The following is a 142,956-nucleotide window of genomic DNA, read 5'->3' as shown; positions in this document are numbered from 1 at the left end:
CTTGGAGGGACGGGGGGCAGGGAGGAGAAGGTGAGATTAGTCGATCAGTCACCAGCACTGTCATCAGCGTTGCCAGAGAGGTCGAGGACAGACATCATGGAATCAGACAACTTGCTGGCGAGTTTATCTGCAGATGGAGAAATACAGGCAGTCACTTAGCAGCTGGCTCACCAAGAGGATGCCTGCAGGAGCTGGCCTAGATCTACCTTGGTCTACATCAAACTCCCAAACCGGCTCACTTACCCCCAACACTAAACAAAACAACTGGGTGGGGGGTGTTGGCAGCCAGTGTGCAATCTCACAGGTAGAACCATTTGTCTACCTGTGAAATGATCACCCCAATATAGCTTCTATCTCAGAGTGTCAGACTCACTGGGCTCCAAGTATTTTTATCCCTTCCTAGTATCCAAACAGCAATTTTCTTTTACTGTGTTGAGCTTAGCACTCTGCCAGTACCCTCAAAGCTCTCACAGCAAAAGGGCAGCATGGATGTAGGGGCCTTAAGCCTGAATGCTCACCTCCCATCCTCCAGCCATACCCTGCTGTTCTTCAGGATTCCCCTCAGACATCATCTCCTCCAGGAAGCTTTCTCTGATCACCTCTACCCCACCACCATCCGGGTTAGGTTCACCAGGCTGAGTTAGGTTTCCTTACTCTGCTTTCTGTGTCTGTGAATACTCTGTGTTGCCAATGTCTGTTTTATTTCCTCCTCACTCCCTTATAATAGGACCAGCAGTTTAAGGGTTATTCATGTCTGGATTCCCAGCACTCAGAGTGAAACCAGGCCAAGAGCAAAGAATTGGGCTTATGGGGTCAATCAATCCTAGGTTTACATTTTGGATCGATTAAATACTAGTTGTTTTACCTTGAGCGTGTCATTTAATGTCTCTGGGCCTCAGTTTCCCCACTTACCAAATGGGGATAAGACTTGCAATGAGTTAGTAAAGATTAGCATAGCATGAAGACCTAAATCAGCCAACCACATAACAAACCACCATTAAAATGAAGGAGGAAATTCTTTTGTGAACGGCCATTAAATGGAAACACGATGTGGCAAAATTATGTTCAGGTGACTAGTGTTCGCATATTTGCATATGTACCTATCTATGTACCATATTTGCCTGTGTACCTATCTCAGGAATGAGATAGAAAAAATTAACTGGTCACTCCGTGAGGAGGCCTAGATGACTAGGAGACTGGAAGGAGAAAAACATTTCACTGTATATCCCTTTGTACCTTTTGAATTTTGAGTATATTGCCTATGGATAAAGTAAACATTACATATAACCTATAAGCTTCCAAACACATAGAAAGCAGCTAAGAAATAAATCGTGGCTATTTGACACATACACTAGGCCAATGGTTCTCCAAGTGTGGTTCCCAGAAGAGCAACATCAGCATCAACCAGGAACCAGTTAGCAACACAAATTCTTGGGCCCTATGGCCAACATACTCAATCAGAAACTCTGGGGGTGAATCCCAGAAATCTGTGTTTTAACAAGCCTGCCAGGCAATTCTAACAAGCTTAAGTTCGAGAACCACTGTGCTAGTAGGTGAGCCTCCTAACCCATCCCTGCCCCTTAACCAGGGTTAGCCTGGTGCTGGACACATGTAAATGCTCATTCAGAAGCTCCTAATCAGGGCCCAAGTGGGTGCTTTTTGGAGCATGGGGAAGAGGGGTATGGTCAGGTGCCCCCACCAGTACGCTTCTGCATCTTCTTCTTATTCTTCAGGGCAGATGCAAGAGCCTGGCCCTGCTGCAGGGGGTCGGTCTCCATGATCCTCTGCAGCACTGGGCGGCGGTCCACAGGGCAGACGTCCACCGTGCTGCTGTTCCTGGGGCGGTGGTCCACGTTGCGTTTAGCCCACCCCATCTGATGTCGGTTCGGATTGGTGCAATACCCAGTGAGATCTCCAATCTGGAGAGAGAAAGGACAACAGTGAGGTCTGGGCCCCCAGAGTACCGCCAAAGACTTCTGCAGAAGAGACAGGGACAGGTTTGGTTAAGAACAGGAAGCCTAGAGCCTCGCAGAACTAAGCTCCGAGTCTGGCTCCATCACAAACTAGAAGGTCCTTAGTTAATTTCTCAGCTGTAGTTGGCTCATCTGTCAAATGGGGTAGACAATGGGTAGCTTGCATGCCTTTTACAAGAATAAAATAAAAAAGCAGAGTTACTTGATCAATGACAATTGGTATTATGATTCTTTTTTCAAGTGACCCTACAAAATCTTACTCAATTTAACAAGTATTTTCAGACGTCTCTTCTATGCCCAGCTCTATGTGGGGAAATGTTGGAAAAATGAATCAGATGCAGTCCCATCTTTGAGAAGCAACTGGTCTAAAGAGGATAAAACCAACCCATACCACAGGCCAAGTCAGAGTGTGTTAAGTGCCCACCAGAAGGACACAGCGTAAGTAGCAGCGATTGTGGGGAAGGTGGTGGTCAGTACGTTTCTACTGATGGGAAGGTCATTCCTGACCATGAACAATGGAAAAGCACAGAACATAGATGGGCACCCAAAAGGGTGTCTGTTTGGCTGGAGTACACGTGGGTACATGTGGGTAGTAAAAGCTAACATTGACAGAAAGCTCACTGTGTGCCAGGTACCATTCTAAGCACACACAAATACATGTGTGTATACATATATATGTACACACGTGCGCACGTGCACATATTAACTCATTTAATCCTTGCCAACAATGCTACGACAAACAAAGCACCTCAGGTCACACAGCTAGTAAAGAATGGAATAAATAAGAACCCTAGCAGCAAGGCTTGTATGTATATATGACTACCCGTTACACTATGGTGGGGAAAAGGCAAGGCTACCAAACTATACATCTGGGGTTGCAGCAGGGGGCACCATTCACAATACGGCACACAAAACTGGTATCTCCCAGAGTTGTACAATGAAGTGGCCCTGCTCAGGTTCCCTGAACCTGAGTCTGGAACCTGCAGCATAGAGCGGGGAACTACTGTAGGTCCCTAAGTAAAAATGGTATGTTCTGGGGCTTATGGGCTCATTGGGGCATATGGGCCTTAAGCACACAACTCTACACTGGTTTTCCTGTAAGCAGAAGGGAAATCTTTAAAACTATGTGGGAATGAGAATGGCATAATTCCTGTCACTACCACACTGTAGGCCTCATCATCTCTTATAGAATATAAGTGACAGTTTCCTTCCTAGGCCCCCTGCCTCCACCCTGGTCCCTTTCTTTCTAACCTGATTTTTACTCTGGCTGCCAGAGTGACAGTTCTTTTTTTTTTAAAGGTTTTATTTATTTATTTATTTGAGAGACAGAGAGAGAGCAAGTACGAGTCCGTGGGGAGGGGGAGAAGGACAGAGGGAGAGGGAGAAGCAGGCTCCCTGCTGAGCAGGGAGCCCGATATGGGACTTGATCCCAGGACCCCAGGATCATGACCTGAGCAAAAGGCAGATGCTTAATTGACTGAGCCACCCAGGTGCTCCCAGAGTGACAGTTCTAATACACAAACCTAACCATGTCATTTCCTTAAGAAACCCTTCCAGATATTACAGAGCCATCAAAAATAAAGGACGGCTCTTTAAGTAATGATGTGGAACAATCACAAGATGAATTTTTAAATGAAATAAGCAAAACACAGAATACAAATAGCATGCTATTATTTGAATTAAAATGGATCTATCTCTGTATATGTACGTATGCATGTGCATTAAGATGGAATAGCTATGAAAAGGGCATTCAAGTGTGCTACTAGTGACTGCCTCCAAAGAGGGGACAAGGTGGCTGGGAGACAGCTGCAGGAGAGAAACTTACTTTTCACTATATACCCTTTAGTACCTTTTAAATTTTATACCACGTACACATACTACCTAGTCAAAAAATAAATAAAAGGTATCTTTTTTATAAAAAATATAAAATATAAAAAATATTTTAAATAAACAAAATGGGGAAAAATAGAAAATGCTTTGACAGAAAAAAATAACCAATTTTCAATGTTTTCCTAATATCCATGGTATAAGGTCTAACTCAAGGGCTGCTGTGATCTAATTCCAGATGATTCATCCTTCCTTGCCTCATCTCTCATTCCAACCACCCCACATCACTAACATTTCCCCATAAAACACCACTCTCTCTCCTCTTGGGCCTCAGCATAAGCACTGTCTGAGCTCCTAGCCACGGGCTGCTGCCCGCCTCGTACAGAGAATTCCTCAGCCTCCAAGAAGGGGCGCAAGGATCAAGGCCTTCAGGAAGACTTCCCTGACCCACAAGTAGTATAGGTTAGGGCCCTCAGATCCATGCTTTCCCAACCTCTGCCCCCACCCCTAGTCTGTGTGTCTCCCATAACAGTGCAGAGGTCTATATGTGAAACCCACTAAACTGTGACCTCCTGAAGGGCAGAGATAGGGACACTGGCAGTAGAAGCTGAAAAAGCCTCCAGGAATCATAAGCATGGCATATTGACTTGATCACGCAGGTACTGGGGAGCCATGACAGGGGAGGTGACATGGTCAGATTGTGCCATTAGAAACCACGGGACATATGTCCAGGTGAGAAAGGGTGAGAAGCTTAAACTAGAGTTAGAGAAATGATAGGAATCGAAAGAAGCTGAAAGCTTCTCAAGAGACTTGGGAGGGAGAAGCCACAGGACTTGCTGACTGACTGTCTGGGATACTGGATGCTAGTTGGAGGGAAGAGTCAGGGGTACCCAGGTTTGCAACTTGAACAACTGAGTGGCTGAAAGGGGGATGGATACCTGCTTTCTAGGCTGGACCCAGGCTGGAAAAGCTGCTTGAGACAGAATGCTTCCTCCCTGGACCTGCCATTGCCTGGTAAAGGATGCACACCACCTGATGCCCAGGGCGCCCACAAGGAGTGAATGAATGACCTACATCTACCCACCATTATAGGCAGACCTTGTGGGAGCCAGATAGAAGGGACCAACCACTCCCCAGAGCCCTGGGTAGAAGAGAGGGTTACCATGAAGAAAGGGGATGGGTACCTTGTACACAGTGGTTTTATTTTCCATGGCATCTGCTATTTTCATCATCGGAGAATGGAGCCACTTGATCTCCATTTCGAGCGGGTCCATGTCACCCAACAGTTCATCTGCTTCTCCGGTAGCCAAGCCTTTAACACAACCAACACCACTGTCAGGGCCCTAGTTCCTCCCTGCTGCCAGCCCCCCCACCCATTCAGGCCTCAGTGGAAAGGATATGTGGACGCTGCCCAAGGGAGTTGGGGAGGGAAGGCTCTTTCATTCCTGATGGGAGGCCACATGACAAAGGATTAAAGGCATGGGTTTTGCAGTAGGGCATTCGCCTGCTGGGAGCTGGTCTTGGAGCCTTAGCTTCTTCATCTAGAAAATGAGAATACCACAAGCCTATGACATGGGGCTGCTGTCACAGCAGAGGACACCTGAAATGCACTGGCCTGAAATACTGCTCAGTAAATGGCAGCCACTGGGTTTCCTTCCCCAGGACCAGGCCTCTCTCCCCTTCCTTCTGTCCCCTTGCCTGGAGTTGGCCTCCACTGCAAACCATTAATGCACCCATTGCCCTGGGCCCATGCTATCCTCCCGCCTGCTTCTAAACTTTGTTACCATCCCCTTCCTCTAATTCCTACTCACTCTTCAAGATACAACACTAGAGCCAACTCCCCTAGGAAATTCTCACCATTAACCTCTCCCTCTCCTCAATTTCCCAGACCTCAATCTTTTGCCAAAGCCCATTCTCAGTGATGGAGCCCCTCTTGCCCTCACATGCAGCCAGGGTCAAGCATCATCATAGGAACGTGACCTCAAATTCCTCCCAACTACCCACTTGGTAGAAGAGGGAGGTAAAGTTCAGAAAGCGAACTGACTTGCCAGAAGCCACCTGGGGAATAAACTCTGAAGCAGGCAAGTCCTCTTGTCCTCATCTATAATCTAAGGACACTAAAAGGCCCAGAGAAGGAAAGCTAGTGGCCCTCAAGAGAAACAGAGAAACCAGAAGCCAGGCCAGCCAGGGCTTTTTCCACTGCCCGAGTGTCCACAGACAGGCCCAGAGAGCACCAGGCACCTCTCCGAGGTGGGGTAAAGAAGGAAGGAGCCGTAAGCCAAGGTTGCAGATGGTAGTACCTAAAAAGAACAAATTTCCCACAGGAATTTCTCAAAGCCACACCTCTGTACTGCAGCAAATGATCATCTTAGTAACAACTAATATTCACCAAGCATGTACTCTAAGCCAGCACTGCTGTGAGTGTTTTTACATATTAAATAAGTCTTCATGACCATCTTATTGGGTGAGTGCTACTGTCCCCATTTTACAGAGGATGCCACTGAGACATGGAGAAATGAAGTAACTTAATCACAGAGCTAACAAGAAACAAAACTTGAATTTGACTCCAGGCAGTCCATTCTTTTAACCACTTAGCTACTCCAAGCTGGGATGGTCTCAGACTAGAGGGCAGAAGAGTTGCTTTAAATGCCACCTCTGCCTGCCACTGACCATGCATCGTTCAGGAAATACCAGCTTTCTGTGACTCAGATGCCTCCCCGCCAGTGGGGGTGAGAACAAAAATCTAGGAACAGACATGCAGTAGCTGAGGCAAAGCCTAGGGCAACACGAGGGAAGGGGTTTTGGTGAGGAGTGTCTTAGTCCACTCCAGGTCCCAAGAGATGGGGAAAGGACCCTCATTATTTCCTGAGCAACTCACTGTGTACACAGTACTTTGCTGACTTTTTTTCCTATCTACCAAGAGCCCACAACCACCCCCAAGGCCCAGATTAGAATTCTCTGCCTTGTGGGAGAAACATTAAGCTTAGAGCTGGTTAAATAATGTTCCCAAAGCCAGAGTAGGGCCAGGGCAGGGGAAGATCAACCATGGGATTTTTTTTTTTAAGATTTTATTTATTTATTTGACAGAGAGAGAGAGACAGCGTGAAAGGGAACACAAGCAGGGGGAGTGGGAGAGGGAGAAGCAGGCTTCCCGCAGAGCAGGGAGCCCGACGTGGGGCTCGATCCCAGGACCCCGGGATCATGACCCAAGCTGAAGGCAGACGCTTAATAACTGAGCCACCCAGGTGCCCCAAACATGGGATTTGTTGTTGGGTCTGTGTGGCTCCCACCCAGGGCAAGACAAGTACCAGGCAGGCCAGTCCACTCGCCCCTACTTACATTCCATGGTGTCTTCATTGGCCTGCTCGGTATCCTCAATATCAAAGACTTCGGTCATCTCCTTAATGATCTCAGCACTGAGATGGGCAGGCAGAGTGTGGGTGGCAGGTGGGAGTGTATAGAAGCTGATCTTCCCACTGCATCGGGAAATGGGAGGAAACTGGTGATGTCATTAAGAGAGCGAATGACCAATCGAAGAGAGGATGAGTTCCCAAGTCAGAAAAAATGAGGAACAACAAGAAAACCCACAGTAGCTTCCGAACAACAAGAAGTTGAGTTGCTGGATAGTCACTGGCCATAAATTCCTGATGGGGACATGACCTGGTGCCTTGGCCTTCCCCTACCCTAGGAAACAGGCTGCCAGGCTGCCCCACCGCTGCAATAAACACAGATGCACCCCCCTTTGTGGAGTCTGACTCTCGGCAGGTGCACCCTCACCCCTAGCCCTCTCCTCACCTCACCCAGTCAGCCAGAACAGCTTTGGCTGCCTGCTCCTGACTGTATATGCCTCCTTTCTTCTTCTTCCCCAAGCGGTGAGCCACCGCAGTCAGAAAGTGCTCAGTGGTCTGGAACCCAGAGATGCCATAATAGTTGGAAATCTGGCGAAGAGAGAAAGAAAAGAAATCATGAGGAAAAATGAAGGGCGCTTGGAGTGGGGCAGGGCATGAGCAAGAACCTTCTGTACCTCCTCCAGGTTACAGCGTTGCAGGATGGTCTCTACCGGGGTCACGGGGTCTGCCAACTTCTGCACGTGGATGCAGTTGCGCAGGATGGTGCCCACCTCTGAGTTCGGTCCTGGGACAATGCCTGGGGCATCCAGCAGCCTGATGAACTTGTCCAGATAGACCTCCTGCATGAACCTAGGACAGGAAAGGAGGTAAGAGAATGCAGGACACTGATAAGCTGGGATGTATCTAGTATCCCCCAGGCCCCAGGCACACAGCTGGGAGAGGGGTGAGGGACAGACAGCATACAGATGAAGATGGGAGAGATGTGGGGCTGGGGGCTCTGGGGCCTACAGACCTGGGACTAATTCTAGTCTACTAATACTAGTCTAATTCTGCCACTGGGGACTGAGCTGCAGGGCTGTGGGCAAGCTTCTGATTCTCTGAGCCTCTACTGCTTCATCTACAAAGTGGAGTTGCTTATCTGTAGCCCAATCTTGCATGGCTGCTAAGAGACTTGAAGAAGCTAAGGGGGAAACCACCCAGCTCAGTGCCTGGCCCGCACCTATGGCGTACCAGGTAAATGAGAGCTGTTAGTGAGAGTGCCCAGGGAAGAATCAGAGGCTGGGCCAAGATAAGGAAAAGGGCAGGGGCTGAAGTCATGAGAGATGGGGGAATGGGAAGGTCAAGGAGCTGTGGAGTGGGGAAGCAGGCAGGTGCTTACTTGGTGACACCAGGAACGGCTCCCACACTGCATGCACGGCTGCGCTTCAGGCTATTGATCAGGCTGCTCTTCCCAACATTAGGAAGACCTATAAAGGGGCGGCAGATGGCTCAGGGCAGGAAGGGCCCTCAGGAACATTTGGGCTGGCCTGTATGTGGGTGGCCCAGGAGGGGACAATGACCGAGCTATGAAGAAGCCAAAAACAGAGCCTGGCCTCCTGCCTTCCCATCCCAGGCCCTGACCAAGCCTCAACATGGCCTACCTACCCCTTTCCTCCATTTGTGAGCATACTGGGTAGACATGTCCCTCTCTCTAGATAGGACACTCACCTTCCACCTACAACCAGCCTGGGAAAGGTGCTCAATGCAAGGCCTCTGTAACATGATCCAACAGAGGGCAGACATCAGGAAATGTCTGTGAAACAGAGAACCATCTGTCCTGGTGTGAAATTCACCTAGTGGGGGGTGGGAGAGCCCTCTCCAGATGTCAGTCTCTCTGAGCAGCTGTCTGCCTGTGGTGCATGTTTTCTGTTCAAGCATCTGTGAGCACCTCTAGGCCTGTGGATGTCTTTGTGTGCTACCCCCTCACCAGGTCTCTTGTTCTCATCATTCTCCTTCTCTGTGTGCCAGAATTTATGCACAGACCGCTCTCTCATTCTCTTAAGATTTTATTTATTTGAGAGAGAAAACAAGAGAGAGCATTAGTAGGAGGGGGAGGGGCAGAGGGAGAGGCAGACTCCCCACTGAGCAGGGAGCCCGATATGGGGCTCGATCCCACTGGGATCATGACCTGAGCCTAATGTAGAAGTTTAATCCACTGAGCCACCCAGGCGCCCCCAGACACCTCCCTTATGGATGTACCTATGTGTGTGTACCCCTCATGTGTGGAAGTCTCTGTACATCAGTGTGTGTGTACACACATGCACATCCATATCTCTTGGTTGTTTTCATTCTAAATATTACTCTTTTTTTCCATGTTTACTTTCTCCAGCTCAGTCTTTTTCTCTAACATATTTTTCTTTCTCTGTGTAGCTCTACCTAAGCACCTTACTCTGCTGGTCTGTCTCTTTGTCTCTCATTCTGGCCACTGTCATTTCTGATTCTCCCCACCCCACCAATTCTGCCCCTCTTTTTGGTTTTTGCTTTTTTAAGTTTAAATTCAATTAATTAACATATAATGTATTATTAGTTTCAGAGGTGGAGCTCAGTGATTCATCAGTGTTATGTAATACCCAGTGCTCATTACATCCTGTGCCCTCCTTAATGTCCATCACCAGTTATCGCATCCCCCCACACCCCTCCCCTCCAGCAGCCCTCAGTTTGTTTCCTATGATTAAGAGTCTCTTATGGTTTTTCTCCCTGATTTCTTCGGTTTTTTTTCCTTTCTTCCCCTATGATCCTCTGTCTTGTTTCTCAAATTCCTCATATCCGTGAGATCATATGGATACTTGTCTTTCTCTGATGGACTTATTTTACTCAGTGCCCCTCCCCCTCCCGCTAATGCTCTCTCTTGTTCTCTCTCTCAAATAAATAAAATCTTAAAAAAGAATGAGAGCAGTCTGTGCATAAATTCTGGCACACAGAGAAGGCGAATGATGAGAACAAGAGACCTGGTGAGGGGGTAGCACACAAAGACATCCACAGGCCTAGAGGTGTTCACAGATGCTGGAACAGAAAACACGTACCACAGGCAGACAGCTGCTCAGAGACTGACATCTGGAGAGGGCTCTCCCACCCCCCACCAGGTGAATTTTACACCAGGACCTCTAGTTCTATCCACGTTGTTGCAAATGGCAAGATTTCATTTTTTTTTATCCTGCCCCTCTTTTCAATTCCCTCGATGACAACTTCTCTGTCTCTTTCGATGTTTCTTCTCTCCATGGGCCCGTCTCTGTATGCTTCTCTGTACTCTTTCATTGTGCTTCCTTCTGTCTATGTCTGTATATCCCTAGCCTTCCCTCTGTCTCTATTTCTCTACGAACATGTATCTATCTCATCATAGACATGTTTGTGTATTTGTCTCCCTCTGTGACTCTGGGGAAGTGACTGGGTCCAAGGGTCCAGTGTATCTGGGCACATCTGTCTCTCTGTGCCTCTATTTGCTTGTGAGCAGAGTTGGGGCAAGTATGTGGGAAGGACCTGGGTCTACATGTGTGTTGCCTCTGGGTCTGGACGTGTCTGCACAAGTGTGGATCTGTACATGTATTTGTGGATCTGCATGTGTTCCAGGACTGTGTGTGTGTGTGTTCCTCTATGTCTAACTCTTTGTCCCGGTTCCTTCCATATGTACCTCTCTCTGAATCTGTCTGTGTCTGCCTGTCCCTCTCACTGTTTTGTTTTTTAAAGATTTTATTTGTCAGAGAGAGAGCGAAAGAGCACAAGCACAAGCAGGGGGAGGGGCAGGCAGAGGAAGAAGCAGGCTCCCTGCTGAGCAAGGAGCCCAATGCGGGCGGGGGGGGGGGGGGGGGTGTCCTAGGATCACGACCTGAGCCAGAGGCAGACGCTTAACTGACTGAGCCCCCAGGTGTCCCTTTCTCATTGTTTCTTTGGTATGCATGTCTGCCTCTCTACAGGCATAAAGTATCTAGCTCTCTTATGTCTCTCTGCAGGTCTTCTATAGTCCTTCTGGTATCTTTTTCTGATCGTTATCTCCCTCTCTCGGCATGCCTCTGTCATTTAAATCCACCCTTCCTTTCCACTCCCCACCAATCCCATCATTTCCCAGTTCTTTTTCTATGTCTATTCAGGTCTGTATATCTCTCCCTTTTTCTCAGTGTCCAGCTCTCTCCCAATGTCTTTCTCTTTTGGCTTCACTTCATCTCCCTGACAGTCTATCTCTGCTTCTCTCAATTTCCCTCTTCTTTCCCCTATCATCCTTCCCTCAGTGCCCTGGGTTCCAGACAGGCCCAGGTTTGAGTACCAGCTCTACCTTGTCTCACACAGGGCTGATCCCCACAAGTCCCTTTCACTTCTCTGGGCCTCAGTGTCCTTATCTGTCAGAGATATGTTCACTCCTCCCCCCCACCACCCACAGCTCTGGTAGGATGAGATGGCACCAAATCCAAGCACAACCCTGTGTATTTGATCCACGGTTCTAATACTCAATGCATGGTGGTGATTCCCAGTATGCCTTCCTATATCCACCAATATGTATCACAAGTCACAAAACCGTTTCTGAACTGCTCCTCTCTTCCTCAGAGGGGTAACACAAAGCTCCCAGAATCCTTTGCCCAGTGAAACCCCTGCCCAAGAAATGAGCCTGGGCCCCATGGCCTCCCCACAGGTCTTACCCACAACACCCACACGGATATGAGTGCGCACTTCGCCAAGGCGGCAATAGTTCCCCAAAACCCTCATGAGGTTTTCAGCTCCAAAGCAGGCTTTGCTTTTCAGCAGTGACTCGGAGGCCTGATCCACTGGTACAGTGCAACGATTCTGGAAACCGAGGGGTATTACAGAAGAGGCATCAGGTGGGAAATACAGTCTGAGTCCAGATTTCCAACTTTCAATGAAACTTTCAGGGCCACCTCCCTGTGATCACCGAGCTCCCCAAGGCTGAAGCAGAGGGCTTCTCATGCAGGCCCTGAATACCCGCCATTTCCCTGCTTGCACAAGGCTTGTTTTTCCACTGTCATTGTGTCTTCAGTCTTCTCTGTCCCTGCCTCTCTCTAGACACACGTATCTCTTGCCTCCCTCAGCAGGGAAAGGATGGCACCCCGGCTTCTAGTCAGGCCAGGTTTGAGTTCCAGCTCTGCCTCTCACAGGTGTGTGGGCATCAAATCCTGCTTCCCTTCTCTGGGTTTCAGTGCCCTCATCCACAAAATGGGGACACTGCTCTCCCTACCTGTGGTGGGAAGACCGTGCCTGGCCCATAGCCTACCTTCCCTTAATTCCTCACACAAGACAAGGCCACTCCAGCTTCCATCTCCTTACTCCTGATGCCACCTCCTCAGCCCAGAATGCCCTTCCACCTCTTCCTCTCTCCTTACTTAGCCACCACAGCACTGCAAATTAGGAATTAAGCTAAATCTCCATCAGTAAGAAATAGGTTAAGGAAATACATCCTTAAAGTGGAATACAAATGAAAGAGAGATGTTAGAAAAGGATGCTCACCACATTTTTGCCATCGAGAAGGCCAAAAATTATATAAATGAGGTATCAGGTTTCCCCAAATGAGTAAAGATTAAAATGTTTAACGATAGCAAGTGTTGGAAAGGGTGTAGGGAAATAAGCCCTCTCACACATTCATCTACCCCAGGGGTAGGAAGATAAATTGGTACAGCCACTGGAAGGGAGGCAATTTGTCAGTGTCTAGGAAAATGTAAAATACATACCCACTCCACCCCTCAGTATCCAACCTATATAAGCGCTCGCCCACCAGCCAAGATAACATATGCAAGGGTATGTGCTAAAGTACTGCTTATAATGATTAAAAATTGGAAACTAATTTTATTTAGCATCAAAAAAGTACATCTCTATAAAAAAAATTGCCACGGGAAAAAAAAGCAAGCCCCAGGATGACACATAGGACACTCCCAAACACTTCCTTCTCTCTATATATACATCTACATATATATAAAGCACAGAAAAATATCTGAAAGGACACACACCAAGCTAACAATGTTGGTTACATCTGGGTATGGATAAAGGAGCCTAGAATTAAGGGTACTGGTAAAGGGTATTTAAGCTGTCTATAATTGCTTTTTTTTTTCTACTTTATTTTTCATAAATAATAAGTTCTACACCTAGTGCAAAATTGAAAAAATATCCCCTAGAACCCAGTTTCTCTCCTCAGAAGCAACCAATGTTTCTGTAACACTTTAATGTTTTACAACTAAAATGTATTTGTGTTAATGATACAATTAGAAAATAGTGTGATTTGTGTTAAGGAGAAAAATGAAGACATATGTTTTTAAAAGCTAACAAATAGTTAACTATATTTTCCAAATTTTCTATGGACAGTATGTATTACCCTTACATCTGAGAAAGAAAAAAAAAAAAAAAAAAACTTTCCCCAAAAGCTAAAATATAGGAAGAAGTGAAACAAATATTAAAAGGTCATCTAGTAAGGCAAAAAGCTCAAAGTTGAAAGCCCAGTTCAATTACCAAAGGGCTGGAGGCCCCAGTCCAAGTCATGATCCTCTAACCCTGGCCCCAGCTTACCAGGTTTTTGACCTGATGCTGTGTGCTGGCCTTGAAAGCCACGGTCGGCAGCTCATTCCGAAGGTAATCCAGCCACTTCTCCACAACCTCTTTGGGGACCAGGTCTGGGGAAAATAGAAATAGGTAGGACTTATAAGGAGAACATCACTTCAGTGGCTCACTCTAAAGATATATCCACCCACACCCAAGGCTAGGCCCACCTCCTGCCAACAGATGTCTCCCTGGCCCTATCAGTACCTGTCCAGCTCCCAGGTTAAAATTAGAAAGGAAAGTCTAGTCTAGGAGACTAGTTGGCCCTCTCTGAGGGGACCTCTGTCCCTTGGGGAAAATGGGCAAATTAGCTGTTTGGTCCCAGATGCCTTCCTTCCAAGCCAGGCTTCCTAAAGATTGTTTCACACTCTCTTTGTAGATCCTTCTAGGTTGGGCCAAATGTCAAAAATAACTCTTGACAAGAATATCGCTACCATTTGTGGGGTACTAACCATGCATACACCAAGCACTTTATCATTAATTCTCACAACAACCCTGTGAGATTGGGACAATCACAGCCCATTTTACAGCTAGAGAAACAGAAGCTCTCAGGTGACACGACTTGTCCAAGATCCTAGAGAAAACTGACAGTACAACTGGGATAAGACCCAGACCTCAGTGACTCCTGAGTCCATGTACTCTTCTGCCCTAGTCTTTGGTTCCAGTTTGGGGCAGAGAGGAATTCTCCAGGGTTGGCCAATATGGCTCAAAATGGCAAGAACAAGGGACTGAAAGGCAGACAGGCTTTGACCCCATCCCCAATTTCTGTTATACTGTGTGTGTGTGTGTGTGTGTGTGTGTGTGTCTTTAAACAAGTGATTTCACCTCTCAGATTCCTGGTTTTAAAAAACTGAACACAAATTCCTACCTCACACAACTGTTATAACTACCACTGAGTTGCTGAGGCTCAGGGTCTGGTCTGAGCTAGTCTTTCAAGGAGGTCTGGCCCCCGTCCTGCCTTACCCAATTCTGCCCCAACACCCACCAATCTTGTTCAAGACCAGGACCAACTTCTTGTTGCCTTCTGCCTGCAGGACAGCCTCCTCCATTTGGAAGCAGCGGCAGCCCAATGGGTCCCTGGCATCCAGGACTTCCAAAATCACATCAGAGTATTCCACCACCTACAGGGGAAAGGACAGGGGATGAAGGCAGGGAAAGGACTGGGTGTGAATCACACAGGCCCATAAAAGAAAAGTCTTCATCTCAGTCAGGAAAAGCAGAAATGGAGGGACGATTGGATGGGATTGGTGCCCTCCCTAAAGAGCCTTAAGAAATGGGTCCCCATACCTTACGGAACTCCTTGTAATAAGCCTTCCTTGTCGCCTCATCATCCAACTGAGGAAACATATTTAATTCCTGCAGAACTTCCTCCTAAAGGAAAAAAAAAAAAAAGAATGGTCCAGAGAGGAAAGAGGGAGTGAAAGTCAGGGCTTTGGAAACCATGACAGGCTGGGGGAGCAATGGGAGTCCCAGCCCAACGAAGAGTAACTTTGACCAGCCAATAAAGCTGGGAACTGGAAGAATGGATGGAATCACATAATGCATGTGTGTGCCTATGTTTAAGTATGTGTTCAAGCACTAGCTAGGGACCTGAGTGTGCACCTGTGCATGTAAGGAAAGAATGTGAGAGGGAGGTATAAGTGAGAAAAACAACGCATGTGGGAACATGGGATGCGGGAGGCAAAATATGCACTTTACGTTAGGAAAGGAACTTTGAGCTGGAAAGTGCATATTATGTGAAGTGAGAACATATGCCAGAAGGGCAGTGAGTCCCAGAAGGAAGCTGGCATCCCCCTCACATACCATCCTCTGTCAACCCTTCCCTCCCACTTATTCCCTCTCCCCTGTCCCCTGGTCCTAGGTCTCCCTTCCTCTACTCCCAACCCTGTCTTTGGGGCCTATCCAGGGTTGTCCAGTCACAGATAAGGCTCAAAATGGCTCTCTGCTTCCTTCTCATACCTCCCTCCCTCCATCCCCACTGTTTCTCATCTTCTCTGCACCTATTTCCTCCGTCCCCCCCCCCAAAAATCTCCCATCTTTCCTCTTTCCCTTTCACAGAGCAACGGCAATAGATGCTTTTCAGCAAACCAGAACGAGTCTGAACCAGAAGCAAAGGTTGTCCTCTTACCTTATGCTCAAATTCCTCCTGGCATTGCAGCACATCCTGACAGTAGCTCTCGATAGTCCTGCGCCTGTGTCTCTCTTGCTCCCGGGCAGCCTGCTGCTTCTCCCTCATCTCCTCAACCTAACAAGGGAACACATAGCAGGACTACAGCTGGCTAGGTCTGTAACCTAAGGGAGGTGTGGGAGACCTACAGTAACAGAGAGCGGGTGACAGAGGGAAGAAACAGAGTTGATGTGGCAGAGGTAGGAGGGGCAGGGATGCAGGGAGAGAGCAGCTATGATAGTAGGAGATACAGGGTTTGAGAGAAAGGAAACAAAAGACGAAGGAAGGGAAAGTGTGGCAGAGAACAATAAAAAGAGGGCGTGTGAAACAGAGAGAGAATGTGCTCTAGGCAAAGGGAGTCAAATAAGACCAGAGGGAGAGAGGGGACAAGGTCCTGGGATGGTCCATCCTCTAAAGAGCAGGAAAAGGAAGGAACAGCCAAAGAGACTGGGAACGAGGAAGGAGGACATCCAGGATAGTGAGATGACAAGAAAGTCAAAGTGACAGTGCTTCAAAGAAAGCATGGTCTCAAATTCTGACAATTCGGATGAGACAATGGAAGGAGACTATCCCTGAGTGTGATGGCACAGAACAAACTGGTGAGGCTGACCGGAGAGTTTTCAGTGGGGCAGTGGGAACACAGCAGGGCAGCAACGGACGGGGAGGTGAGAGGGAGATAAGCAAACAGAGACACTAAATCAAGTATCAAAGTGACCCCCTTCTCTTCCTTCTTCCACAAACAGCCTCAACAACCCTAACAACTCTGGTCTTTTCCCTTTCAGTCACCACTTCTGTGGACCTGGCAGTCAGGCCAGGCCCTCTCCTTCCTCCAAGGTCAAGGGCTTACCCTCTTCTTCTTTAATTCAGCCTCCCGACTGGCATGATCATTGGAGTGAACAAACTGGGGAGCAGAAGCCACTTTGGAAGCTGCTTTCTTTCCATTCTGCTTTGCAGGCTGGTCACCACACAAAAGGAAACAATCAAACTGAGCGAATGAACCCATGGAAATCACGCTTCCTGGAGGGTTAAAGCTGCTCAAAAGTGTACTTGTAGGGAAAAGAGAGGAATAAGCAAAAAGAAGGGCTCTGTCCTCAGAGGTCTGCCCATCTGGCTAGAGAAGAGACCCTTCCTCTCCTAGGCAGGGACTGACTGAAGAACCCCAGGAAAGGTGGGGGCAAGTGGAAAAGTTTCCCAAGTAAAGGCCAAGGGAAATGCTAAAGTAGCTCTCAAAGTGTGGTTCGTGGACCAGAGCAGCACCATCACCTGGAAACTGGTTAGAAATATAAATTATGGCATCAAAAACTAATGATGTAATATATGGTGATTAACATAACAATAAAATTTAAAAAAAGAAATATAAATTATGGGATGCCACAACAGACCTACTGAATCAGAAACTCAAGGGTGAGGCCCAGCAATCTGTGTCTTAACCAGCCCCAATTACCTGGAGGGTTGGTTAAGGTTTGAGAACTTTAACCACGTTAAAATTTGAGAACCACTGCTCTGGCCCATCTTACCTGTCTCCACCTTTCCTAGCAGGACCAAGAGCTGGAGCCAAAGATTATGTTTTGGCCTCCCTCCTCAACAAGAGCAATAGGGACTTGGGAATCAGAGAGACTCAAGTCCCAGCCATGCTACCCTGAACGCAGGAACTTTCTCACTAAGGCTCAGTTTCTTCATTTTAAAAATGGAGCAATCCCTACACCAAGGTAACTCAGGCACAAAGCAGCACATGGCTCATGGAGGAAAATTAATAAATGCTGCTGATTCTCTACCTCAGTCAACCAGAGAGGGAGGGAAAGCCAGATCCTCTGATTCCAATTTGCTGCTCTGTCTGGAATGACCCAACATCTACTGGGGTTTGTAGACCTCTTCTGGGGCAGGGAACCTGTTCCTGACCTTACCAACAATGGGTATACCTTACCTGGGGGTCAAGCCAACTTACCTTCTTGCAGCCTTTGGAACCTTTACCTGGTTTTTTATTTTCTACAAAAAAAAAAAAAAAAGCCATTATCCACCTACCCAACATCTGTTTATACCTTAATCAAAGCCAGGCCATACCGAGAACCTAAGGAGGACTGAGCTACTATGTCTGTCCAGGCCCAGAACAACAAAGACATGGAGATGACAGCAACAGGGTCAGAGGAAGTACTGGAGAAAATGTCTGAGACATTATTTCAATGCGGACTGAAACAGTGCTTATGGGAACCCTGTGAAGAGGGCTACCTGAATGCGTGCTTTTAACTCCTCTCTCTCCCCAAACTTCTGGCTGGGAGCAACTCAACAATTGCCACACCGAGCTCAAGTTGGGGGCTGCCGGCATGGGAAGGTGATCTGAGGAGTCCCAGGTGGCTAAGCCAGGGCAGATGCCCTCAGCACATGGGGAGAGAACTGCTCCTTCCTGCTGATCCTGCTCAGGCCATTAACTCCAAAGGGACTTGCTCTATCTAGCCAAACTGTGGTCTCCATTGGATACAAGGAAGAGAGAGCTCATCTTCTTCAATCACATCTAAACAGAGCCCAAGAACTTAAGAGGCCTCACCCTCTTCATGAGAAGTCCCATCTGTCATCCCCTTCACAGATGGCCTCCTGGGGAAGAATGGTTGCCTTAATGCTTACTACCTGTAAGGGAGCTAAAGAAATTCCTAGAGCGGTAGGTTCTGGAAGGTCAGGATATATACAAACAAATATAGGAGCAGCTTGGAATTACCAGAGAACAGGCTCTCCAAGGTGGTTCACACCAAAGCAGAATTAATATAGGAAACAGAATTTAAATACTATTGCAAATACTTAAGGAGATTCAAGAAGATACCTCAAAGGAACTGTGTGAGAAAAAAAAAATTCCCAAAACTTGATGTTGGATAAAAATTCAATAGATGTAGTGAAAAACAACACAGACACCATTAACAACCAAACTAATAAGCTGGAAAATCAAGAGAAGAGCTTGCTTAAAACAAAAATCTAAAGAAATGGAAATTATGAGTAAAAATAAAAAATGGAGAATGGGCCCAGGAGAGCTGATATCTAAATAACAGGAGTTCCTGAAAGAGAAAAAGGTACAAATGGAGAAGCAATTATTTTGTTAAAATAATATATGAAAGTTCCTTAAATTGAAAACAGGCTTGAGGGTTCAGATTAGAAAGGCTCATAGGACACCAAGATTAACAAAAAAAGCCATACCATAGGCATACCCTGATGAAAATTCTGAACTCCAAGGATAAAAAGAAAATCTTATAAACTTCCAAACAGGAGTTTCCAACAAAGGCAAGAGAAGCAGACAGCCTTCTCAAATCTACAACTCTTAACATTTAAGACAGAATAACCATTACAAAGTTCTTTTTTAAAAAGATTTATTTGAGAGAGAGAGCAAGCACAAGCAGGAGGGGCAGAGGAAGAAGGAGAGAGAATTCGAAGCAGACTCTGCACCAAGCATGGAGCTGGACGCAGGGTTCAATCTTACAATCCTGAGATCACGACCTGAGCCGAAACCAAGAGCCAGACTCTTAACCGACTTCACCACCCAGGCGCCCCGTACAAAGTTCTGAAACAAGGAACTGTGTACCAAGCTAAATTCCTATACTTAACCAACAGATTACTCTTACACAAAGTTAAAAGGCATTTTCAGATGTGCAAAGATGAGCACCTGTGTTCTGCTAAAACTACAGTTGACCCTTGAACAACTTGAGTTTGAACTCCATATTCACTTATACACAGATTTTTTTGATAAATACGCATAGTACTGTAAATGTGTTTTCTCTTCCTTACGATTTTCTTAATAACATTGTCTTTCCTCTAGCTTCCTTTATTGGAAGAATACGGTACAGAGCACATCTAACAAAATATGTGTTAATAGACTGTTTATGTTACTGGTAAGGCTTCCCATCAGTAGTAGGCTATTAGTAGTGAAGTTTTGGGGGAGTCAAAAGTTCTATGTGGATTCTTGAGTGCACAGGGGCTTGAGGCTCCTAAGCCCCATGTTGTTCAAGGGTCAATTGTACTAAGGAAGTATACCAGCAAAAATAAAAATTAATTCAGAATAAAGATCTCAAGCTAAAGGAAACAAATAATGATGGGCGGGACATCGATTAAAACTTACCACTAAATTAAAAAAACAACTTACATTAAATCTTCAAAATGCTACTAATGTAGCTAAGAACTATAATACATATTTAGAAAAGATTTTTAAAAACCAGGAAGCATATCATAGGAAATAGCTCAGTACCAAAATACCAAATTATTTCAACAAAATCCTGGAATCAGGCAATAGGGGTTGGAAAAGTAAAATCATGAAAGCATGATCTTACTTTGGAAGGATAGGATAAAAATAGTTAATACTTAACTTCGGTAAAGTGACAAGAGAAATTCAAGTTTAATTATGTTTGATATAAACATGAATGCAACTACTAACATAACTTTATAATCACTGGGGGACACCTGGGTGGCTCAGTCAGTTAAGCGTCTGCTTTCAGTTCAGGTCATGATCCCAGGGTCCTGGGATGGAGTCCTGCAGCGGGCTCCTTGCTCAGCAGGGAGCCTGCTTCTCCCTCTGCCTGCTGCTCACTCGCACTCTCTCTCTGACAAATGAATAAATAAAATCTTTAGAGAAAACTTTATAATCACTGGTGGATTTTTTTTGAACTTGAAAAGTAAATAAATGAGACTAAAAAGAAACAAACAAAAAATATAAAATAAAATGGCAGAAATTAGACCAAATATATGAATACGAATGGATCAAATTTTCCTGTAACAACAACAACAACAAAAACAGACCTCAAGTCTCCTTTTGTTCCAAAGTACTCATGTTGCAATGAAAAGAATGTGAGGTTGGGAATGAACCAGGACTGGCCATTTTACTCAACAATTTCTATCTGCCTAACTTCCCTGGAAACCGAGGGCCTGTGCCGGATACAGGCACACAATAAAAACAAAATAAATCACTTAGTAAGGAGAAAACACTCCTTGCAGGGCTCCTCAATAACCTCCCCAGATTTAACCATTATCATTACCATTTGGGTCCAAGGTATTGCTGAGAGTTCAAGTAGCTGCACCATGAGGCACCTTCCATTGCAGTCATTCCACTTAGTCTGATCATTACTTAGTTGCAATTTACCAATCACAGTCTGTGTTTTATGAGCACATGTTAAGTTTTTGTTTAATAATCACCATTTTTCCCACTCATGTAGATGTATATGATTGTTCTTTAACAGGTAATGGTCATATGGTTCCAAAATAAGAAGGTGTATTTTGAGAGGTCTTCCACACTTGTCCCTAGCCACTGCACTCTCCTCACTGCAACAAAAAACCACTTATTAGTGCAAACGCAAATATATGTAATCTTATTTCCCCCATTTTCTCCATTAAAGATAACATAGTATGTCCTCCTGTTGACAACTTGCTTTTTTCACTTAAATCCTAGAGATCTTTCCATCTAATACTTCTTCCATGTAATAGTCTTTCTATATAATCTTTCCATACAATACTTCCTCATTTATTTTAACTGCCAGGGTTCTTGGGCGCCTGGGTGGCTCAGTCGGTTAAGCATCTACCTTTGGCTCGGGTCATGATCCCAGGGTCCTGGGATTGAGCCCCACATCCGGCTCTCTGCTCAGCGGGGAGCCTGCTCCTCCCTCTTCCTCGGCCTGCCGCTCCCCCTGCTTGTGCTCACTCTCTCTCTCTCTCTCTGTCAAATAAATAAATAAAATCTTTATAAACTGCCAATGTTCTTTTGTATGCATATACTCTACTTCATCCAACCAGCTCATTATTGTCTTTTTCATCACTATCAATAATTTTATTATCCTCTGGTATTTGATGTTCTTAAATAGAAAATAATTAATTTTGTTCATTTTTCTTGTGTTACTTGAAAAAAAATGATTATTTGCTTCTGGTAGTCACATAACCAAAGTCTGATTCTTGTTGATTTTTTTATAATTATATAAAGTAAGTGTATTGAACTTTTTTTCACCAAGCCCACATAGGCAGGGCCACCATTCACACAGAGTATGGGGTCACTGGGTTGCACAAGTCTTGTCTAGTCTATGATGTCGTTTTCTATGTGGGCTATAGCAAGATAAAGGCAGGAAGCACAGAACCAGACTGGCCCTAATGCCCTTGCCTTCCCTCTTATACAGGAGAATCATGTATCACATTTGTCTTTTCTCTCTAGGCTGTAAGCATAGTGGGAGGAGGAGGAGGAACTGAGTTAGGACAACTGAGACATTCTAGTGCCCGGCACACAGTAAGTACCAAATAGCTATGCCCAGTTATGCTGGGCCCTTGGGACAAAAAGATAAACTAGATATGGGTGAGAAGTTAACAGTGCAGTGGAGGAGACAGACCCAGTCATACAGTGCCAACAGCCCCAGTTCTTAGGGGTACAGACCATAGAAACCAAGGGAGAAGCTTAATGGGAGAGATTCCTAGAGGAAGTAATGTGTAAGTTGAAATCTGAAAAATGAGCAAGAGTTATCCAGTTGAAGAATGAGGGAGAAGGGAAGAAAAGCATCTCGAAGGCAAAAAGAAGAGCAACTTGTCCACACTGTCTGGTATTTACTGCTATTCACCTCAGATCAAGTCACTTAACTTTGCTGAGTCTCAGTTTCCTCAACTGTAAAATGGGAATGGGGGATAAGGGGAACACCACCATCAAGGAAGTTGGGAAGACAACAATGATACCATACGTAGAAGACAGACTAAATGATCTGGTACCTACTGAGCAATTTTTTGAGGGTTTTTTTTTTTTATTATTTTAGTATAGTTGACACACAATGTTACACTAGTTTCAGGTGTACAACGTAGTGATTCCACAAGACAAGTCTAAGTCTATGCATGATGCTCTGCTCACCATAAGCATAGCTACCATCTGTCACCATACAATGCTACAATACCATTGACTCTATTCCCTATACTGTATATTTTAATCCCAAGACTTATTCATTCCATAACTGAAAGCCTGTGTCTCTCACCCCCCTTCACCCATTCTGCCCCATCCCCTCATGCCATACTGAGCAATTTTTTAAAATAGAACTACCCTATGATCCTGTGATCACACTACTGGGTATTTACCCAAAAAATACAAAAACACAAATTCAAAGGGATACATGCACCCCAATATATTTATAGCAGCATTATCTACAATAACCAAATTATGGAAACAGCCCAAGCTCAGGTAGCTAGCTGCACCATGAGGCACCTCCCCCACCTCCCCCATCGACTGATGGATGGATAAAGATGTGGTGTATATATCCAACAGAATATTACTCAACCATAAAAAAGAATGAAATCTTGCCATTTGCAATGACACGGATGGAGCTAGAGAGTTTAACATGAAGGAAAGTAAGTCAGAGAAAGACAAATACCATATGACTTCACTCATATGTGGAATTTTAAGAAACAAAACAAATGAGCAAAGTTAAAAAAAGAGAGAGAGAGAGAGAGACAAACCAAGAAACAGACTCTTAACTATAGAGAACAAACTGATGGTTACCAGAGGGGAGGTGGGTGTGGGGATGCGGGAAATAGGTGATGGGGATTAAGGAGTGCACTTGTAATGAGCAATGGGTGATGTCTGGAAGTGCTGAATCACTATACTGTACACCTAAAACTAATATAACATTGTATGTTAACTACATTGGAATTAAAATTTTTAAAAAAAAGAAAGAATAATTTTTAAAAAGTTGCCATGAACTACTACAAATATTCATTAAAGCTTAGCATTGGGAGGGGTGGTAAAAGAAACTCACTGTGTCTGTGTTTCATCATGATGACTAGCTTGAAAGCAGGTAGGTTCAAATCTGCAGTCTTTCTTCCTGTCAGAATGGAAGAACCAATGTGAAGACAGAGGGGGGAACCACAATGCCACAAGCCCCCTTCCAAGCCCCCTACAGGCAAAATGAAATGTGCAAAGAACTTGATAAGGAAGCCCTAACAATTGGAGGAACTAGGAGAAGAGGCTATAATGGAGTTGGGGCCTGGTGTAGCTATCTACACAGGGAAAGCAGCATCACACTACCCAAAAGGAAACTCTCTTGATGGGTGGAGTCAGTGCCTCAATGCATCAGATGAAGTCCTTGGTCCTCAATCCTCCACCCTGTAGTGTTATACACCCTAGTACTAAACCTCTCTAGGCTGAGGGGACGGGGTATACAAGGATGGCCTGTTTCTACATATTAATAGTACCTCTTTTCCCAAGTAGGGGGTTCTATATCTGATCTACCCTGGAAGTAGGGGAAAAGACAGGTACCAGGAGTCTACCCTAGGGAAAAGGGACCTTAGAACAACGCTTTTAACTGTGTTTACTAAACCGAGGCTAGGAGCCAGTGCAAAATCTTGCTGGGGCAGGGGTTGGGGGGGGAATGCAGGGGTTGGGGGGGGAATGTATGCCTGCATGTGTGGGTGGGGTCTGTTCCTTGGTGAACGCGGGTAAGGAGATGCCTTCTGTTGCTCTACTCTGGGGTGTAGAGGAACTGGGAAAACCAGCACAGTGGCTGTGTGCATCTCTGCGACATGGGAGAGAAGCGCAGGTGTGTACATCTCTAAGTTGGCGGGGAGGAATCCTGGGTCTCTGTACCCTGGGGAGGGTTGGGGTGAGGGGAAGATGATATGCCTGTCTCCACTACAAGGTGATATTAGTTGACACACTAACAAACGGGGCAGGGGGGTATATGCAGTTTTGCATGAATGGGGTCTGCACCTTGCCTGTTGTGGGCTATTCTGGACCCTTCCATGTGGGTGGGATGGGAAACAATCTGTTTATCTTTTATATGGGTTGAAGTCAGCAGTGTGCTAACACTGAAGGGAATAGGACCTCTGGTTCTCCACATGGTAGTGGGGGGTAGGTACACAACTATAAATTCAGTGGATCAGCCCTTACACTTTGCAGGGAGGGGGGCGGTTATCCTGAATGGAGAGAAAGATGTTTGAGCTCCTCTACCTTGGGTAAGGGGGGGGAGCCCACATACACAAAATGTAGGGTAATCAGTGATGTCACTGTCTCTCAACACTGCAGGGAGGGGGAGCTGCACCTCTCTGCTCCCTTGATGGGGGGGTGTGTCTCTGTTCTGCTACATTTGGTGATTCCAAATCTTTGGGGAAGGAGGAGGGGAGGGATGATCTGTTTACCTCAAAAGGAGAACAAACCTGAGCCCCTCTACCGCAGCTGCCCAATAAGGGGCAGATCTGACAATATTCCCTGGTTAAGGTCTGTTTCTCTTTGCTGCAGGGCATTTTTGGGGCCGGGCCTTTACAAATTCGGTAAACCAGTGCCTTCTTATGGGGTGGGGTGAGGAGTCAGGTCTGATTTTCCACAACGGGGACTCACTCTAGGCAGGGAGAGGAAAATCTGCGTGGTTCTCTATGGGCTGAAGCGGGTGCCAACCACTTGGAAGAGGGGTGATCTAACATATCTGCAGTAGCAGGGGCGGGGCTTCCACAATTAGTTACACGGGGGCGAGGCAAGGAAGTCTCCAGCTCTTCCGTCTCTGTATATTAAACGTTTCTAAGCTCCTCTGTACTGGCGGTCCTGCCGGGGTAGGCGGTAGTGTATGTCTGTGGAGGAGGTAATATATCAAAGCCTCTGTCCACAGAGAAGAGATGCGCCAAGGCGGCTGTGTGTGCCTCCGCGCCAGTAAAGGTCCGCGCCGCTCAGCCAGGGGAGTGGGGGACGGGGAGGGCGGTATGTCTCTATAACCATGGGCTCGATGTCGCCACACGGAGACGCCTGTCTATACTGGAGGAGTGCAAAATGGAGCCTTGCTATCCTGAAGGCAAGAGGGCACTCGATGCTTCTCCACACAAGTGGGGTCTGTGGCTTTCTACATATTGTGACCAGAGGTCTACACCTGCCGAGATGGGGTGGGGCCGTGCTCCTTTACCCAGCGAGAGTGCATTTTCGCACATGCCCATTTGCGGAGCGATCCCTGTTCCTCATCTGGGCCCTTCTACCGTGGATGACAGCCGGTTCTCTATCTCTCCATTCCAGGGTGGAGGACACCTCTAGTTTCCAACTCAAATACACGATCCTTACTGCGCGGCTGGCTGGGTGAGCGCTCACAACGAGAAAAGAGGAGAGTCGTCTCTTACCTCCACTTCCGGCGGGGATCAGACAGGAGAGAATGGCAGTACGATAGGGTTGGTCTGCAAACTGCGCTCGCGGCGCTAGGCTCCGACTTCCGGACCCCAGCCTTGCGGCGCTGGTTGGCCCGCCTTACGTCCCCCCCGAGGGGCGGGGCCTCGGATTGACGGCTCGCGCCCGCCATCCCTACTCCACAAGGGCACTGGTCCCGCCTCCCCCGCAACCCTGTGAGGTGAGGAAGAAGCCGAGAGGTGGTAGGTTGGGAGCGGCGGGTCACTATATACCTACTTGTAAGCCAAGATCTTGTCTGCCGGCCTCTACCTGCGCCCGAATATGCGTGTTCCCGAATCATAGTGACCAAGCAATCACCGTGATCGCAGGTGGGGGTCAGTCCCTTTGTCTACAAAGGAAGATGGCGACGGGCAGGGTGTGGGAAAATGGCCGCCTGGGTCACATGTCTTGCCGAGTGCCCCCCCCCCCCAAAAGTGACTTGGTTAGCTGTTCCCAACAACCTTCCTGGCTGGTAAGGCCCCAGACAAACCCTGAAGCAGGTACTCCCAGCTCTTTATGCAGAAGTTCAAATCCATGGTCAGGCCCAGGAACTGAACAACTGGAAGTCTCTCCCACCCGTTTTTCCTCTTCCCCTCCTCCTCCCTCCTTGTCTTTGGCCGCAGAGCGGCAAATGAAGAAGGGAATGAATATATACCTCTGAAGTGGGAACAAATAAGGATTTCTTTAGAAACCATCTTGAGGAGCTCCTGACATGGCTGGAGAATGAGGTCTCCCCTTAAAAACAGTAAATATTAGTCTGAAAATGTCTTTATGATAATTTAATTCCAGCCCCTTCTCTTCTTCAAACCTAAACTTTGGGGTAGGGCCCAGCCCCACTACCCCTAGGGTATGTTCCTCCACTTCCAGAATATCCAAGCGGAAATCTCTGCCTACTCCTACCCCTTACGTACGCACTACTCACTGCCCCTACCTTGATGAAAGGCGCCCTGGAGATTAAACAGAACTCCTGGGGACTCCAAACCAACCCTAACCACCTTACCCCTTACCACTGCATTAGCAAATTCTTTTTTAAGACCTAACTCTTGTCACTTGTATGAACTTTCCCAGCTGAGTTAGAAACTCAGAACACCTTTCTGCACTTATCCCTTAATGCTGTAATCATTTATGTGGATGCATCTCCACATAAATGGAGATGGAGTCTCGCCTCCTGAGACTAGCGACCATATATCTTCAAGACCTCAACAAGACCCAGCACAAGACTGGTACAAATCAGGCTTCAGCCAATATATGTGAAATGTGTGAGTTTATAGGCCTGCACCACAAATCAATGGGAAATGGACAATCTAGTAGATAGCACTGGGAAATTTGGCTCACTATAAGGAGAGAAATAAAACTGGATCCCTACTTATTTACATGTAAGATGGTGGAGAGTATCTTTGTCACCTACAACTGGGGAAAGACTTTTTCAACAAAGGCCCAAATGTGCAAACTATAAGGGGAAAATGCAATGAAATCTTTGATAAGAAAGAAAATTGGTGTTTCTACTTTGGAAAACAATTAGGAAGTTATCCAGAATAGTTGAAGGTGGGCCCTGGGACCCAGCAATTCTACTGGTAGAGATGTATATAACCTCCAGACTTTTAAGTCCTAGAGAAATTCTTATACATACGCATAAGGAGGCATGTGCAAGAATATTACATTGCATAACTGTTTATAATAGAGAAAAAATCTGAACAATCTAAAAGTTCACCAACAGGAGAATGAATAAATAGCAGTACAATCATACAACAGCATACTATACAGCAGTGGAAAAAATGAAATTGAGTTACATATATCAACCCAGATAAATTTAAAAAACACAGTGCTGAGATAAAATATAAGTTATAGAAGGATATATGAAATATGAGACATTTATGTAGATTTTTTAAAAAAATTTTAAGTAATCTCTACACCCAATGTAGGGCTTGAACTCATGACCCCAAGATCAAGAGTCAGGTGCTCTACTGACTTCGCCAGCTAGGAGCCCCTATATAGACTTTTTAAATCTAGAAAATAATGCACTAAATTACTTATAGGTTATATAAATAAATAAACAATATTTTTAAAACAGGGCATTAAATAGAAAATGCAGAATGGTAATTAGTTCTGGGGAAGAAAACAAAGGAACAGAAAGAGAGATGCACAGGGGACTTCAACTGTTTGTCTAATACTTTATCTGGGTAGTAGGTATATGGATGTGTGTTACATTATTCTCTATACTTATTTGTATGCCTGAAATATTTCATACTTTTTTAAAGAAAGACTACAAGGATCTATAAAAAAAACTAATGATGGTTAAATATAGATCAGTGGTTCTCAAACTTTGGCCAGCATCAGAGTCAGTGGGAGGGCTTGTCAGAACACTGATTGCTGGGCCCTATGCCCAGAGTTGTGTTTCAGTAAGTCTGGTAGGGCCCAAGAATTTGAATTTCTAACAAGTTTCCAAGCGATGATGATGATGATGATGGAGAAGAAGGGGGAGGGGGAGAAGAATCATCTGGGGCTGCTGCTAGTCCAGGTACCATATATTGAGACCTACTGGCAAAGAATATGAGATTCTCAGTGAATTTTGTTGTCTTCATTGTGCTTTTCCGTGTTTTCCACATAATGAATATGAATTACTTTACAGAGAGGTTTTTGTTGTTTGTTTTAAATTCACCTTAATCTCTATTTCAAACTCTTATTTCCCTCATAGGCATCCATTCTATGGTATTTTATGCAGATCTTTTTGCTTATATGTGTTCTTGCAAAATATGTATTATTGTTTTAGGTGCATGTATTTCCTCAAAATTTTTATTTTTCACTTTTTCAACATTCAGAAAACTTGAAAGAATAGTACAATGAAAGCCGATATACCCTTAATATTGCATTTCTCTGATTATTAATGAATTTTTCAGCATCACTTCATATGTGTGTTAAATGCCTCTTTTGTAAATTGCCTGCTTATATAGTTGGCCCATTTTTCCGATGAGTTTCCTATCTTTCCTATTGATTTGCTAGAGTTCCTTATGTAGTCTAGCTACTAGCCCCCTGTCAATTTCAGGCATTGCAAATATTCTGTCCCTATTTTAACTTTGTCCATGTTAGCCTTTTTTGAATAGAAATTGTTGTTTTTAATGCAATCAAATCCATCAAATTTTTGCTCTATGGTTTCTGGTTTGGGGGTTTTATTTAAAAACTAGTTACCTCCTCCCAGGTCACAAAGATATTCTCTTATTTTTTTCTATTAACTTTATAGTTTTATCTTTCACCTTTAGGTTTTAATCCATCTAGAATCCCTCTCATATGTAGTGATAGGTAGGGATGCAATTTTATTTTTTCTATACACAGTGAGCCACATTTCCCACCATCAAACACCGAACGATCCTTACTTTTTCACTGATTTGTTGTGCCACCTTTGTCACATATTATGAAACACGCACAAGTCTGTTTCAGTTCTTGCACTAATACTGCCTTGCTTTTGATGTTTTGTAATATAAGATTTGATAGGGCAAGTACCTCTGCTTTAGTCTTGTTTTAGTATTGTCTTAGCTATATCTCCACATAAATTTTAAAAAGAGTTTATCAAGCTCTTCAGAAATCCGACTGGAATTCTTATTAGGATCACACTAAATTTACAGATTAATTTGAGAGAGTTGACATCATCAAAATAATAACTCATCCAAGGACATGGACTATCTCCTCATTTGTTGAATTCACCTTCTATCTATGTCCTTTATTAAGAGTCGAGTTTTCTCTTTGGAATTGTGTGTTTTTACTAATTTAATTCCTAGTTGCTTTGTAGTTTTTGTTACTATTGTGAATATTTTATAGTTATTTCTTTTTGAATAGATAATACACATACATTTTGAATATCAAAACAAAATAAAAATTATACTTTGAAAAGTGTCACTCTTGTCCATTTCACCCAGTTGCCACTATACACACCCCCAGCAGTTACCACTTTTTTTAAATTTCTTATTTATAATTAATATGCAGTGTTATATTAGTTTCAGGTCTAATGATTCAACAATTCTATTCATTACTAAGTGTTCATTAAGATAAGTATACTCCTAATCCCCTCTATTTCACCCATCCCCCCAGCCACCTCCCCTCTGGCAACCTCCAATTCATTCTCTGTATTTAAGAATCTGGTATGTTGTTGTTGGTTGTTGTTTTTTTTTGTCTCTTTTTCTCCTTTGCTCATTTGTTTTGTTTCTTAAATTCCACATGTGAATGAAATCATATGGTATTGTCTTTCTCTGACTTATTTCACTTAACATTATACCATCTAGGTCCATCCATGTTGTTGCAAATGGCAAGATCTCATTCTTTTTTATGGCTGCATAGGATTCCATTATATACAGAATATTTTATATTTAATATTTTTCTTGTATTTAAGTTTACTTTCAACAATCAAGACAGACTCTCTGAATGACAAGAGGTTCAAAAAACCCTACATTTTAACATGCTTTTTAAAAAACAAAACATTCTGGGGCGCCTGGGTGGCTCAGTCATTAAGCGTCTGCCTTCGGCTCAGGTTGTGATCCTGGGGTCCTGGGATCGAGCCCTGCATCGGGCTCCTTGCTCAACCAGGAACCTGCTTCTCCCTCTCCCACTGCCCCTGCTTGTGTTCCCTCTCTAGCTGTCTCTCTCTTTCTGTCAAATAAATAAAATCTTAAAAAAATAAAAAAAAATAAAAAACAAAACATACACACTGATCTCTATCTGGTATCTTTGTACAGTCATTTTGGCACACAGATACTGACTTCAAGCTTCTTTCCACCTTAAGAATGCTTTCTTTTAGGTTCAACAAAGAACATTATGAAATAAGAATTGTACCAAAAAAAGGGACAACAAAGACTGTAAGGAAGGAAGGAAGTAGAGGGAACGAAGGAAGGAAGTAGAGAATGCCTCCTTAATTTTGATTTTTGTATATTGTTTCTTTAATGTATTAAATAGACAACCCAGTAACTGAACAGGCCAACTCCCCTAGAATAAGGAAAGACAAAATTAACAAAGACATGATGGAGATATGTAGGTACATTACAGTCAATCTCCCTCTTCAGAATGTTCTGTTAACCAGATTATACTGAAAAGTATCACATCACTGAAACATCCCTATGTTCAAAGGCCAGTGATCTATTTGATAAGAAGTTTGATATATATATAAGTACTATTTCATATAGATATAGATCTAGACCACATCTTCTTTATCCATTCGTCTATTGATGGATGCTTGGGTTGCTTCCATATTTGGCTATTATAAATAATGCTGCAATAAACATAGGGGTACAGGTATCTTTTCAAATTAGTGTTTTCATTTTCCTTGGGTAAATACCCAGTAGTGGAATTACTGGATCATATAATTCTATTTTTAATTTTTGGAGGAATCTCTATACTGTTTTCCACAGTGACTGCACCAATTTGCATTCCCACCAATAGTTTTAGAGGATTCCTTTTTCTCTACATCCTCTCCAACACTTGTTATTTCCTGTCTTTTTGATAATAGCCATTCAAACATCTGTGAGGTGATATCTCATTGTGGGTTGTTTTTTTTTAAGATTTTATTTATTTGTCAGAGAGAGAGAGAGAGGGACTGAGCAAGCAGGGGGAGCAGCAGGCAGAGGGAGAAGCAGGCTCCCTGCTGAGCAAGGAGCCTGATGCGGGACTCAATCCCAGGACCTTGGGATCATGACCTGAGCCAAAGGCAGACGCTTAACTGACCGAGCCACCCAGGCATCCCATCACTGTGGTTTTGATTTGGATTTCCTGATGATTAGTGATGTTGAGCATCTTTTCATAGGTCTGTTGACCACCTGTATGTCTTCTTTGGAAAAATGTCTATTCAGGCCCTTTGCCCATTTTTTAATTGTATTGGTTTTTTTCCTTGGTGTTGAGTTGTATAAGTTCTTTATATATTTTGGATATCGACCCTTATCAGATATATCATTTGCAAATATCATCTACCATTCAGTAGGTTGCCTTTTCACTTTATTGATGGTTTCCTTTGCCATGCAAAAGCTTTTTATTTTGGCATAGTCCCAATAGTTTACTTTTACTTTTGTTTTCCTTATCTAGAAAAATGTTTCTACAGCTGGCGTCCAAGAAATTACTGCCTATGTTTTCTTCTAGGAGTTTTATGGTTTCAGGTCTCACATTTTAGGTCTTTAATTCATTTTGAATTTATTTTTGTGTATGGTGTAAGAAAGTGGTCCAATTTTATTCTTTTGCATATAGCCGTCCAATTTTCCCAGCACCATTTGTTGAAGAGACTGTGTTTACCCATTATATATTCTTGCCTTCTTTGTCACAGATTAATTGACCATATAATCATGGGTTTATTTCTGGACTCTCTATTCTGTTCCACTGATCTATGTGCCTGTTTTTTTATGACAGTACCATACTGTTTTGATTCACAGTTACCAGTTTTATTAGTTTATTTTTTATTCTTCCAGTGTTTCTTTATGCAGATACAAACAAACATAAATGTATCTTAATCCCTCTCCCCCTTTCTTACCCATGTGTATTCTGTTATACATGTTGCTTATTTCTCTTAATAATACATCCTGGAGGTCTTTCCATATCAGAGCATTAGAGTTTCCTGTACATAGAAAGTCACTGTATGGAAGCTTATAGAGTACTTATTCAAAGTGTTACATTATGTGGATATATAATAGGGTTTTTTTTAATGACTGCAGTCCCCTTTTGTGGATGCTTGGGATGTTTTTAGTCCTTTGGTATTACAAATGGTGCCATAATGAATAGACATTTCATACATATGCAGATAATTATGTAGGATAAATTCCAATAATTATATTTGTAATTATGTAAGATACATTCCAATAATTATATTTGTAGATATTGCCAAAGTTTCCCTCCATAGGTATACCATTTTGCACTTACCACCCATGTATGAGTTTATCTGTTTTATCACAGCCTCACCAACAAAGTGTATTGTTAAAGACTTAGATTTTTTACAATGTGATAGGTAAGAAATAGTATCTCATGGTAGTTTTAATTTACATTTCTCTTATTATGAGTGAGGCTGAGCATCTTTTCATATGTTTAAGGGTCAATTTTATGTCTTTTTCTGTGAATTGTCTATATATATCCTGTATTTTTCTGTTGGATTATTGGCCTTTCCTTGATTTCTAGAATGTTGTTATATATTAGAGAGATTAGACCTTTGTGAATCATATGATTTGTCAGTGTTTTTCCTCAGTTTGTTATCCTTTTGACTTTGCTAATGGATTTTTTCCAGGCAAGTTTTATTTTATTTTATGTAAACAAATTTATCTTTGTTTTCTTTTATGGATTCTAGATTTTGAGTTGTTGTTGGTGATATAGATTGCAATTAATGACCCCAATTTCTCATGTGTCTATGTATCCACACCCTTTCATAGTGCCCTGCTTTATTGACTCTGAGTGTGGCCATATAACTTGCTTTAACCAACAGGATAGTTGCAAACTTGATATTAAGAAGAGACTTGAAAAAGCTCTTGCGTATTCTGTTTCCTCTCTTGGACCCCTGCCACTGCTACAAGAACATACCCAAGCTAACCTTGGAAGGATGTGAGAGACATGTAGAAATGAGCCCAGTCCTCCCAGTTAAGACATCCTATAGTGGCCAATCTCTAGTGAAGCCATCAACTTAGTGCAGACACATGAGCTAGCCCAGTTGAGATCAACAGAGCTTGATCCAGATTGTAGACCCTCCCAAATGACCCACAGACTCTAGGTTTTGGTACATAAATATTCATTTTGTCTTTTTACAGAGCATTATTATGGCAATAGTCCCATATCATTGCTCTTCCTTTTTGGAGATATCCTGGCTAAGCTTGCTTGTTATTTTTCCATTTGAACTTTTTTTAAAAGATTTTATTTATTTATTTATTTGAGAGAGCGAGAACGTGCATGTGCATGAGCCACGGGAGGGGCGGGGCCGGGGGGGGGCGGAGGCGGAGAGAATCTCAAGCAGACTCCTGCTGAGCACTGAGCTTGAAGCAGGGCTGGATCTAACAACCCTGAGATCGTGATCTGAGCTGAAACCAAGAGTCTGATGCTAAGCCAGCTGAGCCATCCAGGCGTCCCTCCATTTGAACTTTAATTCAGCTTGTCTAGTTTCAGAAAAAGAGAAAAAATGGCATTTTAAATGAGTTTATACTAAATTTATAAATTAATTTGACATCTGTATAATTTTTTTTGCTCTTTCAGCCGTTTATTTTTATTTACAGTTTGTGTTCAATGCAAATCAATTCCATAACATGAGAAGTTACTGTGAATCAAAGCATAAATACACAAACACAGTATACAATCCAAAATAGACGTACATTCAGCTATGGAACAAAATGGAATGTTCATTCACACACACAGTAGCTTGAGATCTTTTGGGTATGGTTGTTCTGGTGTAGGTTCCTAAAGGTGGGAAAAAGTGACTTTGGTTATCAAGACTACTGTGGCCATATTAGATACTGGAACATCTAAGCATCAGTGTGTGACCATGCGAACAAAAGACCTTAGAGTGTCTACTTTTAAAAAGCTTTCTGTGCGTCGAGGCAGTTGTAAAAAGATTTAATTTCCAGAATCAAGCCCACTTTAGGCTTAGGACCAGGTTCTAACTAAAAATATTGACTAACAGAAAGTGTTCCAAATGTGGCTATTCTGGTTCAGAGTTAAAAAAACAAAGTATTTACAGAAAGAGTATAAAAGTTTTTCCAAATTTAATGTAAACTTCCAGTCTTCACTTCTCAAATACTTGATTTACAGTTTTGGCTCCTGCACATATTTTGCCTTTTTAATTTCAAGATTTGTCAATTTTACCTTCAAAACAGATCTTTTAAATTATAAAAAGTATTCAACATATGCAGAAATAAAAAGCATTTTGAAATTAGCAGAGGTCAATGATCTTCTACTCTTTGGAATCAGTGTAGCTAAATGAATCTGGCACTCTTGTTGAATAGGAATAAGTAATCAGTATATAAGCAAAATTTATTCCTTATGCTTCATTTGGGGGTAGATTCCAATCCATCATTGCCCTGGCACATGTCAATTACTATATAAAAAAAATCAAATGCGGGCGCCTGAGTGGCTCAGTCGTTAAGCGTCTGCCTTCGGCTCAGGTCATGATCCCAGGGTCCTGGGATCGAGTCCCACATCGGGCACCCTGCTCTGCAGGAAGCCTATTTCTCCCTTTCCCACTCCCCCTGCTTGTGTTCCCTCTCTCGCTGTGTCTCTCTCTGTCAAATAAATTAATAAAATCTTAAAAAAAAAATCAAATGCAATGTCAAATCCAAAGCCTCAGAGGAAAGAGTTCAGTTCCCAAGAAACAGTGATAACTTAACAAACTTAACAAGGTAAAACTTTTATCTAGAGTACACAGGCATTAAGTTAGTACTGCTGAAATAATGCATTGAGGATTTACAGTAACACCTGGAAGTTCCTTCTAATGTACATATAAATAGAATCATGGAAGCTTTTTGTATTAACTGTTTTATGGCCTTAAAGATTTAATGAACCAAATGAAAACTGAATCTGTTCACATCCCATCTTTCACATCTAGGTAAGATAAAATCTATTCTCATTTTCAAGGTAGGATTTTACATGTCCATACTTCCTAGGCCACATTTAAAGAAATTATCTCTTAAAACTAATCTTGGATGCTGTCTCTTCATCTTGTACATGAAACTCCAGTAGATTTAATAGACATTCATCATCTAGTCAAATCCTTCACATGTTCTTCAATCAAATTTGGGATCCTCAACACTTTCTGTGTCAATAAAATAAGGTGTGGAATTAGCAGATTCAATGAAGACCTGTGTTTTCCTTGTCACACTGGATATCTGACGCCGTTTGGATTGGGTTTAGAAGATGGGGAAGTATAGATGTTTCTTGGCCTGAGTCTTTTAACAGTAGAGATATAGAAGGGAGAACGAGATCACGAAGAGACTGGCTGATGACTGCAGAGCTCCGCCAGATGGTGTGGTGGTGGTATTAGCTGGATTTGGGGCAGTTGAGGTACTCTGGGAGGAGGAGTTACTTGAAAGTGTTACAACAGCTGTTTGATTTGAATAAATCTGCGTGGGTAGGAGCTGCGCCAGAAGCAGCAGCCTCAGTCCGAACCTGGCCACCATCGCTCTGCCCATGTCCGCTCCATCGGCGTCGGTGCGCCGCGCCTCTCACTGATGTGGGGTGAGTGGAGAACCGGTGGCTCCGGGCGGGCGCAGGCAAGGTCGACATCTGTATAATTCTGAATCTTCTTATTTCATAACATGGGATGCCTTTCCGTTTGTTCCTTCAGAGTGTTATAAATGTTTTGTCATAAAGGTTTTGGACATTTCTTATTAAGTTTGTTTCGAGGTATTTGCTATAGACTAAAGGTTTGTGTGCCTCCAAAATTCAGATGTTGAAACCTAATCCCCACTGTGATGGTATTTGGAGGTAGGGCTTTTGGAAAGTGATTAAGTCATGAGGTTGGAGCCCTCTGGGTGAAATTAGTGCCCCGGTGGACACAGCTAGAAGATGGCTATCTATGAGCCAGGAAGCAGCTTTCAACAGAGATCAAATCTGTCTGCCTTGATCTTGGGCTTTTCAGCCTCTAGAACTGTGAGAAATAAATTTCTGTTGTTTGTAGGCCACCCACTCTGTGGTATTGTTATAGCAGCCACAATGGACTAAGACAGTATTTTGCCTTTTCTGTTGCTATAATAGATGGGGCCTTCTCTTCCATATATCTTCTTTTTTAAAAAAGATTTTATTTATTTCTACATCCAATATGGGGCCCAAACTCACAACCCTGAGATCAAGAGTTGCATGCTCTACCAGCTGAGCCAGCCAGATGCCCCTCTTCTATATATCCTCCAACTAAATGATTTCTATATATTAATTTTCTATCCTGCTACCTTATCTTGTTTATAGTAGTTTTTATATTGATTTGCTTGGGTTTTCTGGCTATATAATCTTATCTATAAATAATGATAGCTTTACCTCCTCAATTCCAATTTTATACTTCTAATTTCTTTTTCTTTTTTAATTACAATGCTTGCTACTTCCAATACAATGTTAAATTATAGTGGAGAGAGTAGACATCCTTGCCTGGTTTCTGATTTTAGCATATAAATGCTGCTAGTGTTTCCTTGTTAAGTGAAATACTGGACTGCTGTATTTGGGGAGATACACACACACAAACACACATAATTAAATCATATCAAGGAAGAAACCTTATATTCCTCTTGTTGAATTTTTTTTTTAATAAAGAATGGGTATTGAATTTTGCCAAATGACTCTTTGGCATCTCTGAAAACGATGATATGATTTTTCTCCTTAGATTTAATAATATGTTAGATTATATTAATGGATTTTGTAATACTGAATGATTCTTGCTTGCTTGGGATAAACTCCACACAGCCATGGATTCTGTTTGCTAATATTTTATTTAGAATTTTGCATTGCTAAAAAAAAGAATTTTGCATTGCTACTTATAAGTGAATATTGATCTATATCATTTTCTTTTTTTTTTGTAGAATCGTTGTCAGATCTTGGTATCAATATTATACTCACTTTATAAAAAGAATTTGAATGTGTTCCTCCTTCATCTAGACTCAGGAAAATAAAAATAGCATTCAAATTACTGCTTTTTAGTGTTAGTAGACTTCCCCTGTGAAAGCATCATAGTCTGGTACCTTTGAGGAAAAATACCTCTTTATACCTTTCTCTATTTCTTCCATAGAAAATGGCATATATGGGTTTTTCTCTTTTAGAGTCAAATTAAAGTAAATTATATTTTCCTAGGATGTTTTCCATGTCTTCCAGGTACTTAAACAATTTGCATAGAGTTGGACAAGAAAGTCTTTTATGTTTAAAATGTCCTCTTACTATGGTTATGTCCAACTTTTCATTTCCTAACTTGTATATTTGTGCTTTCTCCTTTTATTCTTTTTCTTTCTTTTATTTTTAGAGGAGAGGGGTCAGGGTAGAGGGAGAGAGAGAATCTTAAGCAGGATCCATGCCCAGCACAGAGCCCAATGCAGGGCTCAATCTCATGAACTGGAGATCATGACCTGAGCCGAAACCAAGAGTCAGATACTTAACCGACTGAGCCACCCAGGGGCCCCAAGCTTTCTCCTTTTCTTGATTATGCTGTTTAATGGCTTACATATTTCTATTTAACAGAATTAGCTCATCTATTTATTAGTTCTATTGTTATCTGTTTTCTAACTTCTTTATTTGAACTTTACTGTTATTTTTTCCTTCTGTTCTTAATTTTATTATTTTTTCTTCCTCTAACTTTTTGAGTTGGATGCTTATTCATTTAATTTTTCCCTTGTTTTTAGAACAAGTATTTTAAGGCTATGAACTTTGCTTTATCTGTATCCATGGATTCTGACTTTAGTATTTTCATTATCATTGTCTAGAAATTCAGCAGTTTTGATTTGAGTTTCCCTTCTGATCCAAGAGTTGTTTGACAGAGAGATATTACATATTCAGATGGAAGATCCATTTTACATTGATTTCCAGTTTTATTCAGTGTGATCAGTGAACATTGTATTAGTTCTAATTTTTGGAATTTGTTGAGATTTTCTTCTTGGCCTAATATTGATTTGTTATTTAGTTTTTTATATTCTCACTGGGTTTTTTGTTTGTTGTTGTTGTTGTTTTGTTGATTTGATCTGTCCTGGAATGAGAAAGGTGAGTTAAATTTCTCCTACTTTTAGTGTGTTTCAATCTGTTATCTATTTTTCCTTGTATTCCTTAATATCTTAGCTTTATGAAAGCTGCTATGTTATTTGGTACAAAAATAGTCAAAACTTTTATGTTCATTGTAAATTGTGGCCTTTTTGCCTCAATTAATGCTTTTTTATAACAAACTTTCTATTTTGGAATAATTTTAGATTTACAGAACAGTTGAAAAGTTAGTGCAAAGTTTCCATATGCCCTTCACCTAGTTGCCCCTCGTGTTAATATCTTGTATGACATTTGTCAAAACTAAGTATTGGTACATTGCTATTAACTAAACTCCAGACTTTATTCAGATTTCACCGATTTTTCCACTAATATCCCTTTTATGTTCCAGACCCCAATCCAGAATCCCATATTGCATTTAGTCATCATATCTCCTCCAGTCTGTGACACTTCATCAGTCTATCCTTGTTTTTCATGACCTTGACAGTCAGTTAATGCCTTTGGTTCTGAGTTCCTGACTTGTCTGATAATTAAGATTGCAACCCATGTTTTCTTTAATTGCATTTGCCTGGTATACCTTTGTCCTTTCTGGTATTTTTAACCTTTCTGAATCAATTTCTTTTAATTGATTTTTTCTTTTTCTTTTTTTTTTTTTTTTTTTTTTTTTTTTTTTTTCTTCCTTCCTTCCTTTCTTTGAGAGAGAAAGCACGTGCACACATGAGACAGGGGAGGAGCAGAGGGAGGGGACAAGCAGACTCTACCCTGAGTGCAGAGCCCATCGCAGGGCTTGATTCCAAGACCCCACCCAAGACCATAACCCTAGCCAAAATCAGGAATCTGATGCCCAACTGACTGAGCCACCCAGGCACCCCTTAATTGATTTTCCTGGATACACCATTTGGGTTTTACTCAGTGATCCAATAGAAAAAATGTTTTTCTTTAAACAAATAAGTTAAGACCATTTACATTTATTGATACAAAAGATGTTTGGTGTTAATATTGTCTTATTATTTTAAGTTTTATTTTCTTTTTTAGCTATATGTTCATATATTAAAAGTATTTTACTACGCAGTCTGTTTTGTTTGGTATGTTTGTAGTTACCCTGATATTTAGGAAAGTTTACATTTTGGCTTAGTGACTAATTTTAGGTATTTTATTTTTAATTACATTTTTTTCTACTCGTTTACTGCTAATGTAAAAAAAATACTGTTCCTAGAAGAGAATACAGGCAGTAATTTCTTTGACATCAGCCTTAGCAGCATTTTTCTAGATATATCTCCTAAGACAAGCAAAGCCAAGGCAAAATTAAACTGTTGGGACTATACCAAAATAAAATGGTTTTGCACAGGAAAGGAAACCATCAACAAAACAAAAAGATGACCTACTGAATGGGAGAAGATATTTACAAATGATATATCAAATGATAAGGGGTTAATATTAAAATATATAAAGAACTTATACCAGACCTATGAAAAGATGCTAACATCACTCATTGTTAGGGAAATGCAAATCAAAACCACTGTGAGATACCACCTCACACCTGTCAGAATGGCTATTATCAAAAAGACAAGAAATAACAAGTGTGGAGAGGATGTGGAGAAAAAGGAATCCTCGTGCATTATTGGTGGGAATGCAAATTGGTACAGCCACTGTGGAAAACAGTATAGAGGAATCCATCAAAATACTAGAGGAGAACACAGGTAGCAACCTCTTTGACCTTAGACACAGCAACTTCTTGCTAGACACATCTCCAAAAGCAAGAGAAACAAAAGCAAAAATGACTGTTGGGACTTGATCAAGATAAAAAGCTTTTGCACAGGGGCGCCTGGGTGGCTCAGTCAGTTAAGCAGCTGCCTTCAGCTCAGGTCATGATCCCAGGGTCCTGGGATCAAGCCCCACGTTAGTCCCCCTGCTCAGCAGAGAGCCTGCTTCTCCCTCTCCCTCTACCTGCCACTCTGCCTACTTGTGCTCGCTCTCTATCTCTCTGTCAAATAAATAAAATCTTAAAAAAAAAAAAAAGCTTTTGCACAGCAAAGGAAAGAGTCAACAAAACTAAAAGGCAGCCTATGGAATGGGAGAAGATATTTGCAAATGTCTTATCAGGTAGACGGCTAGTGTCCAAAATCTATAAAGAACTTAAAAAACTCAACACCCAAAAAACCAAAAAATCCAGTCAAGAAATGAGCAAAAGACATGAACAGACATTTCTCCAAAGAAGACATACGAATGGCCAACTGACATGAAAAAATGCTCCACATTATTCGGCATCAGGGAAATACAAATCAAAACCACAATGAGATACCACCTCACACCAGTCAGAATGGCTAAAATTAACAACGCAGGAAACAATAGGTGTTGGTGAGAATGCAGAGAAAGGGGAACCCTCTTACACTGTTGGTGCGAATGCAAACTAGTACAGCCACTCTGGAAAACAGTATGGAGATTCTTCAGAAAGTTAAAAATAGAGCTACCCTGGGGTGCCTGGGTGGCTCAGTCGTTAAGCGTCTGCCTTTTGCCCAGGTCATGATCCCGGGGTCCTGGGATCAAGCCCCGCCTCGGGCTTCCTGCTCAGAGGGAAGCCTGCTTCTCCCTCTCCCACTCCTCCTGCTTGTGTTCCTTCTCTCGCTGTGTCTCTCTCTGTCAAATAAATAAATAAAATCTTAAAAAAAAAAATAGAGCTACCCTATGACCCAGCAATTGCACTTCTAGGTATTTATCCAAAGGATACAAACAGTGATTTGAAGGGGCACCTGCACCCCAATGTTGGGAGCAATGTCCATAATAGCCAAACTATGGAAGGAGCCCAGTTGTCCATCGATAGATGAATGGATAAAGAAGATGTAGTACACACACACACACACACACACACACACACACACACACACACAATGAGATATTACTCAGCCATCAGGAAGAATGAAATCTTGCTATTTGCAACGACATGGATGGAACTAGAGGGTATTATGCTAAGCGAAATAAGTCAGAGAAAGATAAATATCACATGATTTCACTCATGTGGAATTTAAGAAACAAAACAGATGAACATAGGAGAAGGGGAGAAATAAGAAAATAAGATGAAAACAGATGGAGGCAAACCATAAGAGATTCTTAACTATAGGAAACAAACTGAGGGTTGCTGGAGGAGAGGTGGGTGGGGGGATAGGGTACCTGAATGTAGGGCATTAAGGAGGGCACTTGATGTAATGAGCACTGTGTATTATATGCAACTGATGTATCACTAAACTCTACCCCTGAAACTAATACACTATATGTTAAATTGATTTTAAATTAAAAAATTAAAAATACAACTGCCATATGATCTAGTAATTCCACTACTGGGTATTTACCCAAAGAAAGTGAGAACAGTAATCCAAAAACATATATGCACCCCTGTGTTTACTGCAGCATTATTTTACTATAGCCAAGATACAGAAGCAACCTAAGTATCTATCAATAGGTGAATGCATAAGGAAGATGTGGTATATATACACAATGGAATATCACACAGCCATAAAAAGGGTGAGAGTGTGCCATTTGAGACAACATGGATGGACCTAGAGAGTATTATGCTAAGTGAAATAAGTCAGACAAAGACAAATACCATATAATTCCACTCATAAGTGGAATCTAAAAAATGAATAAACAAAAAGCAGAATCAGACCTATAAATACGGAGAACAAACTGATGGTTGCCAGAGGGGAAAGGGTTGGAGTGGGGCAAAATGGGTGAAGGGGAGTGGGGTATACAGGCTTCTAGTTATAGAATAAACAAGTCAGGGGAATAAAAGGCACAGCAGAAGGAATACAGTTAGGGTGCTCAGTCTGTTGAGCATCTGATGCTTGATCTCGGCTCAGCCCTTGATCTTGGCTCAGCTCTTGATCTCATGGTCCTGAGTTCAAGTCCCATGCTGGGCTCTGCACTGGGCATGGAGCCTACTTAAAAAAAGAAAAAGGGATACAGTCAATGATACTGTTATAGCAATGTAATGGGACAGAGGGTAGCCAACTATACTTGTGGTGAACATAAGCATAATCTATAAACTTGTCAAATTACTAAATTGTACACCTGAAACTAATGTAACATTGTGTGTTACTATACTCAAAAAATGGGGGAAAAAAGAAATACTATTGATTTTTATAAGTTGGTTTTGTATCTGGCCTCCTCATGAACTTTTTTTTAAATTCTAATAGTATGTCTGTTGAATCTGTTGGTTTTATTTCTTCTCTTCCAATCCTTATACAACTTACTTCTTTTCTCTCATTATAGTATTGACCAAGACTTCCAGTTCTATGTTAAACAGTAGTTGGTGAGAGTAAGTATCTAGTCTTATCCTCAATTTTCAAGGAAATGCATCTTAAGTTTCTCCATTTAGTATAAAATATGTTGTAAAGTTTTGGTATGTAACCTTCACCAAGTTAAATTTGCCTTCTGGGGTACCTGGCTGGCTCAGTTGGTAGAGCATGTGACTCTTGATCTCAGGTTCATGAGTTCAAGCCCCAAGTTGGGCATAGAGCTTACTTAAAGAAGAAAAAAAAAGAAATTTACCTCCTATAGCTAGTTTTCATCATAAATGAGAAGGTAACAACTTATTCTACATTAATTGGGTAATCATATGAGTATTCTCCTTTAGTCTGTTAATGTGGCAAATTACATCAATAGATTTTCTGAGGTTGAACGAATTCTCTTTGCATTCTTGGAATAAACTCGATCTGATTGTGATGTATTTAACATACTCTTGGATGCAATTAGCTAATATTTTATTTAGGATCTGTGCATCTATATTCATAATTGAAATGAGCCTATAATTTTCTTTTCTTTTATTATCCTTGCCTAGCTTTAGACTCAAGGTTTGAAGATTGTACTAAACTAGTAAAATGAGCTGGGCAGCTTTCTCTCCTTTTCTATTTTCTGGAATAACTTGTATAAGAAGAAAAGTAACTATTCCTTGTGCGTCTGGCACAATACACCTGTAAATTTATCTGGGCCTGGATTTGGAGGAAAGGGATGATGTCCTTGTGTACCATTTCAGTTTCATTAATACTTAGTGGTCTATTCAAGTTCTTTACTTCTTACTATTCCATTTTTGCCATTTTATATTTTTCTAGGAATAAAATTTTATCGATTTTCTCATTATTTCTGCCTAGTTCCTAATAGTCAGGTTTCTGGCTTGACTGCCTAGTGCCTTCATAGACAGGGGCCCTGAAGGAGCAGCATATCTGTCATTTGGGGCCAGAGGGAGTTTGGATACCTTTGTACTTCCAGCAAAGCAATGGCTCTGGGTGCTTTGGAAATTCGTGATTGTATATGAATGTGTGCACTTTTATAAATGTGTGAGTTTACACATGATGCTCTAGTGTGTTTCTAGACCAAAAGAAAATCTTTCAAAGGGAAATTAGCTGGATGATTCTCTGTGTAGCTATTTTTCTGTGTCTATTCTTATGTGTCCCTGAGCTGTGAGGGGGTAATTCCATTGGGTCTCTCAGTGTCTCTGTGTATGTCTGCATCTCTGCCAGTGTTGATTCATTCTTTGTGTTTTTCAATGTCTCAGAATATCTGCAGCTATGAGGGTTCATGATTCTATGTACATCTTTATGTCTCTGCAAAAGTCTGTGTCTCTAAGTGTGTGTGGGGGGGCAGATTCTGTATGCATCTCTGTGTTTCACTGTAGAAATATATGTATGGAGTGCACATGCTACGTGGCAAGTTCAGACTCTCCAAGTCTGGAAGAAACATTACAACAGGAAATGCTCTGGATTCCAGCTTCCGGATGGAATTTCACTCAGAAAAATACCCCTTCCTGGTCCTCCCAATAACTGCAGCATTCTTTGTCTTTTTTCAAGAGGCTGGGTTGAGGGGGTTTATACTAACCTTGACCTCAGAGGCCTTGTCTTTCAGGAGGATTTGGCAGAGCCATGAAATTCCACACCCTGCCACTTGCTTCTTGCCAGGCCTACTTCTTCCTCCTAAAGCCTTTTATAGTTCCACATTATCTACCAGACCAATTCTGATCCAAATTGTCCAGCGAGGCCAGGGGAAAACACAGGGAGATGAGGAGAAACAAACAGAATAAGATTTTTTAGAGTAAATAGATAAATAAAGATTCGATTTGGCAAGAGAGGAACAGATAAATGATAACAGGAGATAATGAGACAAGAGACAAATAGGGCCTGAAAGGTGGGAGCAAATAGTTAGAAATGGGGATAAATAAATAAGGATGGGTACAGAGAGATGAAGTGGGCAGGCTGGAAAAAGAGGGACAGAAATGAGGCAGGAAAGTAGGGGAGAGAGAGAGATGAGGTCAGAAAGGCAGCTACATAAAAGATGAGGAGAGAGAGGGACACAGAGATGATAACAGCCAGGTATATAGGAAGGGGGTGTTTGGATGAGATAAACCAAGACAGAGAGATAGGGATGAAGATGAGTAGAGAGATTGATGATGTAGCAGCTGAAATTTTTGAGCATTTGTTATGTCTGAGGCATGGCCCTACAAACTGTGCATGTGCTAGTTCATTTAATGCTCACAGTAATGCTCTGAAGCAGGTACTGTTAACCCTATTTTACAGATGAGGACACTGAGGCACAGCAAGTCAGAGGCACAACTAAGATTTGAATCCAAACAGTCTAGCACCAGTGACTGTATTCCTGACTACTCTGTCAGTGACAAAGAGAGACAGAGGAATGGGGAACTGGGGACAAGTTAGCAAACAGAAACAGATGAAACATGCATAGGGACAGAGAGATGGAGACAAAAGACAGGCACATGAGGAGAGCAACCCAATAAGAGAGATGGTAAGAGTTAGAAAAGGGGTGATAGATGAGAGAATCATATAGGGAAATGAGGGCAAAAAGACCAACATAGAGGGGTAAGAGAGACAGAGACAAAGAGTATAAATGTTACAGGGAGGAGGGGAGATGAAAAAATGGAACAGAAAGGTGAGAATAGAGAAAGATAGGTGGGGAAGAGAGACAGATGAATGTAGCAGTACAAACAGAGGAGAACTGGGAAACAACCAGAGAGAAGTAGGGACAGGGTGATGGAGACAGAAAGGCAGACAGTAAAGAGGCCAAGGAGCCAAAGAAAACTGAAAGAAATAGAAAAGACAGAAATTCTGGAACACAGAGAAATTCAGAAACAGATGAGGTAGAGCAATGTGGTATTATATATATGAGGACAGAGACCCAGACCAAGATGAGAACCGTAAGTTAGATAGGGACGGGATGGAGACAAGGCAATCCTCAACACACACAATATAAAAAGAATGGAGCAAGAAGAGAGACATGAAAAGAGAATAGGAGAGACAGGGAAGAGAAACCACCAGAGAGATGTAAACAGAGAGTCAAGAGAAAGCAAAATGTAGACCAAGATGGGGGGTGTCTGAGAGGCGGTCAAGAGTGATGGTGAACTTGGTGGGGGAGACAGTCAAAAATAAAGAGAAATAGAGACAAAGATAAGGTCTTCTTGATTCAACAACTTACAAGTCTCTTGGATATATCAGGGCTGGCACTGGGCAGTATGGTACCCACTAGACTATGAGCTTAGGAAGGCAAAGCCCTGGCCTTTGTTACTACTGTATCCTCTACCCACAATGTAGTCCCAATCATATGGGGGACTACTGTTTGTTAAATATTAGGTCTTGGAAAATGTGCATGCATTGCATGGATTTTGTCATTGAATCCTTACAACTCTGACGTAGTAGGTATTATCATCATTCCCAGTTTACAGATGGGGAAACTGAGACTCAGAGTGATGAGTAACTTGGCCAAGGTCACACAGAGGAACTAGGAGTGAAGCTCAAGCCAGGTCCAATGGCAAAAGTATTTCATGAACCAAGGATTAGGATGAGTCTTTCCCTGACCGTGCACAGGTGCAAACAAATTCTAGTCTGCCTGATTCCAGGGTCTACACGTTTGACCACCATGACACACTGCTTCAGTGAAGGCTTGCTGACACTGATGGAAGCCTGCTAAGCCAAGGTGCACATGTCCTGACACCTCACCCTCTGGAGCTCCCTCCATCCAGTGAAGAAGGCTAAACTGCCTAGCTCAGAGTAACTTGAAAAAGTCCTATGAGTGGCAGTAATAAATTTCTGTGGAAGAACCCCAGCCTGGGGCAATCAGAGAATGAATGCTTCCTGGAGGAGGAGGTAATTCAAAGAGGCCAGAAGCAGATTTACACAGAAGTCAGTGAAGGTTCAGGACCCCTTATTTGCACAGGTCCCTTCTAAGGCCCTGCTTAACCATCAGTGAAAAATCAAAGAGTACTAAGGATTTGTTACTTTTCAAGAAAATTGAAATGCCCTAACATCTTACAGTTCATATATGAAAGAAACCAAACAAGTTTTCCCAAATTTGACAAGTCCTAAAAATGTACATTATTGTGAAGCTGAAACGTTTCTAAACTATCAATAATAAAAAACAAATTTCTATCGACCATGCTATTAAGAAAGTCTAGTACTTTTATTCTTTCTGCAGAAAATGGCCTTACCTCATGCTTCAGTGACAAAATTGAAGCCATTGGACATCAGGAATGGTTACTGGGCCCTCATCTTCCCACCACCGAATCTCTAAACCTCCCAGTAACTGTGTTCATCCTTGTCTTGTTCCTAACCAGTTACAGTGAGGGGCCTGAAGATCTCTCCTCCTCTTGCCCCAGATCCCAACCCCTCCTTTTTCTTCCTCTTCTCCATCTTGTCCTCTCCCTCTCTACTGGATCATTCCCAGCAGCAAATGAGCATAGTCTAGTATCTCCTATCTTTAAAAAAATCATTCTTTGACCCTCCTCCTACCATCACCTTATCTCTCTGGGCTCTGTTCCCATTCACAGCCAAGTTTCTCAGCGGAATTGCCTATACACCTAGCTCTACTTCAGTGGGGATGAGGGAGGTGTTCTGTTCCCTCTGATCTCAGGGAGGGTCCTGTAACAAATTACACTCTCACCAACACTCTATATAATTATTACTGTTTGTTAAATTAATTTTATTTTTCAGTATATTCTTTATGTATTTTAGAATCTACATATATAGACAGTTTGAATAAATAATAAATATCTGTATACCCATCACCTGGCTTCAAAACCAGATCATTTTCAATGACAAAACCCCCTGGGTACCCTCCCCAGCCACATTTCTTTCCCCTGCCTGAGGTAACCACTGTTCTGAATTTTTCATTTTTCATTCTTTGCTTTTCTGTATAGTTTTATAACATATGACTGTATCCATATATTGCATAATTTTTCATGTTTTTCAACTTTACATAAACATATTCTTCCATAACTTTTTTGAGTCAGCATTAGGTTTTCTGAGTTTCATCCATGTTATTATGTGTAGCTAGAGTTCATTCATTTTTTATTTCTTTATAGTATTCCATCGTATAATACATCTGAATTTATTCATCCCATGCTTGTTTCCATTTCTTGCTGTTAATAACAGGCTTTGGTGAATATTCTTGTAGTGTCTCCCAGTACACATGTGCAAGGATTTCTCTAGGGAAGCAATTCTCAAATTTTTTGATCTCAGGACTTCCTTTACATTCTTAAAAATCACTGCAAGATAAATAAATCTTTAAAAAGGGGGGGGGGAGCCTGGGTGACTCAGTAGGTTAAGCCCCTGACTCTTGATTTTGGCTCAGGTCATGATCTCAGGGTCATGAGATCGAGCCCCCACCCCACACAAGGCTCCGAATCTACTTGAGATTCTCTCTCTCCCTCTCTCTCTCTGCTCCTCCCCCCCACACTCGTGCATGCTTTCTCTCTCTCTCTCAAATAAATAAATAAATCTTAAAAAAAAAATCACTGCAAGACCTCAAAGAGCTTTCACGAATGTGGGTTATATCAATTGATACTTGCTGCATTAGAAATTAAAACTGCAAAAGCTTCAATATATTAATTAAAACTAACAATAACAAATCCATCATTTTCAAATAAATAACATATTTCATGAAAAATAACTATTTTCCAAAACAAAAATAATTCAGTGAGAAGAGTGGCATTGTTTTATGTTTTTGCACATCTCTTTAGCATATGGCTTAATAGAAGACAGCTGGATTCTCATATCTGCTTCTGCATTCAATCTGTTGTGTTATCTAGAACACTCCACTCTACAATCTTGATAGAATGAGAGTAAAAGAAGCAAATAACACCTTACTAGCATTATGGTTTTGGCTCCCTGCCCCCCACTTCTGCCCCCAGGATAACCCAGACCACACAGGGAGAACCACTGCTCTAGGATATATACCTTAAAAGGCTGGGTCATAGAATATGTGCATCATTCAGCTTTACTAGAAAACGTCCAGCTTCTTCTAGAGTGGTTGTATCAATTTACACTCTTACCAATGGTGTATCCATTCCCTCTTCATCCATTCTGGTGTTCACCCCTACCACTCCACCAAAACTGCTATTAAGGTCACTACCAATATCCACGTTGCCATATCCAATGGACCCTTTTCAATCTTCATCTTAGTTGACTTCTCAGTACTCTTTTCAAAAATCTCCAACACAATCCTAGTTATGTCCCCATCTCTTTATTTCTTTCTCAGTCTCCTTGCCACCTCCTGCTCCTTCACCCAATCTCTAAAGTTGGAGTTCCTTTGAGCTCAGTCGAGGATCCTCTTTCTTTCTCTTTGCTCTCTTCAGACTGACCTCTTCTCTCGTGGCTTTTAATGCCATCTCTATAGTGACAACTCTCATTTATATCTGAAACTCGGACCTCTCCTCTGGGATGTATACACCATTACCTGCTTTGACCTCTCCACTTGACTATCCTTAAGGGAGTGTAGAACTGAACCCTTGATCTTCCCCCTGAAACCCTGTTCTTCTTTCTGTCTTCCTCATCTCAATGAATGACCTAGCCCACATCAGATCCATGGGAGGTATCAAAGATGCCTCCCTCTCTCTCCCTCCCCCAAGCCACCACACCAACCCCTTTCAATTCTAAATATCTCCAAATCTGTCTACATCTCTCCATCTCCACAGCCACCACTTTAGTCCACTTACCATTATCTCTGACTACAGTAGGCTTCTAATCTTGCCCACCTCTAGTTCAATCCACAGCAGCCAAAGTACTCTTTTTAAATCATACCACTTCAATCCCCAATTAAAAACCTTTCAAGGTAGGGTATTTCAGCATTTGGGAGATGTGAATGATCTACAAAAGAGATACTAGCAATGTCCACAATAGCCAAACTATGGAGAGAGCCAAGATGTCCATCAACAGATGAATGGATAAAGAAGATGTGGCATATATATACAATGGAATATTATGCAGCCATCAAAAAAACAAAATGTTGCTATTTGCAATGACGTGGATGGAACTAGAGGGTATTATGCTAAGTGAAATAAGTTAATCAGAGAAAGACAAGTATCATATGATCTCACTGATATGAGGAATTTGAGAAACAAGACAGAGGATCATGGGGGAAGGGAGGAAAAAATGAAACAAGATGAAACCAGAGAGGGAGACAAACCATAAGAGACTCTTAATCTCAGGAAACAAACTGAGTGTTGCTGGAGTGGAGGGGGTGGGAGGGATGGGGGGCTGGGTGAAGGACATTGGGAAGGGTTTGTGCTATGGTGGGTGCTGTGAATTGTGTAAGACTGATGAATCACAGATCTGTACCTCTGAAACAAATAATACATTATATGTTAAAAAAAAAAAAAGAAGAAGAAGAAGATAGTAGGAAGGGAAAAATGAAGGGGGAGAATTGGAGGGGGAGATGAACCATGAGAGACTATGGACTTGGAGAAACAGAGGGGAGGGTATGGGGGATGGGTTAGCCCGGTGATGGGTATTAAGGAGGGCACATACTGCATGGAGCACTGGGTGTTATACGAAAACAATGAATCATGGAACACTACATCAAAAACTAATGATGTACTGTATGGTGACTAACATAACATAATAAAATAAAATTCATTAAAAAAGAGATAACTATTTCATCATGTTTCAGTTTATATGATAACCTGTAACAGAAGTTTCATGAAAGAAACTTACCCTTCCTACATGATTCTATGGTACATCAATATTTTCTATTCTTATCTCAACTTGATTTCAGTACCTTCTGCAGTTTGATCCACATTTAAAAGCACTGCTTCAATACCTTTCCATTGCTCACAGAATAAGATCCATTCTCCTTAACCATGGCCTATAAAGCCCTACATAATATGGCTTCTGCCTACCTCTTTGACCTCATATCCTACTCCTCTCACTCTCAGCTCACTATGCTCCAGCCACAGTGGCCTTCCTACAGTTCCTACGTATACCATTTACATTTCTCCCCAGGGCCTTCCCACATGCTGTGTCCTCTGTATGGAACACTTTTGCCTCTACTCATTGGCTAACTCCCACTCCTTCACATTCAGCTTAAATATCAGGCCTTGCCTGACCCCTCAGATTTAATTGCCCCCACCCGTTACTCTCCCTCTCATATCACCCTGTTCTATCTCTTTATATAGCCTTATCACAATTTGTAATTATGTGTGTGTTTATGTGTTATAATTATGTGTTTGTTTACTTCCTGTCCTTTCCAGCACCAGACCATAAACTCATGGTCTTGTTCACATCTGTCTTATTCACTGCTGTATAGCTAGTGCCTCACATGGCGCCTGGCCCATGGTATGTGCTCAAAAAGACATTCATCAAATGAGCAGAGATCGGAAGAACAAACGAAGTGGAATTGGGGAAATGTGGAGTTTCACACAGAGGCAACAGCATATGCAAAGACTCAGAGGCTAGAGAGACTAAGGAATGGTCTAAGACTTTCAACTTAGACTCAAGAATGAAGCCTGGAGGGGCGCCTGGGTGGCTCAGTTGGTTAAGCGACTGCCTTTGGCTCAGGTCATGATCCCAGGGTCCTGGGATCGAGCCCCACATTGGGCTCCCTGCTAAGCCAGAAGCCTGCTTCTCCCTCTCCCATTCCCCCTGCTTTTGTTCCCTCTCATGCTGTTTCTCTCACTCTCTCTGTCAAATAAATAAATAAAATCTTTAAAAAAGAAATCTTAAAAAAGAAGAATGAAGCCTGGGGAGGCTGCCGGCATTAAATAAATCACCAAAGGTGCAGCTTAATCTTTCTTGTTGAAGAAGGTAGGTTTCCTTTTGAGCCCATGGGTACTCATTGAAGGGTTCTAAACATGAGAGGGATATGAGTTGACTTACCTTTTGAAAAAATCACACCGCTTACAATGGAGAGAAGGGATTCCAGGGAGCAAGACTGAAACAGGGAGACTGTGACAGTATACCAGTTTAGATGTGGTGCTGGCCTATACTAGGTTCATGTCAGCAGAAATGAAGAGATTGCATAAATAAATATGGGAGATATTTGAGAAGTAAACACGACAAGATTTGGTGATTGCATGGGGGTGGAGGAGAGAAAAGAGTCGGGGTATAACTCAGGTTTCTGCTTTGGGGTCATTCACAAAAGTAATGTACAAAGAAGGACAAACAGGTTGGGAGGAGGATGCCTTGAGGTGGTAAAAAAACTGAGGTTTTAGGTGCTTCCGGAGTGCTCAGGTAGAGCTGTCTAATAACCAGTTGAATGCATGGGTCAGGAGAAATATCTGGACTTGAGGTATCAATATGGGAGTCATCAGCAAAGAGATGATAATTGAAGCCATGGGAGTGAATGTAATAATTGAAGGAAAGAGCATAGAGGAGAGAGCTCAGGCCAAATCCCTAAGGAGCACCGCCATTTAAGGGTTGGACAAAGAGGAGCCTGGAAAGTAAGGAGGAATTTAAACAAGGCGGTAGTTGGGTATTTACCCCAAAGACACAGATGTAGTGAAAAGAAGGGCCATATGCACCCCAATGTTCATAGCAGCAATGTCCGCAATAGCTAAACTGCGGAAAGAGCCGAGATGCCCTTCAACAGATGAATGGATAAAGAAGATGCGGTCCATATATACAATGGAATATCACTCAGCCATCAGAAAGGATGAATACCCAACTTTTACATCAACATGAATGGGACTGGAGGAGATTATGCTAAGTGAAATAAGTCAAGCAGAGAAAGTCAATTATCATATGGTTTCACTTATTTGTGGAACATAAGGAATAGCATGGAGGACATTAGGAGAAGGAAGAGAAAAATGAAGGGGGGGAATCAGAGAGATGAACCATGAGAGACTATGGACTCTGAGAAACAAACTGAGGGTGTTAGAGGGGAGGGGGGTAGGAGGATGGGTTAGCCCGGTGATGTGTATTAAGGAGGGTATTATATGCAAACAATGAATCATGGATCACTACATCAAAAACTAATGATGTATGGTGACTAACATAAGAGAATAAAATAAAATTTAAAAAAATAAACAAGGCAGTAGAAGAAAAAATGCCAGTGCGGTGTCATGGAAGTGGTTTAAGGAGGAGGGAGTGGTCACAAGTGCCAGATACTACCAAGAAGTCAAGCAGGATAACCTCTGAAAAGATTCTATTAGATTTTGTGAGCTAGGCCATGGCAGACCTTGATGAGAGAGCAGTATTAGGCAAGTAGTGGAGGCAGATTGGAGTGGGTTGAAAGATAAATGAGAAGTGGGAAAATGAAGAGAGTTAAGTGTAGGCAACTCTTTTGAGAAGCTTATAGAGAGGAGAAGAGAAGGTGGTGGTTGGAGAGGGAGACTTTTCAGCAATTGTTTACTTGTTTTCAGATGGAAGAGACCAACCTGAGTATGTTTAGATGATGGGAAGGAGCAAGGACTCTGCAGGTTTGGTAGCAAGAAGTCCAGAACTTCCTTTCAGTGACTTCTGTTTACTCTGTGAAGTAGGACCTGGTCGGTCATCTGCTCAGGCCTGGGAGCAGATGGAAAAGTTGGGGGTTTGAGGAGAAGGGAGGTTTGAAAGGGCCGCTGTGGAGCATGGGGGAAAGAGCAGCCGAGGGACACAGTAAAGTTGTGGGTCAGTACTGAGGGCCTCATAGATGCTGGGGACCATGAGTTTATAGTGGCACAAATCTGAGACTGAATGGTTTTCTCCAGCACTGTTTAGCTGCCTTTGCGCAGGCATGGAAAAAGCGGACAGTTGGACTGATCCAAGGTTGGGATGTTGCCAGGCGGATGCAACAATCCTGAGAACTGAGGCTTTTGGCAAGAGAGTGGCGAAGTTAAGGACCATAAGGTCTGGTCTGAGCAGAGTGAAGTGTATCAAAGACAAGTCCTCTATGAGCCAAGCACTAGGGAGACTCTGGAACCTGTGGAAAGGTTTCTGGAAAAGAGACTGAAGGACGAGCAGACAGAGGAAGACCCGAGAGAGGGACAGAAAGGCACATTAGGGGGTTTGAGCCCAGAGACTTGCCTGTGTGGGACCACAGAGGGATGGGGAACGAAGGCCGAGGGGAATGTTTAAGGGGGAGGAGGGCCTTTGAGGGCAGTCGCAGCGAGAAGCGAGGCGGGTCCGAGTCAGGGGGCGTGGCCAAGCTCAAATCCCGGGCGAGGGGGCGGGGCCCGGGTAACTGGGTCCCAGCGCCGCTGTGGCTGCGGCTGCCTCAGCGACGGCTCCCGCCTCCCCATCCCCCTTCTCCGTCTCCTTCCTGCCCGCCGCCGCGGAGACCTAGGCCGAAGCCGTTACCCTGCCCCCGCGGCTGAAGCATCGTCCAGAGGGATTGGCTGAGGGCGAGCCCCGCAGCCCGAGCGCGCGACGCACACGCGCGCCCCCCACCAGCGCCATCCTCTCCTCCCTCCCTCCCCTGCCCTGCCCTCCCTTCCCCTCCCCTCCGCCCCCCAACCTCCGCTGCGGCGGGAGGAAGAACCCTTTCCGACCAGTCAGAAGAGCCCAGATCGATTCCCATTCGGGGAGAAAGAGACCCCGCACACCGAACAGACCGACCGCTCGCCCCGGGGCCACGGAAGTGGCTCGCCTCCTAAGGGAGCCCGCGCCGAGCGCAGCCCCCCGACCCTCACCCATCCGCTGCCGCATAGACAGCGCTCCTCAGCGGGCCCCCGGCCCCGCCGAGCCCAATCCCCGCGCAGGGCCCGGGCTGGCGATGCCTGGCACGGCAGCAGCGGTGGCTGCGGCTGCTGCTGGTACTGCCACTGCTGCCACGGCTGCTGGCCCGGGCCCGGGCCGGGGGCTTGAATCTCCGCAGTGGGGCTGAGCCCGCAGCCCCGCCCCCCGAGCCTGAGGCCGCTGCTCCGCCGGGCGCCGGGCCTCCTCCGCCCGCGCCTCCGCCCCAGGAGCTGGAGCCAAGCGGGGAGCCCGGGCCCCGCGCCCAGGCCCGGACCATGCATGGCCACCGAGCCCCGGGGGTCGCCGGGCCTTCCGAGCCCGAACACCCAACCACGAACGCCTCCGGCGCCGCTCCACCGGTCAGTGCCGACACGGACCCTGGGGCCTCCGAGCCGGGACTGCCGGTGCTTAGGGGCTCAAGCTCCGCTCTCGGCGGCCCCCTGGATCCCCAGTTTGTCGGACCCTTGGACGCCAGCCTGGGCGCTGCTCCAGGCCCCCGGGTCTTACCCTGCGGCCCCAGTCCACAGCACCACCGGGCCCTGCGCTTCTCCTACCACCTGGAGGGCTCTCAGCCCCGGCCTGGTGAGTGATCCAGAGAGCATGGGAGCCCGGGCCACGGGCCTGGTACTGGGAACGGGTTCTTGTTCTCGGGCCCTCCAAGCCCCACCTCGGAGCCGGCCCGCTCACCCTGGCCCTTGGAGTCTTCTCAACCCCCACCCCCTTCCTTGCTCCTCTTCCGTCCAGTCCTTTCAACCTCTGTCCGCGGTCTCCTCTCTCTGTCCCCTTGCCCCCTCAACCCTTCCCACCCCCTTCTTGTCTATCTGCTGAGACTAATGGGAGAAGGAGCACTGCAAGAAAAACGGTCAGAATTGCAAGGCAGCAGGGGAATTTGGTTGGGGGAACGGAGTTTGTTTGGGAGAATAGGAGGAAAGGAGTCTCCCATTTGCCAAGCGCCTACATTGTGCCAGGCACTGGGCTGGGTGCTTTGTATGGGCTCTCATATCATCTTCAGGAGCTTCCTGTGAAGTAGGTATCATTAGCCCCATTTTGTAGGGTAGGAAACTGAAGCCCAGAGAAGTTAAGTAACTTGCCCAAGGTCCCACAGCTAGAATGGAGCCAGGATTCAAAACCAGCTGTATTTGAGTCCAAAGTCTGTGGTCTTTCTCTTTCCCCAAACTGAGGTTGGAGACCATGAAAGTAATGCCAAGCCTTCTGCTTATGTGATTTTCTCCTGTACTGTTCAGCAGCTCTGGAGTATGAGTGGAAAAAAAAAAAAAAGAGAGAGAGAGATGGTGGATTGATCCAGGTTGGGGTTTTGCCAAGGTGTGTGGGGCGGGAGGACCAGGGAAGGAGGGAGTAGAAGGTGCTGATGAGCGAGATAGGTGGAGGAGGTGGACCTTGGGGGTCAAGCTGGAGGGGAGGGCTGGAAGGGCTGATAAGTAGGGAGACAGCAGAAGGGGTGGGGGGCAAAGTCAGTTGTAGCAGAGCTGTAGAGCTGCAGGGCTGCAAGGATGGGTGTAAAGAGAAATCAGGATGCTCGAACTTGGATTCGCAGAGGTGGAGCAGCTCTGGGTCAGGCTGGGGCCACAGACTCCTGCCTGGAGAGGCATTTGCCTTGCACAGACCTGAGTGTCTGAGGAGTCCAGCAGGGCCACCCCCATCTGGGGACATCCCCATGTGGACCTGAACCCAGGAGCCACAGAGAAAGAGCAGTGTATTTCTGGTTTGCCTTCCAAAGGAACACTGACAGAGCTGTTGAGCCCCTGGGACCCCCCCACCCAGGGCTCACATCCCCAGCCTCCATAGGTCTCTGGGACTGTGGCCCAGCACAGTTAGCAGTAGTGAAACATAAAGCACTGGCAAGATGTGCCCCTTACTGCTGTTGTGACCTTGGGCTAGTCATGGAACCTCTGGGAGTTTCCAGGGGCTCCTTCAGTGTGGGCTGGAGATATCCAGCTGACAAGAGGCCTTTAACGCCCTGCCCTGCATGTCACTCCTGCTAGCTTTCCAAACACCCCTTGACAGACACTGTGTGGAGCAGGCTACTTGCCCGCCCTACTGCAGCACCTTCTTTCAAATCCCAAAACATGCCATAAGGACTCCCACCTCAGGGTCTTTGCGTCTGCTTTTCCCTCTGCCTGGCAGCTCTTCCCCCTGCTCTCCACCTGGCTTGTTCCTCATCTTTCAGGTCTCAGCTCAGATGTCACCTACACCAAGAGACTCTCTCTGACCACTTTGGTGGGGGCACTTGTGAGTCTCCATCACAGCTTCCATCCTTGCCCTTCGTACAGTCTGAAATTATCTTATTATATGTGTCCACTTGTTTACTGGCCATCTTCCTCCACTAGGAGGTGAACTCTGTGAGGGCAAGGGGATTGTATCTGTTTTGTTCACTGTTGTATCCCCAGTGAGTAGGGCAGTGCCTAGCACATAGTAGGCGCTCAATAAGTCCTCGTTGAACAAATGCCTGAACAGATATGAAGGGAGCACATAGTAGGCCCTCAGGAACTATTGTCTAAAAGAAGGACAACAGAATTCCTGGCCTCCGTATGCTCTTGGTCTGAGAGTCAGTAGCTGGGCAGTGTCTCAACCCCTGGTCTCTTAGCCTCCGATTGCTGCTGCTGCCGCTGCTGCCCCCATGGCAGTGATTTGGAGTTGCCATCCCACTCTCCCAGTCCTTACACATTACCAGTCACAATACCCAGCCTGAACTCCCCTCCTCCCCAAAAAAGCAATACAAAGTTTCCAGGATCCTTTTTGCCAGTCAAGTCCCTGTGTCTGTAATTGGTGGCTGTCTATATATATATATACTCCAAGATGGGGATTAGGAATAAGAAGAGTGTTAGGGAAAGACCCGGCTTCCCAACCAACCATTCCTACGTGACTCACCGTGTGACCCTGGGTGAGTGACTTCCCTTCTCTAAGCCTCAATTTCCTCATCTATAGAATGCCTTGAGAAGTCTATGAGATACTGGTGAGAAACCTGCAGAATAAAATGAAATTTTTTAAAAATAAGGGAAAAACCTTCCGAAGAGGAGGTGGAGGAATTACTCAGGCCCTGGCAAAGCAGGCGCTGGGCCATGTGATTCACAGCAGCATGGGGTGTGAGAGGCCCGCCTCCCCCACTGCCCAGCCGGCCCAGGGGTAGGCACAAGTGACTTGCTTCTCTCTCCACAGGACTCACCTATAATTGGCCTAAAGAGGGCAGGGTTGGTGGTTGTAGGGTGTGTGTGTGTGTGTGTGTGTGTGTGTGTGTGTGTGTGTGAGTGAGAGAGAGAGAGAGACAGAGAGAGACAGAGACAGAGACAGAAAGAGGGAGAGAGAGAGAGTCCTCTCAATTAAAGGGTTGAAACATTTTAGTCCACATGTTAAGATTTCTGTGTGCCTGCCGACTTCCTCCCTCAGACTGCTGAGGCTTTTATTGAATCACCACCTGTAGGGACCAGCGACCCATCCTGGTGGGGGGGTGCTCTTAAAAATAATACAGTTGATCCTTGAACAATGGGGGAGTTAGGGTTATGAGCCCCCATGCCCCTACTTGCACAAAAAAATCTGTGTATAACTTTTGACTCCCCAAAAACATAACTACTAATAGCCTACTTTTGACCAGAATCCTTACCAATAACATAAACAGTCAATTAACAAATCATTTTGTATATGTATTATATACTTTATTCTTAAAGTAAGCTAGAGAAAAGAAAGTGTTATTAAGAAATCATAAGGAAGAGAAGGGATGCCTGGGTAGGCTCAGTCAGGTAAGCATCTCTTTTTTTTTTTTAAGATTTTATTTATTTAATTGACAGAGAGAGAGAGAGAGACAGAGAGAGAGGGAACACAAGCGGGGGGAGTGGGAGAGGGAGAAGCAGGCTTCCTGCCGAGCAGGGAGCCCGATGCGGGGCTCGATCCCAGGACCCTGGGATCATGACCTGGGCTGAAGGCAGTCGCTTAACCAACTGAGCCACCCAGGTGCCCCTAAGCATCTAACTCTTGATTTCAACTCAGGTCATGATCTAAGGGTGGTGAGATCGAGCCCCACATTGGGCTCTGTGCTCAGCAGAGTCTGCTTGGGATTTTCTCTCTCCCTCTGCCCCTCCCCTCACTTGCACATGCACTCTCCCTCTCTCTCTGTCTCTAAAATAAATAAATAAATCTTTTTAAAAAAGAAAGAAAATCATAAGGAAGAGGAAATACATTTATGGTACTATACTATATTTATTGAAAAAAATCCATATATAAGTGGACCTGTGCAGTTCACACCGTGTTGTTCAAGGGTCCACTGTAGTTAAATCTTATCCATGTGAAAAACCTTCAATTTCTTCAAAGTGCTTTCTCTTTGAGTTACCCTGATTTCTGGTAGGGGGAGGGGGCAATTGTTTTTATACCCATTTTCCAGGTTAATAAAACCTGGAAAGAGATGCCAGAGAGGGCTTTCAGAGAGTCGGAAAGGAGTTCCAAGCCTAGGTTTGCTCATAGAGATTTGAGGGAAACCCTACCCTATTCCTCAGTTTTGAGGTCTAGAATATCCTTCTGGTTGCTGGGTGGGGAGTAGCTTGGAGCCTGTCTTAGTCAAGATAGTTGCACATGATGTAAGAGTCTTTTCATGGGTAGTGGGAGAACTGAGCCAATTGAGGGGGCAGTGATAGGGCTGGCTCCCTCTAATTTGGAGCCTAGGGCATCATCAGAGACTCCAAGAGTTAGAATGGGAGCTGGAAAGGACCCTGGACACCATCTGGTTCTGGGTTTCCCAAACTGGGTGAACATCAGAATCCCCTGATGACTTTGAAAAAATAAATATGATTCCCAGACTCCACCTCAGAGCTCCAGAATCTTGGGGTTGCAATCCAGGAATCTATTTTTAAAGCTTCCCAGGTGATTCTGATGCACAGCCTAGAGTGGGAACTGATTTTTAGTTGGGGTTTTGGAGGCTCAGAGAGGCCATTTATTCATGGTCTTACGGTGAATCAGCATGATTAGGGCCAGAAGGATGCATTGGCCTCCTCTCTGAGGCCCTCTCCTCAGGACCCTATGTGGGCCTACCTCCCTGCTTCCCAACCCCAAAGGAAGGCAGGGGATCTAAGCTAAAGGGAGTGAGTCAACCCCTCACTCATATATGCACAAACACCGCCTGCCTTAGTTTACCATCTATACCTAGCTCTAGTGAATGGCTGCCATTTGGCACTTCAAGTTGGAAAGCAATTGCAGTTCTGGGACTCTAGGCAGAGGAAACTGTGGCATCAGCAGCACCCACCACAGGGCCTGGCCCAAAGCAAGGGCTCTAAAAGGTGTCAGCAGGGTTTGTAGAACTAGGAGGAACATGGAGGGCAGTTCAGGTAAGAATTTCAGTGGGAGAGGCGCCTGGGTGGCTCAGTTGGTTAAGCGACTGCTTTCAGCTCAGGTCATGATCCTGGAGTCCTGGGATCGGGTCCTGCATCGGACTCCCCGCTTGGCGGGGAGTCTGCTTCTCCCTCTGACCCTCCCCCCCTCATGCTCTCTCTGTCTCATTCTTTCTCTCTCAAATAAATAAATAAAATCTTTAAAAAAAAGAATTTCAGTGGGAGCAAGGGCACTGAAGCTTGAGGCATGCTGGGAACTGGGAGTGGTATTGAGAGGAGTAAGGGATAAGGCTAGGAAAGGAACTTTATCCTGAGGGCAAAGGGGAACTATGGAAGGGTTTATTAAGCAGGGGAATGATGTGCTCAGAGGTGGGTGTTTGGGAGATCCCCATAGCTACATGTGGAGAGTAGATGGTAAGGATGCAAGAATGGGAACAGGGAGACAGGCAGGCGGGGGTCATAGTCATCCCAGTGACAGGTGATCATAGCTTGGGTTAGAGTGATGGCAATAGGAAGGACAATAAGATCTGAGAGATATTTAGGGGCTAACATGGAAAGGCCTTAGTGGTGGCTTGGATGTACAGGCCAAGGAAGAAGGAGAAGTCCAGGATGAGTTTGGGTTGTTGTCTGAAACCAACTACAGTGACCCAGTGGATGGTGCTGGGGCCATCTACCTGCAAGAGAAGGAGCAGGTTTGAGGGAGGATATTGAGTTTGAAAGGCCTTGGGGGACATCCAGGTGGAAGCGGCCAGCAGGCATCTCGATGTAGGGTTGGAAAGCTCAAAAGAGAGAGGTCTAGGCCAGAGATGTTTGGAAATTCTCACCACTAGTGCATACCATGGATCACAAAGCAGCTCATGGGGAGAAGTGTGTGCAGTTCTGGGGGCCAGTCCCATCCCTAAAGACATAGATAGTGAGGTCGGCAGAGTCACACTCAGGTGGATCATTCATTACCTGCTGAAACTTTGCCTTAGAAATGCCTTGGGCGGGGAGGGCAGTGTTTTAAAGCACATTTGCATAAAGCTGAGACCCATTTCACAGATACCCAGGCTAGTGGCTTGTTGCAAAGAAATGAGGCAGTACTCCTGAAAAGCAAATCAAACACTGATAAAGGAAATTCCTGTGGCTCCCTCAATGTTCTCCCTTTTGAGGGCATCCCGAGAGGTCACAGAGGAAGGTCGCTCTTGGGAAGAAGAGGGGGCTCATGACAGGAGGCAGGGGTGGGCTCTGCTGGGGATTTTTGGAGAGCAGCAGTTTGAGATTCTGAGGGAATGTCTGATTTGGTTCAGTCAGCTGGGGTCTTCCAAACAAACACAACAAAACATAAAAGACTCTGGATAGCTGGAAAAAGGACTTCCCCAGACAGGACTAAAGGAATTGAAGCTTCCAAGTTGCAGATGGTTGGCACCCCCAATTCCTCAGCCCTTTCAGGTACCTCTGTCCCTGTGGGAGGGCCTGGTGGGAGCTACCTGCCTCCTTAAGGGTGAGTGACAGCTGTGTCCGAGACAGACTCCAACCACGGCTTTCTGGGGGCCAGTTAGCTAAATGCCTTAGGCAGATGTGGAGCTGGCCAGATCCTGGCTGGGTGGGGCTAGGACCTGTCTGGAATGAGGGCAGGAAGCACAGTCGGCCATTGGCCAGCCCGGCAGTGTTATGTTCCCTCCTCTGGAGAGAGCAGACATCCTTGGAGCAGTAAGTCCAGACTCTCTGGGTTCTAATACCCAGTTCCTTGGACTTAGAAGGCATCGCATCTCCAAAATGTGCTTCAAAACCCACACAGAGCTGAAGACAAGGATGCAGGACAGTAGCTGAAGGAACCTCAGTGCTCCTGGCTCTGCCACTGGTGCACTGTGCCCCCCCCCCCAGGATCCTTTCCCCTCTCAGGGCCTTAGTTTCCCCATTTATAACCCTGGGACCTGATCATCACATTTGTCTGGCGTATAACACGGCATCAATGAATACTTGGTAATAAATACTTGGCAGATAAGGGAAAGTGAAAGGGGAGGAAGAAGGGCATTTCTTTATTCAACAAATGTTTATTGAAGACGTACTATGTGCGTGGCCCTGTGCAAGGTGCTTGGTGTGCAGGAAGACAGGCACAATCCTTGTGCTCGCAGAGCTTCTTCCTAGCAGGGAAGATCTACATGACAAGTAATTCTGAGCACAGATGCTGCAGGAACATATGAGGATGCTTCGTAAGCAGGGAAAAGACAACACTTGAGTTGAGACTCCAAGGATAATGGGAGTCCAGAGGTAAGGCAAAGCGGAAAAGCCATTCAGGCCACGGGAACAACATGTGCCAAAGCCCCAGGCGGAAGAGAGCACTTTCGAGGAACAGACAAGAGGCCATTGTGGCTGGAGGGTGGGGGCGGGGAAGTGTTCTTGAGCTGGGCCTTACTTGTCCCCAAGCTCAGGAGGTTGGCGTTCACCCGGGAGGCGAGGGGGAGCCCTTCACAGGGCCACAGGAATTGAAGCGACTGTTTTCATAGGCTGGTTGTGGTGTGGAGAACGCCTGTAGAGAGGATGAGAGGGAAAGCAGGAAGCTGGAGAGTGGGGCAAAGCTTATGGATTCTAAAGCTACGAAAGTCAGGTCTGCTAGGGGTTGGGGTCTGGCTGGATGTGTGAGTTGAGGGAGAGGGAGGAGACCTGGAGAAAGCCCAGCCTCTGGCTTGGGGAACTGCAGGGCTGGATGTGCCCCTCTTGGGATGGGGAAGGCAGGAGGAGGAGCCCCTAGGGGCTGGGTGTGGCTTGGGACGCACTGAGTCTGAGGGAGCCTGAAGATGGGATAGGGCATCCTGGTGACAGTGCCCAGCAGGCATTGGCTGTGCCCCCGCCCCCGGGCCCCAGAGTTAAGGGCAGGAGGGTGAGGGGCACAGGTGTGTGGCTGAGGCCCCGAGAGAATTGGGAGGCTCTTCGGGGAGGCTATTCAGGGCGCTGGCAGCCTCCAGCCATCTGTGGTGCCTTCCTTTAGCCCGGGCACGGAAGGGGTTAAGTCACAGAGGGAAGGCGCCTGTAGAAAGCGGCAAAGGCGGGACTGGCAAGGCTGGCCCCAGGGAGCTGCAGCTGGCATAGCAGCCCTTCCGCTTGGGCCTGCTGGGCGCGCAGCAGCTGCCCACACCTCTACCTCTGCCTTCACCTTCACCTTCTCTGCTCCCCCGCCAGAGCTTCTTCCCAGTTCCCCTAGGCAGGGCCTCCCTGCCTAATGCATTCCAGGTGTTGACACAGCCCCAGGGGCGGCAGGAAGTAGGGCAGGGAAGGTGTGGGTCTCTCTTGCTGTGCATCTCTTAAGGGCTCCAGTCTCCAGGCCTCACTGACTTGCTTCTGTTCTCTGGAGAATTCCTTCAGGGATCTCTGTTTGGGTCCTGAGTCTCTGGCACGGTCAGGCAGTGGTGAGAGGCCCCGACCCCAGGCCCAGCTCTGCCACTTTCTAGCTTCATGTGACCTTGAGCAAGTCTCTTCACCTCCCCGAGCCTCAGTTTTAACATCTGTAAAATGGGGTTATCATGCCCACCTCTTAGTGTTGTCTTAAGAATTTGCCACAGGTATAAACCCTCCCCACCCCCCGCAGCACTCAGCATGACACATTGTAGCCATGTTCAACAAATGGCCCTGATCTGCCTTGGTCTGCCTTTTTTGTTTCTTCCCATTTGCCTCTCTAAGCCTGCATCCCTCACTGTCCCTGTCTCCCTTCTGACTTGCCCCCCCCCTTTACCGTTTCCCTCTCTAGCTGTTGGGCTCTCCGCAGTCTTCCTTCCGGTCTTCTCCCTCGTCTTGGTTCCAGTGCCTCTCTCTCTCTCTTTCTCTCTGCCTTTTTCCCTCATGATCTCTCTTACTAATTCTCAAATTTGACCAGGCTTCTGGTGACAGGGGAAGGGAGATGGGTGGATCTTGGGGTCCCTGGGGTCACACACAGCAGGGGGTCAGAGGGGCCATCCCCTAGTGGCTTTGTCCTCACAGGAAGGGAAATCCCAGCCAGCGTGGCAGCCCCAGCACTGGGTAATTACTGCCCCCAGTGCTCCCAGCTGCAGCTCCACTCCCTTCCCTTCCTGTCCTCTGAAGTCCCCAGCCCCTCCTGGGGGTGGAGCAACCACCCCCATCCTTCTCTGGCCTCAGGTCCAGAGACACAGGGAGGAGGTGGCCAGGCCCTTACAGCAGTCCAGCAACTGGAAGAGGGATGGGCTGCCTGTGCTCCCATGTGGCCGGGTGGTGTGTGTGTGTGTGTGTGTGTGTGTGTGTGTGTGTGTGTGTGTGCGCGTGCGCACGCGTGAGCGCGTGCGTTTGTGTGTGTGTGAGTGTGAGAGCACACGCATGTGTGCATGCATGCACGTGCATGTGTGCACATGTGCCTGGCTGCCTGGCTGTCTTTGTCCCCAAGGGTCTGTTTTGTGTGTATCTTAATGTTCTTATTTCTGTATGTCTGTCTGTATGTTTGAGTGTGTGTCTGTATATATCTCTGTGTGTCTATGTGTGTCTTTGGGTCTGTATTTGTTGTATGTTCCTGTTTGCCTGCTTGTGTGTCACCTTGGTTCTGTCTAAGCCCCTGGGAGTTTCTAGATGTTTCTGCATGTGGGTTTCTGTATGTAGATCTCGTGCGTGTGTGTGTGCGTGTGTGTGTGTGTTTCTGTGCCAATGTCTGTCTCTGTATGCCCCCTATGAGTTCTGTATCTTGGTTGTGGTTGTAGTTGGTGTGTGTGTGGGCAGGGATGCCTGCCTGTCTTTTGGCCCTTCCTGCCCTCTTCCTCCTGTTCTGGAACTTTTTTTTTTTTTTACAAACCCAGGACTCGGTTCATTGTGCCCTCAAACACACTCTTCACCTTCCCACCTAGTATTCACACCTTTGCTCAATTTCTTCCCTTGCCTGCAGGACCATGCCCAGTCCACCTAAAACCAAAAAACAACATTAACAACAACAAAAACATACCCCATCCTGGATGGCTGAACTCAAAAACCGCCTCCTTTAGAAAGTCGCCCCATTCCCCCCTCCAAATGTCATTTCTTTCCCAACTCAGCAAACATTGGCTGAGGATGTGCTCTGTGACTCTGGACACAGACATGCTTGGGATCCCATCCCAGCTCTAACTGTGTATCCTCAGACACGTTATTTTGCTTCTCTGTGTCTCGCTTTTCTTGCCTATAAAATGGAGCTAATAGTACACAGGATTGTTAGGAGGATGCCATACCGGAAAGCATCAACACAAAGCCTGACCCAGAGTAGGTGCTTAACAAACAGTTGAACCCCCATACTTTATATCCTCCACTAAGAAGTGAACACCTTGAGTTCCAGAGAGTTCTGGAGGTTCTTGAAATGCCCTGCTCTTTTCTCCAAGCGTCTTGCACAGGGCAAAGTGTAAACTGGACCAGGTGGAACCAAAGGATTCCAGTTCAGGGAACTGCTGACAAGTGTTGCATGAGCCTGCTCAAGCCCAGAGAAGATTGGGCCCTGGCAGAGGGTGGGAGAAGGGACCTCCAAGGCTGCCACCCAATGGCCAGAGCATGTCAGATAGGGCAGAAGGTAACTGGCAGAGGTGGAAGGGGCCTAAAGGACCATCTAATTCGGATACCACGAAGTGGTGGCCCACAAACTGAATTGGACTCACAAATATTGTTTGACCTACTCACTGTTTTCAAAATTAGGGGGTTTCACGTAAAAGTCTGGATTTCTAATTCTCTTGAAATATTGGAAGATCTGAAAACACAGGGCCCTGTTCCTGCAAAGTGACAATTAGATAGAAGGGAGGAGCTACTTCAGGTGAGGCATGTAGTCTCCAGTTTACCCCAGTCCCTACCATTCCCTAATGCCTGGTACTGTTCCATTTTATGGAAAGGTCCTCATTTTACATGAGAGTACACACTTTACAGAAACATCCTTCACTTTACAGAAGGGGCCTCACTCTACAAGAGACTTCCTCCATTTTACAGAAGAGTCTTCTGTTTGGCAGAGAGTCCTTCATTTACAGACAGGTCATCTGTTTTACAAAAAGGTCTTTATAGAACTCTCCTCGCTTTACAGAATGTCCCTCCATTTTGAAGAAGTCTCCTCCACTTTCTAGAAATTTCTTCCCTTTACAGAAGGGGCATTCTTTTTATCAAAAAGACCTCCATTTTGTTGAAAGTTTCTCTATTTTGCAGGAAGGAACACTCTAGGAAACTCTTGGAAGTGGCTCCCACTTTCCAAAATCACCTTCACTCTGCAGAAGGTGCCTCTGTTTTTCTGCAGTCCTTATGTTCAGAAGACCAGTCCACTTCAGGGAAGGAACTTTCAGATCTACCCACAGGGTTCCTGTAGAACAGTTCCCCCTGCACTTCTCACAGTTGACAGAGCTTCGTGTTTGAGCTCTCAGAGAGAACATCTGTCAGGCCAAGCAAGGCCTGGGTCAGTCTGGCCGCAAAGGTGTAGGGCAGCAGGGCTGGACCTCACATTCAAGGGGAAGGTGGAAAAAGTGGGGCAGCTATACCTTTGTCCCCTGCTTTTATCTCAAACTGAGGGGCTCCCCTTCCCCCCCCCAAACTGAGCTGGCTTTCCAAAAGGCACTTTCTTATTTGCTGTTGTTCTTTCTTCTCCACTCCCTCTGTTCCCTTTCTCCACCCCACCCCACCCCACCCCCAGGAATTCCAGCTGTCCCTTGGGGCCTACCTCTTAGCCTGGAGAGACAGAGATCTGGGGGCTGTAAGGAGAAGTATGCAGTGGGGGGTCAGGAAGCCTGAGGGCTGGGGCCAGCTTCTGCCCACTCTAGCATCTCACCAGGTCCTCAAAATGAGGAGTGCACACATATTCTCCCCCATTTTGCAGATGGGGAAATTGGGGTCCAGAGCTGTGAAGCAACTCCTCAGGTCACCATGGAGTTAATGGCTGAGGTCCAGTCTGAGGCCCCATTAGCTGACTTGAGATTAAGCCAAGGCTACAACTAGGAGATGGGAGAGGGGGTGTTGCTGGCCAGGGAAGGGGGATGCTGAGAGCTGAAATTACCAGAAAGAGGTGAGGGAGAGGCAGGGTCATTCCAGTGGAAATGGGCAAAGACAGGAGTCCTTATCTTCCAACAGCTAGAGGACAGACCTGCTCTGCTAGGAGCCCCAAAGCATGTGCTCAGGGCACCTGCCAAGTAGGGGCATGCAGCAACCAGAAACAATTTTTGGAATGATTTTGTTATTTCAATAACAACATGTTGTCATGGAAAAATTCAAAACTCTATTATACTTCTGAACACTTATATTACAGTTTTGTATGATTTGTATTTTCAATTGAGTTTGCATTGCAGGATGGGGTACTATTGTCTTTTCTTTGCCATGCCACCTCTAGTAGGAATCCTGCCCTGATCCGAGGAGCTGTGGAGGAGAATGGAGCTGGATTCTGTGTCCCTCTCTGGCTGGGTTTGCTCGTGTTTCTTGGTGTGTCAATAGCTTTGTGTTGGGTTGCAGCCTGCGGCCTGTGGGTTTATTATCTGTGTGCACAATTTCATGTCTTTGCGGATGTGCAGTTCTGTAGGCTTTCAAGTTTCACTCACATTGCTGTGTGAGTGGGGGACACTGTGCTCTCTCCCTTCTTTGTTTCATGGACTCTCCAAAATCAGGGGCTGTGATTACTATCTAATTTTCCAGACAAGGAAACTGAGGTTCAGTAGATAGAGAGGTTTGCCCAGGGTCACACAACTAGTAAGTGGGGGTGTTGCGATTTAACCAGGGTCTCTATGACCCCTGAACCAGCTCCTCCTTTTTTTTTTTTAAAGAGAGGGAGAGAGTGGGGGAGGGACAGGAGGAGAGGGAGAGAGAACCTCAAGCAGGCTCCACGCCGAGGGCCTAGCCTGTCACAGGGCTTGATCTCACCACCCCGAGGTCATGCCTGGATCCAAAATCAAGAATCAGAAGCCCAACCCACTGAGCCACCCAGCCGCCCCCTGAACCAGATCTTCCTAACGAAGGTGCCACAACACCTCAACACGCACAGTCCAGTCAGTGAGTGCAGTCATGCCACCCCTCTTTGGGATAGTCATATACCACAGGTTCTAAATGACTGTCCTTGTTTTTTTAATAAATAAGACCAGATTCAAGGTTATCCCTGAAATAATGTCACTGTCATGAGCACTCAGGTGCCCACTGCAGGGAAATTGGGTAGAGCCCACAGCTTGCCTGAGGCTTAACTGGACAAGAGACTAGGGGGCCCTGGTTGCCAGGAGCTGCCTCAGAGGCCTAGCTCTGCCTCATTCACTCTAAACCCTCCTTGACTGAGGTTGCTAAAATTTGCTCAAATAAAGTACAGGTAGATTTGAATTTCAGGTATTCGACAAACAATATTTTAGTATGGCATAATAAATTTTTAGTGTTAAGTATGCATGAGACATGCTTATACTAAGAAATTATTCATTGTTGATCTGAAATTCAAATTTAACTGGGCATTCTGTACTTTATCTGGTCGCCCTGTCCCTGGCCTCTCCCTCCCCTGAGCTTCCCCCATCCCAACAGACTGACCCCCCCGCACGGCACTTCCTGAGCCCACTTAGGTGGTTTTCCTAAATGAGAGTCTCTTGTCTTTGAGATTGGGAACTCCCTGAGGGTTAAGATCAAGATTACCTTTTGCCTGCTGAAGGCTTGCTGGGATGGCACACCCCCACCCCCACAGAAGAGCTGGGACAGTGTCCAGGATGTGCTTCCGGTCAGTGACAAGAGATGCCAGAATGGCAGCAATGGCGGTGTGTGAGCATAACGTGCCAAGCACGTGGCATATGGACACGTGAACGACTCTGCGGCTCTCGTGAGGTCTTTGAGGGCTCTGCATTGCCAATGTGTGGCTGGGTACATTTTCACAATGTATTATAAAGTTCGGTGGTGTGACTTTCTCTCTGTGGGGTGGGGCCCTTTGTGGCCTCTGCTCTGATGGGCCCTGGGGACTCTGGTAAACCCAGTAGTTAAGGGGGCAGTGCTGGTGGAAGACTCCATCAGGTGTGTAGGTATGCGCACGTGAGAGATAATGCCATGGACTGTCAACTATAAAAAATGGGCTGGAGAAAACCAATGCAGGACCTAGCCAGGTGGGTATGGGATGGAGCAGTGGGAAAGGCTGTGGCATCCGGGAAGGGAGAAGGCATCCCTTGGGAGCTCCCTAGGGGCAGAGATGGGATTTCACATCTTCCAGCAGTGAGTCTACTGGGCTCAGAGTAGGGCTCAGAAATACCTGGGGGAACTGAGCTAAGCCTAGGGAAACCAGAGAGTTCAACAGGATCATGAGGTGCCATGGGGGCCTAGCTGAGAAGTTCCTATCTTCCCCATGGACAGTGGGAAGTCATAAAATGCTCTTGCGCAGGTAAGTGTCATGCCCTGAGCTGGAGGTCCATCTACCCTCATGGAGGGAGCAAGACTGGGACAAGGGGGCCACTGGGGGAAAACATAGGCGGAAACAAGGAAATGGAGGCAGAGGGACAGGCATGAAGAGCACTGACACAGGAGAGGGAGGGATCTTGAACCTTCTTCCTTCAGCGGAACCTCAGCCGTTCTTGGCCAGGCCTAGGCTCCTGAACTGGAACTGTGAAGTCATCTCCCTGGAGGTGGGCGTAGAGGTATTGTACTCACTAGCCACACTGCAGCTCACGACTTTCTGAAGCCCTGGGGTACAACCCTGCCCCTCCTACTTCCCCTCTTTTCCAGCTTCCCCTTGAAGGGCAGGGTTCAGAAAGGAGTCCAGTACAGGACCCATCTGCTGAAGCTCCGCCATTGACTTGCTGTGTGACCTCGGGCAAGTCACTGCCCCTTTCTCGGCCTTCATCTCCTCATTAGATCCTGAGCTCACAGTCCCTGCCCCTCTCTCCTGCAAAGCCAGAGTGTGCCAGAATATTTGAATTTTATCCAGCCTTCCATTCTGCAGGGCTGCCTGCAAGGAGGCAGAGAGAAAGGAGAGCAGGCCCACTGGTGGGGTGGGTGTAAAGGGAGTAGAGGGTAGGCCAGAGCAGGGCCACAAAGAATGGTATGGTCACCCTATCCCCAGAACAAGCAGTGGAGTGGAGAGAGAGAGAAGCCCAGCCAGGGGCCCCCCAGCTGCTCTGCACAGACTGTGTAGGGAGGGCTCACCGGGGAGGCCTGCCTGCTTTGAGGTATGGAGACAGGGCGAGATGGAGCCCTGAGGAGGCAGACAAGGGGCACCTGAGACCCTGGCATCTATGCGTGTATCTCTGGGGGGGGTCTCTGCACAATGGGGTGTCTGGCTTTGCCTGCTGGGTCTCTGGCACCATCAGCTATTCTCTGTCTCTCTTGCTCTGGCCGTGTGTCTCTCAAACTGTGTCTCCTCATGTGCCACCCTCCAAGTGATTCCTCCTCTTCAACCCCACACCCAGGGGGAAGGCAGGGCAGGACCAGGCCAGGATGTGCTGAGCAGGGCAGGGTAAGCCGAACTGAGAGGAGCATGTCCTCCGTCCCCGTCAGGGCCCTGCCTGCTCAGGTGGGAAAAGAAGTGAGGAAACTGCACCCAAGGCGAAGGTGCAGGGTGGAGGAGTGGGGCTCAGCCTGGGGCCTGGAGCACCATGTTCCTGCTGGGAGGGACCACAGCCCGAGTCCCCTGGGGCCTGCCTGGCTGGACTGGGGCCAGAGTGGGGCCAGGGACCCAGGGAAGCTGCTGGAACACTGTGGGTTGGGCTATTCCTTCCCTCCAGGACTGGGAGACCTAAAATTCCCTGTGACTGTTTTTGCCCATGCGACCCCATAGGGTGTCTCTGCGTGTTGTAGCTGTATGTTTTTGCAACGGAGGGCACATGGGATTCCATGACCATTTAGACCAGTAGGCAAATGTCAGGTGTGTCTGTGTGCCTGAGCCCCTAAGACCTACGGACACCTTGGACATGTTTGTTTCATGAGTATGACATGGGAGTAAAAGAGGTCATACGTCTGTGATCGTGTGTCTGCGTTTCTGGACACATGGTGGTGTGTGACTTCGGGATGTCATCCCATTGTGTGAGGTCGTATCTGACATGGTATAATGACCCTGTGTGGCGATAGTCCTCATGACTATGTGACCACTTGCAGGTGTGTGAACCCGTAACACCATATTACGGTATGTGTGACACACTGTGGCCCTGCAATTGTGAGACACAATATAAATGACTCTGTATGTCTTTGTGACTCAGTGTAACCATCTTTGATGAGTGTGTATGATGGTAAGTGGTTGGGAAATTATTGTATGAAACTGCATAAAACGATGGGCTTGCCACTGTGTGGCTGTCTTTGTGAGTGTGCGTGCCTCTGTTTGCTTGTGTACGTGATACCGTGGGGCTGCGTGATAATATGTGAGTTTTTGACTGTGGGTCTGGGTGACTGTGTGTGAGCAGGCTTTCAGGAGCGTGATGGCATGTGATTGATTGGATATTGGAATTTGTGGGGCCCTGCAGTTGCCCGAGACCGTCTAAATAACACCATGTGGCTCCGTAACTGAGTGGGCCCTTTTGTGACTGGTCAGTATGAGACTCTGTAACACAGGGTAGCAGATCCTGTGGCTGTGAGAGGGTGTGTGGCTGGGGCGCAGCAAAACCAACACCACGTGTGGGTGGGAGCCCCAGGAGCTCTTGGCCGCCACTCACTCTCCTGTCCTCACACCTGTTTGCCTACGCCCTTCCCTATGCCATGGCCTTTCGTGACTTCCTTCTGCCCACAGGACGGTCAACTAGCTCCTCAGCCTGCCTCCGGGGTTTGCCCTCTCTGCTCTATCCCCCACCCCCACCCCCCACTGACTTCTCGGTGAAGACCAAGCCAGGCCCACCTGAGCGCCACACTTCTCCCTTTGGGACATGTCAGCCTGGAGCATCCCTCATTGTCTTCCAAATGGAATCTTCTCTCCCAAAGGCAACCATCGTCTTCCCCTAGGACCAAAGACAGAGGTGGACTTAGGGAGCCCAACAGTGAGGGAAGAGGGACAGTGCAAAAAGGCCTCCCATTTTCTGCATTAGTTGCCTGCCGTTTTAAAGCCATTCCTGTGACCTGAACTCCGCGTGCTGGGTGTGTGTGGTTGTATGTGGGTGTGGAAGTGGAGGAGGGTAGTAACAGATTAGTGAGAGGCTGGGTTTTTAAGGAGCAAAACTTTTGTTCGTGAAATCCAGTTTTGTCATTTTTGAGCACACTCGGCTGTATAAAATTGTAGACAAGGAAGGCCAGGTATCCTCAGGACCTTAAGAAAAAGGATGAAGAATGGCTTAGGCTCAGCATACTCACTGTGGCCATATAAACAAGGGCTGCAAACATGTACACAAACTGGAGGGTGCTCGCACCCACACCCAGCCTGGTTAAACGCCCTAATAATAATGCCTGCTGACATACAAGGAATCAATGTACAGATCACAAAAAACTCTTGTCTATTGATGAAAACAGCCAGCCACAGCCCCGGTCCTGGCTCCCCATGTGAGGGCTGTGGTAGGGGCTTCCCAGAAAGGCAGTGTGCCATGGAAAGAGGCTCAGGGAAACCCAATACCCCAATACCTGCTAAAACATACAACTCCCCTGGCCCCTTTGGGGTAACATCAATCGCTTCACACCCAGGTTCTCCCTTTCTGCAGGGCTGCACCAAGGAAACCGGATCCTGGTTAAAAGTTTGTCCCTTGACCCTGGCCAGAGCCTTGAACCTCATCCAGAAGGTCCCCAGCGGCTTCGCTCAGACCCAGGCCCCCCCACTGAAACCCCCAGCCAGCGTCCTTCGCCACTGAAGCGGACACCAGGCCCAAAGCCACAAGGTAAGTGGTTCCAGCGAGGGGCGGAGAAATGGCCCAGGAGAGGGGAATGACAGAGGGGAAAGGCTGATCAGTGGCAGAGGAGAAGTCTTGTTAGAAGACTAGGTCTAGCGGCAGAGGGCTGTGGCCTGTGGCTGATGCATACACACTGGCATTTTGCCTCAGGCTTGCTCTGTACCCGCCTTGGGCAATGGTGCAGACTGGGGGTTTGTGAAAGGCCTTGTGGCCTGACCATGACAGCCACCTCCAAACTCAGCTCACTGGGATCTCCCCTCTCTTCCCTGTGCATTTCTCCAGTCCCCCCAAAGCCCAGCTACCTGCAGATGCCCCGGATGCCCCCCCCACCTGAGCCCATTCCCCCTCCACCATCACGCCCGCTGCCTGCAGACCCCCGAGTGGCCAAGGGCCTGGCCCCCAGGGTGGAGGCCAGCCCGAGTTCTGCAGCAGTATCCTCACTGATTGAAAAATTTGAAAGGTGAGTCTGGTCCCCGGGGGACGCTGTGGGGGTGCCGGTGGGCCTGGGACAGGAAGGACAGCTCTAAGACGGGACTCTCAGTTGAGTTCATACCCTGCCTCCATGTGTGTCCACCACCCACCTCAGAGAGCCTGTGATTGTCGCCTCGGATAGGCCAGCCCCTGGCCCCAGCCCAGGTCCCACAGAGCCAGCCGTGTTGCCACAGCCACCCCCACAGCCACCAGTGCCCCAGCTTCCCGAGGGCGAGGCCTCCCGCTGCCTGTTCCTGTTGGCTCCCGGGCCCCGGGATGGCGAGAAGGTGCCCAACCGGGACAGCGGCATTGACAGCATCAGCTCGCCATCCAACAGTGAGGAGACCTGCTTCGTCAGTGATGACGGGCCCCCCAGCCACAGCCTGTGTCCTGGGCCCCCTGCCCTGGCAAGTGTCCCTGTTGCTTTGGCTGACCCCCAGCGGCCCGGCTCCCAGGAAGTTGATAGCGACCTGGAGGAGGAGGATGACGAGGAGGAGGAGGAGAAGGACAGAGAAATCCCAGTGCCCCCGATGGAGAGACAGGAATCTGTGGAGGTACTGACCCATGTTCACCAAGAGACAGGACCATGTGGAAAAACCAGGAGCCTGGCTCTTACACTTGGTTCTTCCCCAGCTCGTCAGTTCTCAAAATGGGGCATTGTTTCCACTTTGGATGTTTGGCTTCCCTGGTCCCCTGGTACACTAAATATCAGCAGCAAACCCGTACCTCGCTGCCCCCCCCTTCACTGTAACTACCAAAATGACCAGGCATGGACCCAAATGCCCACTGGGAAAATTGTTCTTGCCTTATCAGAGAACCACTAGCTGGACCTCAGTTTTTCTGTCTTAAAGATGTGCATCCTGCTTGGGGATCCTTAAAGTCCTCCTCCAGCTGGAAAATCCCAAGACTCGGTAGCTATGTGACACCGGGCAAGACTCCACTCCCCTACCACGAGCCTTGGTTTCCTTATTTATAAAATGGAAAGTCTCTCACATCCAGAGACTTCCCAGCAGCTGGCTGCCAGAGGGGCACGAGAGCTAGAGCTCCTCCTGCCCGAACGACCTGAGGCTGTGGCCATGAAGGCCCTTGGCAGCAGGAAACCCTTTCTGTGCCCCAGCAGTCTAAGGCTGCTTTCAAAGGCTTCCTCGCACTTAAGTTAGGTTGCAGCCAAAACACCTTCTTCACCAGAACCCAGCTCAAATGTGGGCGCTGAGGCCAGGGACTCAGCAAATATGTGTCCAGTGATTTGGAAACTGGGCCAACAGGCAATGAGTCGTATACATTTTTGTACTTTGGTGTTTTCTTCACACCCCAGGTACTCGGCAAGCCTTTGCTGACAGTGAACTGAGTGGGTGAATAAATAACATCTATAGACTACTTAATCTGTAGTCTGCTATGTTTTACTTATATTAAATCATTTAATCATCTCAACTACCAGTGGACTTAGGTCCTATTACTATCAGTTTATACAGATGAGGAGACTTAAATACAGAGCAGTTATACAACTTATGCGAGCTAATGAATAGCAGAGCTAGGATTTGAACCCAGGAAGTCTGACTTCCTGGCCCACACAATTAACCACTATATTATGCTAAATGAATAGAGAGAGCAGATGCCTGGGTTCACGAGTGGCCAAGGGAGAGAGTGCGTATCATTGGAATTGAGGAGTGGCTTTTAGGATACACTGGGGTGTCAGAGATTGAAGCTGGGAGGCTTATGGGTCCAGAGATGGGGAAGTAGGGTTCACCCAGGGTGGCATTGGGCTTAGAGTAGCATTTGAGCTGTTCTGAGAATTCTGTGGGCTTGGGTGAAGGTTAGGGTACGGGGTGATGGATGAGTGGTTGCCTCTTCTCCTTTCCAGTTGACTGTGCAGCAGAAAGTGTTCCACATTGCCAATGAGCTCCTGCAAACTGAGAAGGCCTACGTTTCCAGGCTCCATCTCCTGGATCAGGTGAATGTCCCCTTGGGGGTCCCAGGGCCCCAGGACCTGGTAGGTGGGTGCCAAGGAGGAAGTAATAGGGCCTGAGCCCAGCCATACCATTACCAATCTAGAGTTGGCAAGACCCGTTTCTGACCTTGACCCCCATCCTGTCTCTGAAGTCAATTCTGATTATGACCCCAAGCTTGATCTTTGTACCAACCCTCATTCCTAACTTTGGGTGGGTACATCAGCCCTGACTGCAACTCTGACCTAGATCCCGAATTGACCCCAGCTGTAAACCAGACCCTGATCCTCATTCTAATCCTGGCGCTATTCCTGACCCCAAATCCACTAGAATCCATATGGGTAGGAATTTTTGCTTGCTTTGTTCACTATGTTATCCCAGCCATTATAGCAGTGCCTGGCACACAGTAGGCTCTCAAAAAATATGTGTTAAATGAATGGATCTGACCCTGAATCTAATTCTGACCTTGACCCTGCTCCTGACTTCTCCTTGTTCCAGTGCCTACTTCCAGGTCCTAACCTCGATAACCCGAAATCCAACCCCACATAGAAGCCTAACTCCATTCCCTCTCTCCTCAGTCTCAAGACCAGTGCTGATCCCAAAGCTCCACAGAGCTGCCCACAAACACTGCCCTCACCTCCAAGCTGCCCCTTCCCCAGCCAAGTCCCAGGCCCAGCTGGGCTCAACACTCCTGCCCTGCCCCACAGGTGTTCTGTGCCCGGCTACTGGAAGAAGCTCGGAACCGCAGTTCCTTCCCTGCTGACGTTGTCCATGGCATCTTCTCTAACATCTGCTCCATCTATTGCTTCCACCAGCAGTTCCTGCTGCCTGAGCTAGAGAAGCGCATGGAGGAATGGTGAGGGACCCCAGATCTAGGCTGCCTGCCCTCCTGTCCACGCCACCTGCCAAGCCCAGGGCACAAGTGTGCACTCGAGGTCATTCCCGCCTGTCCTCTCCTCTTAGCACCTTTCACAAAGAGAATCAGACCGAAGCTCCTCCCTCCATGCCCTCCCAATCTAATATGAAACACAGACCGGGACTCAGAAAATTACAACAGAATAGCACAACCCTTAAGAGTATGAGGTTAGGAGCCAAATTGGCTGGGTTCAAATTTCAGCTCTGCCGTTGGCTCGCTTTGTGATATTAAGCAAGTTTCTTAAATTACTGTGGTTCAGTTTCTTCTTCTGTGTAATGAGGATAATAATAATAGCCTACCTTAGAGGGTTCTTTGAAGGATTTAAATGAGTTGACACATGTCAACTTAGAACTTAGAACAGTATCCTGCATATAATAAGTGCTCAATGTGAGCTGTTGTGTTTTTTTTTTATCAGACCTATGATAGAGCTGAGAATAGGAGGCTGTAGGAATCCAGACGAATGGACCAAACCTAGTCTGGGGTTAGAGAAGGATTCAAGGAGGAGCTGATTCCTGAGCTGAGTCCTGAGGTAGAAGGGCAGGGTTTACAGGCAATCTCCCAGCCGCCAGGCTCTCCTTTTCCCATCCATCCTTTAGAGTCTACACCACCTGCCATAATGGTCTTTCTGAACAATCAGACTATGTTACTTCCTGCTTGAAAATCATCTCCATGCTCCCCACACCCACAGGATAAAGTGTGTCTCCCTCCCTAGACTGTCACCACTGAGCGCTGGCATGAAGCCAGTTCCTGCATCTTCCCAACTGACTGTTACGCCTGAGGGATAGGCCTGGCCTGGTTCTTGTGTGTCCCCCAGCAGACCGTGACCAGTGAGGGCTAAGACCAGGTCAAGTGCCGTGTGTCCCTCAGCGAACTGTGACTCCTGAGGAGTATGACCAGGATTGTTCACTTTGTCTCCCCTATCAGACAGTGACCCTGTCGGGGCTTAGCTCAGTGTGACTCATTTGTGTCTTCAGAATCACCTGGCATATGGCTGGGCACAGAATCAATAAGAAGTGTATGAAGTGGCCCTCACAGTGAGGTCTGGGCAGGTATTTCAGGACATGTTATTCCTGGTACTTGAGAAGGGCAGAGTCGGGGCTGGTAGCAGCCCGGGCCATGGTTTCAGGTCAAGCTGAGCCTCTTGGCCTAACTGGCCTATAACATAAGCAGCAATTCCAGAGGAGCAGACCTGGCTGACAAGTAGATTGCCCGGAATGCGATGAGAGTAGCTTCCCTGGGACTAGAGACCTAGGAAGAACCCTGGGAGAGTTCTGGGGGACAAGGCTCAGCAGGACCGTGCCAGACCCCGCTTCCACCCCAGGGACCGCTACCCGCGCATCGGAGACATCCTGCAGAAGCTGGCACCCTTCCTCAAGATGTACGGCGAGTACGTGAAGAACTTCGACCGGGCTGTGGAGCTGGTCAACACCTGGACAGAGCGCTCCACCCAGTTTAAAGTAATCATCCATGAGGTGCAGGTAAGCAGCGAAGCTGGATAGGACAGACTGGGGAGGAGAGGTCTGCAGGGATCCAGTGAGGGGTCTGTGGCCAGACCTGAGCCCCTCTGCTTCTGCCCATCACAGAAGGAGGAAGCCTGTGGCAACCTGACGTTGCAGCACCACATGCTGGAACCTGTGCAGCGCATTCCCCGCTATGAGCTGCTTCTCAAGGACTATCTGTTAAAGCTGCCCCACGGCTCCCCGGACAGCAAGGACGCCCAAAGTGAGTGCACGCATCCGGGCCCTGTCCCACTCCAGCCCCCAAGACTTAACTCACAGTGTCAGCCTTCCATTGCAACATAATGAGATCCCAGAAGAGGATCTCCAAACTGAAAGGCCCACATTGAGGCTCTAGAGTAAGACCTCAAGATGTACCTCCAGGTTGAATCTCTGCCCGAGTACCCAGATAGAGCACTCAGGGGTCTCCCAGTCTGAAGTCCCCAACTGGAACCCCAGAGTTGGAAGAGTATACCCAGAATGATCCCCTAGAGGGAGCCATCTGTTTTCTAGGCCAAGACCCCAAAGCTCACCCCTAGACTCATCCTCAAATGAAGCTGTCCCAAGTCCAAAATGAAACTGAGCCTGAACCCCCAGGGACTGAGCCACCAGGCCAAGAGCCCAGACTGACCCCTCAGGCCAAGCCCTCTTTACTGAATCTCCACAGCTGAGCTCCCCACAAGGAGAGGTGTCTCATCAAGACCCTGACTTTACATCATCCACATTTAGAGCTCCACCCTGTGTTGCCAGCCGCTACCTAGAATGAACCTCATAAAGAACCTCCCAAGTCTGATCAGAGCCCTAAAGAATCACCTCTTCGGAACTGAGCACCCCAGGCTGGACCCCTAATTTTCTACCTCCAAGATTTGGATCTCTAGGCTGAGATACTATCTCCTCAGACTGAGTCTTCACACACTGAACCCCTAGAAAAGTATTTCATTCTGATTCCTCCAGTATGAGACCCACCCCCGCCCCCAGGGTCACACCTCAAAGAGTGCTTCCCTAGAGTCTCCCCAACTTTCTCCCCCAGAGTGTTATTTCCATTCATTCCTTCATTAATATAGCAGCTATTTACTGAGCACCTTATTCTGTGCATTGTTGTAGGCACAGGGGATATGGAAGTGGACAAGACAGACAGCAGATAATAAAGAGAAGTAATAAATACACAGGAGAACATTGGATACGTGCTACATGTAATTCAGAGAATAAGAGGGTGATGTGACAGGGACTGGGGGGCTTACTTAAGGTTGGGTGGCCTCTCTGAGTAGAAGATATTTGAGTCAGACCTGAATGACATAAAGAAGGGAGCCACGTGCCGACTGGGGAGGAACATATTCCCCAGAGGCAACAGCAGGTGCAGAGCTCCTATGGGGGAGGAGGCAGCAGCTTGCATATCTCTGGACCAACAAGAGGGCCAATGTGACCTGAGCATGATAAGTGAGGGTAGAATGGTAGAAGTAGGGTTGGAGAGAGGAGCAAGACTTTAAAGGCCTGGATAAGGAGATGGATTTTTTTCTGAGTGCAGTGGGTAGCCAAGGGAAATTTGGATCGGGATTACTACCAGTAAGAAGCCTTTGCAATAATCTAAGTGAGAAAAGTTGGCTTGGACGAGGGTAGTAGCAGTGGAAGTAGAGAGAAATGGTTAGATTCAGGATATATTATATTTGGAAGCAGCACTGAAAGAACCAGGATGGAGTGGGTGTGAGACTTGGGAGAAAGAGTCAAGAATTACTTGCAGATTTTTGGCTAGTGGTGATGGTTCTTGAGATGAGCTTAGGAGGTTGATTTTGGACATGTTCAAAGTGAGCTGCCAGGTAGGCAGTTAGATGAGTCTAGAATCCCAGGGAGAGATTTGGATGTCACCGGCTCATAGACAGTATTCAGAGCTGTGAGGCTGGCCCCGATCACCGAGAGTGAATGTAAATGGAGAAGAAATGGGGACCAACGACAAAGCTGAGGGAGGTTGAATCAGCAAAGGACTTAAGAAGGAGCAGCCCTATAGGGAGGAGGAAAGTTAGGAAAATGTGGGATGCTGGAAGCCACAAGAATCAGGAGCAGACAGTTGTGTCCACTGCTGTGCCTACTGCCCAAATTGAGGTCCCGCCACCCTACCACATGGGACACTTTGCTACCAAGCCTGGACCTCTAGAAAGAGCGAGAACCGTAGAACGTTTGACAGTTGAACTCTACAAACAGACATCTGCAGACTAAGGGCCTCAATCCTCTCCCCAAATGAGAGCCCCCACTGAAGTGCCAGGATGAGCTACATTAACCTAAACCTTGAGAAACAGCCTTCCAAACTGATTCCCTGGGAATAGTTCCATGGGCTGACATCTCCAACCTGAGCCCTCAGGCTGAATCCAGTATGAGGTCCCAGTTATAGGACCTCCCACACTTGGTTTCCCCAAACTAAGGTCTGGGCTTCCAGAATGTTCTCCCCACCCTGAGCTTGGAGAGCAAGTTCCCAGTCAGAGCCCTCAGCCTGAGGTCCCACAGGGAGATTCCCCCAAAGAACTTCCCAGTCTGATCTCCATGGCCACCATTCGATAAACAGGTATTGCCAAACTTAGCACCCCAGATTCATCCCCCATTTACTGTCCCTCAGATTGAGATATCTATCCTAGCCCCAAAGCTTGACTCTTTTGTCAGGGACCGATCCATGCCACAGACTAAGACCACTGAGGCCTCAGACTGATTTCTACAGTTCCCCAGTGTGAACCCCAGAGGGAACCCTGAGATTAAGCTGCCTGATCTGAGCTCCAAACAGAGACTCCAGATTGTGTTCTCACTAACCCCAATCCCCCAGACTGAAGACCCCTGTTTTCCATCCCCTTCACTGCACCCTGGGACTAATGCCCTAGATTTTCCCCCAAATTAAGTCTGATCCTCCAAGTCTGATCTTCCCAGTCTTGACTCCCAGACTGACTCCCCACAAACAGTCCCCCCCGCAATTTTCTACATCTCAGCCTTGGATTCACAGATTGGATTTCCAGGCTGAGTCCTGCAGAATGAGGTCTCCAGATTGGGCTCTGTCTTGAGACCCAAGAAGGACACCTCACTGCCACACTGAGTCTCCACATTTTATAACCCTCCAACTGGAATCCCCAGAAGAATCCTCCTGGCTCATTTCTCCACTCAGAGCCCATGGATTCTATAGAATCACATATCCACAGTGAGCTTTCAGGACTGAGTTCTTTCAATTTTATTTCCACACTGGATCTCTAGCATGACATTTCCAAACTGAAATTCCCCAAATGAGCTCCCTGTACTGAACCCCCAAAGTGAGTTGCCAGTGTAATATTCCTAAACCGGGCACCCTGGGCAAGCTGCTTGGGCTCAGTTTTCTCGTGTGTAGAAGGGGGATGATAAGGATACCTCCCTCAGAGAGTTGTTCTCAGGATAAATGAGATAATCCTGGTAAAGCTAGTAGCACAGTGCCTAGCACATGGCAAAGGTCCAATAAATGTTAGCAGTTTTTATTACTGAATGCCCTGACTGATGCCCTCCATACTGAATGCCCATAAAAATAGATTGAGTTTACCTAACTTGGGTTCCTATTTTGTACCAATCTCAACCCTATCTGAGTCCCCAGATTCAGCCTCAGGGCTTGAGCTTGCCCAACTGAGGTCCCCATGCTAAGCTCAAAGATGAACCCCACCACCATCACCACCACCACCCAAGAAAGAATTTTCCAGTCTGGTTTTCTGAGCCACTCAGAATGAGAATCTCTGAATGAGAGCCAGTCCAAGATATGCTCACTAAGCTACCCAGCCCAAGATCTTAAACTGACCTCCCAATGTTTTACCCCTTAGACTAAAATCCCCAGAAAGTGCCTCAGGGTCTGAGCCCCACTGAATCACATTTCTGGTTCCCTAGACTCACTCCCCCCACTTTCTTTTTTTTTTTAACATTTTATTTACTTATTTGAGAGAGTGAGAGATTATGAGAGAGAGAGAGAGTGCACAAGCAGGGGGGAGGGGTAGAGGGAGAGGGAGAAACAGACTCCCTGCTCAGCAGAGAGCCTGATGCGGGATGCAGTCCCAGGACCCTGGGATCATGACCTGAGCTGAAGACGGACGCTTAACCGACTGAGCCACCCAGGCGCCCACTCCCCCCACTCTCTACTTCCTAGACTGAACTCTGGAACCTGGACTGTAGACTGGGCTCCTCAAACCAGGCTAGAGGGAACTACTGTCTGAACTGCATACCCTGAACCCAAGACTGAACTCCAAACCCAGGCTGCCAAAGCCCCACCAGAGCTTCCAGACCAAGCCCCTACACTCAGTTCCCCAAACTGCACTCCCTAGTCCACACCCCCAAATGAAATCCTAGACTGACATCCCAGACAGAGCCTACACACACTGGACCCCTGGAAATACCAGTTTGTACTCCACACAAGGCATCTCCAGACAGAGCTCCTGATAGGAAAGCCTCTAGTCTGAGCCCAGTGACCTGCCCTGGCCTGAGTGTGTATGCCCACAGCTTACCAGAGTCTTCTTCCTGTCCCTTCCCTTGTTACCTCCTACCTCTACCACCCAACATGCCCCCTGCCCTGGGGTGGGGGAGATACAGAACAGGTAGGAGAAAAGGCAGATGGCCGAGCAGTTCCAGCTCTGATGGCAACTCAGCCGCTTTCCAGGTAGACAACCTAAGGCCACCATCTCTTCTCCCTGAGTCTGTGTCCTCATTTTGGACAAACAGGGCACAAATCACACCTATCTTACAGAGTTGTTGTGAGGATTGAAAGGAGCTAATTTATGCAAAGCATCTGATGGGGAGCCCTAGAGAGGGTGGGGGGACTCTGGCCCCATCCTAGGGATGCAGATTTGTCAATACACGATGAATACACAGTGTGACTGGTGGGACAGAGGGGAGCACAGAGGAATGTGGGAACTGAGACAGGGTCTCGGCCCAGCCTGGGAACTCAGGGCAGGTTTACTAGAGGAGGTAAGCTGAATCCAGAAGACTGAGTGGCAGTTAGCCAGATTAAGCAAGACAGGACATGTTTAGGGAGGTACAAGTAGAGAAAGTTGGAGAGGTCAGCAGAAGCCAGATCTCCAAGGGCTTTCAATGACAGGCTAAAGGGCTGGGTCTTTTCCCCTGCAGATACAGGGGAGCTATTGACAGATTTAAGCAGAAGAGTGACAGCAAGCTGTATGTGAGAAAGATCCCTCTGGCAGCTAGGGTGGAAGAGGGGTTGAAGATTAGAGACTCCTGAAAGGCCTGAGCTGAGACAGGGGCTACAGATCTTGAGTACCAAGACTTGGTCATGGAGGCAGAGCCTCCGAGAAAAGCAAGACTTGGTTTGCCAGGCATATGGACCCTCTTGAGAAGCACCTGTACTCCTGTGATCAGGCAGATTTTCCAGGGGGAAAATTCGGCATCATACAGACAAGAGTGGGATGCAGTACATCTGTAGCAGGGCCTCAAGTGTGGGCAGGATTTTCTAGTGTGGGGATATGTAGGGACTTACTTCCAGATTTTTTTTTCCCCTTGATGATAACTGGTCACTATACCTGAAATATCGAAATTACAGAAAAGATGAAAGAGGTAGGGGAAAAGATCACCTGTGATACAAGCCCCCAGAGAATAAGCACAATGAACATTTTGACATATTTTCTTCCCAGTTTTTTTATACATATATATTTGTGAAATTGAGATCATTCAGTGTACACAAGTTGGTATCCTTTTCTTAAAATATCCTGAGCATTTCACAAATTATGAAAAACTCTACATAAGCATCACTTGTAAAGGATGTTCAGTATTCCGTTATATGAATGCACATGAATTTATTTAACTGACCCCCTACAGGGGGATATTTTTTTTGAGAGAGAGAGAGAGAAAGAGAGTGTGTGTGCAGTGGGGGGAGAGGGAGAGAGTGAATCCTAAGCAGACTTCCAGCTGAGCATGGAGCCTGACACAGGGCTTGATCTCATGACCCTGAGATCATGACCCGAGCCAAAATCAAGTCAGCCGCTTAACCTACTGAGCCACCCAGGTGCCCCTACAGTTGGACATTTTTGTTTCCGATTGACACTGTTGTAAACACCACTGCAATGAAAGTGTGTTTGTACATAAAACGTGTATTTTCCTTTTTATTTATTAAGTTTTTATTTTATTTTTATTTTTTTTTAAAGATTTTCTTTATTTATTTGACAGAGAGAGAGCACAAGCAGGGAGAGCCCAAGGCAGAGGGAGAGGGAGGAACAGGCCCTCTGCAGAGCAGAGAGCCCGACGCGGGGCTCGATCCCAGTACCCTGGGATCATGACCCAAGCCGAAGGCAGACACTTAACCAGCTGAGCCACCCAGGCGCCCCTAAGTTTTTATTTTAATTCCAGTATAGTTAACATACAGTGTTATATTAGTTTCAGGTGTACAATACAGTGACAATTTTACACATCACCGGGTTCTCATCAAGACAAGTGCACTCCTTAATCCCCATCACCTACTTAACCCATTCCCCACCCCTCTTCCCTCTAGTCTGGAACTGTGATACCTCTGTTTTGTTTTTCTTTTTCAATTTGCTTTGGCTATTCAGGGTCTTTTATGGTTCCATACAAATTTTAGGATTATTTGTTCTAGTTCTGTGGAAAATGCTGTTGTTGTTTTTCTTTGTTTGTTTGATTTTTATTTATTTATTTGACAGAGAGAGAGGAAACACAAGCAGGGGGAGTGGGAGAGGGAGAAGCAGGCTTCCTGTGGAGCAGGGAGCCCAATGCGGGGCTCCATCCCAGGACCCCAGGATCATGACCTGAGCCGGAGGCAGACGCTTAACGACTGAGCCACCCAGGCGCCCCGCTGTTGTTGTTTTGATAGGGATTGCTTTAAATGTGTAGATTGCTTTGGGTAGTACAGACATTTTATCAATATCATATCTTCCAACTCATCATAGAATGTGTTTCCGTTTCTTTTTTTTTTTTTTCTTTGTGTCATATTCAGTTTCTTTCATCAGTGTTTTAAAGTTTTCAGAGTACAGGTCTTTCACCTCTTTGGTTAAGGTTATTCCTAGATACTGTGCAATTTAAATGGGATTGTTTTCTTAATTTCTCTTTCTGCTTCTTCATTATTAGTATGTAGAAATGCAACGGATTTCTGTACATTGATTTTGTATCCTGTGACTTTACTGAATTCATTTATCAGTTCTAGTAGTTTTTTGGTGGAGTCTTCTAGGGTTTTCTCTATATAGTATCATGTCATCTGCAAATAGTGAAAATTTTACTTCTTCCTTACCAATTTGGATGCCTTTTATTTCTTTTTGTTGTCTGATTACTGTGCCTAGGACTTCCAGTGCTATGTTGAATAGAAGTGAGGAGAGTGAACATCCTTGTCTTATTCCTGATCTTAGTTGAAAATCTCTCAGTTTTCCCTCATTGAATATGATGTTCCTTGTGGGTTTTTCATAGATGGCCTTTATGATGTTGAGGTATGTTCCTTCTAAATCTACTTTGTTTGTGGGTTTTTATCAAGAAGGATGTTGTACTTTGCCAAATGTTTTTTCTGTGTCTATTGAGATGATCATATGAATTTTGTCCTGTCTCCTGTTGATGTGATGTATCACGTTGATTGATTTGCGAATATTGATCCACCCTTGCAGCCCAGGAATAAATCCCACTTGATTGTGGTGGATAATTCTTTTAATGTATTTTTGAATACAGTTTGCTAGTATTTTGTTGAGGATTTTTCATCTATGTTCACCAGGGATATTGGCCTATAGTTCTCTTTTCTTGTGGTGTCTTTATCTGGTCTTGGAATCAAGGTAATGCTGGCCTCATAGAATGACTTTGGAAGTTTTCCTTCCTCTTCAATTTTTTTGGAATAGTTTGAGAAGAATAGGTATTTTTTCTAGAAACATAATTTTTCTTTTCTTTTCTTTTTTTAAAGATTTTATTTGTTTATTTATCAGAGAGAGTGCAAACAAGACAGCACAAGTGGTGGGGGGCAGCAGAGGCAGAGGGAGAAGCAGAGTCCCCCCTGAGCAGGGAGCCCAATGTGGGGCTCAATCCCAGGATTCTGGGACTGTGACCTGAGGTGAAGGCAGACTCTTTTTTTTTTTTTTTTTTTTTCATGGTACAAAAAAGTATTTAATAAGCGCCACACAACAGTACAGAAAAAGTCTATATAGCTCATACTTTAAAACCAGAACAGGTGATTGAAATCAGTATAGAGTCTCATTCTTACTTAAAAACAATATAGAGGGTACACACTGGGAATTGAAATACCATGTTCTTTCTGTGAAGGCAGACTCTTAACCGACTGAGCCAGCCAGGTGTCCCGAGAATAGATATTAACTCTTCTTTAAATGTTTGGTAGAAATCGCCTATGAAGCCATCTGGTCCTGCACTTTTGTTTATTGGGAGTTTTTGATTACTGATTCAATTTCCTTGGTAATAATCAGTCTGTTCATATTTTCTACTTCTTCCTGCTTCAGTTTTATTAGGCTATATGTTTCTAGGAACTCTTCCATTTCTTCTAGGTTGTCCAATTTGCTGGCATATAGTTTTTCACAATATTCTCTTACAGTTGTTTGTATTTCTGTGGTGTTGGTTGTTATTTCTCCTCTCTCATTTGTGACTTTATTTATTTGAGTCCTTTCCCCCCTTTTTTCAATGAGTGTGGCTATGGAGTTATTGGTTTTGTTGATTAGAACACGTATTTTCTTAGTATAGATTCCTATAATCAGTATTATTGAGACAAAGAATAGGCTCATCTCTTTGTTTCTTTTTCTTAAGATTTTATTTATTTATTTGAGAGAGAGAGAATGCACACGAGACAGAGAGGGAGAGAGAAGGGGGAGAGGGAGAGAAAGAGCATGAGCGGGGGTGGGGGGGAGACAGAGGGAGAAGCAGACTCCCCGTTGAGCAGGGAGCCCAGGTGCTGGACTGGATCCCAGGACCCTGGGATCATGACGCGAGCCACAGGCAGATGCTTAACCAACTGAGCCACCCAGGCGCCCCTCTTTGTTTCCTTATATGGCTTTTTTTCTGATTATAAAAGTAATACATGTTCTTCATCAAAAATATGGAAAATACAGAAAAATCTAAAGAACACAATAAAAAGCACCCATAGTCCCACCATTCAGAGACAACTTGTTAAACATGGGTATGTTTCTTTCCAGTTACCGATGTAATTATTATTGTTGCTATTTTTAGTGGTAATAATAATCCTGTTAAGCTTGCATTTTATTCACTGCCAGTTATTCCAGGTACTATGATTCTGCTGTTGTGGGATTAATTGAGATAGTTTCTGATTTTAAGTGATGTTGCTATGGACATCTTTGAGGCTGGTGCTTTCCGGGATGGGGCGGGTGTAGTCGGGCCAGGAGGAAGTACTCAGGGAACAAAGAAGCCCTAAGAGCCTCTTCTCTGCTGGTCCCGCACTTGACCTCCTACTCTGCCCACAGAGTCTCTGGAGCTGATAGCCACAGCAGCAGAGCACTCTAACGCTGCCATCCGCAAAATGGTGAGTGGCCCTTCCAGCCCCTGCCCTTCCTCGGCCACCCACCCGTGGTGTCTTTGTCCTGGGGGACTTGTGACCTGTGGACATGTCAGGGGAGGCCAGCACCCCAGCCCTGCCCTCTGCTTACTGTCTCCTGCCAGGAGCGAATGCACAAGCTGCTGAAGGTATATGAGCTGCTAGGGGGTGAGGAAGACATTGTCAGCCCCACCAAAGAGCTCATAAAAGAAGGCCATATCCTTAAGCTGTCAGCAAAGAATGGGACCACTCAAGACCGATACCTCATACTAGTAAGTGCCAGGCGTGGGGTTGCACACATTGACTTGGTACTCACTCAAGACTATACCTCCTGCTAGCCATTCTTTCCTCTATTGATTCATTGTATTTTCACTACCTACACTAGAATTTTTTTTTCTCTACTTCAGAGGTGATGTAACTAAGACTTAAAAGTGACTTGCCCAAGGTCACCCAACTAGGGGGTGACTCCCATGCCTAGGCTCTTTCCTTGTGACCCTTGTGCCCAATCTGGGCTGGGCGTTCTCCATCTATTGCCTTGATTCCCCAGCAGTAAAGCTTCAGGAGTCCTATAAGGGTAGGGAGCTGGGCCACACCTGTCCTGGGTCCTCCAGACATACATCCCCAAACTTTTCCTTCCTAGTTCAACGACCGCCTCCTTTACTGCGTGCCCAGGCTGCGGCTCCTTGGCCAGAAGTTTAGCGTGCGGGCACGCATTGATGTAGATGGCATGGAGGTGAGCACCAGGAGGTGGGAGATGGGGACGTGGAGTGGGGCCTTGGTGGTGGGGGGAATAAAGTTGTTCTGACTTTGACCCCAAGTCTTTGTGTGCATGTGTGCAGAGGGTAAGGGCCCCATGGAGCTTAGTAGTCCTCATAAAGCCTCTTTCTCCCTCCATTCAGCTAAAGGAAAGCTCCAACCTCAATCTGCCTCGGACCTTCCTGGTGTCAGGAAAGCAGCGCTCCCTGGAGCTCCAGGCTAGGTACTTGCCCTTACCTATACCTTCCCTCTAGCCCCCTCTTTCCCTTCAGATATGAGGCATTCTAGGCCTAGTGCCAGGCTACCTCTCCAAGGAAGAGATCCTTCCAGAGAAAAGATGGGCACCTTTTCCCAAAGATGCAGGCTTGGTCTTCTGGCGGGTTTTGTTAGAGGAGAGGGAAGAATGAGATATTAATCCAAACAGGAAGAATAACAACATGGTTTATTGAAGATTCAGAGATTTAAGAGAAATACCAAATGCAATGCTTGGTCCACAATAGGAGCCTGATTGGAGCAAAACCCTAAAATACATTTGCAAGACAATAGGGAAAATCTAAATATGAACTGAACAATAGCTGTCGGGTAATTACTGCTAACTTTTTCAGGTGTGATAGTGGTATAATGGTTATACAGGAGAATGGCCTTGTTTTTTCATGAAGCATGCTGAAGATTTAGTATCATGATATCTGTAATTTATTTTTAAATGACTTACCAACCAAAAAAATACACACATATATACATACACACACACATATATACATACCTATATAACTATATGTGAATATATGCATATATATGAAGTAAATATAGCAAAATATTTTTTAAATTTGCATCTATATAATAGGCATACATTTAATGAATTTGTGCTATCCTGTCTGCTTTTTTGTATGCTTGAAATGTTTTATAATAAAACTTTTTAAAATAACATTTAAAAATAATGTCTAGCCATTTTACAAAGGGGCTTTCATATCCATCCTCTACTTGGTTGATTATAATAGCTCACATTTAGTGAAGACTTGCTCTTATGTTAGGCAGTGTTTTAAATTAATTTTAACTTAAACAATTTAAGTTTAAACTGACTAGTTGAATCCTTAAAACAACCCTTGAAGTAGCTACTGTTACCATCAATCCCATTTCACAGATGGGCAAACTGAGGCACAGAAGAGTTATGTACCTTGCCCAAGATCCTATAGCTAGAAAGGAGCAGAGCTGGAAATCGAGCTCATGCTGCCTTCTGAGGGCCCAAGTGATAGGGAATCGAGGTCAGGGTCAGGGCCAGGGCATGGATGCATATGGGTAGATGATCTATTTCTGACAGGCTGCAAGGAAGTGAAAAACGAGAGTCAGAACCCTCATTGCTGGGACTGCATGGAGGCGGAAAAGAGAGATGAGTGTTACCTTTGACGCTCTGGGAGACTGAGAGAGCATCTCCGACGCCCGCAGCCAGGAAGCAAGAACAAAGCCAACATTGGGTACATCCAGGAGAGGGCTCAGTAGAACCTGAGTGACAAGTCACATGACTCAGGTCTTCTGCTAGGAGCAAGGGAGGGAGGGGGCTGCTGAGACAATGGAGCCAGAAAGGAGCAGTAAGCAGTGTAGGGTTTCCTCCTAGTGGCAGAGGAAAGGCATGGAGGGTTTGCCTTGCAATTGCTTGTACTGCCCTTACGAAAAATTTCAAATATCCAGAAAAGTAGAAATAGAACAAACACCATATACCTACCATTTGGACAACTGGTGTTCAACCTTGGCAACACAGGAATCAGCTGGGGAGCTTTTAAAAAATAGTTATGTCTGAGGGGCGCCTGGCTAGCTCAGTCAGTTAAAGCATGTGACTCTTGATCTCAGGGTTAGAGGTTCGAGCCCCATGTTGGGTGTAGAGATTACTTAAAAATAAAATCTTTTAAAAAATACCGATGTCTGAAACCCACTCCCAAAGACTGACTGAATTTGTCTGGGGCATAGCCTGAACATGAGGAGTTTTCAAAGCTCCGTTGGTGGTTTTACTGTGTGCACCAGGGTTTAGAACCACTGACTTAGGAGTCAATTATTGACATTTTGCCATGTATATCTTTGGCTGAACCATTTTAAAGTAAATTAAAGACATGATACTTCACCCCAGGCCTTTCCTCTATTTGCATATATGTGTGTATGTGTATACACACACACACACACACACACGTTTTCTTTCTATATTTTATTATGAAAATATTTCAAAATACAGAAAAGTTTAAAGAATTATACAGCGAACAACTGTAATCCCACCATACAGATTCTACAAGTGTTAACATTGTGCTATATTTACTTTATCACAAATCTATCCTTTTATCCATCCACCAATCCATCTCGTTTTTCAACATGCATTTCAAACGAAGTTACAGACATCACTACACCTCATCCCAAAAGACTTTGGTGTGCATATTATTACCTAGAGTTCAGTATTTGTTTAATGTCCTCTCCTTTTCTTGAGGTCAAATTTTCACACAGTGAAATGCACAGGTCTTAAGTGTGTACCATCAGTAAGTTTTGACAAATATAAACACTCATGTCACATGTTTTTCAACAAAAATGGAATGCTATGTGTATTTTATATATTTTCACTTAACATAAAGAGCTTTCTATACCACTTAACATACTATATTTCACTTAACATATTATAAGCAGCTTTCTATACCATTTTTGTTGTCTGACAGTAATGATGTACCATCATTTCTTTTTCTTTATCTGATCCCTTGTTGTTGGACACTTAGGCTGCTTCCATTTTTTCATAATAAATAGCATTGCAAACCTAAATATTAACTCCTATCCTTAATTTTTCATAAAGTGGTTCTAAGGAGGTAGTCAGATTTTCGTATTAGAAAAATACTTTTGATGTCTGGTGGGTAGATGTGGAAGGGGATTAGAAGAGGCCAGGCAGGAGTCAGCCAAGAAACTGGGTCCTATTCCTAGTGAGAGGTTTATGGAGCTATCTCAGCATAGAGGCCTTGGAGACTATGGGGCAAAAGGAAGAGGTAACTCGCACTGATTGAGCACCTAGTGGACCAAGGATTGCGCTGGGCACTTTACATATCACTTCAGTTACTGCTCAGAACAACCCAGACTGATAATTCTCTCCAGGTAAAATGGAGAAGAAAATGGACTAAAGGAAAACAAGCTGCCCCCCTTTCTCAAATTTGCCATTCCAACAACAGGGAACTATTTATGGTTTCTTGTATGTTCCATACATTTACACACACCTCACCCATAGCCCTCTCTACCAGAGGCCCAGCACCTCCTTGAAGAAACCTTCCTTAACAGCCCCACCCAAACTCCAAGCTGGGGCAGGTCTCTTCTTCGGGGCTTCTCAGCCCTATTTTCACTCTGTCACAGTGCTGATCCCCTGTATGTCCCTATCTCCCCTCCTAGACCATGAGCTCCTTGAGGACAGGGTCCTCTCTAAGCCGCAGGTTCCTAGCACAGGGTCTGGAAAGTATTAGTAACTGTTGAGTAAATAAACTCAGACAGGCTACATGACTTGCCTAAGGTCACACAATAAGTTAAGGACCAGAGGGTCAAAACCTTGGTCTGTCTGACTCCAAAATACTTAACTCTTTACCACTCCCTTTGCTTTTGGTTGGCCTGCCTAACCCAACATTTTTCTTTCCCCCACCCTTCCCCAAGGACTGAGGAGGAGAAGAAAGACTGGGTCCAGGTAACATCCAAGAAGGCTTTGTGGTAGGGGGCTGGAGGAGTATTAACAGGTCTCCTTGGGGTTGGTGGACTCTCCCCTAAAACTCATATCAGACCAGAATGAGCCTGGACACCTGCTTTCCAACACACTTTTTACCATCCCCATTTTACAGAGAAGCAAGCTGAGGTCCAGGAGTTAAACAGAAACTCACAAATTCTCCCCTTAGAAAGCTGGCTCTGCTGAGGGTGTAACCCCAGTGAGTTAAATCCTGTAAAACCTTAAGCCCAGACAGTGGCCAGGAAGACCTGAGTTTTTTCAACCACTGATCCCCTCCATTTCACAAATTTAAGAACTGAGAACTGGATTTGGGATTGGGCTTGCTCAAGATCATATGCCTAGCAAGGGGCAGAGTTTGGCCTAGAAGCCAACTTTTCCGACTCCAGACTGTCACAGGAAGGTGAGGTGAGGGTGGAAGTGGGTGCGTTGTGAGGTGATCTGACCTCTTATTTCTTACAACCTCCTTTATAGGCCATCAACTCCACTCTCCTGAAGCATGAACAGACGCTGGAGACCTTCAAACTGTTGAACTCAACAAACAGGGAAGATGAAGACACACCCCCTAACTCTCCAGTAAGAGTCCCCACCCTCTCCCCCAGCCCTGGGACCCCTTCCAGGCTTCCAAGTCCCCATTTTACTTTGAAATGATTCTTGCCCCTTCCCAGAGAGTAAAGACCAGAGAGACAGTGCATGACCTCAGAAGCACAGTCTTCTTTTGGTATGGCCGCAGAGAAATCACGGGGGAAACTGAGGCCCAGAAAGTAAAAATGACAGTGAGGTAGGGACAGAGCAAGGACTCAAAGGCAGGTCTTCTGAACGTATGTGCTGCCTCCCAATGATGATCCAAGCCTTGGGGCAGAGGGCAGGGGCTGGCTGCACTGGGCTGGGGAGTAGCTATCTCTGACCTGGGACCTGGCCCTCTCTCCAGAACGTGGATCTTGGGAAGCGGGCACCTACACCCATCCGAGAAAAGGAAGTCACCATGTGCATGCGCTGCCAGGAGCCCTTCAATTCCATCACCAAACGCAGGCACCACTGCAAGGCCTGCGGGCATGTGAGTTTTGGCAGGCAGGGGCAGAGCTAGGGAGGGGACAGGCTGGCAGCCCAAAGGCCCACTTCTGAGTGGGTTACCCTCCAAGCGCGGGAGGCCACGAGTCCACTGTGGGAGTTGGTCCACTGAAGGGAAAGACCTGCAGGAACCAGGCTGTTTTTGCCCACTTGCCACCCCAGGTGGTTTGTGGGAAGTGCTCCGAGTTCCGGGCCCGCCTCATCTATGACAACAACCGCTCCAACCGTGTGTGCACGGACTGCTACGTGGCCTTGCATGGGGTGCCTGGGAGCAGCCCGGCCTGCAGCCAGCATACACCCCAGCGCCGGAGGTCTATCCTGGAGGTAAGAGCCAGTCCCCGACTAACACTCCCACGCTGACCACAGAGGCCCCAGCCACCCACCCAGTGTGACTGACGCCTGGGCATCTCTGAAACGCTAGGGTGCCATGTGCATCCACTGAGCGAGTGACCCAGGCTCGGAGTGAGTAAAATGAGTGCAAGAGTCAATGAAAGACGAATTTTTATTTAAGTGCTTTAGATGTTTAATCCTCACAGTAACTAATCTATCCATGCTATTACTATCCCTGGGTTACAGATGAGGAAACTGAGACCCAGGGAGTTATTTGCCCAAATTACACAGCCAGCGAGTGGCAGAGCTAGGATGTTTTTTCAATTAACAAATAATCTTTTCTTATTACAAAGTAGGATACGTGCACTGAAGAAAATTAAAAGACAATATAAACAGAAATAATAAAAACACCATATTCCTTTTACCCACTAGATTACTACTATTAATAGCTGTGCTATAGCATGTACACACATTTTTGGTTTTAACCAAATTGAGGTATTTATTTTATTTAACACTTAAAGAATGCTTGCTCTGGGGGCGCCTGGGTGGCTCAGTCAGTTAAGTGGTCGGCTCTTGATTTCAGCTCAGGTCATGATCTCAGGGTCCTGAGATCGAGCCCTGTGGTGAGTTCCTCACTCGGCGGGGAGTTTGCTTGAGGCTTCTCTCCCTCTCCCTCTGCCCCCTAACTCCCGCTTGCGTGCACGTGCACTCGCTCTCTCAAATAAATCTTTTTTAAAAAAAGAATGCTTACTCTGTGCCAGGCACTATTCTGAGCATTTTGCATACATTAACTCATTTAATCCTTACAATGGACCTGTGTGTTCTCCTTCTAAGTCAATACATTTTCATCTCGAGCTGGGATTCTGAGCCAGACTGCCTTACCCAGCTTCCCAGTCCTCTTCACAATGCTAGGTTGCCTCTTGCTAAATATAAGGCATGGATGTATGATGGAAGATGACGAACAGGGGAGGTGTAAAGGCCTAAGTGACTTGAGGAATGCGTGGCTGATGGAAGAATGCCTGCCCGGCAACCAGGTGCCCCTGCTGAGACACCCCCCCCACCAACTCTTCGGAGGCAGCAGCCATGGCAGTTCAGCAGACAAGCCTGGCTTTTGGTCTCCAGTCTCACTCACTGGGAGGGGCGGGGGGACAAGGGGCACTGGACAAATCCCTCCTGCCATCTGAGCTTCAGCTTCATCAATCCATCAATCCCTATGCTGAGGGGGTGTCAAAGCCAAGAGGAGCCAAGCCAGGCCTTCTATCGACACTGATGTCCCCCATGTCTCTGGCCACAGAAACAGGCCTCAGTGGCTGCGGAGAACAGCGTCATCTGCAGCTTCCTACATTACATGGAGAAAGGTGGCAAAGGCTGGCATAAGGCATGGTTCGTGGTCCCTGAGAACGAACCCTTGGTGCTGTACATCTACGGAGCCCCTCAGGTGTGCATCCTATTCCTTCAGGTCCTTCCCGCTGCCTGGCAAAACCAGGCTGTTCCTCCTCCCCTTCGGTCCTTGACCTCTCCTTGGCCTTGGGGGATTGGGTAAGGCTAAGGGGAAATCAGAACCCCTACCCTTGTGAGACAAAGACCAAGTAGAGACGAGGAGTGACTGGGCCAACATGTGTAGGGAAAAGCGGGGTGAGCTGGCAGAGCTAGTTTCCTGGAGGAAGCCAGAGTGGAGGTTAGGCACTGCTAGCTCCAGTTGGAGCAGGGAAGAACATGTAAGTGGAGGCAACAGCCGAGACAAAGGCCTGCAAACATTATTGGGTATGTGCTAAAGAGACAAGCCCAACTGGTTTTGGTTGTGGGAGGAAACAGGTATTTGAACTAGCCTGCATGCTAGTTGCCTCAGCTGACATTTTTCTATTGCTATCAGTGGAGCCACGGAAGGTTCCTAAGCAGGGGAAGGAAAAGAAGGGTTCAGCAGATGCAAAACTAGTGAGAAGCCCGGACTCGTGACCCCAGCTCTGTCCTGTTCCCTAGGATGTGAAAGCCCAGCGCAGCTTGCCCCTCATTGGCTTTGAGGTGGGACCTCCTGAGGCAGGGGAGCGGCCTGACAGAAGGCACGTCTTCAAGATCACCCAGAGCCACCTGAGCTGGTACTTCAGCCCCGAGACAGAGGAGCTGCAGCGGCGCTGGATGGCAGTGCTTGGTCGGGCAGGCCGTGGGGACACGTTCTGCCCAGGGCCCACACTGTCTGAGGACAGGGAGATGGAGGAGGCACTGGTGGCAGCTTCAGGAGCCACTGCTGAACCCTCCGAAGCCCCCCAGACCCGAGACAAGACCTAGAGGGTTTGGGAGGAACTGGGGCCCCCTGCCCCACACCCTAGCTGCCCATGTCCAGTTGGGGGGCCCCAGCCCCCTCCCTCCCAGCTCAGTCAATACTTGAACTCCCATCGTGGGCACTTTCAATCCCCAGTGCTGGGTCTTGGGTTTTTTTAATTCATCTTTTCACAAAACATGGGCTTTAAAAAAAATTCCTACAGTGATGTTAATTTTTTAAAAATCCCTGTCCCCAGGAAGGGTGGGAGCTGTTGCTAGACCCCCCCCGGACTTAGGCCATTTTGCCCCCCATCCCCTCAACACCCTACAGATCCTGCCTCCACCCAATTCCCCCCAAAGCACTGGAGGCAGGAGATCTGGATTCAAGTGCCAGCTCTGCCACTGACCCTACGGCCCTGGCCCAGCCCTGCCCCCTCCGCCAGTGTCTTCACACGTTACATAGGGCAGGGACCAGACCCCTCCTGCCTCTCCCATGGCTTACAGCTTCCACCCGGCCCCAAGGCTACCCAGTATTTTATCGTCCAGACCCATGGCAGGGCCACAGGGCAGGACAGGGGAATGGGGGGGAGGACAATGGATACTCTTTGTTTTGTTTTGTTTTTTTAAAGAAAAATACAGTTTATTTCGGGCTTATGGAAACTTTCAGAGTGCTGCTGTGTTCCATCTGTCCATCTGTTTGTTTGAAGTAACAGGCTGTGAGGGTGTGCCCAGAAACTGCTCCCCTGTGGAGCTCTGAAGCCCGGCTCCTGAAAGGCTGATTCCAAGGCTCTTCACGGGTCAAGTCACAGATTAAACAATAAGGTACTATTCATTGAGGTTTTAAGCCTCATCCCAGGATTTGGATAAGTGTACAGAAAGAGATTGGAGGAGCCAGAAAACAAAGCCCAGGTCCCCCAAGCTCACCACCTAGCCAAAGTGTTAGACTTCCTGAAGGAACCCAGGGCTGGAGGCTAAGCTGCAGAAAGGGAGTGTTCCTGGGAGGTTCCAATTTCTGGCCAGGGGTACAGAGCTGCTGTGTGTGTGTATGGGCGGGGGGAGAAGAAAGAGAGGTACCACAGCTATTTTCGTTCACATCTTCGACTCATCTCGCTTCTGGTTTGCAAGTTCATCTTACCCTTCCTGACCCAGCAGGGCTATTGGTTCTCCTGCTGGCCCTCTCCCTTCACAGATCCACCTGGCCCCTGTCAACCAGTGTTTAGCTTCTCCTCCAGTCATGCCCTCACCCGCTCATCCCTCCCTCTTCACACTGACCGCACCTGAGAGGCAATGTGCTGGGAAACCAGGCCTCATCGTGCAGATAGTAACCTAAGGCCCAAGGGGATGTGGTGAACCAGGTCACACTACCTCGAGAGCAAGGACCCTAGCGCTCTTCTTCCCCTGGAGGAAACTGGACAGGGGAACAGGAAGAGGGTGGAGATAGGGCAACCAGTCCAGGAGTCCAGAACCCTCCCCCAAACCCCTACAGACAAGTCTCAAAACAACTAGCAAGCAAGGGCCCAAACCATTTCCAGCCCCACTCATTTCTTTCTCCGGACAATGGTCCAGCCATCCTCCACTATATCCTCTTCTTTAATAGTCTGGGAGTCTGGACCAGAGGATTCAGGCTGGGGGCAAACCCCATCTGTAGCTGCCCCATCATTCGTAGCTGTGACCTGGAGGAGAAATACAGGAAAGAGCTAAATACAACACCCGCTGGCTGTGGCCACTGGAGACCCAGACTCTCTTCCCAGCTTTGCCAGGACTGGCTGTGAGACCTTAAGAAAGTTCCCTGCCCTCTCTGGATAGTATACCCCCCCCCCATCATTTCCCTATGAAACTAGCTGATTTCCCAGAAAATTGAAGATATCTGCATCTCCCCACCCAAGGGGCACCCCTTTCACCTCCATCTCCTCCACGCTGTCCGCATCATCTTCATCCGTTTCTCTGGCTGTTGTAACTGCAGTGGCTCTGACCCTGCACTTTCTTTGGGTGATGTGAGAGGCCATCTCCTTCAGAGCAGCCCCATCACCCCTCTGGAAGTGGTAGAACATGGTCTGCAGCTGCTGGCTCACCTACCAAGAAAACATTCAACCAGCTTGGATTTCCTAGAGAACCTACAATACAACCAGCACGTGTTTGCAGCAAGAGTAGGGAGGGGTTTGGGATTTTCCAGAACAGAATGGGGCTTTTTCTTCCCCAAGGAGTTCACTAATGAAGGAACCATGTATGAAAGACTCAGGTAAGAGCCTAAAGTACGGAAGGAGAGCTTCCTAGCAAGGAAGGCACTAGAACTCGGTTTGAAAGACAGAAGAGGTAAAAGAGAAGGCAATCCCAGCAGGAATTGATGGGGAGAAATGTTAACCAGAAGAGGGGTGGAAATGTACCTGGCCTGCCCTGCCTTTGGGATGGGGGTGAAGAACGGACCTGGCTGAGAATGTTGTATGGAGAGAAATAAAAAAGAAGAGGCAGAGTTTGGAAAGACCTGGGAAGACGAGACTTTTCCCTTTAGGCAAAAGGGAGTCACAGAAGGTTCTTGTGCAGGACTTAAGAAAAGAATGGTTAGACCCAAGAGTCTTGGCCTAAAAACAGACAGTTAGGGAGAAGAAAGACTGCGGGCAGGGAAATGGCAGTTATGTCCACGATATGCTCACCTGGGGCAGACTCCCATCCTCCACAACTGTATCAAATTCGTTCATCATGAGCTCCCCGAGGAAATCCTCCACCTCATCTAGCTCCAAGTCAGCTGAGTAGGAAAGCAAAGACCAGCCAACTGAATCACTCCGGCCCACTACTATTCAATACCTACTTGGTGAGTCCACATGTGATTGGTGGGTAAAGGCCCAAACAGCAAGCCTTTTATTCACTGTAGTGCTCTGTGCTCCAGGTTTTTACGTGATTTTTAAAAACCCACCAAACACCCACTAAATATAAATACCTAATATCCAATCTCCTGCGTCCTACCAAACCCTCTTATTCCCACAGCATCCCGACCACACTCACCCTCTTTCATCTGACCTATTTTAACTGGCCTCCTCTCTGTGACCTTGAGCAAGTTACTTATCTCTGTGCCTGTTATCTCATCTGCAAAGTGGGGCTAATGGTGGCCTTCTTGGAGGTCTGTTATGAGGAGTCCCCTAAATAATGCCTAACATAGGAGAGACCCATAATCCATGTTAATCTCCATCACTCAAGGGCTGAAGTTTCTGAAATGTAGGAACCCTTCACAACTGTGGCTCCACTGAACGGGACAGGTAAGAAAAAATGGATGTTATGTACTTTGAATGATGAAATCATCACAGCCTTTCCATCAACATCCTATTGTGTGATTTTTGGCTAATCCCTCCCCTCTAGGCTTCAGTTACCTTCTGGGCCCATGCTCTACTTTTTCTGAATTAGAGAATTACTCAAGAGAGTCTTCCACAAAGCTCCTCACTCTCCCTTCCCTCTGGGAGAGCTCAATTCACTCCCTTGACTTTCCTTACTACTCTCATCTAATATCCCCCAAAGCTGTCTCCAACCCAGACTACACTCTACCTGTTTCACAGATGCCTCAGGCCCTCCATCTCCAAACCCAAACTCATCACCTTACCCTTCAAACCTACTTCTCGTCCTCCAGGGTTCCTCTATTCCATGAAAGGCACCTAATCCACCCAGCGACTCAAACCAGAAACCTGCCTCCTTTTCCCTCCCTCTTCACAGCCAAACAATCTCCAAGGCCCTAATCCATTGCTACTGCCACTGCCCTAGTTCGGGCCTCATTATTTTCTAGACAGAAATAACCTTCTCATGAGTCTTTCCCTCTCCAGTCCATGCTCCATACGTATTATTTTCTGAACTTTCTAGTCAACAAATCCCATCCCATTACTCACCTTAAAAAGGGCCCATGAATTTTTAATCACCTACAGCAGTGTTTCATATCCTGCTTTTCAGAAATAGCTGTCCTGCTGGTTTTTAAAGGAAGCTATCCATAGAAAGCTAATGGGAAACAGAGGAAAAGAGGCTTCTTTTTTGTGGTTCTCATCTTTATCCAAGCTTGTATTATGTTAATGATTATTATGACTCTTAAGGAGGAGCTGAAAAAAAGTTCTTACATTAATTCCACTGGAGAAGCTTTTTCTTCACTGAGGACCAGTTCACAGAACTAGTCTTCCACAGCCTACGTTTTGGCAAATGCTGGCCTAACAGACAAAACCAAAGGCATGTAAGGTCTTCCATATCTTAACCTCTTCCCGGGGTCTCCCCACCTCCCCAGCTTCATTCTCAACCACTCCTACCCTTCTTACACCCACAAGTGCACACACACACCCTTACTCCAATACTGAGCTCCCTGCCACTTTCGAAATGTAACACATAATCTTCTCATACCACAGAACTTATTTGTTCTCTGTCTCTCTCTCTCTCTCTGTCTCCCCCACCTAGTTAACTCCTTTTCATCCCCTAAGACTCAATCCAATCACTACCTCCCTGAACAATCTCCAAAAGAAGCCTCCTCAGTCTCAGGCTACCCAAGCACCCTGAGCTCCTCCTTATTAGAACATCTATCACCGCGAGTGTAAATGCCTACTTACTTAAGTGGATCCATCACTAGATGGTAAACTTCCTTGAGAGAACTCTGCCTAATGTCATCCCCAAGACTAAATACCTGAATAAAGACTTTTGTAAAAATCTTAATATGCAAAAGACCCTCTACAGGGTCCCCTATTCTTACATGACCTTCAAGACACATCAAAGGCGTAGATCTTTGCTGTCCAAAAAACCAAATGCGGTTATTGAGCACTCAGAATGTGGCTAGGCCAAACTGCGAACGTGCTAAAATTGTAAAATACCCACCAGATTTTGAAAACTTAATACGAAAAAGGGATGTAAAATATCTCATTAGTAATCTTTTATACCGATTACCTGCTGAAATATTTTACATATATTCAGTTCAGTAACATTAATTTCATCTGCTTTTTACTTTGTTGAAGCGGCTGCTCGAAAAATTTAAATGACATGATGTGATTCGCATTGTATTTTTATTGGACAGTGCTGAGATGGGTACTTTAATATCCATTTTAGGAATTAGGAAACGGAGTCTCAGGTAAAATAACTTGTCCAGAGTGATACCGCGGGTCAATGGCACAGCCTGTAAGGCATCAGAACTCAAGATTCTGACTCCCAAAGCCTGTATTCATTCTACTTCGACCTTAGTTAGGTACCATCCCACAACTGTTCAAGCGGAAGTGCGCGCTCCCCAGGACCCGCCTCCTCCTCCCCACGCCCCCACAGACAGGTCGCAGCGCCTCACATTCACTCACCATTGCGGAAAAAGTACTCCTCTACTGCACCCCCCAGCCACTCGGCCTTCTCCTGGCTGTGCACGCCCCCGAAACCATTCTCCACAGCGATCTGCGAACATAGGCCCGAGCCCACCACGTCAGCCTGGAAGCCAGCCTGGGGAGGTGTAGGGTTGGCTGTTTATGCGGCCCGGTGGAGCCTCAGGCGCGTTGTCCAGCCAACTCCTGTTCTGCCCCAGACCCTAACCTTTATCCTAGCCGTGGCCCCACTCACCTGCAAGGCCGGCCAGGCTTCCAGCGCCGCGCGGACGCCAGCCCCGAAGAGCGCCCGCGAATCTTCCCCAGCTCCTGCCATCATCCGGCCTCCGACCACGCGCTGCCCAGGAGGCCCAATCGCTGCGCAGCACGGCCCAGGCGGAAGGAGCCGAAAGCCGAACCTGAGAACGCCGATGTGCCTTTCCGCTGACCTGGCAGCAAGACTAGAGCAATAGAAAGGTCTGTCAGAGCAATGGATGACATCACCTCGGTTACGCCTATGTAATAAACCAAAGGAAGCCAGGAGTGGAGGTCGCGCGGGGCCATGGGTTCTTGAAAAATGTGGGGAACTTAATAAAGACACAGATTCCAGGCCTTGGGACAGAGGACTCAACCTCAGGGATCGTTGCCTTAAAATCTACATTTAAAAAAAAAGCATCCTAACACCCATAGGACACTGCACCCAAAAGCAACAACAGAATATACATTTTTCTGAAGTGCACCTGGAACTTTCTCCACGACAGACCAAATGCTAAGTCATAAAGCAGGCCTCAGCAGACTTAAAGGGATCGAAATCATACAAAGTTCGTTGTCCCACCACAATGGAGTGAAATTAAAAATCAATAACAAAGAAATTTGTGAAATTCACAAATATGTGGAAATTAACACACTTCTAAATAACAAATGGGTCAAAGAAAAAATCATGAGGGAAACTGGAAAACAAATGGAAAGGAATGAAAATGAAAGCACAGCACACCAAAATTTATGAAATGCAACTAAAACAATGCTTAAAGTGAATTTTATAGCTATAAACACCCATATTTAAAAAGAAGAAAGATCTCAAATTAATAACCTAACTTTTCACCTTAGGAAACTGGAAAAAGAAGAACAAAGTAATCCCAAAGCAAGCAGAAGGACGGAAATAATAAAGATTGGACAGAAAATACATGGAATAGAAAACAAAAGCAGTAGAGAAAATCAGTGAAACAAAAGTTGGTTATTTGAAAAGATCAACAAAATTGACAAATTTTTAGCTAGGTTGGCTAAGTAAAAAAGAGAGAAGACTCAAATTACTGAAATCAGGAATGAAAGAGGTGACATCACTACGAACTAGCCAAAAAAGACTACATATTGTATGATACAATTTAATATGAAATGTACAGAATAGGCAAACCTACAGAGATAGAGAATAGGTTAATGGGTTGCCAGGGTCTTGGGGAGGGGGGGAAATGGCGTTTCTTTGGGGGGAGATGAAGATGTTCTAAAATTAGATGTGTGATGGTTGCTGTTGGGGACTGAGTTGTGTGTCATCCCCTCCATTCATATGTTGAAGAGCTAACCCCCAATACCTCAGAATGTGACTGTATTTGGAGACAGAGCCTCTAAAGAGGTAAATAAGGTAAAATGAGGCCTTAGAGGTACACGCGAATCCAATATGATGGGTGTCCTCAAAGGAAAAGGAGATAGGGCATAGAGAGAGACACAAGATGCACAGAGAAATGACTCTGTAAACACTGAAGGTAGACATCTGCAAGCCAAAGAGAAAGGCCTCAGAAGAAACCAAACCTGCTGACACCTTGATCTTGAAGCTCGAGAAGTTTGAGAAAATAAATTTCTGTTGTTAAAGCCACCAGTCTGTGGTACTTTGTTATGGCAGCCCTAGCAACCTAATACAGTTGCACAACACTGTAAATATACTAAAAATCACTGAATTTTATACTTTACATGGGTGAAATTTATGATACATAAATAATACCTCAATAAAGCTGTTCTTAGAAAAATAGCATAGGTGCTTTCCTCTCACAGCATGGATTGCAAACTTTGGACTAGACCATGTTAACAAACAGTACGGAAACTTCTGTGCCTGGGCCTGTGCTGAATGCTGCTGGGTCACGAATGGGGTTTGATCAAATGCCTAAGGAGTTTACAGTCTGTCATGCAAGACTGGCCAAGGACCCTAGAGAATGATCTGTGCTTCTGGGTGAATCTAGGTGTTAAAGGGCTGAAGCAGATAGAATTTTGCAAACTGTCTTTAAGAGAAATAGTACAAATTAGGTATGAAAGTATTGCTTTATTTTTATAAAAGAAATCACAAATGTTACAAATTACAAAAATTTTTAAAAACTGACAAATACCATAAACATTCTCAAACCCCCCAAATAAAATATTTTTATCAATTTTTTGACTCGCCTCTCCACTAATTTTTTTAAATATCTTATTTATTTATTTGACAGAGAGAGAGCACAAGCAGGCTGAGCAGCAGAGGGAGAGGGAGAAGCAGCCTCCCCCCCCCCCCCCCCCCCGAGCAAGGACCCCTGTGGGGCTCCATCCCAGGACCCTGGGATCATGACCTGAGCCGAAGGCAGCTGCTTAACCAACTGAGCCACCCAGGCGCCCCATCTCCCCTAATTTTTGCTTTGGTTATGAGCTCCTTGATACCCTCTTCTAAATGAATGCGACAATTGTTTTATAATAACATTTTCTAGAGAGAATACAAAGAATTCAGTTGAATTCAATGTCATTCAGGTGATACAAATTTTTGTTATTGGTAGTTTAGAAAAGTTTTGACTTCACAATTTGTTATTAGTAAGGTAAATTTTAAGATTGTTGTTAAATTTGGGGGAACCTCTATCTAGTTTTTTTTACATGTGAGCTATAAAATTTCAGGGTATTTTAACTGTTCTTGTGCAGTGACAAATCTTAAATGCTCTTCAAATTGACAGCACTCAATTATCAGGGACTCGGAAGTAGCCTGTGTAAGCATGGGGTGCTGAGGCTTAAGCTTTACTAGTTCTATAATAAATCCATCTCTGTGCAGATTTAGAGAAGGGAGCACAGGGGCTCATGAGAGTCCAGCAGAGGGGGCCCCTGACCCAGCCTCGGGGCTTGTGGCAGGCTCTCAGAGATGATGCTTGAGCTGATTCTTAGAAGTTTGAGTGGAATTTTGCCAGGTGGTGGGATGTGTTACTAAAAAAAAGAGAGAGAAAGAGACTTTCATGCTGAAGAAACAATGTATATACAAAGACACAAAGGTAGAAAACAGCATGGTGTGTAATGATAACCATGAGTGTTCCCAGGCTGATAACTTCAGGAGGCATGAACTCCTACAGAACTATTGAGACTCATTCCAACAGACTCAGCAACTTAAATTGAGTTCAAAGAAGCCCAAACAAAGATACTGAGACTAATCACCTCTGCATGAGTTTCCAGGGTCTAAGGCCCCAAATGTACATGGAGAGAGTAGGTAAGATGCTGGTCACCAGTTCCAGTGTGTTGTGGAGGTTTTTCCCACACCACCAAGTAATTCTGACATCAGCTGTGTGTCTTCCAATTCAACTCACTTCTGATACTGCCTACCTGGAGATAGCCTCTGATCCCACAGGTTAAAGGTTCAGTCTTACAAAACTGCCCCCCCACACACACATCACATGCCAAACACAAGAGCAGGTTGTCACCTGCGCTTCTGACCAAAGGGCTACATATGGGAGGGCACAACAACCCCCTCCTCAGGTTCAGTTAATTTGCTAGAGTGGCTCACAGAACTCAGAGAAACATTTTACTTACTAGATCATCAGTTTAGGGACACCTAGCTGGCTCAGTCAGAAGATCATGTGACTCTTGATCTTGGGGTCATGAGTTGGAGCCCCACACTGGGTGTAGATAGATAGATAGATAGATAGATAGATAGATAGATAGATAAATTAACTAAAGTTTAGATTATTGGTTTATTATAAAAGGATATAAGTCAGGAACAGCCAGATGGAAGAGATGCATACTGCAAAGTGTGTGGGAAGGAGCAAGGAGCTTCCATGCTCTCTGTGAATCTCCCTGTGATCATCAACCCAGAGGCTCTCTGACAGGGTTTTTATGGAGGCTTCATTACATAAGCATGATCGGACATTGGTGATTTGTTGTTGGTGTTGTTTAGCTTTTATTTCGTAATCATAAACTTCACTCTGCAATCCAACTAGACTTGGAGTAAGGAAAATATGGAACCCAGAGAACTGCAGCAAGAGCACAAAGATTATAGGATATTTCGAGCAGATGGAGGTGAAGGGGTGCTCTCCTGAGCTACAGAAGGAATGGTCTGGAGGTTAAGATAAAACACAAGTTAAATTTATTATATTTGTCCACAGTCAGCAATGGTGATCTTGCTGGTCTTGCCATTCCTGGTCCCAAAGCACTCCATGGCTTCCACAAGATTCATGCCCTCATTCACCTTGGCAAAGACCACATGCTTGCCATCCCACCACTCAAGTGTTGGCAGTGCAGATGAAAAACTGGCAACTGTTCATGTTAGGTCCAACATTTGCCATGGACAAGATGCCAGGACCCATATGCTTCATGATGAAACTCTCATCATCAAATTTTCCCCATAGATGGACTTGCCACCGGTGCTATTATGGCGTGTGAAGTCACCACCCTGGCACAGAAATCCTAGAATAATCCTGTGAAAGCAGGAACATTTATAACCAATCCTTTCTTCCCAGCACTCAGAGCATGAAAGTTTTCTGCTGTCTTTGGAACTTTGTCTGCAAAGAGCTGCAATCTGTTAAAACAGCTTTATGGATTAGATGAGCAGTCACTTCTTGGTTTCCAGGTCCCTTACCTTGAAGGACATGCAGCCCAAGGGCTCACTATCCATGGCAATGTGCACAGTGAGGTTTACCATGGCTGGTGGCATGGGAGGCTCCAGGGCAGTGGTGTCTGCAATACCTTTGGTGATTGAATTCAACCTCCAGCCCCTCTCCCCTCCCAAGAAGACTGAAACTTCCAAACTTCTAATCACAGGGTTGGCTCTATAGGCAACCAGCCCCCATCCTTTGTTACCTAGGGGCTTTCCAAAAGTCACCTCACTAACATAACAATAGATACCTTTTAACATTCTCATCACTTAGGAGGTTACAAAGATTTTAGGAGCTCTGTGCCAGGAACAGTGTCAAAGACCAAGTATATATTTATTCTGAATCACAATATCACAGTAGGTCTTCTAGAAATAACTACACTTGGAGCCCCACTCTGGGCTCCAACAAACCAAGACCTCCGAATGAACCCTGAGATTTAGCCTTGAAACTGAAGTCCAGGGTTGAGTATACTAAGTGACAGACTTTACCTTTTCTGTGCCTTGAACCCATTTGGCAATCTGGTGAAGCCAATATGTCCCTTCCCAAATTAATGTTTTTAAATGCATAAAATAAAACCTAGGTTACAAAGGAAACCAATTATATTAAAATATAGTTATCAAAACATTACAAAAATTAATTGTAATACACATGTTTCTTTATTAATGCCTTAAATACAATGCTCTACTAGCAGGTTAGCAGTTAAGTGACTACTGTGATTTCAAATTAATGATGATTGTAAATAACATTTTAAGAGATCTGCTATTAGGGGTGCCTGGGTGGTGCAGTTAAGCGTCTGATCTTGGTTTTGCTCCGGTCATGATCTCAGGGTCGTGAAATTGAGCCCTGCATTGGGCTCCATGCTGAGCGTGAAGTCGGCTCAAGATTCTCTCTCCCTCTCCCTCTGCCCTCCCCCTCTATAAAGTAAACAAATAAATCTTTCTTTAAAAAAATTCTGCTATGAAAAATATGTGTGTTGGTGACAAATTAGTATTACTGCTAATACTACTGTGGTTGGTTGCCTACATTTATTATTGAAAGAAATGCCTAATTTCATTGGAGGTTAGTGAAAATAAGATGTATTTTTTCACATCTAAATTCACACTCAGTTCTATGCATGACACTTACTCTACTCCTACTCTAGACCTTATTCTAGAGTGTACATTTCAGGCTAGAGTAAGCCTTCAGATGAAGAGGACCAGATTGATGTGGTAAAGACTGAACTCCCAAAACCTAAGCCTAAACTCAATTCCCAACATGAGACCTGAGACTAAGCTCCAAGATTAAAACACAGATTGAGTTGCCAAACTGAACTGCTAGTGTCTAAATGCAGCAGGTGCTTCCAGATGGAAATTTTTCATACTTGAACCCAGCCTGGAATCCCAAGACAGAGCCCACCAGACAGAGATCCCCAGGTGAGGTCATCATACTGAGATTCCCTAGGTTTGGCTCCTCAAGCTAAAATATCCTGGACTGAACTCCAAAAATCTGATTGTCCCAAAGCAGGCCAGACCCAGCCACCCAGACCGAGCCTTGAGCCGGGCAATCACTTGGTGAGAGGCTCAGTCATATCTTAGACCAAAAATCAGGCTTCCCTATTGAATCCTTGGGTGTTTCAAGAGTGAACTGTCAATGTTTAAGCCTTCAAAGTCATGTCCCCATAATGAGCTTCTAGGCAGAGGCATGGGATTGAGACCCTAAATTTAGCTCCTTGAAGGAGGACAAGGATGATTATCTGGAAGTGGGCCAAGGCTGAGTTCCCAAAAGGACCCCTCACATGCTGAGGCCACAGATACATCTCCTCACTGTAAGTACAAAGTGAGCCCATGTTCTGAAACAAGTTCCTCCAGAATGAAAACCTAATGTCTGAGCCCCCAGTTAACGTGCCCAGAATGAGCCCTAGAGGGACTCCCCAGAAAGAACCACCAGTATGTATCCAATGGTAGCCATGAGAAAGCATCTCATAGACTTTTTATTTTTTTATTTTTTAAAAGATTCTATTTATTTGAGAGAGACAGAGACAGAGAGAGCACTAGCAGGGGGAGGGGCAGAGGGAGAGGAAGAAGCAGATGCCCCGCTGAACATGGATCCCAAAGCGGGGCTCAATCCCAGGACCCCGGGGTCATGACCCGAGCCAAAGGCAGATGCCCAATCAACCGAGCCACCCAGGTGCCCATCTCATAGACTTTTTAGACTTCAGGGAGCATAAGTAATCAAGTGCGCAGCTGCTGTGTTCTGAAATCCATCCCTACACTTCTGCAAAGACCATGCTTCCCACAAGCTACTCCTAGCCTGAGTATGGCAGAGATACTTTGATGACTTTGGTTCAGGAATCCCAGACAGCCTTGCCAAACCTTCCTTGTACTGCACAGCTGTCTAGAACACTTCCATTCAACCTTCTCCCCTTCTCTCCTTGGTTGGGTCAGACTACACTGTGTTCTGATAGCTCTCTCAGCCCTCCATGGCACCTATCCCATTTTTTATCATGGGCATTTCCCCTGATAAAATCTTGCTCATTTAATGCCATCTTGGTGTTTGCTTCTCAAGACTAACACAAGCTCCTGGGCATGAGATTATGTTAATTGCTCCAAACTGAGCTTCCATTTTTAGAATGAGTGTATAGATGGAGATCAGGAACCACAGTATTCCCAGATGAGCTAACAAGGTCTCAGCCTCAAACTAATATCCCAGTTTGAGTCCTCAGACTTGTATGGAAGAGGGAGCAATCTAGGTGGACTCCAGAGGCTGCCAGATTGAACTCCCACTCTCAAAACTTTAGGTTTATCTTTGTAGAATTAGCTTTCAAGACTGAGCCCTCAGTCCAAGTGCCCCAGTATGAATTACTAGATTATCCATTTAACTGACTCCCCTGAGGAAGCTCCCACACCAAAGCCCCAGACTGAGCTCCCAATATTAGAGCTCCTAAGACATATGCCAAAAATGGATCTCCAGATAGGCATGCAGAGAGAGGGGGTCCTTGACAATTCAGATTGAAGACCCCACACTGAATTCCAAATGTGATGAATAAAGGCTGATCCCCCAAATTGAGCTTGTTCTCTTAGATTGAGCCTCCAAAAGCTGGGCTCACAAACCCAATGCCCAGAATGAAGCACCAGACTAGCAATTCAGAGACTCAGACATACCCTGGACTGAGCCCAAAGGTAGAACATCAAAAATCAGGCTCCCAGACTGAACTCTCATATTGAAATACTAGAATGATCCCCTAGTCTGAGCACCCCCAGACTGAACTTCCTATAAATGGAAGACCAAGAATGGGAATCTGTAGACTGATTCTACCAGACTGTCCACAGACTCAGAAATTGAACTGAATCCTTTAAAGTAAGCTTCTAGACCGAGGTCCCCCAACTGTGATCATGAAACTGATTCCCCAGAATGAACTTCCAATCTCTCAGACCCTAAATTCATACCCCCAGAATGAGTACTCAAAATGGTATCCACAGAATCAGGGGCTCAGACTGAGAATCCCAGGCTGAGACATCTGTGCAGCAAGGCTGCTAGCTTCACATTCCAACTTACATTTTCCCTTTTCTCCTTTGGAACAGAACCCATATTTTTAGCTGAGTGGACATAAGTCCGGCTAAAAGACTACATTTCCCAGTACCCCTTGCAACTGATGACCATGTGATATAAGCTTTGGCCAATAAGATTTAAATGGAAGAGTGAGGCAGTTTGTTGGGACTGCTTTTACATGAGAGAAATAAAGGCTTTTATCTTGTTTGAACCATCAGTATTTGTTGGTTCTCTGTTACATGCAATTGCACCTGATGCCAGCGGAGCTCCCTTGGTTGGGCTTAAGTCTGATCCACAATGACTCATCATTCTAAGCCCAAATTCTGATGCTGAGTACCTAACAGTGAGTGATCCAGACGGAGCTCCTGACTGACCAGTACAGTGAGACTAATCCCCAGTATTAAGCTAGCAGTGCCTTAGCCCTTAGACAGGCAACCATAAGGTAAGTGGTTCAGTTTCTAAACCAAATCCCCCAAAATGATGTCTCCAGAACAAATATCCTGCCTGAGCTCCCTGAAGAAGTTTCCCAGATTGTGTACAAGAGATAGTCTGCAGAACAAAGTTTCAGATCCCCATACTGAGGCCACACTCAGCCCCCCAAAAGGAAACTCCTTACCAACCTCAGAATGAACCACTGGATGGAGCACCAGCCCATTACATCCACAGTAAGCCCCTTCACTGTGCCTAGTAAACAGAATCCCCTAATTGTAGCCTCCAAACTGAGTTTTCCAGATTAGAATTCCCAGATAAATCTCCCTGAAGCTGATCTGCCAAACTGAGGTCTCAAGATCAAGTCCCTCAAGCTAAAACTCCAAAATCACCTCCAATGATAGCACTAGGTGGTCCACTCAGGTTGTTCAGATTGAACCCAAATATAGGCCCTCAGAGTGAGTGCCTAGGCTAGGCCCCCAAATAGATTCCACAGATTGAAATTTTCAGATCAAGATCCTGTACTAAAATTGAGATAATCAGTGACAATGTCAGAACTTATCTGAGTCCTGTCTTCCTGGAAAACAGCCATGGTCCAAAACTCCTCCACACTTTGTGCCCTGAGAAAGGACTACCAAGGACTTTCCTGCTCCCATATTCTGAGATAAGACTCAGCTCTCCCTTTCCTCAGTGACTCAGATAAGATCAGTCCCTACTCTTCCTAATTACCCTGTAAGACTCCTAAACTGTCCACCCTTGTCTACTTGCCACCATAAAATTTCAGTCTCCCTTTCTTTCCTTTAAGACATTTCTCATTAGTGTATGGTCTCTCTATTGCAATAGGCTGAATAAAAATATCCCCTTAATTGTCCAGTGTATTCTGTCTTTCATGCCAATCTCAGGTCCTCACATTGAAGTACATTGCACTTAAATCCTCAGTGCCTCATTCATTCGTTCATTCATTTACTCATTCACCAAATATTGATTGAGTGCTGAATATATGCCAGGCACTACATTAAGCTCTGAGCTAACAAGGCTCTGCTTTCATAGAGCTTACATTCAAGTAGGATAACGGGGGAGGGAGGAACAGTTTTTAATATGGTGGTCAGGAAAAACACTTCTGAGGATGTAACATTTAAATTGTTCTCATAAGGAGGAGATAGAAGGCCAGAAGAAGATGGTTTCAAAAAAGGTAACAAGCATAAAGACAAGGATAATGGAACTTAGTATGAGAGGAAAAGAGGTACAGGTGTGAGGTGTGAGGTGTGTGACACCAGCAAGGGCCTTATTAGTCCATGGCAAGAAATTTGAATTTTATTTGAAATGCTATGGAAAATGTTCTATGCAGGGGAATAAAATGATATGATTTACCTTTCTGAAAGACTACTCTGGCTACGGGGTGGAAAATGAATTATAGAGAAGCAAAAGCGGAAGCAAGAGACTGTCAGAAAGCTATTACAATAGTTCAGATAAGAGACAATGGTAGTTTGGTGTAGGTTAGTGATAGTGGAGACAGACAGGTGGACAAATTCAAGACAAGTTTTAGCGATAAAACCCATAGTACTCTGTAAAGTACTACTGAGTGTGGAGGAGATGAGAGAAAGGCATGATTCTCAGTTTTCTAATTTAGTAACTGGTAGTTGCACTGAGATAGAGAAAGGTGGTGGGAGGAACAGACTTGGGGAAAATATCAAGATTTATGTTTTAAACATGTTTAATTTGAGGTGCCTATTAGATATTCAAGTGGAGATAACAAGAGGGCAATGGGTCTACAAGATCAGAACGTCAACATTTAGAGGCCAGCAAGGAAGGATGAGAAGACATAGATATGTTTCAAGAAGGAGGAACTGGTTGACCAACCATGTCAGAGGCTACTGAGAGCACAATAAGGATGAGCAAAGACAAGTACCTGTCTGTTGGATTTGACAACATGAAGTCTTTGGTGACTTTGACAAAAGCAGGTTTCATGGAGTGGTACAAAACTAGACTGGAGTTAGTTGAAAAGTGAATGGGAGGTGAAGTGGGGACAAAAATAAGTAATCCATGTCTTGAGAAGTTTTGCTATGAAAGGAAGAGAGAAATAGGCAGTAGCAGGAGGGTCTCATGGAATTCAAGGAGTACTCTTAAAAATGGTAGATAACAGCAAAAAAAAAAAAAATGGTACATAACAGAGCACATTCATGCACTTTTAGGATGGCCCAAAAGAGAACCTGGTGATACAGGAGAGATGGGAGTACCTGAAGGAGTAAAGACCTTGAGTAGGTGAAAGGAGTGTAAAGCAGAAGTGGAGGGACTGGTCTCTGATATGAAGAGGGATAGTTCCTTCAGGTGACAAGTCAGAAGAAAAGGAAGTTGTATGCAGAGAGGATTGTAGATCTAGTGGTGAGATAAGGGAATTTCCATTTGAATGCAGCTATCCTCTTAATGGAAGGTATGTGAAACCAACAAGCTGAAGGTGAGAACAGAGGCTGGAATGTGGGAGGTTTGGGAGGTGCAGATAAGATACAAAATAGTATTCTCTGAGAGTGGGGAAGTGAGCATGGCAGGATTGCTATGCTATTAATGCCCATTTGAGGTCTGCAATCAATGATTTAGAGTGAAATCAATTGACTTGTGTGGTTTTTGGTTTTCTCTAATAACATTCAGCTGCTCAGATACAGATGTAGCATTGGTGGGGCATTCATTGTGACTAACCTGGGTTGTGTTTGGTCAGGCAAGTATTAAGATGGGAGGGAGGGGCTGTATTAGTTTTCTATGCTACAGAACAAATTATCACAAACTTAGAGGCTTAAAACAAAATGTATTTATTATCTCACAGTTTCTATGTATCAGAAGTCTAGGAATAAATTAGCTGGGTATTCTCTAGGGTTTCATGAGGCTACAATACAGATGTCAACTAGAACTGCAGTCTCATCAGAGGCTCGACGAGGGAAAACATCTGCTTCCGGGCTCCCTCGGGCTGTTGGAAGAATTTACTTCCTTGAAGCTATAAGACTGAGGTCCTCATTTTCTTGCTAGCTTTCAGGTGGGGATGGCTCTCAGCTGCTAGAAGCCAAGTTCCTTGCCACATGATCCTCTCTATAGGCCTTTTCACAACAAGGCAGCTTACTTCTTCAAAGCTAGCAAGAGTGTCTTTAATTCTAATCTGCTAAGATGCAGTCTTATGGGAGCGACATCCCATCACTTTTGTCATATTCTATTGGCTAGAAGCAAGTCACAGATTCTGCTTACACTCAATGGGAGGAGATTACACAGGACAATGAACATCAGGTAGTGGGGATTACTGGGAGTTGCTTTATGGTCTGTTGGGCACAAGGGCTAGAATAGTAAGGATGTTTGCAAGGGACTGATTATAATGATGGATAATGAAATCTAAGCTGAGTGTATTAGTTTTCTATTGATACATAACGAATTACCACAAAATTGCAACTTAAAACAACACACAGTTATTATGTCACAGTTTCCATGTGTGAGAAGTCCAGGTACAGTTTACCTGGGTTCTCTGTTCAGGGTCTCACAGGCTGCAATCAAGATTTTGGCCAGAGCTCAGGTCTCATATGAAGCCACATATTATTTCATATTCTCTTCCAATCTCACATGGTTGTTGGCAGAATTCAGTTCTGGGTGGTTATAGAACTGAGGTTCTCAGATCCTAGGGTCTGCCCAAAATTCCTAGCCATTTCGCCCTCTCCGTAGGCAGTTCATGACATAGCAGCTTGCCTCTTCAAGGCCAGCAGTTGAGTTCCTTGCATGCCAGCAAGATGAAGCCAGATAGATAACTAGATAGGTAGATAGAGATATCTCCCAACACCTTTGCCATATTCTATTGGTTAGAAGCAAGTCATAAGTCCTGCTCATACTCCAGGGAAAGGGATTATACAGGGCATAATACCAGGAGGTAGAGATCATGGGGACCATCTTAGAGTTCTGCCTACCACACTAGGTAAGGAGGGAAGTGAGAGCACAAGGGGAGTGCAGGGCAGTGAAAAGGTGGTGGGGTAAAAGAATCAGAGGTTGAGATGTGTTTGAAGAATTCTTATGCAAGATAGGTATGAAAGTAAATCAGCTAGAGGACCAGGAAATGATGATTAGAGGGTGGTATGTTTGAACTCAAGATTTGGGGAAGAGGTTCCATTTTTGCTGAGGATAAGGGTTAGGCCGTGACCATGAAAGTGGGAGGCTGAGGTGGCTGGAGAGGAAGGTTGGAAAGGAGGAGGTCAGAGATAGGCCAGTATGGTGGATTGCTCATCTACATCTGGGACCTAGCCATCCAGGAGAGCCTCATAAATTGAGCCCCCCTAAATGGATCCCTCAAATTGAGATCCTAAGGTAGAGCCCCATAGATTCGATGCCCCCTAAATCAAGCCCCTTGATTGAATGAAGAAGCTCACATAGGCCTGAGTAAATTCCCATGGAGAGGATATGCCCCTAACTTGTCCTTTTCCATACATAATCTCCTACCCTGAGTATCTATCTGGGTATCCTGCAAGGTTTCGTCTTGTTTCCCTCAGTCTCTCTCAAGCTAACAGTCTTTTATCCTATGTTGTCTCATCCTTCCCAGCCACCTCTACCCATCTCCTCTACAACCTACCCCAGGGAGATGCAGCAGGTAAGGCTGCTACTAGCCCATACAGTAATGTTCTCTGAATGTAGTTAAAGAGGCACTCCCCTGGCTGGACAAATTATAAAAATGAGCCCCTTCCACTGGATAAGCACAAGTTCACAAAGGGGTAGCTGCCTTGTTGAGTGCATCACAGGTTAGATTTCAGACCAGTCCCCACTGAGCCTCTAGATTGGGTATTCTTGTAAATGCATAAACTACACAACCATATACAGCAGCCAAGGCAGCATGTGTAGGGGAAATGACCACTGTGAGGGAGCCTTAGCTCTGCCATCTCCTAGCTAAACAACCTAATGCCAGCCACCTCCCTTCTCTGAGCCTCAGTTTCCTCATTGGACGAATGAGACATAATCATACTTATATTACAGGGCTGTCCTGAAGATTAAAAAGACCACTTAATGCAAAGTATTTGATGGGGAGCCCTGGAGAGGGGAGTGGGACCTGGGCCCTACCCTAGGAGGCACAGCCTGATAGTGTATGTATGTGACCTCCTGTGGGTAGGGACCACCTCTGGTCATCTAATGTCTCTCACAGTGTACTCTCACACTCATTCCTGCACCATATTTCCTTATCTGTGAATGGTCTGTTCATATCCCTTGCTTATTTTTCTATTGGGATGTTGGGGCTTTGTATCCAGCAATGCAAAGACGGGGAAAATGATTGGTGTTCATTCACTTCTTCCAGAAGTAGTGCCTGGGGGAACCTGTTAATAATTTTATGCTATTGTCAAGTTCCCTGAAGGGCTTTTGTCTGTCCAGCCTTCCTTTCAATCCTGTGAGTTTCTCTTACTTTCTGTTACTTGCAGCCAAAGAATTCTAATCAAAATCCACATTTATAACTGGAGAGATGAAGTTGGGCTGGCCTTCTGCTAACCTTATAAGAATGATTTTGAGGGGAGACCCTCAAACAGCATTCTGAATACTAATAAATGAAGTCTTACAGATTCAAATTTTGCTCTTTATGGGTGGACTGTAATAAATTACTATGTGATATGGAGTAATAAGCCTATTGTAAACCAAAGTTTGAGTCAACATAATACTTTATACCATTCACTGTCAGAAAATTACTGGAGCCTTGGCAACAGAGTCATTTGGGCAAAATATTGGGCAAGTTGGAACTATCAATTGTGAGAACAGTTCAGACAAGCAGAACTCACCCATATTTTTGCTTCCTCCACTATGGAATCTGCTCCATACCAAATATGGCCCTAGATGGAAATCCCATAAGAGTGTCCTGTTACCTTGCCAGGGAGAAACCAGAGCTGAACAGTTCCTGGAATTCCCAGCTGCTGGGCCTCATCCACAATAATGCCTATGTCCTTAGGCATTCATTCCATCTCTGGGAACCAGGGCTTCATTTGAAGGTTTTATTCAAAGATTAACCCTCATGGAGAAGTTAAGGCTGTTTTTATTTTTATTTATTTTTTTAAGGAGGAACTTTCTGAATTGTCCTTATCAGCTGGTAGCAATATCTTTGGTACACACTGAGAAACTTGTACTTTGTCTTGTAGCTGTGTATCTGAATTGTGAGAACGGTGAGTTTGGGACATGGAGTTCAGATCACCCCTTAACCATATCTCCCTTCCGCCACATACCTTTTAATAAGCTACTGCATTTTGTAATGCCAAATCTTTTAAACATGGCCTTCCAGCAACTTAATGAACTGAAACAATTATTAATGGAGCCTCTGACATCAATGCAAAGAATCTTAGTGATGTGCAGACCTCCTTTCTTTACCAAAGCAGTAAAACTAGATGAACAGTCATGCATCTATGCACATAGTTTCCCAAAGTTTTCTTCCAGTTGTTGCTGGACAAAGAAACTTTCAACCACCTTGAAGATGCCCAAGAGCCTTTATAGTCCCCCAAAGAGGCTCACAAAATAGAATGTCTTTGATGACATCAGCAACACATAAAGGCTGAAAACTAGGTGCTGGCTATAGGGACAGACAATGGCGCTTTGACCCAGTTGCGTGTTGAAAGGAAATTGCTCTCACTCTCCCTCCTTACTTCCCTCCCTCTCTACTTTCCTCCCTCCGGCTTTCCTTCTTCCTTCCTCTAGAAAGGAGGACCAGATCCAGAGCAGCTCTAGACTGATAGTCTTTTAAGGTTTGCTGCATCTGGATGGAGGTATTCCAGCTGTTTGCCCACTCTGCTCTCTTTTTGCTCAAAGGGCGACCTGTTGGCATCATCTGGGAGTTTTTTAGAAATGCAGGATTTCAGGCCTCACTGACTCAGAATCTGCCAGACTCCCAAGTGATTCATATGCATATTAGATTTCAGAGACCTGTCTCAGTCAAGATCCAGCTGGTCTAGTTTGGGTCTTCTGCCCAGCCCTTGACAGAGGAGGGCATATACTATGGTTGAACTTCCTGCCAAACTATATCCAGTAGGGGAAGTGATCGTTTAAATTTCCCAAATCAAGGTGCTATTACCAAAAGAATGGGAAACAAATGCTGGGTAGCCAAGAACCAAATAAATAACCATTTCACCTTTGGTCTTCTTTGGGAGGATAAGGTTTGGAAGGTATTTTTCCCCCCAGGAAGGGTTAATAAAGCTTTGTGTGTTCATTAGCTCTGGTTCTTCCTTGTAAGCAATGGAAGTTACTTTGCCTATAAAAGAGAATTTCAGGGGCTTGGAAAGGAAAGCCTTACAAGGCCTGGGATAAATCCCTAGGGAATGGAAAGAAGAAGGGTCTGTGATGAGCAAATACCTGATTCATTCTGAATCCTGTGCCTCTGAGGCAGTGAGGTCTCCAAGAAGAGCTAAGTGTAAGCTCAGAAACACTGGTTACTTAGAGTTGCAATTTGGGGAATATTTGAAGGACCATAGTGACCTGTGCTGGAAGGTGGAATCAGCAAAGCTTTGCTCTGGAGTAGACCAGAAGTGCCAGAGGGAAACAGACCAGTGTTCAGGAGTGATACATTGTGGCATTGAGGGACAATGTCATGCGTGGCAGTGGAGATTTTTCTCTGCCAAGGCATAGACATCAGGCTAACCTCCTTTGTGGACTGTGGTCTAGTCCTTTGTGGACTTATCGTTCTGGATAAGTCAGAGGAAGAGAAGAGCCAAAGCGGGTGGTGTTACATTTTTTGCTAATCTGGCCCATGAAGGTTCAAGCCTGTTTTTGTTTATTTTGGAGAAACACAAAAGATATGACTCTACTTGCACTTGAAGAGTTCTAAAGCTCTTCATAGAGTCTACATGTGTTTGTATGTAATTGTTAGTTCAGTGTCTTTCTTCCCAACCAGAAAATACCAAGAAGGGCAGGGATTTTGCCTGTCTTATTCATGCCTCCATCCCCAGAACCTAGCACATGGTAGATGCTCAACAAACATTTATTGAATGAATGAATACAATGGAGTATCAGTGTTGTGGGGCTTCAAGACAGGCAATGATACTGGCCAAATCCAAAAGTCATTTAAATGCCTTCTGCCTAGATGTACCCAAAAAGTACAGCCTGATATGGTTTCCTTCAACCATAAAGAGGGCTTCCTTCTTTAACATTCTCATAAAATGGCTGAAATCCTAGCCACTTAGAAAATCCAATATCTCCCCTGATATCTCTGAAGATTCTTGGCAGAATCTCATTTATTCTGGCCGGATTTCCTACTTCTTCTGGGCCTGCGTACTATTTTGCACTGCCCTGCGAGGTGCCATTAGCCACTCCCGTTGTTACGTACACCAGGAGCAGTCCTTTTCCCTGGGGCTTCCCTGAGCTGCCACCAACAGTTCTTGGCATTGTTTTTACTCTGTGCCTGCTTTTCTTCATGGTCCCCCTCCCATTCAATCCTTTCTTCTTAGACCTCTTAACCTCCTCTAAGGTCACTGCCACTACTCTTTCCTCCCCAGACCAGATTAAGTGACTGTCAATTAATATCTGGCATCTGGTAGGGGGAGAGCCCCACAAGATGGCCTCTATTTTCCTCTCTTCTCTTTCCAGTCTTTATTATAATATGTTCTGCTCTAATTAAGGATTTCTCTTTTGCAGAGTCAAAGTGCATTATCTTTGCACAAAAGCCTAAGTTAAGAGCAAAACAAAACAAAAAACTGAGCATTATCTACCTCTTCCTCTTTATGTTTCTTCTCTAACAATTCTAATTCCAAATTCCCTTCGAGGCAATAATGTACTGCATTGAATGGTCCTCTCTGCAAAATTATGTGCACTCAGAACCTACGAATATGACCTCATTTGAAAATACTATTTTTGCAGATATAATCAAGTTAAGATGAGGTCATACTGGATTAAGTTGGGCCTTAAATCCAGTGATTGGTGGCCTTATTAGAAGAGGGAATTTTGAACACAGAGACACAGAAGACAGACACACGGGGAGAAGGCCATGTGAAGATGGAGGCAGAGATTGGAATGATGGATCTATGAACCAAGGAACACTAAGGATTGCCAGCAACCACCAGAAACTAGGAGACAGGCATGGATCAGATTCTTCCTCAGAGGCTCCCGAAGGAACTAACCTTGCCAATACCTTGATTTTGAACTTCTGTCCTCCTGAGCTGTGAGAGGATGAAATATCTGTTGTTTTAAGTCATTCCGTAGGTATTATTTTGTTATGGCAGCCCTAGGAAACCAATACAAACATGGATGCTCTTGTCTCCTGGTAGAAGAGCTAGGAAAGGTAAGACAAAAAAAGAAAAGCACAAAGATTAAGATTTCAAGATTGTATCCTGAGATTTTTTTAAAATTTTTTAAAAGATTTTATTTATTTATTTGAGAGAGAGAGAATGAGAGATAGAGAGCACAAGAATCAGAGGGAGAAGCAGAGTCCCTGCTGAGCAGGGAGCCCGATGCGGGACTCGATCCCGGGACTCCAGGATCATGACCTGAGCTGAAGGCAGTCACTTAACCGACTGAGCCACCCAGGCACCCATATCCTGAGATTTTTAATATGGTCTACAACCTTGCTAATCAAAGTAGGTCCAAAGAGCAGCAGAATTACAGGTTAAGAAGGGCTGACCCAAGGAAATTCTGGCACATGCTGCAACATGGATGAACCTTGAGGACATTATGCTAAGTGAGATAAGCCAGTCATAAAAAGACAAATGCTATGTGGTTCCTCTTCTATGAGGTACCTAAAGCAGGCAAATTCATAGAGACAGAAGGTAGAATTGTGGTTGCTCAGGACTGGAGAGAGGGGGGAAATGAGAATTTATTGTTTAATGGGTACAGAGTTTCAGCTTTGCAAGAGGAAAAGAGTTCTGGAGATGGATGGTGCTGATGGTTGCACAACAATGTGAATGTAGTTAATGCCACTAAACCATACACTTAAAAATGGTTAAGATGGTACGTTTTTTTTAAAGAGTTTTTATTTTTTATTTTTTTAGTAATCTCTATGTCCAATGTGGGGCTTGAACTCACAACCCTGAGATCAACAGCTACATGCTCTTCCAACTGAGCCAGCCGGGTGCCCCTAAGATGGTAAATTCTATGTTATATGCATTTTACCACAATTAAAAATAAAAAAAGAAAGGCTGGTCTATAAAGTCACTTCTGGCTTCTGCCACCTCTCTAGCCTCATTTGGCCCATTGTTGTCCTTACTTTGTGCGCCAAACAACCAGGAATTTCTTCTATTCCCCACATGTACCACCTGTGGACTTTGACAAGATATGTTTTTTTTTGCCTGGTGCACTTCCCCTATCGTATTGCCTAATGTCAAATGTCCCTTTCTCAGGGCAAACTTTTCCTGACACTATAGACCAACTCAACCTCCAACTGGACATTCTCAAGACACCCTGTACTTTTCCTTCCTTATGTGGATTGCATCAAATACTTATACAATCCATTGTTTAAAGTCTGTGTCTCCAACTAGAATGTCAGCTCCACAAGGACAGGGATTGTGTCTATTTTGTTTACTGCTGTATCCCTCTCCTAGAACAGTTAGATATTCAGTAAACATTTGCTGACTGAATGAATGACCTACTCATTGATGGGTTCAAGCTCCTTACCTCCTATAATCCAAGGCCTATGAACTTCAGCTATGTGGATCCAGAAACCTGACTTTGAAGGAACACACAGAGATGATCCAACTCAGAGCTGGGTGACACAGCAAACAGTACAATCAATTACTCCACAAAACAGATGCCATTTAATTAATTTATGGAGTGGTTGCTTGGTTGAGCAGAGAACCAGTGCCAAGAGAGATTAAGAGTCTTGAGTGATACTTGCCTGATGAAACGAAATGAAACAGAGAGTACCTCCTAGTGATTGGTATATTTCTGTCTCTGGGCCTGCATCTCTGTTAAGGCTGTTGGTTGTGAACAATAGAAATCACGTCTGTGCTTGTAGAATCCATGCTCTCCTGGAGGACCAGGCTGAGAAGGGGGAAGGGGACTGCAGGAATGCTAAAGGAAATGAACAACTTCACACTCTTCCCTCCATCCTTGTATTCTTTGCTCATAATTCAAAGATAGCATCTGGTTCGCTAAGTTTAGTTTATAAGCCCACTCCCCTCAACATACTAGGGAAAAAGAGGTAATGTATTATTTCACAAAACAAGAAGTCCTAAGGTGACTGGGGGAGACCTTTGGGGTTGGTTAATTCAGTACCTCAAGGATCCAGTCCTTTCTACCTCACCATTATGTGAAACTCAGTGCATTGACTTTGTTCTTAGAAGCTACCTTGCCTTGCTGGCTGCTAAGTCCCTGCATCACTTCCAGACAGGACAATATTAAAAGACAAACCAAGGAATGGTTGCTTCTTCATGTGTTTCCTTTTCAGATCAAGGAAACCTTTCTTATAATACCACCCCATAGAGGACCACCGTTTCTGTCCCATGAGTCAGGACAGTGTCACATTCTCCTTCTTTAACCAATTTCTGGGATGAGGAATGGGAACCCTATGATTGGCTTAAACCAACTGTTCTCAAAGTTCTTGGCTTCAGGACATCTGTATACCCTTAAAAATTATTGAGGACCTCAAAAAGCTTTTGTTTATATGAGCAATAGTTGACAACTTTTATAATATTAAAAATTCAGACTGAGAAATTTTAAAAATATGGTTGCAAAACAAAACAACAAAATGTACTAACTTCTTGTGTGTTTCCATGTAGATGCATGAATAACTTTGGGATTTAAAAGTAATGATGGGTGCCTGGCTGGCCCAGTTGGAAGAGCATGTGACTCTTGATCTCAGGGTTGTAAGTTTGAGCCCCACCTGGGTGTAAAGATTACTTAAAAAAAAAAAACTTTAGAAAAGAAAAAAAGCATATGCTAAAAAATTTTTAAAAATAAAAGTAATGATGTATTGGATGATAATAAGGTTGCAAAAATTATAGCTAGTAACAGCACAGAAGTACTGATATTAAACTGAGTTAATCTGTAAAAATACATATATTTGTGTTAAACCTTAGAAAATTCTAGAAAATACAAGAATACACAAAGACACATTCTATTCACTGTCAGAGTGATGACATCATATGTCATGTAACCTCTAGAAAACTCCTTCATATACTTGTAATTAGAATGAAAAAGGAAAAGAACATCATGAAAAGGGTTAAGTAATGGGAGTGAAAAAGGAAAAGAACATCATGAAAAATGTTTTGACATTGCAGTATGAAAAGGTCTTGGGGATCCCCAGGAGCCCCAGGTACACCTTCAGAACCAGTGGCTTAAATCAATCATGACTTAGTCCTGAGTCACACAGGGAAAGAGTGGGCCCTGGAACCAAAGCAGGGTCCTGACAGCCTGGAAGAGGGAGGGCCTGCTACAGTGGGTCAGGGAGAATTCCCCAAAGACAACAAAGGAAGGGGAAGAAGTGCGTCTGAGCAAACATAAGTCAACAAGCAGTATCCCCATTCTCCCTCCCCCGGACAGGACTACTGCCCATTGGACACACTCTTCTAATTTCTGCATCTCTCCTTTTCAGGGCTGAGCATGGTTGTCCATGGAGTCATTTTTCCTTCAGATGTGTTCATAGCCCTGATGAATTTGTGTAGGTACTTGGCTGCCTCCCATTATATATTACTTTCATTAGATCGGTGTTTGCTAAACAGCAGCTGCTGGAGAAGAACCTTAGAATGTTTGCCAAGATCAAGCACCACCTTGGCTATTATTTATTTAATCTTCATCTTTAATTCAACTGAATTTATTTCAAAAAGAACATCTTATTCACTATCCACACCATTGATTGAAAGTCTCTTTAAGCTTCTCCAAGGAGTCGCAGGAAAAATGATCCACTAGACTATTGATTCTTCCTTAGAAGTACATTTGTGTGTGGGTTAAATTGGTTTTAAAAGCCTTTTCTGTTTTTATTGTCTTATCAGATGCTGTGGTCCAGGCAAACCTAGCATTTCAATGATGTGGTTTCTTAGAGGAGTTGTTTTTTTTTTTCCTAGAAAGTCAAACCAAACTCTGACCATCATTAATTGTATCAGGGGCAAGACAAAAGGAGAGTTTTAAATTCCTCATTCGTTTCACTTTTCCCCTCCAAAATGAATGGTAAAAAAGAAGACTACAAGTGTAACAACACCCCCTTTTTCCTGTTTCTCCTCCCCCTCCGCCCCTCCTGAGGGTCAGCTTTATTCAGGCCTGGGAGGTGGGAGGCCCCAGTGGCTTTGAACAGCTGCAGAAGCTCCAGAGTCTTGGAAGTTGCTCATCCTTAAACCTGGGAGGAGGGAGGAGTGCAGAGAGGGGGTGGGGTGGTCACAAGAAAGATTGCAGAGGGGTGGGTGGAGCGTTAGATTGACCCAAAGGCCAACCCATTGAAGGGAAGGAGAAGAAAGAGACAAAGAAACAGAAAAGCAGAAATCTGAATCACAGAGAAGAGAAAGGACAACACATAGAGGGGCCAAGAAGGAGAAAAAGTCAGATAAAGACTAAGGGAAGGAGAGACAAAAATAGAGGAAGACAAGAAAGAGGAAAGAAAATTAGCAGGAACTAGCTCCTCTAACCTCCCTGACGGAATGATTACCATTTTCTGAGTACCACTCCACTCAACTTTCTTAGGGTAATCTCATTTCTCCCACATCCAAGTCCTTGCAGGGCTTGCAGGGCACCTAGCTGTCATCTCTCTGTTCAAATCTGGTGGACTTTAGGGATCCAATGCAAGTCTGGGAACAAGGGCAGACATACCTAGAGCTGAGATTCAGGAAAACTGGATCAGGCAGCAAGGAGACCAAAGTTGAGGTAACTAGCGGGAAAGCTTTTTCAGAAGTTCTGGCAAAGGGATAAGAACTGCACTAGTGGGACAGTGAGGAGGGAAAGAAGGGCTGCAATATCATGATGTCACCAGGTACCTCACGGGCAGCCTTCTAAGAGCTTTCTTCACAGCCAGGATTTCATTTTAGCTACTCCAACAATTTTTTCTTTACAGGGAATATTATATCCATTGTACAAATGAGGAACCTGAGTCTCAGAAAGTGAAAGAGCTTTGTCTAAGATCTCTTAGTGTGTCTGTGGAGGAACTAGGATTAGGGCCAAGGTCTTCCGAGTGCCTATTAAGTACCAGGCCCAGTCTTGCTGCTTTGAACATATATTTGATCCTCACAGCAACCTTATAACATTAAGGAGGTATTAATATCCTCATTTCTCACAATTTGCACAAATGTACAGCTGCTCCTGGACTCCTTTGGGAGGGCAGCCTATTGGCTGTTATTCTTTCTGAGGGTCAAAGCTTCCTAGGGGCTACAGCTTCTTTCCATGGGGAGAGAAACCCCTCATAACCACCCCTACCCCTCCCTTGGGGTAGTTGTTCAAGGCTGGAATGAGTCTGAGCCTACATATTTGGTAGACCTTAGAGCTGCTCTTAGAAAAGCAATAATATTCCATTCTTCCAAGGGCTAGGGCTGGGACCCAGGGCTAGGATTTCCTCAGCATATCCCTTGTGCATTTTCCTCCCTCTACCGTGCTTCCACCCTCATACAAGCCATTACCGTCTCTCACAGGATTACTGCAACAACCTCCTACTAGTCTCTTTGATGAGGACTGTAGACAGTAGTTGTGCGCTTCGTGCACTGCACAAGGGCATCTGGTTGAGGGGCCCAGTAGGGGCTGAAATCCAGCCTGTATTCTGGTGCTAAGTCGTGCATGCTGGTTTGGGGCTGCATCTGCAGGAAGAAGGGGCATATTTCCCTTTAGACAAAGGCCCTCTTCCCCAAGCCAAGTGCCATAAGGCTATGTCCACTTGGAGATGGCACCTTTTATAAAGTCATACATTGACAGGCAAATAGCACCTAAACAGCAACCTTGTTCTTGCTTTCACCCTTGGCTCCTTAAGTCTATTCTCACAGCAACCAAAAGGGTCATGTGAAAACTTAAGTGAATCCCATCTCTCCTTTGTTCACAATCCTCCTGTGGCTTCTACCTCACTCTGAGTCAAAATCAAAGTCCTTACAGTGGCCTACAAGGCCCTACATGATCTCACCTCCCAATACCTCTATAATCTTAACTCTCATCTTTCTCTCCCTCATCACTCTATCCTAGCCACACTGGACTTCTCACTGTTTTCTAAACACACCAAGTCCATCTCATCTCAGGATCTCTGTACTTGCTTTTCTCTCTGCCTGGATTCCTTTTCCTCCAGATATCTGCATCACTGATTCCTCATCACAGACAACATACCCTCAGTTCTACAAGATCCAAAGTAGTACCCAGAGCACATGTTTCTTTGATTATTGATCCTGAGGAGTGGGAAGAAAAAAAGGTTTGTGACAGGGGTGCTTGGCCAGCTCAGTTGGAAGAGCATGCAAGTCTTGATCTCAGGGTCATGAGTTTGAGCCCCATGTTGGATGTAGAGATTACTAAAAATAAATAAATAAATAAATAAACTATTTAAAAAAAGGTTTGTGACATCATTGGAATTGCAGCGAATGTTCTCACTTTCAAACTTTCCTCCATCATTGCATTACTCACGCAGGATTCAGTCTTAAAAGAGAGCCAAATTTGGGTCAAGTGCCCACATAGTGTTTATACCAGGGGGAGGTAAAAAAAGGATCTGGCCCCATTGGCTTTTGTAATGGGAGCCAGTAGTGGGGAGCAGGTGTTGGGAATTCCCCTCCTGCCAAGACTACATGCAGTGGAAAGTATGAAACTGGATAGCCCAAAAAACAACAACTGTCATGTTTTTAGGCAATGAAGTAGGAGGCTCAGTCTAAAGCAATTGCGGGACAATTGCCATGAGGAAGTAGAAGGTGGTGAGGTCCTTAAAGGTACTGACTACTATGGCCATCTTGGCAGGAAATGTAAAGCCATGCCAGGGCAAGTGTCAAAGCTGGTCAAGGAAGAAAGAGGCCAGCAGAGTCCTCCTGCCACCAAGTTGAAGATGAATCTCTTCCCAGGAATTTTTCTTTTCTTTTAAAAATTTTTAAAAGTCCCTTAAAATTGTTTTAAATCCTGGCTTTCTGGGGCCCAGAATGGGATTGATTTGCTCTATCATGTGGCAGATAGATCCTAGGATGAGCCCCAAAGATTCCCACATCCTGATGTTCATGCATTTAGGCAGACAGAACTTGTAACTTGCTTCTAACCCATAGAACATAGCAAAGGGGATGGGTTGGTCATTCCCATGATAACATTATGTTATACATGACTCCACCTGAGAAGACTGGAGTCAGAGAGACTCTTCCTTGCTGGTCCTGAGGAAGCTAGTACCTGTAGCGCAGCCTGGTGATATTCTGACAGAGAACTCAGCTTAACTACGCAGAGACTCCTGACCCACAGAAACTGGGAGATAATAAATGCATGTGTTGTTTTAAGCCACTAGATTTATGGTAATTTGTTACACAGCAGTAGAAAACCAATACAATCATACTCCCCAGTTAGTGACCTCATCATCAATCCAGACATGGTACCACATGGAGATAATAATAGCATCTTCCTCATAAGGTTGTTATAAGGATACCTGAGTTTAATTTTATAAAGGACTTAGAACAGTTCTAGGCACATATATGTGTATTTAGGGTTTTTGTTTGTTTTTTAAAGTGGGGTGTGTGTGGTCCCATCTTCATCCCAATAGCTTCCACATTTGCATTATTGAGACTTGCTTCTGTTGTCAATTTTACCATCTTTGCAGAGCTCACAGGTTTCTGGACCATTCCATACCCTATTTGGTATATCACAGACTGAACCGTCTTGTATTCTGGCTTAGAGGACAATATATTTAATTTAGCTGTTTTGACAAGATCTCTTCATTTTTCTCTTTTTTTTCATTTTTTTATTGTGGTAAAATACATATAACATAAAATTTACCATTTTAACCATTTTAAAGTGCACAGATCGTTGGCATTAAGTGCAGCCATCACCAGTATCTATTTCCAGAACATTTTTATTACTCCAAATAGAAACCCCATGTCCATCAATCAGTCACTCCTTATCCCCCCATCCCTAACTGCTGAAACCACAAATATGCTTTCTGTCTCTATGAATTCGCCTATTCTGAGTATTTCATATAAATGGAATTGTTGTCCAAAACCAACCTCTGTGCTCTGGAGCCAAAATATAACATAAAGACAGAGTTTGGGAATAAAGAAGAACAATAGTTTTATTACTTTGTCAGGCAAAGGAGGCTGCAGGAGTCTAATGCCTTCAAAACTGCAGACCCACCAGGGGTAAAAGGCTGAGGGGTTTTATAGGAAAATACAGGGCCTAGGCAGTTGCAGTAGAAATCTGGTACGTGTTGCCGGCCGCGTTTGTCAGGTCTTCAGTATGGTCTCATGATTAGTGCTGGCGCCGGCAGGCCAAGTTTCTTTACTAACTATACATTGAGGTCAGCAAGATGTCAATATCGATACTGAGTTCCTGGAACAAAGGATTCTACAGAAAAAAAAGTGAAGGGGAGGAGGAGGCTTCAAGAATGAGGAAGAGTAAAATTTGTTCAGTTTAAAGTCAAACCTTGCTGAAAAAAAAAAAATAAAGTCAAACCTTGCTGAAGCATTAGTATGTCTATCTTAATTTCCATCCATCTTTACATTTCTAAGATGGTTTCAGAATCATATGATATGTGGCCTTTTACATCTCGCTTCTTTCACTTAGTATAATGTTTTCAAGGTTCATTCATGTTATGGCATCTATCAGTTGTTCAATTTTAATGGCTGAATAATATTCCATTGAACGGATATGCTACATTTTGTTTATCTACTCATCAGTTCATGGACATTTGGGGTGTTACCAACTTTTGGCACTTGTGAATAGTCTTGCTCTAGATATTCATGTACAGGGATTTATTTGAAAACAAATTTTCTTTTTTTTTAAAGATTTTATTTATTTGTCAGAGAGAGAGAGCACACACAAGCGGGAGAGTGGCAGGCAGAGGGAGAAGCAGGCTCCCTGCTGAGCAGGGGGCCCAATGTGGGGCTCGATCCCAGGACCTTGAGATCATGACCTGAGCCGAAGACAGACGCTTACCTGACTGAACCACCCAGGCGTCCCTGAAAACCAATTTTCAATTATTTTGGGGATGTACCGAGGAGTAGAATTTCTACTATGTGGTAATTCTATGTTTAATTTGTTGAGAAACCATCAAACAATCCACAGCGGCTACACCATTTTACATTGCCACCAGAAATGTAAGAGGGTTCTAATTTCTCCATATCCTTGCCAAAACTTGTTAATTTATTATTATTATTATTATTATTATTATTGCCATCCTGGTAGGTGTGAAGTAGAGTAGGTAGTATCTCATGTTTTTTTTAAAATTTTTTAATTTAAATTCAATTTAATTAATATATATTATATTAGTTTCAGAGGTAGAATTTAGATTCAATGCAGCTGAATTTAGATGTATGCAACAGATTCATCAGTTGCATACAACATCCAGTGCTCATCACTTCAAGTACCTTGCTTAATGCCCATCACCCAATTACCCCAGCCCCCCACCCACCTCCCCTCCAGCAACCCTCCGTTTGTTTCATATATTTAACAGCCTCTTATGATTTGCCTCCCTCTCTGTTTTCATCTAGTTTTATTTTTCCTTCCCTTCCCCAATGTTCATCTGATTTGTTTCTTAAATTCCACATATGAGTGAAACCATATGGTATTTGGCTTTCTCTGACTGACTTACTTTCCTTAGCATAATACCATCTAGTTCCATCTACATCTTTGCGAATGGCAAGATTTCATTCTTTTTGATGGCTGAGTAATATTACATTGTGTGTGTGTGTGTGTGTGTGTGTGTACACACACACACACACACACACACACACCACATCTTCTTTATCCATTCATCTCTCAATGGACATCTGGGCTGTCCCCATAGTTTGGCTATTGTGGACATTGCTACTATAAACACTGGGATGCATGTGCCCTTTCCAATCACTGTGTTTGCATCCTTTGGATAAATACCTAGAAGTGCAACTTCTGGGTCATAGGGTAGCTCTATTTTCAACTTTTTGAGGAACCTCCATACTGTTTTCCAGAGTGGCTGCACCAGCTTGCATTCCCACCAACAGTATAAGAGGGTTCCCCTTTCTCTGCATCCTCACCTACATCTGTTGTTTCCTGACTTGTTCATTTTAGCCAATTCTGACTGGTGTGAGGTGGTATCTCATTGTAGTTTTGATTTGTATTTCCCTGAAGCCCAGTGACATGGAGCATTTTTCAATGTGTCTGTTAGCCATCTGTATGTCTTCTTTGGAGAAATGTCAGTTCATGTCTTTTGCCCATTTCTTGACTTTTTGTTTTGTTTTGTTTTGTTTTTTGGGTGCTGAGTTTTGTAAGTTCTTTATAGGTTTTGGATACTAGCCTTCTATCTGATAAGACATTTGCAAATATCTTCTCCCATTCCATAGGTTGCCTTTTAGTTTTGTTGACTGTTTCCTTTGCCGTGAAGAAGTTTTTATCTTGATGAAGTCCCAATAGTTCATTTTGCTTTTGTTTCTCTTGCCTTGGGAGACATGTCTAGCAAGCAGTTGCTGTGACAATGGTCAGAGGTTGCTGCCTGTGTTCTCCTCTAGGATTTCAATGGATTCTTGTCTCACATTTAGGTTTTTTATCCATTTTGATTTATTTTTGTGTATGGTGTGAAAAAGTGGTCCAGTTTAATTCTTCTGCATGTGGCTGTCCAATTCTCCCAGCACCATTTGTTGAAGAGCCTGTCTTTTTTCCATTGGATATTCTTTCCTGCTCTGTCAAAGATAAGTTGACCATAGAGTTGAGGGTCCATTTCTGGGTTCTCTATTCTGTTCCATTGACCTGTGTGTCTGTTTTTGTACCAGTAACTTACTGTCTTGATGATTACAGCTTTGTAATAGACCTTGAAGTCCAGAATTGTGATGCCTCCAGCTTTGGTTCTCTTTTTCAACATTCCTTTGGCTATTCGGGGTCTTTTCTGGTTTCATACAAATTTTAGGATTGTTTTCCCAGCTCTGTGAAAAAAGTTGATGGTATTTTGATAGTGATTGCTTTGAATGTATAGATTGTCTAGGTACTGTAGACATTTAAGCAATATTTCTTCTTCCAATCCATGAACATGGAATGTTTTTCCATTTCTTTGTGTCTTCCTCAATTTCTTTCCTGAGTGTTCTATAGTTTTCAGAGTACAGATCCTTTATCTCTTTGGTTAGGTTTATTCCTAGATATCTTATGGTTTTGGGTGCAATTGTAAATGGGAACAATTACTTGATTTCTCTTTCTTCTGCCTCATTGTTAGTGTATAGTAATGCAACTGACTTCTGTGCATTGATTTTATATCCTGCGACTTTGCTGAATTCCTGTGTCAGTTATAGCAATTTTTTACTGGAGTCTTTTGGGTTTTCTACATAGAATATCATGTTGTGTGCAAAGAGTGAAAGTTTGAATTCTTCTTTGCTGATTTGGATGCTTTTTATTTCTTTTTGTTGTGTGATTACTGAGGCTAGGACTTCCAGTACTATGTTGAACAACAGCGGTGAGAGTGGACATCCTTGTCATGTTTCTGACCTCAGAAGGGAAAAGCTCTCAGTTTTTCCCCATTGAGGATATTTTCTGTGTGTTTTTTGTATGTGGCTTTTATAATATTGAGGTATGTTCCCTTTATCCCTACAAGGTAGAGAGTTTTTATCAAGAAAGGATGCTATATTTTGTCAAATGATTTTTCTGCATCTGTTGAGAGGATCATGTGGTTCTTGTCCTTTCTTTTCTTTTTTAAATTTATTTTATTTTATTTTTTAATGATTTTTAAAAATATTTTATTCACTTGAGAGAAAGAGTGAGAGAGAGAGAGAGAGAGAGAACGCACATACAAGCAGGGGGAGGGGCAAAGGGAGAAGCAGGCTCCCTGCTGAGCAAGGAGCCCAACATGGGACCCAATCCCAGGACCCTGGGATCATGACCCGAGCTGAAGGCAGATGCTCAACTGACTGAGCCACCCAGGCGTCCCTTTTTTTTTTTTAATTATATTAGGTTAGTCACCATACAGTACTTCATTAGTTTTTGATGTAGTGTTCCAAGATTCATTGTTTGTGTATAACACCCAGTGCTCATTGATGGATTTGCCATTGTTTAACCATCCTTGCAGTCCAGGAATAAATCCCACTTGGTTGTGGTAAATAATCTTTTTAATGTACTGTTGAATCCTATTAGCTAGTATCTTGTTGAGAATTTTTGCATCCATGTTCATCAGGGATATTGGTCTGTAATTCTCCTTTTTAGTGGGGTATTTGTCTAGTTTTGGGATCAGGGTAATGCCGGCCTCATAGATCGAGTTTAGAAGTTTTCCTTCCATTTCTATTTTTTGGAACAGTTTCAGAAGAATAGGTATTAATTCTTCTTTAAATGTTTGGTAGAATTCCCCTGGGAAGCCATCCAGCCCTAGACTCTTGTTTGTTAGGAGATTTTTGATTACTGATTCAATTTCTTTGCTGGTTATGGGTCTGTTCAGCTTCTCTATTTCTTCCTGTTTAAATTTTGGTACTTTATATATTTCTAGGAATGCATCCATTTCTTCCAGATTGCCTAATTTGTTGACATAGAATTGCTCATAATATTCTCTTATAATTCTTTGTATTTCTTCAGTGTTGGTTGTGATCTCTCCTCTTTCATTCATGATTTTATTTATTTTGGTCCTTTCTGTTTTCTCTTTGATAAGTCTGGCTAGGGTTTTATCAATCTTATTAATTCTTTCAAAGAACCAGCTCCTAGTTTCGTTGATCTGTTCTATTGTTTTTTTTTATTTCTATCATTGATTTCTGCTCTATTCTTTATTATATCTCTTCTCCTGCTGGATTTAAGCTTTATTTGGTTTATTTATTTTATTTGCTGTTCTTTTTCCAGCTCCTCTAGGTGTAAGGTTAGGTTGTGTATTTGAGACTTTTCTTGTTTCTTGAGGAAGGCCTGTATTGCTATATACTTCCCTCTTAGAACTACTTTGCTGCATCCCAAAGGTTCTGAAATTTCATGTTTTCATTGCTTCCATGTATTTTTTAATTTGTCTTTAATTTCCTGGTTGACCCATTCATTCTTTAGTAAGATGCTCTTTAACCTCCACATATTTGTGGTCTTTCTAAATTTTTTTCTTGTAGTTGACTCCACGTTTTACAACACTGTGGTCTGGGGGGACCTGGGTGGCTCAGTCGGTTAAGCATCTGCCTTTGCCTTGGGTCATGATCCCAGGGTCCTGGGATTGAGCCCCACATTGAGCTCTCTACTCAGTGGAGAGCCTGATTCTCTCTCTCCCTCTGCTGCTCCCCCTGCTTGTGCACTCTCTCTCTGTCAAATAAATAAATAAAATCTTAAAAAAAATAAAGCATTGTCGTCTGAAAATATGCATGGAATAATCTCAGTCTTTTTGTACCAGTTCAGACCTAATTTGCAACCCAGTATGTGATCTATTCTGGAGAATGTTCCATGTGCACATGAGAAGAATGTGTATTCTGCTGCTTTAGGATGAAATGCTCTGAATATATCTGTGAAGTCCATCTGTTCCAGTGTGTCACTCAGAGCCCTTGTTTCCTTGTTGATCTTCTGCTTAGATGATCTGCCCATTGCTGTGAGTGGGGTGTTAAAGTTGCTTATTATTATTGCATTATTATCAATATGTTTCTTTAACTTTTTTATTAATTGGTTTATATATTTGGCTGCTCCCAAGTTGGGGGCATAAATATTTACAATTCCCTTTTATTATGATATAGTGTCCTTCATCTCTTATTACAGTCTTTACTTTAAAATCTAGTTTGTCTGATATGAGAATTGCTACTCCAGCTTTCTTTTGATGTCCATTAGCATGATAAATGGTTCTCCACCCCCTCACTTTCAATCCGGTGGTGTCTTTGGATCTAAAATGACTCTCATGTAAATAGCATATTGATGGGTCTTGTTTTCTTATCCATTCTGATAGCCTATGTCTTTTGATTGGAGCATTTAGTCCCCTTATATTCAGAGTAATTATTGAAAGATATGAAGTTAGTGCCTTTGTATTACCTGTAAAGTCGCTGTTCCTGTAGATTGTCTCTGTTCATTTCTGGTCTTTGTTACTTTTGGGCTCTGCTTTCACTCAAAGGATCCCCATCAATATTTCTTGTAGGGCTTGTTTAGTGTCTACAAACTCCTTTAGCTTCTGTTTGTCCTGGAAACTCTTTATCTCTCCTTCTGTTCTGAATGACAACCTTGCTGGATAAAGTATTCTTGGTTGCATATTTTTCTCATTTAGCACATTGAATATATCGTGCTAGTCCTTTCTGGCTTTCCAGGGCTCTTTGGACAGGTCTGCTGCCAGCCTTATGTTTCCACCCTTGTATGTTAGGGACCTCTTGTGCTAAGCTGCTTTCAGCATTTTCTCTTTATCTCTGAAATTTCCAAGCTTCACTGTTCTGTGCCTCTTGGACTTGAAAGTCTGTTTCCTTCCCCAGATTAGGGAAATTCTATAATTTTAATTATAGAAGAAATTGTCTCTGTTTTAATTTTAAACATTCTGATAGGTATGCAGTGAAATATCATTTTGTTTTTAATTTGCATTCCCCTAACGGCTACTGGAGTTGAGCATCTTTTCACATGCTTCTTTGCCACCTTTATATCCTCTTAAGTGAAATGCCTCCACATCTTTTGTCCATTTTCTAGCTGAATTTTTTTTATTTTTTATTTTATTTATTTATTTGAGAGAGAGAGAGAGCATGTGCATAAGTGGGGGATGGGGGAGAGGGAGAGGGAGAAGCAGACTCCCCACTGAGCAGGGAGCCCGATGTGGGGCTTGATTCCAGGAACCCAGGATCATGACCTGAACCAAAGGCAGAAACCCAACCAACTGAGCCACCCAGGTGCCCCTGAATTTTTTTTTTACTATTGAGTTTTGAGAGCTCCTTATTATATTCTACACAGTAGTGTATCAGTTCTAGCAGTTTTTTCATGGAGTCTTTAGTGTTTTCTATATACAGTGTCATGTCATCTGTAAATAGTGAAAAGTTTAATTTTCCTTGCTGATTTGGATACCTTTTATTTCTTTTTGTTGTCTGATTGCTGAGCTAGGACTTCCAGTACTATATTAAATAAAAATGGTGAGAGTGGACATCCCTGTCTCTTTCTTGACTATAGAGGAAAAGCTCTCAGTTTTTCCCCACTGACTATGATGTTCACTGTGGATTTTTCACCTATGGCCTTTATTATGTTGAGGTATTTCCTTCTAAACCCATTTTGCTGAGGTTTTTTATCAAGAATGGATGTTGTATATTGTCAGATGCTTTTTCTGCATCTATTAAAATGATCATATAGTTCTTATCCTTTCTTTTATTAATGTGATGTATTGTGTTGATTGATTTGCAAAGATTGAACCACCCTTGCAACCCAGGAATAAATCCCATTTTATTGTGCTAAATGATTGTTTAAATATATTGTTGGATTCAGGTTGCTAGTATTTTGTGGATAATTTTTGCATCCATGTTCATCAAGGATATTGCCCTGTAGTTCTCTTTTTTAGTGGTGTCTATATCTGGTTTTGGTATCAGGGTAATGCTGGCCTTATAGAATGAATTTTCCTTCCTTTTCTATTTTTTGGAATATTTTGAGAATAATAGGTGTTAACTTTTCTTTAGATGTTTGGTAGAATTCTGCTGTGAAGCCATTTGACTGTGGATTTTTGTTTGTTGGGAGTTTTATTTATTATTGATTCAATTTCTTTGCTGGTTAATAGTCTGTTCAAGTTTTCTATTTCTTCCTGTTTCTGTTTTGGTAGTTTATATGTTTCTAGGAATTTATCCACTTCTAGTTTGTCCAATTTGTTGGTATATAGTTTTTCATAATATTCTCTTATAATTCTTTGTATTTCTGTGGTATTGGTTGTTATTTCTCCTCTCTCATCTGTGATTTTATTTAGTTGATACTTTTTCTTTTCTTTTTGGTAAGTCTGGCTAGAGTTTTATCAATATTCTTAAGTTTTTCAATGAACCAGCTCCCTATTTCATTGATCTATTCTATTGTTTTTTTTAGTTTCTAGATCATTAATTTCTGCTCTCATCTTTATTACTTCCTTCCATATGCTGGTTTTAAGCTTTGTTTGTTGTTCTTTTTCTACCTCCTTTAGATGTTAGGTTTGGTTGTTTATTTCAGATTTTTCTTGCTTCTTGAGGCAGGCCTGTATTGCTGTGCACTCACCTTCTTGGACCACTTTTGCTTCATCCCAGAAGTCTTGGACCATTGTGTTTTCTTTTTCATTTGTTTCGGTGTACTTTTTAATTTTTTCTTTGATTCCCTGGTTGACCCATTCATTGTTTAATAGAATGCTGTTTCACCTCCATGTAATTGTGGTCTTTCCAGAATTTTTCTTGTGGTTGACTTTTAGTTTCAGAGCATTGTGGTCAGTAAAAGTGCATGGTATGACTTCAATGTTTTTGTGTTTGTTGAGGCCTGTTTTGTGACCCAGTATGTGATGCAGAATGTCCCATGTGCATTTGAAAAGCATGTGTATCCTGTTGTTTTAGGGTGAAATGTTCTGAACATTTCTGTTAAGTCCATCATGTCCAGCATGTCATTCAAGGTCATTCTTTCCTTGTTCATTTTCTGTTTAGATGATCTGCCCACTGATGTAAGCAGGATGTTAAAATCGCCTACTATTATTGTATGATTATCAATTAGTTCCTTTATTTTTGTTATTGTTTCATATATTTGGGTGCTCCCATGTTGCATGCATAAATGTTTAAAATTGTTATATCTTCTTGTTGGGTCTTCCCCTTTCCTATGATATACTGCCCTTCCTTTTCTCTTGTTATGTCTTTTTTTAACAATTTTATTTATTTATTTATTTATTTTTAGAGAGAGAGCACATGTGGAGGGACTGAGGGGGAGGAAGAGGGAGAGAATCTCTCAAGAAAACTCCATGCTGAGCATGGAGCCCAATGTGGGGCTCAATTCCACATCCCTGAGATCATGAAGTAAGCTGAAACCAAGAGTTGGACACTCAACCGACTGAGCTACCCAGGTACCCCATTGTTAAGTCTTTTTGTAAAGTCTAGTTTGTCTGATATAAGTATTGCTACTGTGGCTTTCTTTTGAGCTCCATTTGTGTGATAAATGTTTCCCCATCCCCTCACTTTCAATCTGCAGGTGTCTTTCAGTCTCTATTGAGTCTCTTGTAGGTAGCATATATAGGTCTTTTTTTTTTGTCCATTCTGTCACTCTATGTCTTTTGATTGGAATGTTTAATCCATTTACATTCAAAGTGATTATTGATAGATATATATTTATTGCCATTTTATTACTTTTTTGTCATTGTTTCTGGAGATTTCCTCTGTTCTTTTCTTGACCTTGTCACTTTTGGTCTCTACTTTCCACTCCTCTTAATATTTTTTGCAGGGCCTGTTTAGAGGTCATGAACTCCTTTTGCTTTTTGTTTGTCTGGGAAACTCTTTATCTCTCCTTGAATTCTGAATGATAGTCTTGCTGGATAGCATATTCTTGGCTGCAGATTTTTCCATTCAGCTCTTTGAATATATCATGGTACTGTCTTCTGGCTTGCCAAGTTTCTGTTGTGAAATCTCCAGCTAGCCTTATGGGCTTTCCTTTGTAAATTAAGGACTCTTTTTGTCTTGCTGCTTTTAAATTTTTTCTTTATCGCTATATTTTGCAAAATTAACTATAATATATCTTGGTGTTGGCCTGCTTTTATTGATTTTGATGAGAATCCTCTTTGCTTCTTTGATCTGGATATCTTTTTCCTTCCCCAGATTAGTGAAGTTTTCAGCTGTTATTTCTTCAAATAAATTTTCTGTCCCATTTCTCTTTCTTCTTCTTCTGAGACTCCTATAATACAAATGTTATTACATTTGATGGAGTCACTGAGTTCCCTAAGTCTATTCTCATGTTGCATAATTCTTCTTTCTCTCTTTTGTTCAGTTTCATTGCTTTCTATTACTTAGTCTTCTAGGTCATTAATTTGTTCCTCTGCTTCTTCCAGCCTGCTGTTCATTGCATCAAGCTTGTTTCTAATCTAATTTATTGCATTCTTCATCTCTGATTAAATCATTTTTTAAAAATGATTTTATTTATTTACCTGAGAGAGAGAGACAGAGACAGAGACAGAGACAGAGCATGAGCAGGGGGGAGGAGGCAGAGGGAGAAGCAGACTCCCCGCGAGCAGGGAGACTGATGTGGGGCTGGATCCCAGGATCGTGAGATCATGATCTGAGCCGAAGGTAGATGCTTAACTGACTGAGCCACCCAGGCGCCCCTCTGACTAAATCATTTTTAAGTCTTTTATCTCTGTGATGCGGGTCTCACTGATGTATTCTTTTCTCAAGCCCAGTGTGTATCCTTATGACTGTCACTTTAAATTCTCCATTAGGCATGTTTCTTATATCTCTTTCACTTTGATTTCTGACCATGGTCTTTTTTTAAAGATTTTATTTATTTATTTATTTATTTATTTATTTATTTATTTGAGAGAGAGAGAGAGCACAAGTGGGGTGAGGGGCAGAGGGAGAAGCGGACTCTCTGCTCAGTAGGGAGCCCAATGTGGGGCTTTGTGGATCATGACCTGACCCAAAGGCAGATGCTCAACCAACTAAGCCAGCCAGGCACCCCTCTGACCATGGTCTTATATTGTTCTTTCATTTGGGATAAATTCTTCTATCTTCACATTTTGTCTGTCTCTGCCTTCTTCTCTGTGTTAGAAAAGCCAGTTATGTCTCCTGCTCCTGAAAGTAACAGCTTTATGATGAAGAGATCATGTAATGCTCAGGGCCTGGTGCTTCACGGAATATCTCTGGTGTGTGCTGCATGTGCTGTGCTGTTGTGTTTTGGCCACTCCATCCTTCAGGCCAGTCATCTGCATAGGCTCTCCTTGCCTACTATGGGCAGTGTTTGGTCCCTGGCCTGTATGTGGCAAGTTTTAACTACCTGTTCTCTGGTCTGCTTGTGAAATGATACCTGTTACCACCTCCAGCAGAACTGAGGCCCTGCAAAAGTCTCCTGTCAGGAAATGTGTGGGAAGGGTTTTGTGCTGGTCTTCTGTGGGAAGGGCCTGCCTTGCTGGGACTGAAGTAAGTGTGACTGAGAAGGGCAGTCCTTTAAGAGTGCATGGGGATGGGGCTTGTAAGCAAGTTAGGCAGCCAGTGTTGGTGCTGTGCTGCTTCCCCTAGGTGGCTCTGTGTTTATGCTGAGGGGCAGGGAAGGGAAATGTTGCCAGGCAGCTCCTTTGTCCCTGAAGAGGTGTCTCCTTGAACACTGCCTCCCAGGGATGTGCTCTGAGAAGAGCAAATAATCTCCCTACTGCATGCCCCAGGTGCTCTTCAGATTGCTGTTTTCTTGCTGTCTGCCCCTGAGTTGTTTGCCTGCCTCCTCTCTAGGAGCAACGCAGTGTCTTCTGGGTTCTATCCTAGCCAAGCCCACTGACCTTTAAAACTCCACACTTTAAGCCCTGCTGGTTGCAAGAACTCATGAAATTCAACTCCTCTCATTTTCCAAGCCAATGGCTTTGGGAAATGTTCTCTTTGTGTGTTCCCCCTGTGTGTTCCTGTCTCTCTCACCCTTCTCCACAACCAAGGCTCCCTCCCCTCCTCAGCATGTGTGATCCTTTCCTCCTCTAAATTTCATCTCTACACTTCCTACTTCCTTCGATGTGGCATCTTCTCTCCATTTAGTTGTGGAGTTTGTTCTGTCAGTCTTCAGGTTGATTTCTGGGATATTTAGGATGATTTGGTAATTATCTAGTTCTGTTCATAGGATGAGGCTCCTACTCTGCTGCCATCATCCTCTCCCTGAATAGATTTATTGTAATTGCTATTCTCAGTGCAATTAAATATATTATCAATCGGGTTGATGTGCATTTTCCTAAGATCCAGAGCTGGTGTGAAATTCTTAAATAAGTCAGTGAACCAAATAAACCCATGGGTCATAGCTGTTTATGCAGATGATGCCCAATCTTTATTTCCAGCCCAGATTTCTTCCCTGAGCTCCAGACCCAGGTCTCCAATTACCTACTGGATATCTCCCTATGAATGCCCCATAAGCACTTTAAATTCAACAAATATTACTAAACTCATCATCTTCTTTTTTTAAAGATTTTATTTATCTATTTGAGAGAGAGCAAGCACGAGTGGGTGGGGGGAGGGGCAGAGGGAGAGGGAGAAGCAGATTCCCTGCTGAGTGGGGAGCCTGATGTGGGGCTCAATCCCAAGACCCTGAGACCATGACCTGAGCTGAAGGCAGATGCTTAACTGACTGAGGCACCCAGGCGGCCTAAACTTGCCATCTTCTTACCCAAACTTGTTCCTTTTCCTATGTTTCCTACCTTAATTGGTGGCATTACCATGTGCACAATGACCTAAGTCAGGAACTAAGCAACAATCTCTCCTTTCCCTGCTAAATTCCTCCAATTAAGACTTGACTCTACAACTAAAGGTCTATCAAATCAGTACTCTCTTTTCCATCCCTATGGCCATCTCCTTAATTCTGGCCTCAACATCACCCTTCTTGATTATTCCATTTGCCTCTTTCAGTCAAATTTTCATCCTTCACTCTACTTGACACAACGGCCCCTGGCAATTGTGTCCTGGTAAATGTTTAACAACAGGCTCTCTAGGGGGGAAAAAGCTTTAATTTGTAGCATTTGTTGACATCCGTTATGTAAATATCCCCATTGTGACTGATTTCAAGCTACTAGCATGTCAGTTGGCTTGCAAAATTCCTGAAATTTTAAGAATCATCTGTCTTTGAGCTGGTTGGAGCCAGCTGCAGGAGACCACTGGTATAAATGAATCTTTGTAACATGCAAATTTGACCAAGTAACTCCCTTGATTAAAACTTCAGTAACTCTCGCATACCCAGAGGATAAAACCCAAATTCTTCAGCTCATCATTCACATTCCTTTGTGATTTAGCCACTATAGACATTACCAGCTTCATTTCTCAAACCATCCAAACTACCAGCCTAACGTCCATCCATTTTGAATTGGGTTCACCAGGCTGTTTCACACCTTTGTATCTTTTTTCTTGCTTCTCTCTGCACCTGGTGAACACCTATTTATTTTTCCAGACTCATTTGATGCCCTCAGGTAGAACTGGACATGCTCATATCAAAATCCATTCAGACTTCTGTCATAGTACCTGTAACTTTTTGTTTTATCTGTTCCTTTATGTTTCTTTCTGTGATACCAACCTGTGAAGTTACTTGAAAATGGACAGAGTATCATTCATCCTTATCTCTCTAACACCTAAGGCCATAGCCTGGTCTATAGATACAATTTAATAAACAGCTATTAGAGGGAAAGTTGATTTAGAGTAAGACTTGAAGGAGTTAAGAGGTGGCTGGACAGACAAGTATGAAGAGGGAATTGAAGGTGAGAGAAAGTGTACATATATACAAGGTATAATAAGAACACTCTCCAACTCCTTAGAAAGCAAGGTGTGTGATGCTCCTGAGGAGTTTTTAAAATATTCCTCTGAATAAGTATATAAAGAGGCTATTAGTGAGCCTATCACACTGTGGACTTCAATTATGATTAATGGCAACAGTCACTATGATTTTTACACTCCCCACCCCTGGCTCATCTGCCATGGGTACAAAAATGTGCTGTACTCTGATTATGGAAAATACAAATGCTCCTTCTTTTCCTACTTTTCTTATGAATGATTTTTAAGACTTCTCAGTGTTGATGGTGAGAAGCAGACAGATTTAGGATACATTTTGGAGATTGGGCTTGAGAGGACTTGATAGATTTGATGTAGAATGTGAAGGAAGGGGAGATATCAAGGATAACTCTTAGGTTATCTAGATTAACTGGAAAGATGAAATTGTCATTAACCAAGATGAGGAAGACTGCAGGAAGAGCAGGTTTGTTGTGGTGGGAAGATCAAGATTCTATTTTGGACATGCTAAATTAGAGAAGCCTATGAGACAGCCAAGTGGAAAGTTCAAGTAGGCAGATGAGGACACAAGTATGGAGTTCAGGATAGGGTTGACTATTTGGGAGTAATTAGTATATAAATGGGTGGTAGTTAAAGTGCAAGGACTGGATGAGATTGTCTGGAGAAATATCTGAGGACTGAGCTCTGAATACTCTAAAGTTTGTGGGCCAAGGGAAAACCACTGGAGTCAGCATAAGACAATGTGAAGGAGCAGCCAGTGAGATAAGAGGAACACTATAAGGTTTCAGTGTTATAAAGACTAAGAGAAGAAAGTATTGTAAGAATGAAATTATTAACTCTACTGAATGTTGGTGTCATAGTCAGTTTGGGCTGCTAAAATAAAATACCATAGACTGCATGGTTTATAAACAGTAGAAATTTATTTCTCACAGTTCTGGGGGTGGAAAGCCAAGATCAGGGTGCCAGTATGGTTGGGTTCTGGTGATAACACTCTTCCTTGTTGCACACAGCCATTTTCTCCACTTACCTTTACATGGTGGAAAGGGCAAGAGGTTTCTCAAGGACCTCTTTTATAAGGGCACCAGTCTCATTCATGAGGGCTTCACCCTCATGACCTAATCATCTCCCAAAGATCCCACCTCCTAATACCATCACATTGGGGATTAGGATTTCAACATATGAATTTTGAGGAGACACACTCAGTTCATAAATGTTGGAAGTTGTTAAGTAAAATGAGGATGAAGAAGTACTGAATATAGTTGGCAACCTAGAGCTCACTTGTGGCCTTGCCAAGGACAATTTTACTGGAGGAGTAGGGACCAATACCTACTTACAATGAGTTGAGAAGAGAAAAGAATGTGGCAATAGCTCTACAGTCTCACCTGACACCATCTGAGGTCAGTGAATATTAACCAAGATCTTTATTTCTTCTTGGGAGACAGTGTATGATACCATACAGATTAAGACAGACTTTAGAGTCAGACTGCCTGGTTCTAGTTCTGATTTAGCCACTTGCTGGTAGTGTGACATTGACTTCCCTTAGTCCTCAGGGAGGCTCAGTTCTCAGATATTTCTCCAGACAACCTCATCCAGTCCTTGAACTTTAACTACCACCTACTAAGGAAGCAAATGACTTCCCTTCTCTGTGCCTCAGTTTTCTCATTTGTAAAGTGAAAATAGGTTGTTGTGATATATATAAAAATTAATCTGTGTGACATAGAATAGTGCCTGGCTCCTAATAAGTGCTAAAGAAATGGTAGATCATTTTTAGCCTTCAGAGAGATCTCTGGATTGGAATCCTGGAGGGCAGGCCTCCAGTCCTATTTCTGCCACAGATGAGTGACCATGAGTAATTCATTTAAAAATAAAGAAGCTAAAACAAAATATTTCTAGAAATTCAAGGACCTAGAATAAGTTCTAACCTATGTGGATAGCAACTTACTCAAATTTGAAATGGGTGAAATCATGGTATTTTATACACACACTTCCACAGTCACAGAAACCACTAGAATTTGAAGGGCCAGATATGAGATCACATTAGTTGCTGAATTTAATGTTATATCAAGTAGGAGGCAGCAGGGTTCAATGAAAAAAGAACCGAACTGGGATGCAAAGGGAAGAAAGAAACAATCAGAACTAACACGGCTCAGTTGTCTACATGGGCTAACCAGGCATTTCACAGCAACCCAACATGGTTAAATATGATTCTCATTTCACAGGTGAGAAAACTGAGGCTCAGAGAGGGTAGGTAACTAGACCAGGGCACAACTATTGAGTAGAAGAATCAGAATTTGAACTCTGCTATTTTGACTCAAAAGTGCCTGCTTTTTCTACCACTAAGGCAGCCACAATGCTCTGTGGTCAAGAGCACAGGCTTTGGTGGGAGAACACCTAGATTTGATTCTAGCTCCTGCCAGTTATCAGCTGTGCGACCCTGTGCAAGCAACCTCTCTTTGTTCATTAGTAAAACAGTGATGATAATAAGACTATTTAATTTTCACCGGGCCCCTGTGAGGATTAAACAGTACTATAAGTGAAGCACTGAGCACATAGTAAGGGATCCATAAATGGTAGCTCACAATAATACAGTATTATACTACTCAGGGTTTAGATTCAGGTTTAGCGATTAGTGCACCCAGATAAGTTACTATACTTCCCTGGGCTCCAGTTTTTATCTCATCTCTAAGGTCCCTTTTATGTTTGTTAAAAACAACAACAAACAACTTGTATTGAGCTATTGGCTTTAAAGGATTTTAATAGGATTTAAATTCAATCCTAATTTTTTTAAGTAAGCTCTAGGCCCAATGTGGGCTTGAACTCACTCTGAGATCAAAAGTCGCATGTTCTACCAATTGAGTCAGACAGGCACCCATCAATCCTAATTTTAAGCATCTTGTGTGAACACTGGCTACTTCTGCTGAGCTAATTGGGGTCACAAAGAGTTTCCTTATATTTGACCTATATCCATCTAAAACTATTATTTTTTTAAAAAATATTATTATAACCCCTTCTGTGATGTTCTGTCCCTATTTAGCCCTTCATTAGTTAAAAGTACCACATAAACATCTATTATGGAACTAGATATCTAGGTGATTCAATCATTTTGTTGCTTTCATTTCCCCTTTCTAAACACATTCCAGTTGACTAACCTCAGTAGGTTCTGGTGATTATTTCTTTCAGAGATCCCCTTTGAGGTAAACACAAAGGTACATGGAGTTTTTATCAGTAGAGGTCCTCAAAGAATCAAGTAAAACATTTCCTGCTCTGAGAAACACTACATGAACTACCCCCCCTTCAAAATTTGTTTAAAGATAAAGAAAAAAGCCAAATATATATCACACTGAATATATCTGTAACACATCATACTCTCAAGTATTATTAAAACAATCAACTCATAACAACATTTACTAAAAGCTTTCAAAACTGGAGTTAAA

The 142,956-nt window shown here is 44.6% G+C and overlaps 4 protein-coding genes across 12 annotated transcripts in view; 1 reads left to right on the top strand and 3 right to left on the bottom strand.

Moving 5' to 3' along the window:
- Window positions 1-26,327, bottom strand: part of GNL3L (G protein nucleolar 3 like) — a 26,544-nt gene extending 217 nt beyond the window's left edge. The window contains exons 1-16 of one of the 7 annotated variants that reach the window (XM_073889222.1): window positions 26,248-26,323; window positions 23,630-23,695; window positions 17,833-17,873; window positions 16,735-16,842; window positions 15,849-15,965; window positions 15,008-15,091; window positions 14,706-14,841; window positions 13,691-13,794; window positions 11,818-11,962; window positions 8,529-8,616; window positions 7,825-7,999; window positions 7,596-7,738; window positions 7,140-7,276; window positions 4,985-5,112; window positions 1,700-1,919; window positions 1-127 (exon numbers count right to left, since the gene is read on the bottom strand). The exon at window positions 1-127 is cut by the window's left edge and continues 217 nt beyond it. In XM_073889222.1, the coding sequence (XP_073745323.1) occupies window positions 45-127; window positions 1,700-1,919; window positions 4,985-5,112; window positions 7,140-7,276; window positions 7,596-7,738; window positions 7,825-7,999; window positions 8,529-8,616; window positions 11,818-11,962; window positions 13,691-13,794; window positions 14,706-14,841; window positions 15,008-15,091; window positions 15,849-15,965; window positions 16,735-16,842; window positions 17,833-17,873; window positions 23,630-23,695; window positions 26,248-26,311 (1,839 nt within the window). In that variant the 5' untranslated portion in view covers window positions 26,312-26,323 and the 3' untranslated portion in view covers window positions 1-44. Of the gene's footprint in view, window positions 128-1,699; window positions 1,920-4,984; window positions 5,113-7,139; window positions 7,277-7,595; window positions 7,739-7,824; window positions 8,000-8,528; window positions 8,617-11,817; window positions 11,963-13,690; window positions 13,795-14,705; window positions 14,842-15,007; window positions 15,092-15,848; window positions 15,966-16,734; window positions 16,843-17,832; window positions 17,874-20,893; window positions 21,177-21,433; window positions 21,564-23,629; window positions 23,696-25,967; window positions 26,087-26,247 lie in introns of those variants that run through there. The other 6 variants (XM_025852024.2, XM_073889228.1, XM_073889224.1 and 3 more) reach the window with 6 other exon arrangements.
- Window positions 26,328-35,318: 8,991 nt separating this feature from the next.
- Window positions 35,319-36,492, bottom strand: LOC112808765 (signal transducer CD24-like). The gene has a single exon (XM_025852026.2). It carries the CDS (start codon window positions 36,132-36,134, stop codon window positions 35,895-35,897), a length of 240 nt encoding a protein of 79 aa, XP_025707811.1. The 5' UTR covers window positions 36,135-36,492; the 3' UTR covers window positions 35,319-35,894.
- Window positions 36,493-54,197: 17,705 nt separating this feature from the next.
- On the top strand, window positions 54,198-95,518 carry FGD1 (FYVE, RhoGEF and PH domain containing 1). Its single transcript, XM_025852045.2, has 18 exons — window positions 54,198-55,178; window positions 72,454-72,627; window positions 72,922-73,099; window positions 73,226-73,664; window positions 74,972-75,061; window positions 75,764-75,912; window positions 77,294-77,450; window positions 77,556-77,694; window positions 86,870-86,928; window positions 87,066-87,212; window positions 87,581-87,673; window positions 87,840-87,919; window positions 91,354-91,384; window positions 91,892-91,993; window positions 92,349-92,474; window positions 92,651-92,812; window positions 94,113-94,256; window positions 94,799-95,518. Exons 1-18 carry the CDS (start codon window positions 54,872-54,874, stop codon window positions 95,102-95,104), a joined length of 2,883 nt encoding a protein of 960 aa, XP_025707830.1. The 5' UTR covers window positions 54,198-54,871; the 3' UTR covers window positions 95,105-95,518.
- Window positions 95,519-95,702: 184 nt separating this feature from the next.
- TSR2 (TSR2 ribosome maturation factor) lies at window positions 95,703-100,757 on the bottom strand. 3 transcript variants are annotated; one of them, XM_025852047.2, is made up of 5 exons: window positions 100,628-100,745; window positions 100,375-100,510; window positions 97,729-97,820; window positions 96,979-97,149; window positions 95,703-96,750 (listed from the first exon to the last, which is right to left on the bottom strand). In XM_025852047.2, exons 1-5 carry the CDS (start codon window positions 100,709-100,711, stop codon window positions 96,616-96,618), a joined length of 618 nt encoding a protein of 205 aa, XP_025707832.1. In that variant the 5' UTR covers window positions 100,712-100,745; the 3' UTR covers window positions 95,703-96,615. The 3 variants fall into 3 exon arrangements, with proteins under 3 accessions (XP_025707832.1, XP_025707833.1, XP_073745330.1); XM_025852048.2 differs by having other exon boundaries at window positions 95,709-96,750; window positions 100,375-100,465; window positions 100,628-100,757; XM_073889229.1 differs by lacking the exon at window positions 100,375-100,510 and having other exon boundaries at window positions 95,711-96,750; window positions 100,628-100,741.
- Window positions 100,758-142,956: the final 42,199 nt, after the last annotated feature.

This window comes from Callorhinus ursinus, unplaced genomic scaffold (assembly GCF_003265705.2).
Source record: "Callorhinus ursinus isolate GAN/ISIS: 27379988/994484 unplaced genomic scaffold, GSC_fseal_2.0 scaffold103, whole genome shotgun sequence".
NCBI classification, from domain to species: Eukaryota; Metazoa; Chordata; class Mammalia; order Carnivora; family Otariidae; genus Callorhinus; species Callorhinus ursinus.
Note: the sequence above shows the minus strand (reverse complement) of the source record. Positions and strands in the feature narration are given on the sequence as shown.

Coding starts and splice junctions, on each gene's coding strand:
- TSR2 (XM_025852047.2), bottom strand. CDS start 100,711: ATGATGGCAGGAGCTGGGGAAGATTCGCGGGCGCTCTTCGGGGCTGGC. Junction 97,821..100,374: donor GGAGTACTTTTTCCGCAATG/GTGAGTGAATGT, acceptor TTTCCTACTCAG/CTGACTTGGAGCTAGATGAG. Junction 96,751..96,978: donor ACAGCGTGGAGGAGATGGAG/GTGAAAGGGGTG, acceptor TTTCTCCTCCAG/GTCACAGCTACGAATGATGG.
- FGD1 (XM_025852045.2), top strand. CDS start 54,872: ATGCATGGCCACCGAGCCCCGGGGGTCGCCGGGCCTTCCGAGCCCGAA. Junction 86,929..87,065: donor ACGCTGCCATCCGCAAAATG/GTGAGTGGCCCT, acceptor GTCTCCTGCCAG/GAGCGAATGCACAAGCTGCT. Junction 91,994..92,348: donor ACACACCCCCTAACTCTCCA/GTAAGAGTCCCC, acceptor CCCTCTCTCCAG/AACGTGGATCTTGGGAAGCG.
- LOC112808765 (XM_025852026.2), bottom strand. CDS start 36,134: ATGGGCAGAGCGATGGTGGCCAGGTTCGGACTGAGGCTGCTGCTTCTG.